The sequence below is a fragment of the Monodelphis domestica genome, chromosome 2 (genome assembly GCF_027887165.1).
Source record: "Monodelphis domestica isolate mMonDom1 chromosome 2, mMonDom1.pri, whole genome shotgun sequence".
Classification (NCBI taxonomy): domain Eukaryota; kingdom Metazoa; phylum Chordata; class Mammalia; order Didelphimorphia; family Didelphidae; genus Monodelphis; species Monodelphis domestica.
In genome coordinates this window covers 157,523,367-157,667,545 of record NC_077228.1, presented here as the reverse complement: position 1 = coordinate 157,667,545, position 144,179 = coordinate 157,523,367, and positions in this window count along the sequence as shown.

Below are 144,179 nucleotides of genomic sequence, written 5' to 3'. Positions count from 1 at the left end.
ATATTAGTAATCTATGTCTTAGGTACTACACCCTTATTTGAGATGTATGTTGCCAAGATTTGTTCCCATTATATTATCTTAGATGCATCAATTTTATTTGTTCAAAAGCTTTTGAATTTCACATAATCCAAATTATTTATTTAACCTCTTTTAATTAGTCCTATTTGTTTGAAAGGAATTCATCTTCTACTTATAACTATGAAAGATATGTAATCTACTTCTCTTCTAATTTAGGGGGCCATGATCTTTTATATTCAAGTGGCATGCCCACTTTAAATTTGTTGTGGAATATTGTGTAAGGTGCTGGTCTAGAATAATTTTTACTGCTTTATAGTATTCCTGGAAGTTCTTATCAAAAAGGGAATTCTCTCCCAAGTAATGTATGTTTTGGAGTTCATTGGATAATAGACTATGGAGTTCTAGGATTTCTGATTCTTCCTTATCTAATCTGTTCCATTGATATACTTTTCTACTTTTAAACAAATTGCAAATGGGTGGATATTTGCTGATTTATAAAATACTTAAATATTATTCCTTCTTCATTTTTATCTTTCCTCCCACTATTTCTCTGTTAATCATTCTAAATGAATTTTGTTATTATTTTATCAAGTTTTATAAGGTATTTTTCTGATAATTCAATTGGAATAACATTATAGCCATATGTTTACCTTGGTAGTGCTACCACTTTTTATGATATTGGCATGACCCAGGCCCGAACACTGAACATTCTCCTAGTTTTGGAAGCTATTCTTTATTTCTTAAAGGAGTATTTTGCAATTGAATTTATATAAGTATTAAGCATACTTTAATAAGTTTACTTGCAAATATTTTATGCATTTGCTGTTATTTGAAAGGGATTTTCCAATTGTTTCCTCTTGGATTTTTGTTATATAGAAATGCTGTTGATTTTTTTTTTGAGACTACTTTGCAGTCTGCAACTTTGCTAAAACTAGTAATAGTCTTAGTGGATATCTTTGCTGATTTCCTAAGATTTTCCAAGTAAGTCAATCATATTTCCAGCAAGTAGGGAGAACTTTATCTCCTCTTTGCTTATCTTCATGCCTTTAATTTCTTTCTTTTATTGACATTGCTGGCATTTCTTAACTAAAGGTAATGGCATTTACTCCTGTATTTCCGAGAAAGTATCTGGCATATCCTGATTTTATGTAATACTTTATTATATTAAAATATCCCTTCATGTCTATACTTTGTAGGGTTTTTTAAATGGTTGTTATGCTTTATAAAAAGCTTTTTTTACATGTATTGAGATTATTATGTAGTTTGGGATATTTTCTTTTTAATAGAATGTTTTTATTTTATTTTTCTTAATGACATGTAAAACAATTTTAATATTAATTGAAAATAAAATTTGAGTTCCAAATTCCCTTCTCTTCCTGTTTCCTTTCTTGAGAAGGTAAGCATTTTGATATAAATGATACAAGAGTAGTCAAAACATTCAAAACATTCCTAATTAGCCATGTTTATTAAAAGAGAATATAGACCAGCCCCCGAAAAAAAATAAAATAAAGAAAATATTCTTTGGGGCAAATAGGTGACTCAGTGAATTGAGAACCAGGCCCAGAAACAGGAGGTCTTGGGTTCAAAACTGACCTCAGATACTTCCTAGTTCTTTGACTCTGGGCAAGCCACTTGACCCCCATTGCCTAGCCCTTACCACTCTTCTGCCTTGGCACCAATATACAGTATTGATTCCAAGATGGAAGGTAAGGGTTTTTAAAAAAGCATACCATTTTCACTTATTTCCTTACAAATTTGTTCTTGTATGTGTGATGTATTTTTTTCACATGATGAATATTGAAATATGTACTGTATGATAGCACATGTAGAAGCTATAATGGATTACTTGCTTTCTTTGGGAGGAGAGAAGGAAGGAAGGGAAGGAGAGAATTTGGATCATAAAATGTCAGAAAACAGTTCAAAGATGTCATCTTGAAAAAGAAATTTAGATCAAGAGCAAGAATGGGACAGATATGACCAGAGGTGTGCTGGTAAATGTTTAACTACTAGCTCACTGAGGAAAAAGAAACAATTGAAGCTATGACACACTTTTAAATTTAGCTTGCATTATTGACATTGTATTACTTTCTTAAATCTAGACAACCAATAAAAGGGTAAAGAAAAAATAAAAATGTCAGAAAGCATGTTAAAAACTGTTTCTATGTGTAAGCAAAAATTAAAAAAAATATAAGTGTGTGTGTGTGTGTGTGTGTGTGTGTGTGTAGATAGGGCAGCTAAGTGACGAGATTAGCTAGTCTGAAATTAGAAAGATTTAGCTTCCTGAATTCAAACCTAGCCTTAGATTCTTACTAGCTGTGTGACTGTGGACAAGTCATTCAACCTTGTTTGCCTCAACATGTAAAATGAGCTGGAGAAGGAAATGGCAAACCACTCCAAAATCTTTGCCAAGATAACCCAAAATGGGGCATTGAAGTCAGACATGATTGAAACGATTATAAGATCCAAATTCCCTCACAACCTCCCCTCCCTCCCCGCTTAAGCAATTGGAACTGTGTTACACATGTATTATCATAGAGAATACTCATATAAAACCAGGACTCCAACATGAAGCCATAAACAAACTAATGTGGAAGATGGTGTGCTTTGATCAGTATTCCGACTCCACCAGTTCTTCCTCTGGAGGTGGAGGTGGCATAAGTCCTTCAGAATGGTCCTGGCTCATTGTGTTGCTGAGAGTAGCTGGTGGACCAAATGCTTTTGAGTGATTATGAATTTCACTTAGGAAGCTTTGTGATGTACTGGGGTTTGGTGCAATCAAAGTAATGTCAGCTGAAAATCAGATCATCCAGAAAATCTTACTGCCTCCAGGGAGCCCCTCTGCCATTTGATCTCTGTGCTGGACATCCTCCAAGAGAGTGGCAAACCTCTTTGGTGAACACAAGTCTCTTTGTTTTATCCCTCGCTTGATATTTTTGTTGGTTGGTTTGTTGCCAACCAAATGTATCAGAAATGCAGCCAGGTAGGTCAAAGATAACAACCCTCTGAACTTAATTTTCTGCTTGATCAGATTTATTTGCATGGCAAATCCAAAACATTTGGAGCCCCTGAAAAAAATCTGTAGGTTGTCCCATGGACAACTGAGGGGTTTATTTGACAAAGGACAAATCAATAAAGAAACTAGGAGTATAATGGACAGGACGCTGGGCCTGGGGTCCAGAAAACAAAGTTCAAATCTGTCCTGACAGTTACTGTGTGACCCTGAACAAAAACCTCTCTGCTTCAGTTTCCTCATCTGTAAAGTGGATAAAATAGCATATACTTTCCAGGGTGGTTGTGAGGATCAAGTCAGGTAATATTTGTAAAATGCTTAGCATAGCGCCAGTCATATAGTAGAAGCTAAATAGTCATTTCATTTTCTCTTCTCTTCCCCCTTCCTTTGCCTTCCACTTCCTGCAAAACCATGCTGACATAAGATTCTCCTAAGGAAATTAAGCAGGAAGCTACAAAAACTTTCTGACTCCAAGTCAGATATATTTAAGAGAGAAACTTTGTTTTTGATTAGTAGGAGGTGGTGGCTAAAATTCTTAAAACCTGTGGGCATCTTTTATCTAGGGGATGTTTTGTGTTTCAGAGACTGGAAGCTCCTTTAAGAGATGGATGGGCTATTACAGTCAAGGTTCTGAAAACTGCTAAATCTTATGGGAAGAAGAGCCAATAAAGGTTTTACTTTAGTCTGATGAGGCTTCTGGGAAAAGTGATGAAAAAATGCCAGAGCCCCCTTTCTTCTGGTAGTGAAGAGTTTCGCCGAGCTCCCCCTCATCCTGAAAACTTTAGCTATAGCCAGAAACTGGAAGCAGAGAACAGCTCTAGGACCTCATTATCCATCAAAGCCTAGCAGCAACCAGAAGGGATCACAAGAATACCGTAGCGCTGTGGAGTAGTGCCCACCAGAGACAATACCTAGCAGAGACCACATGGCAAACCCAAACACCCTGCAGAGTACCTGGTGGAGACTTCATACCAATCACTAAGAGTAGGGAAATGGCTTAGCAGAAATACTGGAAATGGCATAACCTGAAGGTATTAGCAACCTTTCTACATAAATAGTGCACATTCTCTCTGATACCTTGGCCATGTGTCCTATGCATGTGCCGTGGCCATATGGGCATTAACTTTCCTACTGATGTTATATACATTTGTTACAGAATGTGCCCTTGTTTATGAGGGAAATGTTTCACTACCTACTATGCTTTCATTAAATGCCTTTGATTTAAAATAATTGTGTTCTCTGGCTGACTAATAAAAATAAAAGCCTTTCAGGGGGTTAGGAATTGTGGTTTTGAGCACATATATACCCACAGTGTGTCTTGAATTTGATGCCACTTAACAGGGGACCCCCAGGAGAAAGGGTTGTGCCCTTCCCTCCACCTCTCATGCTACATTTGTAATCAGAGGGTCACTGAAGAAAATGCATATTGTTGAATCTTTCAGTGAAATTTATGATTAAAAAAAAGTTGGTAGCTTTTAATTTCCTTAAAAATCAATTATTAATTTCTCTCACTTATCATATTCATTAATAAAACTACAAATACTTTTTTTCCTTTGAGTCTCTCTTTATAGAGATATGCAATCATGAAAGAGTCATGAATAATAATGTAGATAATAAGAGTGGCAATCACTTAAAATCTTTGGCTTACTCCTAGGAGCATGAGACAAAGAGTAAATAACAAAGCATGATGATTTTTGTTTATATCAATGTCATAACATAATGTTGATTAACTACAATGGTTATCATTACACTCACAAAAAAGCATCCTTAGCCAAAACCAGACAAATTATAATCAACTTAATGCTTTTTTGGGTATACATACAAAGTTTCCTTCTTTAAAAATAAGAACAAAAACAGCTAAGGTTTGTGTATGTATGTGTATGTATGTGTGTGCATTGTGTATGTGTGTGTGCAGGCACACTCACATGTATATTATAATCTTTGACATTAAAACACTTTCACTTTTGATAACAATATTTTTCTTAGGGAGGATTCTTACAGACTTTTATGTCTAATCTTAGTCTTTGCATTTAAAAGTGGAGAGCTTCCCAGATTCTCCTATTAGATCTCCATTTCTGATGTACCTAGAAATGGATGTCATATCTGCCAAGAAATTCATGATTTAAGTACCCTGGAGGATTGGAATAGCCTTTAAAACACTGCTGAAGGCAAGAACATTGGCTAGCTTTCCTCCATGAACTTTTCCCTAGTGTAAGTGATATGTGTTTTCTTTTGCAATATGATAAACATGGACATATGTATTATATGATAGCACATAGGCAACATATATCATATTACCTGCCATCTTGGGGAGGGATGGGTAGGAATGAAAGAATATGGATCTCAAAATATCAGAAAACAATGATTAAAATTAATAACTATTAAAAATAAATGTATATGTAAATATAAATAAAATAATAAATATTAAAAAATTAATAAAATATTTTTTAAAGAACATTGATCAGCATTGATCAACTGTTCTAAAATTGTAGGACAGTGTAGCTGCTGATTTTGTGCAAATACAGGATTCCTACTATAGTTAATAGTCAACGAATATTTATTAAGCTTCTACTATGTATTAGGTACTATGCTAAGAGTGAGGATACAGATGTCCCCCCCAAAAAAGTCCACACCTTCTGGGGAAAGACAACACATAAGAGGAAACTGAAAAGCAAGGAGGAGAGTAGAGGATGGAAAGACAATAAAATGGTGGAGAAATCAAAGAAGTCCCAAAGTAGTACATATGAAAAGATCAAATGAGAAATGAGTTGTCTGAGCTGAATTCCCTCCTCAAAGGGAGGTTTTGGAGTTCACCTTCAATCAGAATTAGTTTAGATGGAGGACTGAGGCTGATTATTGGATACTGCAGGATGGTGAAGTTTCCCCCTTAATGAGCTTCCTGATAATGAACTGGAGGAATTCCATGTGAACTGGAACAACCTCCAGGAATCGATGCAGAGCGAAAGGAACAGAACCAGGAAAACATTGTACACAGAGACTGATACACTGTGGTACAATCAAATGTAATGGACTTCTCCATTAGTGGCAATGCAGTGGTCCTGAACAACCCGGAGGGATCTATGAGAAAGAACACTATCCACATTCAGAGGAAAACTGTAGGAGTAGAAACACAGAAGAAAAACAACTGCCTGATCACCTGGGTTGGTGGGGATATTATTGGGGATGTAGACTTGAAGTGATCACCCTAATGCAAATATTAATAATATGGAAATAAGTCCTGATCAATGATACATGTAAAACCCAGTGGAATTGCTCATTGGCTACAGGAAGGGGATGGGAGGAGGGGAGAGAAGAAACATGAATCATGTAACCATGGAAAATATTCTAAATTAATTAAATAAAAGTTTTAAAATTAAAAAAAAATGAGCTTTCTGGGGCATTGTAGGGAATCAGTGTAGTCCCAAAGTAGTACAGCTAGGTAAGAAATTAGATGTTTGAGCTGAGCTTTCTACTTTTGTGGAGGTTTGGGGGATTACTCAAGCCACCCTATGATTGCTTGGGTATCTGTTTTATGAAGGCCAGTGTCTTTCACCATTAGTCTCAGTTGCTCTTAGGACTCTAAGCCCAAGTCTCAGATAGAGCCATATGACTTCCTGCCACCTGGCCCCATTTCTATAATACAAGGCTAGTTGGAGGATGCTACCTCCGTAATGTAATAGATTTTTCATTAGTTCCTACCATCCCTACTTGGTATTGTCCCATATAGCTTTCCCATTGCCAATCCTATTCCTCCAAACAATTATCTACATTCATTACCTCCATTTCTGCCCTTCTTACTGTTCTAATTCCTTTTCAATTTGGCATCAGATAATCATAGCTCAACTGAAACCTCTCTCTCCAAAGTTACCAGTGCTCTCATAAATATTAATCTAATGCATTTTCCTCAATTCTTATCCTTCAGGATCCTGTTGGAAACTTTTTCACTGTTGACCAGAGACTATCAAAAAGTGAGCTGATAGAGATAGGAGGTATTACGTTAAAATTTGGCCTCAGGCATTTTGTAACAGTGTGGCTCTGAGCAAATCATTTAACCCCAATTAACTTGCCCTTCTGTCTTGGAACTTAATACTTAATGTTGATTCTAAGGAGGAAGGTAAGAGGTTTGTTTTTGTTGTTGTTGTTATTGTTTTTTTAAGTGAGCTGATAAAAAGTTCCTCCTGGGAGGCAAATCAAATAATAGATATTTTTTCTTTTGCATAGAAACAGCCTATTTCAGGTTTGAAAAGAAAATCATATTCCTAAGAAGGAAAAAGGGAGTGACTTGCCTGGAAATGGAAATCCACACAACATCTAGGGGAGTTTCCTCTATATGAAAGAGAGGAAAGTGAGTTCCCTGAATTCATTCAGATATTTCCTCTGGTTTAGGTAATGAATGATTACTCAGTCTACCTTGCTTGTTAGCTAGTGAGTATAATAAATTAATTAGATGTTATTCCCCATCGTGCATTCTATACTCTAGCCAAATTAGCCTTTTATGCTAATCCTCACCCCAAATATTTCTTTTTCCATTTTCATGGCTTTCTTCTTTGGCTGGAATGAATTTCTTATTTGTGTTTCTTAAAATCCCCAGTTTCATTCAAAATTCAGCTCAAGCATAACTCTCTACATGAGACCTTTCCCTCTTCCTTTCCCAACTCTGATTGTTATGGCTTATTCCTGCAAGTGCTTTGTAAATACCAGTCTAATATATGCTCCGAGATGACTATCTTAATTCATATTTCCCCTGCCTATTTGGGTTCTAAAACTCCTTGCTATCACCTCCCCTCAGGGCTCTGGGGATGTCTATGAAGGGCTGGGAAATTATCTTTCTAATACTATATAGCTCACAAACTCCAACCACTGTGTTTTCTGCCATGATTATAGGTTGATTGTCATTTAGCCTGCCAGACTCAATTAATTTTTGAGAGGGATATTTACTGAAGTGGTACATATAAGATTAGTATAAAACATACTCACAAAAGTCTGTTCCTCCATCACTATGTATGGACTGTAGGGGAAAGTGGGCTCAAACTTAGAAAAAAATATGTGGCAAATATGTGGGTAATTCATAGATCCTTGGATTTATTTCCATCTGTCCTTTTCTCCCCTCAAGGAGTGCTTATAAAGTTCCCCCTAGGTAGTGAATATAGTTTCTTTTGGGGGGTATCCCTGGTGCCATGAATCTAAATTCAATTTAACTTTGGCTCCCAATGCAAGAAGCTCCATCAGCTGATCCAGGTTTGCTGTCACACCTGTGGGAAGATGAAAAATATGAAGTCTTCCAGACCCTTTAAAGTTTGCAAGATTTTCCTCTGGCCAAAAGGGGATGGAGAGTAAACTAGGCTGTGGCCAAGGCCAAAACTCCTCTCTTCAGGGGTTTTTCCAAAACACTGGCATTCCTCCGATCTCTGAAAACTTTAGTCCTCAGTGAGTTTGATATTTTATAGGAGACCCAAGGGTGTGAACACATTTGCTCAACTGATCTGAATATGATTTTTGTGCTACTTCAAACTAGTTTCTAAGGACTTTTCACACTTATTCTAAATCCTATGGTTGGTTGATTTATTGAAACTAAAGCCAGTGATTGAGGTTGATTAATTGTTTTCACTTGGTTAAGATCCCAGGGCCTTTGTTTAACATTTCACCCATACACCCATATATGTACAGGTTATTTCTCCCATTAGAATGTGTAGGCTCCTTGAGCACAAGGATGCCTGCTTTTGTCTGTTTTCCCAGGGCCCACCAGAGTGTTTGACACATAGTAGGTGCAAAATAAATACTTGTTGATTGAATTATTGATTGTAGTAAAGCTGATGAAGTCTAAGACAAGAGATCTGCTCCTCTCTAACAACCAGTGATTCTTTGTGCCTTTTACAGTGCCTTTTACTTATTTGATTATACATATGCAGGGAATAGCTAGTTAGAGAAGAATCTTTAAAGCATCATTTTACATCAAAAAAATCATTTTTTCATTGTCAACAAAAATAAGAACAGTAGTATCTAGTGTTCTCTGAATCTTTTAGTCAATTGAATAAAGATGCTCTCTAATACAGAATATCATTTTCAGAAGCCTATGTCTTCCATTCTTAAACCATCATCAAAGATGCCTTTAATACCTATATAGATTATTCTCATTAAATTTTGTAGAGATGGAAAAATCATGGCAGGAGTTAACTGTATTTTCTTGGTTGACTATTTTTCAGTATGAATATTATATTCACCCAATTGTTTACCCATCCATTCAGATATTTTGAGAACTTATATCTTTTTCATTTGAATACCTTCCTTCTGTTAGTTATTTCCTAATTATCCCATATAAAACTTGGTTGTATATATTTATTTGCATGTTGTCTCATCCATTTGATTGTAAACTCCTTTAGGGTATTCTCTTTTATATTCCTACCACCCATCATTTAGCATGGTGCCCGGAATATAATAGAGACTTAATAAATGTTGATAAAATTATTAATTGATAGATACATTAATCTGTCAAAGCTGTCAAAATTACATCAACTTCACCACAGTACTCCTCTGTGCATCCATGCTGTCATCCTGCTTCTCTTCCTGTCTGATTTTCAGCCTCCATTTCTAAATACTTTGTTTAGCACATCGGTAACTATGATGTTAGATTTCAAAGGACGTGGCTCCATCATCAGTGATAGAGAAAATGATTTTTAAACCATTTTTATTGGCATATTTTACATTACAGTTCCAAATATTTACCTCCTTCTCTCCTACACAGAGAGTATTCCTTAATGAAAAAAACAGTTCAACAAAGTCAGCCAACACTTTGTGATTGATAGCATATGCAACAATGAAAGGAGGGGGAACATTTTTTATCTCTTGCTGTAGTCATACTTAATCATTACAATTATGTAATTTTTGCTTTATTTTATTATTATTTCTGTTTACATTTCTGTAATCAGGGTATATATTGTTTTCCTGGCTTTCCTTATATTATTTTGCTTCAGGTCATCATCCTTCCCATGTTTCTGTGAATTCTTCATATTTATAATTTCCTACTGTATAAAAGTATTCTTTTATATCTATGCACCACCATTTGTATAGCCATTCCCCATTTGATGAACACCAATTTTGTTTCAAGATATTTGCTGCTAGGTATAAAAATGCTGCCAGGAATCCTGTATATATGTGACCTTTTTGGTCATTGTCCTCCATGGGAAAGATGCTCTGAAGGAGAATCTCTGGGTCAAAGGATATGATCATTTTGGTTGCATTATTACAAAGAGTTTTCCAGAATCATTTGATTAATGAGTAGCTATATTTAACAGTATTTCAAAAATAGTTTGTTTTAGTGATCTTCATGGATCTTTTCTACTTTTTATCTCATTGTTATCCTTTCATCCTTAAATGTTCCCTGGATGATCTGGCTAATTGAGTCTCTCTCACCAAGCTTTCAGTACTTGTTCTACCCTTTATTTCTTCTTGCTGCTTTATGAGACAATATAGCCGATAACCACCCACCATTTTCCCCTGTAAGGTTTTACAAATGAATTTATATTATACTACAATGTTGCCCTTGGTTGCCATATTTTTTAGCTTAATCAAGGGTTGACTGGTGGAGGTGATTTCTAAGCTCATTTAGTTTGTTGTGAATGACTCATTTATATTAGTTAAACTTCTTTAGAAATTGTGATAGTCTGTCTAAAGTGCTAGTTTTAAAATATCAATTTGTTCATTTTGGGCATCAACAGATGAATTCTCCTCAATTATGTGCCACGTTTTGTTATTTTTATTCTTCCTTATAGTTTGGTATTGATTTTGCATTTTGCCCTGAAAAGGTGATAGTCTGACTGAAAACAGGCAGCTGATCTAATATGAATGAAAAGAAAATATTTAAGGTATATAGGTATGAGGATTCTGTATAGCCTTTGAACTCTCACTTTGTGGAACCTGTGGGTACAAGACTCCCCTGTCCTCTGCCCCCAACCAGTTTCCTTAGTGGATGCCTCAGATAAAGCGAATGGCAGTTTTGAAGTATCCTGTGTATCTCCATCAGAGGTGCTGTTCAGCTCAAATGAGATTATGGATGTAAAGTGTATTGCAAACCTTAAAGTGCTACCATGCCAGTTATTATTGTTATTATCATCATCCCCATCTTCTATATTCAGCAGACCTTCAGTCTGGTGATGATTTCATTTCCCAGCTCTTCTACTGTACTTTAGCTGAGTCAATCAAATAGAGCAATATAAGGACGTGCTGGCAAATATCTAACAACTGGACTCTCAAAAAAAGTATTCACAACAAACTTTTACATTTACTCTAAGTTAATGAACATATTCTTTAGACTGGACAATCAACAAAACAATAAATCCATGTCAATTGCTGATTTCTGTGGTATAAATGGTCACACTGAAAATTTAAGTTGGTGGTATGAGAACTAGCACCTGCATACCCTGATCCCCATTCACGCAAAACTATAATTGAGTGTTTTTTTAAAGGAGGAGCAGCAAGGTGCCTCAGTGGATTGAGAACTAGGGAGGTCTTGGGTTCAAATTTAACCTCACACACTTCGTAGCTGGTTAAGTTGCTTAACGCCCAGTGCCTAGCCCTTACCTCTCTTCTCTCTTGGAACCAAAACTTAGTATTGATTCTAAGATGGAAGGCAAAGATATAAAGCAAATAAATTATATTTGAGGAGCCTTCCTGTTAATATGTTTCTCTTTACTAGTCAGCCTGAGGGTATAATCAATTCATACCAAAAGCATTCAATGAAATTTCATAGTAGGAAAAGAATAAAAAGTATTCCAGTCAGCTCCCACAAATACACATTGGGAATAATGATCATACATAAAACACACATGTGGCCAGGGTATACAGATGGAGGGGGATAAATCAAACCTTTGGTTCTGTGTGGTCATTGATCTCTTTAGGGAATGCCATCATGTTGCTTCCTCTGTTCTTGCATTCTACTAACCTCAGGTGGTAAACTGGTATACAGTCTGCTGGGTGTTTTCTCTTTTTTAGGTTTCTAGATTCTGCTAGGCATATCGTCTCTGCCACACATTGCTTCCTGTGGATTCTCATTCATTTGTTCCAAGTTTGCTGCTTATAGCTGTCAGACGTGCTCCTACCAAACACATAGTTATAGAGTTGTTTTCAGCTCCTGGTTTATCCTGGAGACATTAACTGGGGTTGTCTCTTTCTCATAGGAGAATAAGTGGGATGTCTTAACTAAAACCTCAAAGGTTTCCTGTACTAGAATTCTTCTAGAAAAAAACAAAATGGGAAACCAAAAAGAGGCAGAGCTTCAATGTGGAATCAAAGTGGGTTATCAGACTTCTACAGGCATCTACTTGTTGTATTCACTTCTTCAAGGACTAAGGGAAGTTTCCCTCAAAAAGTCTTCTCTTTCCAGAACTTTCCATCTCCTTGTTCCACTCCATCCCCTCCCAGTTTATATGCTGGAATGCTCACTGCTTGCTTTTTTACCTAAAAGTTTCTTGTATCTTGAACCTGCCTCAAATATGGAGAAGCCAGAGGTTAGCCAGAGATACACAAAAAATTGAAATTAGAATGGAAAGTCAAGTATTTTTCTAAATGTCAGACATTCTCCTAACTGGGACCTCTGAGCAATTGTGATTGTATTATTAAATTTTCAGATGACATAAACTCCATAAAATAGCACAGGAAGGGACCACAGGGATCTGAGGGCCATTGTATTGTCCCTAGGCTAAAAAATAAGTTAATTGTAACTACATGTGACTGATCACATCTTTAGCAAGAAGAGGGAAAGGGAGGAGAGGGAGAGAAAAAATAGGAAAAAATCATATTCTTAATGATCACCAATCTCCTCACCCACTAAGAGAGATAGATGAAGTCTGAGATTCGTAGGGTAAGGGACATCACAACTATACATTCCACTGTGACACCCAAGGGTGTTACAAATATATACATATATAAATAAATGATTAAATATATATGTAACTAAACATGTAATTATTAAATTATTAATAATGTAATAAAATATATAATTTAAACTATATATATTAAGAATATAACAAAATATATATATGTATATATATATATATATATACCTGCTAGGACCTCTCTTGTCAGATTATAAACTCCTCAAGGATAAGGACCATTCCATTTTTGCCTGTATATCCTCAAAACTTAGTATAGGACCAGACAAAAAGTAGATCTTAATAATCACCTTTTGATTAATTGATAGATCAAGAGTTAAAAGTAATCTCAAAAGCCATCTGTCCCAGTTCCTTATTTCATAGATGAAAACTGAAGCTCATAGAGTTTACTTGACTTGTACAAGCATTACATAGACAGGATTTGAACCCAGGGCCTCTGGCTTCAAAGTCATTACTAATAGAGAAGATTATATCATTCAGAGTTACACAATGATACTCAAAGAAGCTAATTGGAATTGGAACATTGTAGCATTTCTTTTTTAGATAGTATCCATTAATCCTTTAATTGAAACACTTTTAATTAAAATTTTCCATGTATATGAAAAAGGAAGGAAAGAATGGAAGAGTAAAATAATTTCTAAGTAACTAAACAGTATTTTTATGCTAATGATTTTCTTCCCTTTTATTTTTTTAAATATGAGATTTAGTTTTGCCCCAGAGGTAGGGCACGGGGTGAGAAGTATCAGACAGCTACTACAGTCCCCCAGAGTGGAGCTTCATTGTGAAACTTAGGCTCTTATGCCCCTATCCTAGGGAAGGTAGAAGAAAGTAAGAAGGGTGGAAGGGGAGAGGAGATAATTGGATGAGCACACAGGGGTGAATGCTCTTTATTAATGTCATTTTTTTTTGTCTCAGTCAGAAATTCACAGCTCAATGATAATCAAATTTAAGCCTTTGTCAGAAATACCAAAGACCAAATACATTTTGCTTAAATCTTTGCTGGCGAGAATAGAGAATTGTTTAAAAGAAGAAAAAAATGTATAATGGATGGATGACAGAATTGAAGAGGATGATTGAAAAAAATATTTTATTGATTTTCTTCCAAATGAAGAATTATAATTGCTAATATCTATACAGCACTCTATGGTTTGTAAATTACTTTACATATGTTGACTCATTTGATCTTTACAACCATTAGGAACAATTTCCTTTTACAGAAGAGGAAACTGAGACACAGAAGAGCTAAGAGAGTTGTCTGTGATCCCACAGCTAATAAGTGAGAGAGGAAGGACTTGAGCCCAAGTTTTTCTTTTTACAAAGTTGGTTCTCTATTTGTTATACCACACAGCCTCTTTCTCTGTCTCTCTGTCTATCTGTTTATCTTCCTGTCTTTCTTGTTTTCTTTCCTCAGATTCCTATTCCTTATATTCATATTATATTCACAGTCTTCTTTTGCCTGTAAAGATACTTACTCATACATATACATATACATGTATACATACATCTATACATGTTTTGCATATATGTATACATGTACATGTAACCATATGTCATGAATTCAGATTATGATGAATTCAACTTTGGGGAATGGCATTGTTGAGGGCATATTACCTTGTGATTCTAATTGATATCTGTATAATACTCATTAAAGACAGCTAGATGGCACAGTGGATAGAGAGATGATCCTGGAGGCAGGAGGTCCCGAGTTCAAATCCAGACTCAAACACTTACTGTGTGATCCTGGGCAAGCCTATGACCTCTGTCTCAGTTTCTTCAACTGTAAAAGGAGGACTCTAGAGCAGGAAATGGTAAATGCCTCCAGTTTTTTTGTTTTGTTTTTTGACAAGAAAATCCCATAAATGGAGACATGCCTCCATGACTCAACAACAAGAAGTACACATTAATGAACGCTGCCTAAAGGAATCTGTTCCTCATTTAGAATTTGACAGTTGGGATAGAAGAAGGTGATTCCAGTTGTGAGGACCAAACTGGCAAAATAGTTTGAGACATAGGAATACATAGAGGGAAAAGTGTTAGCTTTGAAATCAGAGGATATGGGTTCAAATCTTGACTCTGTAAGTTATAGTTATATGTCCTTGGGCAAGTCACTTAAATTCTCCCAGTCTCAGTTTTCTCCTTCTTAAAATGAGGGAAGGGGAATGACAACTAAACAAAGAAAATGACAACTAAAGTCCCTTCTGGCTTTAAATCTCTGACCCTGTCATATGCTTTGTGACTGAATCTTTGAGTATGTACCCAGCTGAATGCTGTCTTTCTGGATTCTTTTTGTTAGGATATAAATCAGAAATGAAGCCTGTGGACAGCAGAATAAAAAGGTCACAGCAAATTTGAGTTGTGGATTTGGCTGAAAAGTGTTCCTAAAATGGGACTGAGACCTTTTAAAGAGCTATCTCTAAGTAATGACAGATGCTTTCCCAGCTTTGTGGTCCAGGTTTTCAGGTACCTGGGCTGGGGAGTCCTTTTAATCCTCCCTTCCTTAGGAAACATGATGAAGGATGCTGATAACCTTTCCTGATATAGGTGTGTGTAAACAAAGACAGCAAAATCTTTGCTGATAATGTTCCATTTAGCCCTCATGAAGGGCAGTAAAAGTCAACTACAATAATCTCAAACAAAAAGGAATCTGCCATCCTGACGTCAAGAGGTTCCGTGGGGGCAACTGTCCCTGGGCAAGTGCTGATTGAGAGCCCTGTGGTTGTGATAGGCTTCTCCCCAAAGCAACCAGCAACAACAACAGCTTCACCTTAGCCAGAGTGACTCATCCCCAGAACAGCTGTACAGGGACCATATTAATTTGGCACTGAGCTCTGACTGTGGTGATTTGCAGCCAGGTACCAAACAATACTGACCTATTGTAATATTTATAGGGAAAATGGGTGGATTGAAGAACAGGGGATACTGAAGGTTTTATAACAGGGAATGGAAGAGTTGAAAGGAGAGAGGGAATATTGTTGCCGGTGAGGTAAAAAGAGAGAGATGCCCCTTGCTGAGAGGCTATTTTTGAAAAATGTGGTTCCCAAGAAATGGGCCACTTATGATAGCCTGAGGGAACGTCTTCTCTATGGGTTGATGTGGAAGATACCCCAGAGCAGGTAAGCACAGACCCTCCTGAGGGACGAGCCTCCCCCAGACTTAGTTGCCCAGCAGGAGTCCAATAAGGACTGTTTATAGTTGACTGGCTGTCCTGAGGTTCAGCTCCCTCTGTGTCCCCTGAAATGTTAGTCCTCTTATCTGACTGAGATATTCAAATAAAGATAAATTTTAATACAAGTTTGGATTGGGGAGGTATCAGGGAAAAGGAAAGAGGATTTTCTCTAGATGAGATTTGAGTCTCTCTCAGCTTTTGTGCTGAGGCCAGGCTTCACAGACTGGTGGAAGGTTTCTATTATTCCTGTCTATGCTACTCTGTGCTAGTTTTCTTAAGTTTAAAGTCTTAGCAGTAGACAGCAAGCAACAAGAAAAGTTCTGACCTTCAGAGCTAGTTGGGCCTGTCTCTTTGGGCTGACGCCCCTAAAGACTGGCCTTACAGTCCAAACTACTTTCCTTAAGTTCCTATGTCTGATGAACATGATCACAGGGATCCAGGTAAAGCACATAGTTGGGAAATTCAGGAATAGTGTTACTTCTATCCAGAGACAGGGAGAAAAGCTCTTTCCAGTTCCAGGCCAGGAAGGAAGTGCAGAGTCACAAGATGAACTGCCACTCCCAGTTGCCCCTCCCCCCACCAACTGTCAGTCTTGTAAATATCTTCTCTTTAACATTCCATCTGTTGTTGGTTCCAAATCAGTGGCAGAAAGTCCAGAACTTGCTTTAGTTTTCCTTTCCACACTATGGATACTCACAGAACAGAACTTGATAGATGGATAGTAGAGGAACGAATTCTAAGGTCTGAATATTAAATAATGCTAACATTGGCTTGGTCTATACTGAAATGACTTGTCCAAAGACCTGAGGCTAACTAGTGCCCTGTGTGGGATTAGAACCCTAACCTCCTGACTTGTAGTCCACTGCACTTTCTACTACAAGAGATGTTGTTGTCCTCATGATCAACATATCTGACTTCATTTCAGAAGATGAAAGTTTCAACCCCTTAGATGGTTGAATGGTTTCAGATTCTTAAATGATCTTCCTGCTGTTACTAATGCCTTCCTTTAAGATGAATTCCATTTACTCAGTTTATGTGTGCCTAGATATTTACATTTTATCCCCTTTTAGAATGTGAGTTTCTTGAACATCAGGACAATGTTTTAGATTTTCTTTTTATTCCTAGGTCTTAGCACAATTCCCAGCACATAGTAGATGTTTAATAAATGTTTGTTGACCAACTGAAATTTCTTCCAGATTAATTGTCTTTGTACATAGATCTGGCCATGTCTCAAAGTCCTCCAATGATTCTCTATTTTCTATTGAACTATGCTATACTCTTAACCAATTTTAAGGGTCTCTGTGTATCAGTGCAAACATGAATGTTCAAATACTCCCTTCTACATGCCCTATGCTTCAGTCAAACAGGACTATTTTTCTTTTACTATATACATCATTAGTCAATCAACCAGCATGATCAAATGAGGATTAGTTCCCTGTCATCTCCATTAGACTATAAGCTCCTCCAGGGCAAGGATTGTCTTTCTTTTTCTCTTTTGTATCCCTAGCACTTAGCCTAAGGATTGGCACATAGTTGGTGCTTGATGAATGTTTTTCATATTTTAAAAAGGCAGATACTGAATTTGATTATCACTACTTCCTGAAAAAACACTATGCAAAGAAATATATACAAAGCAGACTATATACAGGATAAATAGGAAATAATTAAAAGAAGGAAGACTTTGGAACTAAGAGGGCCTGGGGAAGATTTCTTGTAGAAGGTGGGATTTCAGTTGGAACTTAAAGGAATCCAGGGAGGTCAGCAGTCACCAGTGGAGGAGGGCGAGCCCTCATGGCATGTGGGACAGCTAGAGAAAGTGTCTGGAGCCAAGAGATGGGGTGTCTTGTTCCTGGAGCAATCTGGAGGCTAGTGTTCCTGGATTGAAGAATGTGTGTCATGTTGGAGAGTAGGGGATAAGAAAACTGGAAAGGAAGAGAGGATTAGGTTATAAAGGGCTTTGACTATTAAGGAGGGTTTTGTATTTGTTCCTAGAGAAGCCATTGGAGTTTATCAAATGATGGGGTAATGGAGTATGATCAGACTTATGCTTTAGGAAAATCACTTTAATGGCTGAATGGGGAAGTTGGATTGGAGGGAGGACAGGCTTGAGGCAGGCTGGCCTATGTGATATAGTAGAAAGATAATCATTTTGGGAAGTCTGAAATCCTATATCTTACTACAAGTTCAACTGCTAACTAGGTACATAACCTTGATCTAGTTTCTTTTCTTTTCTCGCCATGTTAGATGACTTCTAAGTTTCTTATTTGTCAATATTTCTATAACTATCTATTTTCATCATCAATAATTAGAGAACTACATCATGTAGACCCAAATAGCCAAGTCTTCAGTATGTTAAATGAAAAAAAGAAGAAATGTCTATCAGGAAAAACAAAAGACCAGATGACTGCTGCTTCTGAAAGGAATATGATCTTAACAATATTTGAAGTAGTTTTAAAATCCCTTGAGCTTTTTTTTATGTTTATTTCCCAGGATGAGGGGCAATGGAATGAGGAGGACGGACCTTCAAAGGGTAATTATCCTGGTTCATCTGTGGTGGAAGGTCTGGGCCAAGGCTATTGTGGCAGGACTTAGTACTTAACTGTAGAGAAGGGCATGGTCAACATGCAGGTTGGGATTAGATAAAATGAACAGAGATCACACCTGGGCTTGCTGAGGAAGCTGTGGCTGGATTTTAAGAGCTATAATAGAATGATAAGACAAGCAGGAAGTGGACAAACTGTTTTAGAATCAGATAAGAAGGGAAAATAAATGTTAAGGCTGACAGGAAGAAGACAAGGTCCATCCGCTGGGTCAGTATCAGGTAAAATTTCTAAAATGCTGAGGCAGCACAAACTCATTAAAGGAAGCTGCAGCCAAGCTCCACAGAGCCCTGCTGCAGCATCTCCATAGAAAGCTGGGATGTATATCAGGGTAGCTGAAGACAAGCCAGCTGACCTCTCCACAGCCTTAAAGGACTTTGCTTTTAAGATCTTAAGCTCCGTTAGAGTAGAACTTTTTTCTCTCCCAGATTTTTATGGGGCAAATAGATAGCTTTTTAATTTTTAATTTTAAAAAAGTTATGAACTTAAACATAAATGAGTATGAGTATTTCATACAGAAAGTAAGGAAATATCATTGTATTTGACTATGAACATTTGTTAACATACAGTTTTGGTTTTAAATATAAATTTCATAAAGCCATAACAATGTTCCTACTAGTCTGTGTCCCTTTGGAACATATCTGCTCTCTTCTGTGTATTTTATTAATTTACACTGATACTATTTTGATACATTTTCTTTCTTTTTTTTCTTCTTTTCTTTTTTGATGTTACTATTACTACCTACCCCACCCTCCTAGCTCCTGCCAACCTCTCCTTCCTTAGAGGCAAACAAAATGAGTCAACATATTATATATGTCTAAAAATGCATTTCATATTCTGGACCACCTTGTCCATCACTTCTCTGCCAAGAGTTAGAAAGCAACTCTCATTAATCTGGATAAAATTCTTAAAGTCTTCTGTAGTCTTGATTGATCAGAGATCTGAAAGCTTCCAAAGTTGTTTTCCTTTACATTGTTATGGCCATTAAATAAATTATTTTCCTTATTCAATTCACTTCACTTTGCATCATTTCATACAAGTCTTCTCTGGTTTCTTTGAATCCATTCTATTGGTCATTTCATATAGTACAATAATATTCCATTATATTCATGACATATTATTTGTTCAGCTATTTACCAGTTGATGGTCATTCAACTTATTTCCAATTCTTTCCTACAACAAAAAGTACTTCTATAAATGTTTTATACATATAGATCCTTTTCCTCTCTTTGATTGGTTTGAGGAATAAGATAGTAGTCTGTATATTTTAAAATTCATAACTACTCTTTTAGTTCAGGATGACATTGCCTTTTGCCTCCTAAATGTTTCGTGTGCCTTAGGTCTCTCCCTATTCCAATCTATCCTCCAAGTGGCTGCCAAAGTAATCCCCCACAATACTTTAAAAGAGTTGTGATCTCATCAATATAGGCACTTCCTCCAAAGATGCAGACTGCAATCCATCTTGGCCTTCTCTTCTTGTAAGTCTTCAGATATTTTAATATTAGATGGATCCTGTTGGAGCACACAAGCTGTCTATTAATTCTCCTTGATTCTTCCTGCATGACCAGCCCACTTTTCCAGCCCAACATCTCTTTGACACTATTTTTAACTTGTTATTCCTAAGACCTATTGAAATACATCATGCCTCTATTCCACATTGAAGGATCCTTCAACTTTAGTACTTTAAGACTGTCTCAGACACAAGGTAGTCTCTAAAGAATATTGATGCTTAAAAGAAAGACTTTTGTTTTGAAGAGAAGCATCAATTTTGTTCAACACTATTTCCCAGATTCCCAAAGACAATCTAAGCCTATTCTTATATTCTTCAATTCTGGATCCAGTTGTTTGTTTATCTTCAGTGGCTGGCCAAGATCTGCCCTGGGAGATGTCTATTTAACTCCATATTGTAGCCTGAATGTTATGTATTCTTCCTTCACAGGGCAGTTAGTTGAGTGAAACTCTGAAGTGTTGCTATATCTCATTTAAAAAGCTCTACAATATTCTGGAATTTGATGCAAATATAACCATGTCAGTCAGTCACTCAATCAAGAAACATTTATTAAGCATCTACTATGGGTCAGGCACTATGCTAAGACCTGGGAATACAAAGAAAGTTAAAAGTCAATCCCTGTTCTAAGGAGTTTATGATCTAATTAAATGTGCAAACAACTAGGTAAAAACAACACACACACATATATATATATATATATGAAAAAAATATATGTATATATGATAATTTGGAGATAACCAATAGATGGAAGGCACTAGAATTAGGGAAGGATTAGGAAAAAGTTTCTTGTAGAAAGTGTGTTTATTTGGTACTTAAAGGAGGTCAAGCAAGCTAGCAGGCCAAAATGAGGAGAAGGAAGAGGATGCTAGGTATGGTAGACACCAGTGAAAAATGCCCAGAAAATTTCCCAAATAGGATCATTTTGATGGTCTCAGGATCTATATGGAATTTTTATTCCATTTGAACTTTGTGGTGGACATATTCCATGAGAGTAGCAAATGTCTTTGGTGAATATGTTCTCTTATTTTAGTCATGGCTTGTATTAGGGAGATGGATTTATTTTTTGGCAGTCAAGGAGGTTCAGTATCATTGGAAGGAGAACATAAAAGTGGATATAAGAGTATGTTAGATATTGGGGGAAAGATTGTCGAATGGAATACTTATAGGAAATGAGTAGGGTACCTTCTTTGTGTTGGGGAGAGAGTAAAGAGCTTAGAACTTTTTTTGAAGCTGAAAATTATAAGCACAATCCAATTTTGTATTCACTGAATGGAAGTCAGGACATGGGGCAACCAGAGGTTGGGACCTTGCCACTACTGCTATTACAGGGAACTTTTTAGACAGTGCAAAGAGTTTATCTAGCAGCCCCCAAGTGTGTTTGTTTGCCTTCCAAGCATGGTTCCTCACCACAGTCTCATACTATTCTGACTCTTTCTCTGACAAGCTGTTTGGCATAAGCCAAATTATTTAACTTCTCTAGGCCTCTATTTCCTCATCCCCCAAAAGAAAAAAATTGGATTGATTGACCACTAAGGTTCTTTCTAGCTTTAAATATTTGATGGGCTATCTAGAACCTTGATGGTGAACCCATGGCATGTATGTCACTGCTGACACACATAGCCATTTTCAATGACATATGGACTCATGTGGTCTCAGCTTGCCTTGGGGCTGGGAGCCATGCACTCCCAGCCATGTCCATGGCTATGCCCTGGTCCAGCCTGGCGGGGGGAGGGCTGCTCCACCCACTGGCCATAAGGGTGGGGGGTGAGTGGTGGGCAGCACGGAGCAAGAGACTGGGGCACATGGGGCTCCCATGGGGGCAGGAAGGAGGAGAGTGTGCAGAAGAAGCACACAAAGGGAGGCATGCTGGCAGGTGGCAGCCATTGCTCTCACAGCATCCCCCTGGCCAGCCAGCTGGGGAAGGTTGGGGAGGGGAGGGGCTAAGCCAGTAAAAGACTGGATGGGACTCTGGCCCAAGTACAACACAGGAGTGCCTGGAACCTATTACCAGACACTTTTAGCACCCTGAAAAATATAGCAATGGCTTTATTCACAATTTTCCCCTCTATGTACTTTTGTGAGACCTTATTCTCAGCATTAAATAATATCAAAACCAAAAAAAGATACAGACTGACATATGAAGTTAGTAGTGTTTGCTTGGGCTTCAAGTGTACAAAATACCAACTTGCAATTGAAGATTTAGCCAATGAAATTCATCAACAAAAAAGTCACTAATAGGCAGGTTAGTTAAAGAATTTCCCCTCCCACTCATTTATCTTAGTTCACAGCACTCCACACAAGTTAAATAATATCAAGAACAACAAAAGAAACTGAATGACAGATGAACAAAGAAGTCACTAAGCAGGTAAGTTAGATAATTAGTTTTTGTTTTATTAAATACAGTTATATATTACAATTATACATTTGTGTTATTTAAACTATAAATATCTCAAAATTATGTTTTTTTTTCCTCAGAGTGACACCATACCCAAGTTATGCTCAGTTTTTTAGTGAATTTTGACACAACAAGCTCAAAAAGTTGTCTATCACTGATCTAGAATCCTGTGGGAGAGAGGAACTTTCACTAGCATATTAGAGTATTGTCTCACAGGTAACCTTGAAGTTTAATTTCCTTCTGAGGAAAGCTCTTGGGCTATTAGATCTTATGTTTTCTCTACCTATTCTGTACCTGTTTATGGGTTCCTATGAATCCTTTGCATTTTCTATTGTATTGAATAAAAATTGACCTTTCAATATACATTTATTCATTGAATGTTTATATAGAATCTGAAGATCTTATTACCCATATTTGTATAAACCTATACATAAATCAATTTAGAGATCTGCCAGGGTCAACTCTGGATGGGAACAGCCAAAGATGTAATAATTGGAATATGTTGGAATAGCTCCTCCCTCTTCCCTTCATGCTCCTGGTTCAGAATGCATTCAATTAAGCCTAGAGTTTTGGGGTCCTGGTCAATAGGTTTTATTAATAATCCTATTGGAGTACCTAATAATTTTTATTTTATTAATTCAATCAATGACAATCAGAATCATCTTGTAAGCCCTTAGTATTAATGATGCTAACCTTTGATGAAGACATAGTCGATGTCTAGTTTAAGCAATAATTATCAGTAAGTTAATGATTTTAGTGAATAAATTTATGCATGCTTTTTAAGTCTGCTGAACTTTTTTTTTTTTCAGTGGCTTTTAATCCAGTGGGTAAAGAATAGTTGTTACCATAGTGTGCCATAATTAGTACTGACAGGTTAGTCTCAGATGGGGTGGGCAAATCACTTGGTTCATATTGTACTTGGGCTGTTTTTTGTTAAACTTCAAAAGACACAAGTCACGAACATCAGCATTTACTCAGTCTGCTTCCAATTTGTTCATTTCAAGCAAAATCTGGGCTACAGGTAAGGGGATGATCAAAAATTTCACAGAAGTCTGCCTTCCAAGAAATTTCCTGGCTCAAGCTAAATCAGAAGTATACTGAGAACAACTCTTTTTGTATCTTGAACTTTTCATCACTATTCACACATAAAGGATGAGACTTGACTTCTGAGTTGACAATGATTCAAGTTGGATTTGTTCCATATTTTAAATAGTATGTATGCTTTGAAGTGAAGAACACTGTATTGTTAAGAGATTTGTAGTTTTATTGAGCCTGGTCCCTGACTAGCTGTTTAACATAGGTTAAGTTATTTAACCTCCCTAGGTTTCATTCATCCCTGAAATGAAAGATTGGGTTAATTAATCCCCAAGGTCCTTTCTAGCTTTAAATCTAATCTCCTCTGATCCTACTATGCCAGACAAACATCCACCATAGCATCTTGTCTATAGTAGTATATTGCATACCTACAATCTGTTATGTCTCTACCAAGTGGGAGGTAGACATTACTATTAGTCCTCTGAAGTCATGGTTTATCACCATATTAATCAATCTTTTATATTTAATGATAATTTCTTTGAAATTATTGTGGTCACTGTGCATGTAGACTATTCTCCTGATTCTGCTTATTTCTCTCTATGAGTTCATATGTCTTCCCCATGTTCTTAGGAATAAAATTTCTGTAAAGTAATGAAGTTAGGGATGGGGTATGAACCTATAATTTTACTAGTATGAGGAGCTATCTAATGAGGAAACACCCACTAATTTAGGTCGCAACATTCCTGCAGCTTATAGTCTTTTTTTTAACATTAATTTTCTGTCTTTGAATCAATACTAAGGCAATTTGGGGTCACACAACTAGAAAGGATATGAAGTCAAATTTGAACCCAGGACTTCTTATCTCTAGGTCTGATTCTCTATTCACTGAGCCACCTTGCTGCCCCAACTTATAGTCTTCGAAAATAGGAGAGAGCAGTGAGGCTTGCCCAGAGTCCTACAGCCAGTTTGTCAGAAATGGGACTTCCTAGCTTTGAGGGGAACTCTATTGATTATGTTATGCCATTCCAGTAAGATTAATGACCATGAAATGGTGGCAACAAATTATCAATTCATGAAACACTTCTACAATATACCCTATTTCTAAGTGAATTTCAGCCTCCTCTGTCTTCTTGTGGAACTTACTGACTATACCACATATCAATTCTTCTCATTAATCAAGTAAGTTGTATCATTGGAGAAAGTTCAGAGGAAATATGAATATGATTTTAGGTCTTAGACTATAAAAGGGAAAATAATACAAAAAGGGTAAAATATTCACAATTACAAGATTCTATGGACATAATTATAATGAGAAGGAAGAAAGGTTTGTCTAAATAGGAATATGGGGGTAGGATCATTGAGTAAATTCATTAATTACCCTACCACAATCAAAGAGATAAGATGTAACACCCTAATATGTCTGATGGAATCAAATCAGTCAAAGGTATTTCAATTATGTGTGAAAAGACTTTGATCATTTTAGATGTCTTTGATGGTCCATGAAATTGGCTAAGGGATTTGGTCACAATCCCTGGAGTTTATATGTAGCCAGGAAAAGTGGAATTGGAGAGAGAGCAACCCCAGAGAAAGAAGTGCTTTAGGGGGAAGGGAAAGAGTCTCAATTTTTATCTCGAACTGAATATTCTCCCTTCTCTCTGTGGCTGGAGGTGAAGCTTTGAAGGATATTAGTAATTTTGACCTTCCCATTTCTCCATCAGCATCCCTTAGAGCAGAAGTGGCTGCTGGTGTTGTCTGCATAAGTAATGTATAATTGAAAATGTTATCCTAAAAAAGAACTACATTTCCCAGGAACCCACTGACTTCCTGTCATTATGTATTTTCTATAGATATGCAATATTAGGCAGGGAGGTCCTGGCTCTTGACTTCCTGTCTCAAGCTTGGTGGTGGTAAGGCAAACATTTGAACTGATTGATTGGCCATGGGCACATGGTCTTTATTTTGTATCCTCTTTATTCCTTGATTTCTAATGATCATTTAATAAACCTCTAAAATATAATATTTCATTATTGAGATCTTATTTTAACTTTTACAATAGGCAAGATCAGACTGTATGTGAGGGGGAAAAGAATCATGATGCTACAAAAAGCCCATCAAAAATCAATAATATACCTAAGTAGAATTTCATAGGTACCCTACAAAGTGGACATAAATACTTTGTGTTGTCACATGGGATATCTAAGCTTGAACCCACTTTGTCCTAGACTTTGGATATGATGGTTGGAGAATGTCAGAGCTTTTGTGAGGGACATTTTGTACCAACTGTTCTTACTATAACACTTTAACAAATATTATTTTTCAAAAGCTTATTATCTGATTAACTAATGGCTATTGATGAACAATCATAGGGAGAAGAACATCAGTGGGGGCCCATCAACAATACAGCATCATAGCCCTAGTTATAAGGTTAACCCTAGAACCCTGATGAGGAGATGTTGTAGTCACACTCTGGGAACCCAACTTTTCAGTGCAAGTGGGTGTGGGAGTGGGAAATCCAGAGTCTAAGAAATCAAGGTCATTGTACAAAGACCTCTCCAGACAGCTCAGATAAGAAAAAAGGCATATTTATACCATTATATATTTGTATATATGTGAAGAAAGCAAGGATTTGCAAAGGAATTAATGCAAAAAGAGTGGGAAAATAGGTTTAGAACAATTTGTCCTGTCAGAGAATGGGTTGGGGTTGACAGCAGATGGTAAGGATGATAAGAATAGTTTCTTTTTTTGTAATTTTTAATTCTGTTAGGGATAAATTCTGATGATTGGACCACAGATCTAGAGCTAGGAGGATTGTTATAGCCATCTAGTATCTTTCCCTTTATAGCTGAGATTGTTGAACCCTAGGTCACTTGGCCAAACTTATTATAAGCCTCTCAAAATAGAAGATTGTAGATTTAGACACTTTAGAACCAGTCCAGTACCTTCAATTTACAGATAAGAAAACAAAAATTTTTACTGAAGTAAAATGACTTTGCCCAAGGTAACATAGGGTAGTTAAGTAACAGAGAGGATTTGAACCAAGGATTCTCATATTATTTTTATTTTTTTCAGTCATTAATCCTTTATTTAGAGTCTCTCTCTACTTTGTACTGTCCAAGATTCAGAACCCTCTACAACTAAAATAATTCACCTGCTTTTCCCTCTTTCCTCTACTTTGTTAAAAATATTTTTGAAGATTTTATTTAATTAGGCAATTTAGAATATTTTTCCTTGGTTAAAATATCATGATCTTTCCCTCCCCTCCCCACAACCCTTTCCTTAGCCAATGCATAATTCCACTGGGTTTTACATGTTTCCTTGATCAAAACCTATTTCCATATTGTTGATGTTTGCACTAGGGTGATCATTTAGAGTCTACATCCCCAATCATATCCCCATCAAACCATGTGATCAAGCAACTATTTTACTTCTGTGTTTCTTGTTCCCACAATTTTCCTCTGAATGTGGATAGAGGTTTTTCTCCTATATCCCTCTGGGTTGTTCAGGATCAATGCATTGCCACTAATGGAGAAGTCCATTATATTTGATTGTACCACAGTGTATCAGTCTCTGTGTATAATGTTCACCTGGTTCTGCTCCTTTCACTTCCTAGAGATTACTCCAGTTCACATGGAATTCCTCCAGTTCATTATTCCTTTGAGCACAATATTATTCCATCACCAACATATACAATTTGTTTAGACATTCCACAATTGGAGGGTATCCCCTCATTTTTCAATTGTTTTGCCACCACAAAGAGCACAGCTATGAATATTCTTGTACAAGTCATTTTCCTTATTATCTCTTTGGGGTACAAACACAGCAGTGCTATGGCAGGATCAAAAGGCAGACAGTCTTTTAAAGTTCTTCGAGCGTAGTTCCAAATTTCCCTCCAGAATGGTTAGATCAATTCACAACTCCACCAGCAATGCATTAATGTCCCAATTTTGCCACATCCTCTCCAGCATTCAGTATTTTCAGTTGCTGTCATGTTAGCCAATCTGCTGGGTGTGAGGTGGTACCTTGGAGGTGTTTTGATTTGCATTTCTCTGATTAGAAGAGATTTATTCATGTGTTTATTAATAGTTTTGATTTCTTTATCTGAAAATTGCCTATTCATGTCCCTTGCTTATTTATCAATTGGGGAATGGCTTGATTTTTTGTACAATTGATTTAGTTCTTTATAAATTTGAGTAATTAGATCTTTGTCAGAGGTTTTTGTTAAGAAGATTTTTTCCCAATTTTTGGATTTCCTTCTAATTTTGGTTGCATTGGTTTTGTTTGTACACTAGAGAAGAGCCTTGCCAGGTAAGAGCCTTTGGTCTTCGTATACCTGCAAGAGATCTAATTTCTGTAACCTGCCAAAACCTTTATTTTCCTGGCCCAATAAACCTAACTGGCTATCTCTAAAGTCTGGCTTCATTCAATTTAAAACTATTCCTAAAATAATTATAGCCAGAAGGAAAAGCCTGGCCAATTTCATTATTGGGCTACCAAGAGCAGAAAAGGACCCCCCTTCCTTTCCCTATCTTTTTCACTCCATTTTTTCCTACTTTCACCTCAACATATATTTGGTGACCCAGAAGTACATGAACCTACAATCAGCTCAACCTGCTTGCTGCTCTGCCTCACAAGTCTTCATGTAAGCTAAAAAACTTCCCATCCAAAAACCCAGCCCAGTGTGGAGCCCTTTCCTCTACTACTAAGCAGTTTCAGTCACTGCTAGCTCCTCTGCCTTCACAAGGGTTTCTACACCCAGCCCAGGAACCTTACCCTAATCTCTTTCAACCCTGCTAGGCTAAGATCCAGAAGGAGATCTGACTAAAGAAACCTGCAATAAAGGTCTCTTTCCCTCTTCCACCCACCCCAGCCTGCTTCAAAAACTCCCTGACTGCCTCTAGCTCCAAATTTTCCCTCTGGAACAAAATTGGTTTAAGCAGGCAACTCTCAAGCCCCCTAAACCCAAACCCAACTTATCTTAAAACAAGGTACCCTGGAGTGCTTTAATTCCACCCCTTTCCTCCATTTTGATTCACAACACCAAGTACTGCCTTAACTCCATCCCCTTACCCACAATTCCCTTTTCTAACTCCCATCTCTCATTAGCAATTTGCTCCTCTAGCTACGAGAGGCCAACACTGAGCACTAATATATATATATATATATATATATATTTTTATATATATATATATATATATATATATATGAATTTCTTTTTTCCTATACCATCATAAACAAACAAATAAATAGAGAGTTAAATAAAAAATTGACAAATAAATAAATAAATACACACAACATGTTCATTACCTTATATGAAAGCCTTTTGGCTTTTGCCAAATTAGAAACCTTTACGGTTTCCAAATGCCTCCTTTTCATAATGCTTTTGGGAAATCTGCTATTCCTAATTCTTAATGTTAAGATGCAAAAGGCTGCAAATTGGAAAATGCAAGCCAAAATACAAGAATCAGTATAAAATCAACTGGAAAATTTTAAACATTCTTTACATGGTCTAGTATAAAAGGAGGATTTTATTGAACTAAGTCTAATTCAAATTTTTGCAAGCCTGAAATGTCTAATTCAAATTCAAATTTGAGCAAATCTGTTCACAAATTACTGAGAGAAGATCCTATTTCTCATGAAATAGAGACAGATTCTTCTCAGATGTTTCAATTGGAAAAACTCCTTTCTCATGGTATGCACCTCCTGGCCAGCTTTCCCTCCTCTACTCCTTCTCCCAATTCCCCATATTTCTTCTCCTGATGCCCTGTCATCCCCTTTCCCTTCTCCCAGCCCACAACTAACATAAGCCCCGAGAAAACCTCATACTGTCTCAGTAAGCTCAGAAACAACAACCGTACTGGTTCCTTCTCATACTTCCTCAGTCATCACACAAACGAATCAAAAGAAACAGAGAATACAGACTGAGTCCTGTAAAAACTTTTCCCCTTAAGGGATGTGCCCACAATAGGACAAACTAGAGAAGTGGTATATTTAAGACAACATGCTCCTTTCATGCCCCAGTACATAAAAGAATTTAAAAGAGATCTACCTAGCTTTGAAGATAAACAAATTGCTGTAATAAAAAAAGATGGCTGATATATTCTTCCAGTATGATCCTTCCTATAAGGATGCTGAAATATTACTTTAGGCCTTCTAACAGAATGTGAGAGAAATAACATCATCTCTCAGGTTAACAAAGCCTGAGGATTCAATGCAATACACTGGCCACCTCAAGATCCTCATCGAGACTATAATGTTCCTGCATAATACTTACAATTAAATAATAGTAGGGAAGCCATTCATAAGGCAATGTGAGAATGTGCTGAAAGACCAGATGTTTGCACAAAATTTGACTGCTTTACGCAATCTAATGACGAGACTCCCTCCCAATTTGTGGATCAGCTCATTGAGCTGGGAGGTCACTCCTTGGATCTGAATCTACTGCAAGGGATATCAGACAAATTCAGCATCAATTTGTTAATAAATCTTGCAGGGTGGTCCAAGACTATTTTAAAACACATTGTCCAAAATGGCCAGAAATTAATCTAGAAGAGTTGAGAAGGGCTGCTGTGTATGTCTCAAAAGGACATGCAGTAAAAAACATCAGAAACTAATGATTTATTGGAAATAATACAATGTAATCTGAAAACTTTATGTGATAAAATAGATAAACATTAAAGAGGTCATGCTATTACACCAATACCACTTGCTCCTCTTTGAGAATCTAAATGTCAATCCTTGACCCACCACTTCTATAAGAAGAAGGGCCATGTAATGATAAATTGTAGAAATCTATTCTAGGCAATCAGGAATAATACCTACTGGAATACTACTACTACTACTACTACTACTACTACTACTAATTTCAGGAACAACAACTATAGAAACAATAATTTCAGGAACAACTCTCAGAATAATAATATGTATACTTTCAGGAATCACAATTTCAATAATGCTAATTCTGAGAACATAAATCAGGCAGATAACTCAAATCATATGATCCCACAACAACTTCTCTTAAGTGGAGTTCATCCAAGAACGGGTCAAAGTGCTACTGCCCCTTCACGTGGGGCAGAAGGTGGTTTCCCTTAAAACTCTATTGCCTTTATTTATTTTGTTGCTATTAGTCCTTTTCAGTTTTTCCTCTCTTTAAACATAGCAAAAGAAGAAGAAACTGTCTACTTCCTTATTTCAATTGTGTCATCCTATTTGACTCTTATCTATATTTATGCCTTTATGGAAGTCCATAACAACTTGTAGTTGGAAAAGTTGTATTTGTGAATTTGAAATATTTAGTATTTTCTTTGTACCTATATTTCCTCACAGAAGACTATATTAGTGACCTGTATGAATGCCCTGTATTTTTGTGGAAATGTATTATTGGTTTTATACCTCATTTGCACTCACATTATAGATCATGGCTAAAGTAAGAGAAAATGCATCTAAATTCTTGGGTAAGAACCTTTGTATTCTACCCCTCCTTAAGTGACACTAATTGTAAGATATTTTTGATTGTCACTAATTATAAGATATAAATATATTTCTGAAATTATAGCACATTTATTATTGTTTGTTTAATTTAATGTTCAACTTAATGTTCCTAAGCACATGTAATCTACATAAATTGAAAGATTCTAGATTGTTGCATTAGTGTGGGTTTACTATGTCCATTAGTTCTAACTGTAACTGCCTGCTCAAAAAGCTTTAGATTACTAAAAATACCATTAATATTTAAATATTATGGGACTTAGTACATATCTGATTTGAAGGAAAAACAAAAAAGGAGCACAGATATCTATAAAGTGCCACAGAAGCACATATATGACATGAATGGTGCCAAAAGAGCACATAGGTCAGAAAGAGAAACCAATTCTGTTAGGATTTCTGAGACTTGTTGAAATTTCTATGCCAAAAAAAAAGGATTTGAACCTAGTGTGAGAATTGAGTTTGCGACACTTAACATATGTTGTGACATAGAACTCCTTCTACCACACTCCTTGTGAAATTTATATGGAGTACCTAACAATTGGCTATTTTGGCTCCATATTCTATCCCTGAGAAGGAACTATGAAAGAAGAAATATATCAGACCAAGGAATAAAAATCTAGTTCCCTTTCCTAAATTTCTTTCTCTGATGGTTGACTGTGGTCCTGACTAGTGAATGGGTAAGTGCTTTTGGATGTTGGACATAGATTACTTTAATTGGGCATTATTCAAAGTTCTATTGTAATTTTGTATTTTTTTCTTATTTAGAAATTTTCATATAAAATTTAGGATTGGATGTTTAGAAATTCATCCACATTTGGCTTTTATGTGCTATATTTTTTCTGATGAATTTAATTGGCAGTGATTCATATGCCTCATGCCTCAGACATGTCTTCCCTGTATGATTTAAATATTTTAATATCCTCTACAAGAGGGAATATGTTTTTATTTCATATGAGAGAAAAGTTTTAAGTAATTTTAGGAAAAGAAATTTGCTGCCTCCTAGAATCCAGAAGGAGATGCCTGTGGAGACCTCATGGAGATTTCACATTACTCCAGGAGATTCTGAGAGAAAAAAACCTGGATGCACAAAATTGAACTTGGGGGGGGGGTTAAAAATTCATTTGTTTCATCAAAAATGGATATATTTCATATGCATATTATATATATGTATATGTATATATATAGTTGTGAAGAAGGGGGCTGCCCCCTAATTTCTTTGTAAAAAAAAAAGCATCAAATATTTACTTTTATTTTGTTGTAAGATTTGTTGCTATTTCCCCCTTGTATTGATGCATATTTTATTGTGATTGCAAATTTATTTGTATTTGTAGCCCCCCAAAAGGATCACAGTGGGGTGATTTATGCATTTTTAAAATGGCTCTGAACCCTGGAAGATTACATCTCCCAGGACCCTTTATCCCATCTTCCTCAGACACATCCCATATACCTGAAGGAGATCTAATGTTCTGTAGCCTTCCAAAACCTTTATTTTCCTGGCCCAATAAACCTAACTGGCTATCCCTAAAGTCTGGTTTCATTCCAATTTAAATCTATCCCTAGCATAATTATATACAGAAGGAAAAGCCTGATCAATTTTATTAAATGGCTGCCAAAAGCAGAAAGGGACCCCCTGCTACCTTTCCTTCCTTCCCCTACTTTTTTGCCTCTTTTTTTCCTACTTTCACCTCAACAATATCTTTAATCTTTTGTTCTTCGAAATGAATTTTGTTATGTTTTTTTCCTAATTCAGTAAAAAAAAAATTTGGTAGTTCGAAGGGTATGGTACTAAATAAGTAAATAAGTTTGGGTAGGATTTTCATTTTTATTATGTGAGCTCATCCTACCCATGAGCAATTAATGTTTCCTTTCCATTTAATTAGATCTAATTGTAATTGAGTGGAAAGTGTTTTGCAGTTGTGTTCATATAGTTCCTGTGTTTATCTTGGCAAATAGATTCCTAAGTATTTTATATAGTCTAGAGTGATTTTAAATGGAATCTCATTTTCTAATTCTTGCTGCTAAGATGTGTAGGAAATATATAGAAATGCTGATGACTTGTGTGGGTTTATTTTGTATCCTGCAACTTTACTAAAGTTGTTGATTATTTCACCTAGCTTTTTAGTGGATTCTCTAGGATTCTTTAAATAGATCATAATATCATTCTCAAAGAATGATAGCTTGGTCTCGCCAATTTTAATACCTTCAATTTCTTTTTCTTCTCTAATTGCTACTGCTAGTGCTACAAGTACAATGTTAAATAATAGAGGTGATAATGGACATCCTTGTTTCACTCCTGATCTTATTGGGAATGCTTTTAGTTTATCCCCATTACAGATTATGTTTGCTGATGGTTTTAGATATATATTGCTTATTATTTTTAGGAAAGGCCCTTCTATTCCTATATTTTCTAGTGTTTTTAATAGGAATGGGTGTTGTATTTTGTCAAAGGCTTTTTCTCCATCTATTGAGATAAACATGTGATTTTTGTAGGTTTGCTTGTTGATATGGTCGATTATGTGCATGGTTTTCCTAATATTGAACCATCCTTGCATCCCTGGTATAAATCTCCCCTGATCATAATGAATAACCCTTATGATCACTTGCTGGAATCTTTTTGCTAGTATTTTATTTAAGATTTTTGCATCTATTTTCATTAAGAAGATTGGTCTATCGTTTTCTTTCTCTGTTTTTGATCTGCCTGACTTTGGAATCAGTACCATATTTGAGTCATAAAAGGAATTTGGTAGAACTCCTTTGTTTATTATGTCAAATAGTTTGTATTATATTGGGATTAGTTGTTTTTTGAATGTTTGATAGAATTCATTTGTGAATCCATTGGGCTCTTGGGGTTATTTCTTAGGGAGTTCTTTGGTGGCTTGTTCAAATTCTTTTTCTAATATGGGATTATTTAAGTATTCTATTTCTTCTTCTGTTAATCTAGAAGATTTATATTTTTGGAAATATTCATACATATCATCTAGATTTCCATATTTGTTGCCATATAATTGGGCATAATCATTTTTAATGATTGCCTTAATTTCCTCTTCATTAGAGATGAGGTCTCCCTTTTCATCTTGGATACTGTCAATTTGATTTTCTTCTTTCCTTTTTAAAATTTGATTGACCAGTACTTTTTCTATTTTATTTATTTTTTGAAATACCAGCTTCTAGACTTATTTATTAATTTGACAGTTTTTTCACTTTTGATTTTATTAATTTTTCCTTTAATTTTTAGGATCCCTAATTTAGTTTTCATCTAGGGATTTTAAATTTATTCACTTTCAAGTTTTTTGATTTGCATGTCCAATTCACTGATCTCTTCCCTCCCTAATTTGTTAATATATGAACTCAAGGATATAAATTTCTTCCTGAGTACTGCTTTGGCTGTGTCCCATAGATTTTGAAAGGATATCTCATCATTGTTATTTTCTTCAGTGAAATTATTAATTATTTCTATGATTTGTTCTTTAACTGATTTTGGAGGATCATATTATTCAATTTCCAGTTAATTTTTATTTGGATCTCCATATACCTTTACTAATCCTCATTTTTATTGCATTATGATGTGAAAAGGTTGCATTTATTATTTCTGCTCTTTTGTAATTGTTTGCTGTGTTTTTATGCCCTAGTACATGGTCAATCTTTGTGAATGTACCATGTCCTGCTGAAAAGAAGGTGTTTTCCTGTTTGTCTCTATTTTTCTTCGCATATATATTAACTCTAGTCTTTTCTAAGATTTCATTCACATCTCTTACTTCTTTATTATTTATTTTTGGTTTGATCTATCTAATCTCATGTAGGAAGGGTCAGGTCTCCCACTAGTATAGTTTTGTTATCTATTTCCTCCTTCAACTTCACTAGTTTCTCCTTTAAAAATTTGGATGCTATACCATTTGGTGCATGCATGTTGATTACTGATATTTCCTCATCGTCTATACTGCCTTTTATCAGGATGTAATTACTTTCCCTATTTCTTTTAATGAAACCCATTTTTATTTTGGCTTTGTAAGATATCATGATTGCATGTAACTCCTACCTTCTTTTACTCAATTGAGGCCCATTAAATTTTGCTCCAACCTTTAATTCTAACACTGTGAGTATCTACTTGCCTCATATGTGTTTCTTGTAGACAACATATGGTAGGATTTTGCTTTCTAATGCACTCTGATATTTGTTTTTGTTTTATGGATGAGTTCATTCCATTCAATTTCAAAGTTATGATTGCCACTTGTATATTCCTCAATCTTTTGATATCCTCTACTAGTTCTGCTCTTTCTTCTTTTGCTATATCCCTTTAAACCAATGGTTTGCTTTTAATCTGTCCCCCTAATCCCCACCTTTATTATTATATTATTATTATTATTATATCTTCCCTTTCTGCTCCTTCTTTTTTTATTCTCTTGTTGTTGTTGTTGTTGTTGTTCTTCTTCTTCTTCTGGTTCTGGTTCTTGTTCTTGTTCTTGTTCTGGTTCTTCTTGTTCTTATTCTTCTTCTTCTGTCTGTTAAGTCCCCCCTCTTTCCCTCCCTTTTTGTACTACCCACTCCACTCTCCCCCTTAGTTTTCCCTTCTCATTTTCTCTATAGGATATGATAGAATTCAATACCCCAATGGATCTAGATGCTCTTTCCTCTCAGAACTGATTTCACTGAGAGTCAGGTTTAAGTATTACCTATTAGCTTTCTCTTCCTTTCCTTCTTATAATAATATTCTTCCTCTCCCCCTTCCCATGTGTCTCTTTGTATGATATAGAATATCCTATTTATCTTATATCTTCAAGTTTCTTTTGGTGCCATCTTCTATTCCCACTTCCCTTTTTCTTTTTTTGCATATCATCTTATGCCACTTATTACCCCAATCTCTACATGTGAATGATTCTTCTAATCACTAAGATAGTGAATATAATTTTTGATAGTTTCAAATAACATTTCCCTATATTAATATAAAAATTTTGTTCTTATTGAAGCCCTTAAAGAAGAATATTTAAATAAAGAAATATTTTTCCTTTCCCCTCTTTTTCTTATTTACCTTTTCATATTTCTCTTGATTTTTATGTTTAGATATCAAACTTTCCACTTAGTTCTGATAATTTCTTTACAAATACTTAGAAATCTTCTGTTTTGTTGAATGTCCATAATTTCCCCTGGAAGTACATCTCCAGTTTTGATGGGTAGGTAATCCTTTGCTGAATACCCAATTCTCTTGCCTTTATGAATATTGTATTCCAAGCTTTGGGGCCCTTTATTGTGGAAGCTGCCAGATCTTGTGTAATCATTATTGGTCCTTGATACCTTAATTGTCTCTTTTTGACTTCTTGTAAAATTTTTTCCTCATCTTGGAAGCTCTTAAATTTAGCAATTACATTTCTGTGGATTGTCTTTTGAGGATTTAGTGTAGAAGGTGTTCTATGAACTCTTTCAATATCCATTTTGCCCTCTTGTTCAAGAACATCAGGGCAGTTTTCTTGGATAATTTCTTGTAGTATGATGTCAAGATTTTTGTTTATTTCTGATTTTTCAGGTAGACCAATGATTTTCGAATTGTCTCTTTGAGACCAATTTTCCTGATCTATCATCTTTTCAGTGAAATGCTTTATGTTTTCTTCTATTTTGTCAGTCTTTTGATTTAACTTTATTAATTCTGGCTGTTTTGCAATATCATTGGCTTCCAATTGCCCAATTCTGATCTTTAAGGACTAGTTTTCCCCCTATAATCTTTTGATTTTTCTTTTGCTTTGGTCTATCCTGCTTTTTTGTGGCTTCAAGCTGTTTCTCCAATTAAGAGTTCTTGTCCTTTAAACTGTCATTTTCTTTTTGAATTATTTCTCACTTTTCTTGTCAGAATCCTTTTATCTTTTTGATAAGCTCTGATTTGAGTTATTCAAGAGCTTGTGGCCAATTTCAGTTTTTTTTCAAAGGTTTGGATGCATTTATGTGTATGTATTCTGCTATTCCTCTGTAGTCTGGATTTTTCTTCCATAAAAATTATCCAGGGTTAATGCCTTCTTGTTTTTCTTGGTGTTGGTAAGTTGTTTTTCCGTGGCATTTTTTGCCATCATTATGCTAGATTTTTTCTTCCCTTTCCAGTCAGAAGACTGATTGAGGAGGGAAGACTCTCTGTGTATGGAACTAAGGAACACGGTTTTTGCCTGAGGCCACCTCTCTTGTCTCTGAAACTTCTACTGTTTACTCCCCTTTTCTGAGCTATCTCCATGTGGGCACCTAAGTTCTGCGTTCTTCAGCCTGCTGGGGTCTCAGGTCTAGTTGCTCTCAGAGGTAGGTTTTTGGTGGTCTTAGTCAGCTGCCAAGGACCTAGAGGTGCCCTTTGCTTGCTCTAGAGGTGCCCCTTGCTCACTCACTGATTCTAGTGAGTGCTGGCTCTGACTCTGACTCTGTCGGTGAAGTGGGGGAAGATTGATCAGCTCATGTTTTGGTGGAAGCTATTTCACCCCTTTATACTTTGGAAATGCACAAATCCCATGCACCTTCAATGCTGCACCCTACTGTAGAGTCCCTTCATTCATATGAATTGGGGTTTTTGTTTTTTGGCCTTTTGAGGTAGGTGGTGTGTAGAGGAAGAGTCCTGCGTCTATACTGCCTTCCTGTTTACCCAGAATCTGGATTCTCATACTTTCAAATAAGCATCATTCTTACCACTGTTCAAAATTCTCTCTCAAGATGGTAAATATGAATCCCAATTTTTAATGTTGGTAGAAGGTTAATTCTTGAGACTATGGACCAATGAGCTTAACAGCAATTCTTAGAACAGTTATAAAAAAACAGTGAACATGATTTGTAAGCAAGGAAGGAAAACAAGCATTTACTGAGTCTACTATTTCCCAGGCACTCTGTTAATTATTTTATAAATATTATTTCATTGATTCTCATAACAACCTTGAGAGGTAAGTGTTATTATATTATTTTTCTCATCTTTCAGTACAATTAAGAAAACTGAGTTAGACAAAGGTTATGTGCCTAGGGTCATACAGTTAATAAATGTCTGAAGGCAGATTTGAACTCAAACATTCCTCACTCTGGGCACACTGTGGTAGTATTCATTGATGGTAGCAATGAAATAGCATGGATTAATTAATGCTGCAACATGCCTTGCACATATAAAAATCTATATCAGTTTGCTTGCCATCTTAGAAAGGGGAAGGAATGGGAAGGGTTGAGGGAAGAAGGTTAGGATGGAGGAAGAGAATTTGGAACTCAAAATTAATAAAAACGAATGTTAAAATTGTTTTTATGGGTAATTGGAAAAAATATTTGTTGTTTGTCCTACCTTTTAGAAAAAGTTCAATGACTTCATGGAGTGATGTCTTGACTGATGCATAAACTGAACATAAGTGAGGCAGAATAGAAATTCTAGGCATCTACCTTTCTTTCTCTGGCTATTGCAGATTCTCCATTCAGGGGTTATGTTCACAGTTACTTAATTTTTAATTCTTTTATCAGAGTTGATGTTCAACATGCAGGTGGCTTATTTTTCTATTTTGATTTGTTACAGGCAAACTGTGACAAATCTGAGCCTTCTTATTTCATCTCCAAGCGATCAGAGAAACGTCGCTGATACTTTACAGAACTGCATAAAAAAAAATTCCAGCTGCTTCCTTCCTGGACACCCTCTGCCCCACATGCTTTGGGTTCTATCCAACACCACCTAGCTGGATCACAAGCTTCAGTCTTCATCTGCCAAGAGCAAGAGCAAGATAAGCTGCAGCCTAAATTGGAAACTCAACTTAGGAAGCTTGAGGCTCAATATAAATGCTCTGAGATTCCTGTACATATGCTAAATTACTTGCAGTTAGGCCCTGGCTTTCTGAACTGGCACATGAACAGACAGGATCCCACTGTCCCTTAGGGCACAAGGGAAATTTTATAGAGTGGAAAACAAAGCACATAAATTATGAGCCCTCCTGTGTCTGGCAATTAGAGGGTAGGCAATCCATACCAGCCATTCCAAGGAAAAATAGAAGTAGGAAAAGATTTCTGCCTTCCTTTGGCTTGGTGGGCCAGTTACCAGAAAGGAAGATATGCTGGCTAAGATACTGTGTGCGACAAAGAAAAGCATAGTATGTGTGTGCATGCATGTACAGACAATATTCTCTCTTCAATGTTGTATGACCAGTTCATGGGATGCTCACTTGAGTAGGACAATGTTTGAGAATTGAACTTGAATGGAATTTTTCTCTGGCAGGCTGCATTTTAATCAACTGAGCAGCAAATGCTTTTGGTCAACATCAGACTTTCCTTTCTTATCCCTTCTCTCTGAGAAGTCGCCAACTGTTGCCCAGCATCACTAACTAATTAGGACAGTAAAAAGATGAAAAAAAAAAACCCACATGTTTTTAGCCAATTTCTGTAGCAGAGTGTGAAGACATTTTCCTCAGTCATTTGCTTTTGTTTAGAAAGGCTTGTCACCTGGAGACATTTCCAAATGGAAAAAAAAAAACACTTTGAGAATATTTGTAGGTCTTTTGAAGTAAGTTAGGTCTACCTCTGAAAGATGTATAGCTCAGCTATCTTGTGTCCATGAAATCCTCTTCACCTTCTGAATGTGTTTAGTGCTCAATTTCTTTAAAAAAATTTGATCAGTGTCTTTTGGTTTGACATTGCCTTTATTTCTTAATAGATTCCTCATTTTCCCCAATCTAGACATTTATCCTTTTAATTCATCAATTCAAGAGAATTTGTATAGTTCTCACTATGGTTTAGGTTCTGTACCAGATTCTGTGAAAAGAAAGACAAAAGAATGAGACAATGAAATGGTTCCTATTCCCCAAAGTTTAAATTCTTTTAGGGGAGACAACGAGTAACACACACAAGTACAATCAAAATAAGTATAAATATGAAATATATAGAGATCAATACAAGGTAGTTCAGAAGAATGGGCACTAGCAGGTAGGGGGAGGGAATTAGGAAAGTTTTCATATAAAACAAGGATTTTCCATGGGGTTCATAAACTTAAAAATCTATATTTTGATCATTTCAGTCTAGTTGTTTTTTTTCTAATCCTGTGTATTTATTTTATTCATTCATTTGTTTATTTATTCTTTGAAGCAGGGATTTAGAGGCTTCCCCAGATTGCCAAAGGGGTCTATGACTTTTCACCACCACACACACAAAAAGAACTATTTATATAAAAGGAGATGCTTGAATTGAATCTTGAAGTAAGGAGGGATTCTTGAAGTAACAGAAAGGAAGGAGTATATTTCGGGTTTAGCGATGGGCAATGAAAAGTCATAAGAGACATTTTTCAGTTTTCTTGGACTGGGAAAGACTATTAGAGGTAGATACTTTTCAGTTTCCTTTTATAAGAAAGCTTCTGATAAGTGGATTTGATAAGTTTTTGTGGCTCTCTGTAACAATTTGGCCACATGACACATGTAATAACCAGTAAACCCTTTAACAGAGTTGCCATTCTACAATACACTGTGTTCTTTTGGTGTCGATGATGAATTTCCTGTTAGACCAAAGATGTTTAGGTAGCACGCGGATACATAGAATGCTGGGTTTGTCATCAGGAAAACCTGAGTTCAGAACTGGCCTCAGATACTTACTGGCTGTGTGATCTTGGGCAAATCACAACTTTATCTGCCTCAGTTTCTGAAACTGCAAAATGAGGAAACACCTACATTGCAAGGTGGTTGTGAAGATCATATAAGTTAGTATTGGTAAAGAGCTTAGCATAGTGTCTGGCATAAACTAAGACCTCAATAAATGCTTATTTCTTTCCTTCCTAGTTTCTATTGATATGTTTTATTCTTTCAATCACTTATTTATTAATCACTTACTATGTGCCAGGCATTATGTAAAGCTCTAGAGGATATGAAAAGAGGCAAAAGACAGGTCTCTGCCCTCAAAGAGCTCACCATCTAATGATACAGCTCACAATCTAATGGTTCATGGATATCACTTTTTTCAGATGTACTCTCCCTACCTATTGTGTTTCTCTAGTTGTTTCATATTCCCAATTTTTTCTAGGATCATAGATCACAGGAACATAGATTTAGAGCTCAAAGGGATCTTAGTAGACATTTTCTTCAACCTCCTCCTTTTATAAAAGGGCTATATGTAGCCCAGAAAAATTATGTGAACTTCTCAGGATCAAACATCATAAATAGTAGAATTAGCATTTGAATCCACATCATCTTACTCCAAAGCCAGCACTCTTTCTACTATACTATATACACTCCTCTTGTCAGGGTTGCAATCTTAAACTTGCCAGTACAAGAAACTGCTCAGAATCTTTTTTTAATCATTTTATTGTGAATTATTGCTTCAATCTTTCTTGAATTCTTCCTTTCCTCCAATGAGCTGGAGTATAAAGAGGCATTTCTTAAATCATTTCAACTCCTCAATCAAAGGAATCTATTTGTATCTAATACATAAATTCTTGATAAATTCAGTTGGGGGCAGTTGTGGTTAAAAATGGAATCTTGATTTAAAACAAACAGACACACTCAAAACAAAAACAAAATACATATGAAATGTACAGTGCATGAGAGGTGTATCATGCATAGATTGCTCAGTGTACAGGAAAGGATGGAATCTTGTGTCCCTCCGTCATTAACTCTGGGTAATATAACCTCATACAATATAATCAGAGGACATAAAACTCTCTCAACTGCTACATCCACATCTGTGTATATTGTAAATAAATGAGTAGGTGTCTATAAAGAGAAATGCTGAATGCACAAAATTACAGAATTTTGAAGTTGGCATAGGACTTCAAAAATTAATAGGAATGTTCCATATATCTTTACAATATCTAGTCTCCACTTGAAGACTCCTTTGATAAGGCATTCTCTGACTCATAGTTCAATTGATTCTACTCTTGGTCAGCTCTAATCATGAAGACACATTTCCTTTCATTGAGCCTAAAATTTTCTACTTGGCCAACTTTGCCCCACATTCCTCACATTGCTTTTATGGAGTCAAGCAGACTAGATATCCCTTTCTCTTCCAGATTTCTCATTACATACTTCATGTATGTAATGGCTGTGTCCAAGAGAGAAGAAGATCAAGCTTAGGGAAGAAAGTTTGTAATATAGAAGTACAATTAAATTCAAGACGAATTTATGGGTACAAATACCCTAGACCAATGAAGTAGAAGGTGATTAGAATCTTGAGAATGGCAACAGGTAGTAAAGATGCAGTCATGGGAGAGCCAGAGTTCAGAATCAGGAAACTTGACTAATATGGGAACCTTATATGGTATAAGCAAGGTGGCATAGAGAATAGAGCATCTTATCTGAAGTCAGGAAGACTCATCTTCCTGAATTCAAATCTGGATTCAGACTAGTTGTGTGACTCTAGTTCTTCGTCTATAAAATGAATTGGAAAAGGAATAGCAAACCACTTCAATATCTTTGTCAAGAAAACCATAAAGGGAGTCACTAAAAGTCAAGCATAACTGAAAATGTTTGAACAACAACAATCAAATTATTGGAAAAATTGGGGACACTAGTCAGAAAACTTGGGGATTAGTGGATAAGAACTTAGTCACTCCCTAGGAAATTATTCATTCATTCATTCAGTCTCTTATTCAAAAAATAAGATATGCTAGCACAGATTTTTTTATTGGGGTCTACAGATCTTTAAAAAGAATATTTGGATAACTGCTACCTTAGTAATCTTGTGTATTTTATTTTGTGTTTGCTTACATTCTATTGGCAAGAATTTAGCCATTTAGATACACTTGGTATACCAGATAGGGAATTCAGTCACAAGGGAGTACAAGTTCAAGGTAAGGAACCTCATCACTGGAAATCAAGACCAGAAATGGATCAGCAGCAAGATTTACTTGATTCTGAGATACTTGACTTCTTATATATTTCCCTGTTGAGAGCCCAAATTAATCCCAGTATTTGGAGCTATTTGAGGAATAAATGCCTCAGTTGCCAAAGCTAAATACAAAGAGGAGTAAGAAAACAGGTAGGCAATCAGGTAGCTAGGTAGCAAGGTGGCTACAGAGTGGGACCTGGAATCAGGAACATTTAAGTTTAAATCTGGCCTCAGACACTAGCTGTGTGACCCTGGACAAGTCACTTAACCTCTGAGTGCCTCAGTTTCCTCATCTATTAAGTGAGGATAATAATAGCAACTACCTCAGGGTTTCATGAAGATCAAATAGGATACTACTTGCAAAGTGCTTTGCAAAACATTATATCAGAGCTAGTGATTGTTATCACAGATGTTAGCTTTCTTTCCTAGATCTTTGGTATTTGCATGTTTCTCCCAGTATCTATAAATCTCCTTGTCTATCTGCCAAACCTTCTAGATAAAGTTAATTTCTTGTCCTAGACTCTCCCAGTTTGCCCAGAATTATCACCATGTGCTCCTTGGTGTGACCTGGGGAAACTCCAACAGCTAGAAAAAATAGTGATGCTAGGAAATGGTATTCAGTTTAAGAGATCTGATGAAGCCAGGACGAAGCAATGTTTCATGTGCTTCTCTCTCTTCCCGTGCAGGACTTCATGAACTCAGGGAGGGGTAAACAATGGGGGAAAAAGGAAGACAGCGCTGCTCTAGGCTTGTTTGACTTGGCCAAGATGTTCAACAGTTCCTCACATGTAAACCCCAGTGTCGTTGGGGCTAAGCTACCAAAACAGTCAACAGACAGAAGTTGTCATCCATATTTAAGTAACAATTCTAGGCCTGTCAAGTTAGGCAGCCATCCCTAATTCACAAATCCTCTTCCATAAGGATTGAGAAATGTGGCTTATTTTCTGACAGCCATGAAGGCTGCTAATGAATCAGATGCTGAGTGACTCAGCACAGCTTCAAGTGGGAGAGAGCTAATCCTCCCCCTGCACTCCTGTGGTCCATGGCCAGCATTAGAGGGATGACAGAGTATCTTCATTTGCAAATTCCTTCCCTTTCGGTCTCCCTTGCCAAGAACAAATGACCTAATACATCTCCGTAGAGCTTTCCATCCTCAAAGAGCCCAGAGGACATGACCAGCTATTATGGAATCAAGCCCAAATAACAAAGATTTTGGTGGGATGATTTCCCCATTTCAGAGGGAATACTGGGCTCTAAGAAGGAAGCTTTTGCTTCATCTTTCCTGGAAACCTGGACTATCATCCCGTAGCTGGCCACATCTAGACAAGCCGCCTCTGCTCTAGCTGTCCTTATCTGCTCCCCCTGGTAGTCTGTACTCTGCCCCTGGCACCTTGCACTCTGAGAGAGGAGTCTTTGACTTATCATTTGTATGTCTCCCAGAATCTTAACCCCTTTCCAAATCTATGTGTTGATTTTTTCTATTAGAACAAAGTTCCTTGGAGGCAGGAATTGTCTTGCTTGTATCCTCAGCGCTTAGCAAATTTCATGGCTGTATATATATACATATTTGTGCATACATATAAATGTATAACAATTATATTTGTACACATAAACATATATAAATAAATTATATATACACTATATATTTGAATATATAACAAATATATAAATTATATATACATAGTATATGCATATATACATTATATATGAATATATGTACATTATATATTTGTATATATAATAAATCTATAAATAAATATAGCATAGTGACTGGTATGTAGTTGGCACTTAATAAATGCTGACCAACTTGTTGCTTAATTGAAATCAATGGAGTCTAATCCTTTTGAATTTTAGCTAAAGTACCATAATGCTATATGTTTCCATGAAGTGAAGAAGTGACTTACCAAAATTTTGGGGAACCTTCTCTCTAGCATTCTCAAAATTATTTTCCTTTCAGGAGAATCAAAACTCTTCAGACAGTTTGGTAAAGATGGACTATATAAATTCTGGAATAAAAATAGGGCTCACCAAAGAGGGAAGAGAAATATAATGATTGTGGTCTACCGTAAATTAAAAAAAAAAAAGTTTTATCTTTCCTGTGGAGCAAAATAAATCCTGTTTTGTAACCAACATGCACTATTATCTTATATGCTTGCATAGAAACTAGATTCCCTTTAAGCCACATCTGTGAAGATCTAGACACGAGCTTTTATTTTCTTCTATTCCCAGAAGAAATTTAAATGAGAGAGCAAATACACCAAAGAGGTTTGATTCTCGGGAAAAACCCTCAAATCTGGAGCCATTCCATATAAGCCTAGAACTTAGAATTTTAGGCAACAGGTAACATATTTATTTTCTATACCACTATTTCACTTGTTTAGTTGAGAGAAAGGAGGAATCACTGAAAATTAGTAAACTCTCTTAAGATATGGACCTAAGAAGGACCTAGTATCCTGAAAAGAAAGATCTAGTATCCTGACCTTTTATTTTACAGATGGGAAAACTGATACTCAAGAAGGTTAAGGGACTTGGCAAAAAACACTTGGCAGAAATTCAAATTCTAGGTCTTTTTTGACTACAAAATAAGTTCAGTAGTATTTATACCATACCAGACCTTATGAAAGAAGTAGTATTTGAACTGGAACTTGAAATATGGTTAAAAATTTGATAAGGAGAAGGAAGGAGGCATTCTTAATAAGAGAAATGACAGAGAAAGATATGAAAATAGTATATTAATGGGATAATGAGGAAATTTGGCCTAATTAGAATGGCAATTGAGTATAGGGAAAGGCAGGGTAGGTGAGCTGCATAGGTAGGATAGAATTAGGTTTTGTAGAATCTCAAAAGTCAGGCAGAAGAATTTATATTGATGTAAGAGCAAATAGGAAGCAATGGGAGACTTTTGAGCAGAGTAATTACATGATAAAAATACTTAAGGAAGATTAGTTAGGCACCAGGATGTAGGTTGAATTGGGTAGGGTCAGACAGCCTCATTAAGGAAGTTAGCTAGGAGGCTACTACAATAATTAAGATGTGATATAATGAGGGGGGAATAAAAGAAAAAAGATACTGGAGAGACAACTCTAAGTAAAGACAGGAGATTTGGTTGGCTGGTTGATTCTTGTTCTTTGTACTCTGGTGATGGTCCAGGATGCAATGGATGGCCCTGGCTTCTCCAATGTCTAACCAAACTCTAAATGCTCCACAGTGCCTGTTTCTAATACCTTCATGGCTCTTGGAATAAATTGTTCTCTTCCTCCTCTGTCCATTCCACTGACAGAAGTCTCCACATGCCTAGTGTAGACATTTCCTAACTTAATAAATGTTCTGAGACCTGTCAGTTATACTTAACCTGCTTTAAACCCATTTGCTGACATGGTTTTACCAGAGTGTGGCCACTAAGCATGCTACAACCTCTTGGAAACATAGGTGAGAGCTGGGTGGCAGATGGACACCAAAGAAGGATGAGCAGCCCTGAAAGGGGTTCAGTAATCCTCCCACCAGAGGTACTAGTCATTCCTAAACACCTCATATATGCCAAAGACATATGGGACTTAATGAATGACCAGGAGAAGAGCAAATAAATGAAGACTTCAAAATTCCTATTTACTTTAGAAACAAACATGTGAAAGAGCATAGAGAATAATAGAAAAAGGGATGGACCTGGAATCAAGAGATACTTGAGTTTGAATCTTTCCTCTGACTCTAGCTGTGTGACTGTGGACAAGTCATTTAATCACTCTGAGCCTCAATTTTCTTCTATGTAGCATGGCCAGAAGTACCTATAAAATTTGCCTCTTGGAACTGTAGGAAGGATCAAATGTCATGAAGTATGTTAAGTGCTACATAAAAGACATCTGTTGTTTATATACAGCTAGAAGTAGGAATCAGAAAAACTCAGCTTCCTGAGTTCAAATCTGGACTTGAACATTTGCTAGCTGCATGACCAGAGGTAAATCATTCAATCTTGTTTGCTTCAGTTCTTCATCTATAAAAATGAACTGGAGTCAGAAATGAGAAACCACTCTGCTAGCTTTGCCAAGAAAACCCCAAATGGAGTCATGAAGAATTGGATAAAACTAAAAACAACTGAATAACAACAACAGGTCTCTATTAATGGGAATAATGAATCTACTGAAGGTGCATTATTATTCAGATTCTTACTGTATATTTCCATTGGGCTAGAACCAACGGCAATATTTATATAACATTGTATAGTACAAATCTGAATACATGTGACCACATCACGGAAATTATTATTTGCACCAATCAGGATATAGCAATATTCTCAGTGATAGAAGGACTATTCACGGAGGACTAGCACCTTTAGTGTGAAGGCATACTGAGCCCTTTTCAAGGCTGCTCATCCATCTTGGGGGTCTATCTTTCACCCAGATCTCATCTTTGGCTTCTAGAAGCTGTAACATTCTCAGTGACCACACTGATAAAACCAAATTAGGTGGAGGTTAACCAATGGTTCTCAAAGCTATTAGTGAATTAGAGGAATGTCTACCCCAAGCATGTGAAGACTTCCCCAGCAAAAAAGGCAGATGAGAACATTTTGATCCAATGGCCATGAAGACAGCTGAATCGGGTGCTGTGGAGTGCTTAGAGAGACATGGAAGATGCTAACATCATCCTCTGCATACAGGACCATCACCAGTCATTCTTACTTTTGTCTTGCCACTGGACTTTAATGATTCTAGGAGAGAGAATGAGGCTGAAAGCTTTGTGTTTACTGCTCATTTAAATCCAATTCATGCTCCAGCCAATGCACCACCCTGTGAATTCACAGACCCTCTTTAAAAAGGAAGGACAAACAAAAACAACAACCCCCCCCAAAAAGAAACAAAACCTGGATAGTAAGGTATTGTTAGAAAACATAATATAAAAGGTAAATTCAAATTATTGGATACCTGTGAGAATTTGTTCTGATTTAAAATTTTAGTCTTTTGAAAGAATGTATTTTTGAGCCTTTGTAAATCCATTTTAAGGGATTCAGATAATGTGTATGGCTCTCTTTAGTGGAATAAAAATGGATCCAGAAAAATGAGTCATCACTTGACCTCTGTGTTCTGCTTTAACTGGTTGCTGAAATAAATGTTCCACTGAGAATTTATTCACTTCCTGGCAGGGTTCATGGTTGGGGAAGTAGGAGAGAAAGTAGGGACCCTTTCCAAGAACACTAATGAGTAAGAAAGACCAGGTGCATCCCATGTAGAGAACTGCCCAGTATAGGGCTATGATACCACACCATGTTTTAGTTTTGTGGCATGGGAAAAAAGGATTCAGGAATAAGGGAGGTGGATTTTAGCCTCCCAAATTTAAAACAGAATGAAACAGAAAAAATTGGGAAGTAGAACCCTTCCCTCAGTTTGTGAGGTATTAATTTATTTTTAACATTTACTTGATGGTCTTCTTAGGTTGTTGTTGCTGTGTTATCTTATATTTTATCATTTTTTTATTTTTTATTAAATGCTACATCTGATGTATGGGACGTAATTCAAAATAAACACTGATGGTCATAGTATACAAACAAATCCTGGATTTGTGTAGTTTTTTTTTTTCTAGAGAAACATGAGATACTGGATAGTTGTCCATTAATCGTAATGGGGTTTTGATATAATTATAAAACGGTGCTCCTGACCAAACTAAAAGTGACCTGAAAATGGTTCTTTGCAAATTCTTTCTTAGTACCACATAAAATTCTGTTTCCTCAAATAACCACATATATTCAGTTATACTCTGAAACTTCGATGAGCCATGGAGGTGCCCCCAGGTTCATAGCACAAACTATGGTAGTGTCTACCAAACTAGAAAGACTTTGAGCGCATGCCTGAGGGTAGAATGTCTGCCATCTGAATACTAATCTATCTATCAGAGAGGTTCATCATTACATTGGCTTCCAGGTGACGGTTGTTGTTTCTTGCCATAGGAACTTAGGAATATTATTTCCTAATGTTTGAAGGGGTCATGGCCTATGTGAGCAGAGGAAAAATTCCCATGAACCCAACCATAAATCCCTAATTCTGAAATATATAAAGACTCTAGTTTCTTTATGCCATAAAAGAAACCAATTCACAACCCCAAACACAACAAAATTCAATACAAAGAGACAGTCTGGTGTAGTGGTGAATGTACGGGATGTCTAAGGTCAAGAACATTGGGTCTGCAGGAGAATGTTGCACATAAAACAGCAATATTATATGATGATCAACTCTGAATGACTTAGCTATTCTAGCAATATAATGATCCAAGATGATTCAGAAGGACTTATGACAAAAAATACTATCTACCTCTAGAGAAAGAACTGATGGAATGTGAATCCAGATCGAAACATAGTATTTTTTCATATTTTGGGGAAGGGATCTTTATTTTCCTTTCATAGCATGAATAATAGGGAAATATGTTTTGCATGACTGCACATGTATAACCTATAATAAATGGTTTGCTGTCTCAGAGGGAGATGAAAAGAGACAGGAGAAAGAATTTCGAGCTCAACATTTTTAAAAATGAATGTTAAAAGTTGTTTTTACATATATTTGAAAAAAAAATTAAGAACTTTGAGTTTGAATCTCAGCTCTGATATGAACTGTATAACCAGGAGATAGTTAAGCTTCATGAATCTTCTTCTACTCGTCTGTAAAACTGGAATAATACTACTTTCCCTACTTCTCTCAGAAAGTCCTGGTGATGAAAGCATTTTATAAATTTTAGAATGCTATAAAAATATGAACTATTAGTAACTAATGCTAAAATCATTTCATTTCCCATCTCTTTCTCATAGATCTTTATAGAAATACTTTATCAACCTATTTCTGATTATTCTTCCTACTATGGATAGATGAATTCTTTAGTATGTTTCTTTTTTGAAACAATTACATAAAATCATGGCAGCTTGGTGGTGAGAGCAGCTAGGTGGTGCAGTGGATAAAATGCTTGGCCTGGAATCAGGAAAACCCGAGTTCAAATCTGGCCTCAGACATTACTCTAAGCAAGTCATTTCACTGTTTCTTCATAAGTAAAATGAGCTAGATAAGGAAGTGACAAACCAGTCTAGTATCTTTGCCAAGAAAAACTCAAATAGGGTTACAAAGAGTCAGACATGACTGAAAAAGACTAAACCACAGCAAAATATGAAATCAGTCCAGCAGGAAAGAAACACATACTTGAAATTATGAAGACACTAAGAAAGAAATAATTCTGATAAGGAGAAAAATAAGATGTCTAAAGAAATTGAATTAGCCTCACATGGAATTCACCAACCAGCTCAAATATTAACAAGAGTCAGGAATATCTCAGTTCAAGACCCACACAAATACTGACTGTGTGACTGTGGGTGAGTCATTTAACTTTTTAATGATTGAAGTTTAACTACAAGTCTATAGAATGCAGAACCAGAGATTCACTTTGATTGAACGTTTTCTCACTGAGAGTCCCTTGTTAATAATGAAATCACCGATAAAATGGTCAGATCACCAAGTAATAAATGAAAGAGCAGGTTGAGGGAAAGGATCTCTACTATGATAGATAGGGTAATGATCACTGAAAGCACAGGGAAAGCAGAGCTGCATGATCTTTATTATGCACTATTTTCTCTGACAAGGAAGATGATATTAGAGTTGTAAAATATAGAAAAATGATTCTGTTAAATGAAACTCTACAGTATTCCTTAAAATGATTTTAGAATAATTAAAATATGCCAGATATTAATGAAAGTAATAAGGAGATACTTAAAGAGGATCTAGATGAGTTTAAGTCATATATATATATATATATTGTAGAGCACTGAGAGAGGGGCAGCAAGGTGGCACTGTGGATAAAATGCTGGGCCTGGATTCAGGAAGACTTCTCTTCCTGAGGTCAAATCTAGCGTCAGACATTAGTTCTGTGACCCTAGGCAAGTTCATTTCACCCTGTTTGCCTCAGTTACCTTATCCATCAAATAAGCTGGATAAGGAAATGGCAAATCACTCTAGCATCATTGCCAAGAAAATCCCAAATGGGATCAAGAATCAGACATGATTGAACAACTACAATAATGAACAGATATGAGCCACTGTCAGGAATTTTTGAAATATTGTAGAGAATGGAAGAAATATCACAGTTTGAGAAAAAATAAATGTCAATCTAATATTCAAAAAGAGAAGAGAATAACATATGCAAATTATTTGCCCTGAAACATCTATTTTATTTGGCAAAAATTTGAGAATGTATTTTTAAAGGTTAGTGAGTACCTAGAAAATGTACTAAACACTAAAAGGCAGCGTGGCTTCAGTGAGAATGAGTCATGCCAAACTAACCTCATTTGCTTTATTTAATAGAGATTCAGACCTTTAGATTAGAGAACAACATAAAATATAACTTGCCTGTATTTTAACATAGCTTTAAAATTTTTCCAGATTACATGTTGACACAATTTTTAATATTTTTCTGACATTTTATAATCCATGTCCTCTCCTTCCCTCCCGCCCCTCTCCCTTCTTCAAGATGGCAATTCATATGATAAAGATTGCACATGGGTTATCATACAACATATTTCTATGTTCACCATACTATGAAAGAAGACACATATTGCTTACACTGGAGAAAAATTCTTGGAGGAAGTAAGGCGAAGAGTGGTATGCTTCAATCTACATTCAGACTCTATCAGTTCCAGCCTTTTTCATTATGAATCCCTTGGGTTTGTTTTGGACCCTTTCATTTCTGATAAGTTAAGTCATTCACATGTGATACGTCATAGATTGTTGCAGTTACTAGGTATGACATTCTTCTGGTTCTAGCATAGCTTTTAATAGAACTTTTCATGCTACCATATAGGAAAAGGTGGAGAAACATGGGCCAAATGATGGTATAATTATCTGTATTTGAAATGGATTGAATACCCATAGCTAAAAAGTTATTGTTACTTATTTTACTTCAATTTGAAAAGATGCATCCAGTATAGAACCCTGAAGACTGATGCCTGGTCCTCTGCTGGTCAATGTCTTTGATCAGTGACATGGATGAAGACTTAGATGACATACCAACCAAATTTGCTGATGACACAAATCTGAAGAGCACAACTAGGTGATATAGTGGATAGAGTACTGGATCACAGCCAAGAAAACTGAGATCAAGTCCCACCTCAGACAGTTACTATTTGTGTGGCCCTGGACAAATGACTTCACCATTCTCAGCCTCCATTTCCTTTGTAAAATGAGGAGAATATTAATACCTATATCTGAGGGTTGTCAAGGAGGCTGGATGAGATAAGATATGTAAAATGCTTTGCAAATCTTAAAGTTCTGTGTAAATGCTAGCTATACATATGAATGACAGTCAAAGTTTAAAAAATAGATCTTGATAAGCTAGAATTTTGGTTGAACTGAATAAGCAAAACTTCAATAGGGATTATTTTAAAGTCCTGGGTTCAAAAAATATGTATCATTCATAAGTATAAGATGAGGGCAGAGCATGTAGTTTTTCTGGAAAAGATGTAGGTGTTTCAGTTGATTGAAAGCACAATATGAAGCAGCAATGTGTCTTAGGGCTCAAGGAAGCTCATTCAATCTAAAATACATTGAGATTCCTAGTGTCCAAGAATAAGGTGGCAATGGTCCCATTGTTCTCTGCCCTGGATAGAGAACATGTGATGTATCACATTCAGTTTGGGCACCAAATTTATAGAAGAACACTGATAAACTAGGCAGGGTACAGAGGTAGTCAACTAGGATGGAGAAGGGGCTCGAACCTGCTCCATATGAGGGTCACAGAAGGGGCTGGAGATGTTTAGCCTGGAGCAGAAAAGACTTAGAAGGCACAGAATGGTCATCTTCAAGTATTTGAAAGGTTGTCATGTGGACTAAAGTAAGTTTTCAAAATTTCTAGAGCCTCCAAAGTCTAATTCTTAAAATGCATTTAGTAGTAGAATATATCTTTTTATTTGGTGGCTTTTACCTCATATAAAAGAAAACATTTAATTTGATAGACTCAGGGACTGGAGAGAAGAGGGATGAAGGGTGCTTTTAAATTAGTTATTGGAGGATGGGGATACAACTGGATCTCTTGAAGGGTAGAGTACCTATATGAAGAATTCAGTCCTTAAGTGTGAGGATGCCTATGTCAAGCCTACACAACAGAATTGCTTAGCAAATGCAAGAAAGGGTCAGCTATTTTATTGATAAAGATAAGTGTATCCTCCCTCAGATGTATATAATTCCTTTCCACTTTCTGATGTCACAATTGAGTAGGTACCATTAATCTAAGCATCTCAAAATTTTCTAAATCTTTCAGCAAGGAAGATTCTAGATGTGAGGATTTTCAGGGATAAAGGGAGGCAAGGTTATCAGTAAAGATGAGGAGTTTTTGCCTAAAGCAGAGATACCTTGCTGCCAGAATGACTTGCTATCAAATATATTTTAACCACTATTTTAACTGAAGTTAGTGGAAGTGGCAACGTTTTCTCCTCTTGGCTATGCAGAAAGCATCTTCATCTTTTGCTATTCTTTTTTGTTATATAATCACACTGTATTTGGGATCTTGCCCTATCTTAATGCTTGAAAATCTGTATCTGTGTCATAATATTCCTCTCTCAAAACATTAGAAATCTTATATACTGGTCATATTTAGTTGCTATAGAGACTCACCTATTTGACCTTTAACTGCTTTTGTAATTAATCATGGGCTGTTTTGTGACAGCTCTTAAAGCTGTTTGACTCTAAGATTATTATGTAACTAGAATCAGGTTTTACTCTGATATCTAATCCTGTCAGGAAAGTAATCTCTGGATTCAAGAAAATTGAGCTATTAAACTATCTTTTCTTATAGAGTACCAAAATAGAAAGGCTTTAGTCTGGACTAGGCTTTATAGACTTGTGCATCTTCAAATTTAGCTAAATGGGGAAACATTCAGGACCAAAAGTTTGGCTACCAGGTGGTGATTTTCAGTCAGAAATTGGGGGCAGCCAGGAGCACAGAATTACAGGACAGTTTATTACAAATAAAATTATTTGGATGAGACTTCAGCTGAATGGTATAAAAGTCTAGAAATTTGGAAGCAGAGCTGGTAGAGGCATATTGATAATATCATGAGTATTTGAAAGATTGAAATATAAGTATTATATACCTTTTTATATATTTATATAATCTTGTATCTAAACAAATTATTTCGTTACTTCTCTTTTTTAGCTGAGTGGGAGGGAGAGGAACAAATCTCTCACTCCTTTGACTAATTGCCTGCCTTCTCTGATAGATTCAGCATTTGAAATGTTTGTCCTCCCTCTACCTCCTCCCCACTATGGGGTGTAGATACCAGCTTTTATTACAAGTACATAGACTCACTATGCTTAATACATGAACAAATTTGTTTAGAACTTAAGGGGAAAAGTACTCATGTCAGAGTCCATAGAAAATTAGAATGGTCTGAATTGGCTATACAATAACAAGAAAAAAAAAAACTAGAAAAGGAACAAATTAAAAATCTCTAATTAAATACCAAATTAGAAATTCAAAAAATCAAAGGAAAGATTAATGCAATTGAAAGTAAGAAAACTATTGAACTAATAAATATGACAAGGAGCTGGCTTTATGAAAAAAGACCAATAAAATAGATAAACCATTAGTTAATTTGATTAAAAAAAGAAGAAAATCAAAATACTGGTATCAAAATTGAAAAAGTAATTTGAAGCAATTAAGAGTTATTTTATCCAATTATATACCAAAAACCCGTCATTCTAAGTGAAATAGATGAATATTTTTAAAAGGATAAATTGTTCAGATTGCCAAAAGAGGGAATAGACAGAACATTCCTTAAAACGATAAATGATAAATAACATCAATCTAAAATAATTAGCAAGAATTATCTGTAATGAGTATAATATGGAAGCCTTCCAAATAAAATCAGAAGTAAAACAAAAATGCCCATTATCACCATTTTTATTCAATATTGTATGAGAAGTGCTAATTATAGCAATGAGAAGAGAAGAAATTTAAAAAATTCAAATAGGCAGTGAGGATATAAAGCTCTCATTCTATGCAGATTACTTGATGTTAAAACTTAGAGAATCCTAGAGTCAACCAAAAATATCAAGGGAATTAATTGGAAAAATATAAAGGAAGGTGACTTTGCTGTCTTGTATTTCAAACTGTATCAAAATAATTTATAATAATAAATTACCAACCAGAAAAATAATCTGGCACTTTCTTTTTTTTTATATTTTATTTGATCATTTCCAAGCATTATTTATTAAAGACATAGATCATTTTCTTTTCCTCCCCCCATCCCCCATAGCCGACGCATAAATCCACTGGGCATTATATGTTTTCTTGATTTGAACCCATTGCTATGTTGATAATATTTGCATTAGAGTGTTCATTTAGAGTCTCTCCTCTGTCATGTCCCCTCAACCGCTGTATTCAGGCAGTTGCTTTTCCTCGGTGTTTCTACTCCTATAGTTTATCCTTTGCTTATAAATAGTGTTTTTTTCTCCTAGATCCCTGCAAATTGTTCAGGGACATTACACCGCCACTAATGGAGAAGTCCATTACGTTCGATTATACCACAGTGTATTAGTCTCTGTGTACAATGTTCTCCTGGTTCTGCTCCTCTCGCTCTACATCACTTCCTGGAGGTTGTTCCAGTCTCCATGGAACTCCTCCACTTTATTATTCCTTTTAGCACAATAGTATTCCATCACCAACATATACCACAGTTTGTTCAGCCATTCCCCAATTGATGGGCATCCCCTCGTTTTCCAGTTTTGGGCCACCACAAAGAGCGCAGCTATGAATATTTTTGTACAAGTCTTTTTGTCCATTATCTCTTTGGGGTACAGACCCAGCAGTGCTATGGCTGGATCAAAGGGTAGACATTCTTTTGTCGCCCTTTGGGCATAGTTCCAAATTGCCCTCCAGGATGGTTGGATCAGTTCACAACTCCACCAGCAATGAATTAATGTCCCTACTTTGCCACATCCCCTCCAGCATTCATTACTTTCCTTTGCTGTTATGTTAGCCAATCTGCTAGGTGTGAGGTGATACCTCAGAGTTGTTTTGATTTGCATCTCTCTGATTATAAGAGATTTAGAACACTTCTTCATGTGCTTATTAATAGTTTTGATTTCTTTATCTGAGAACTGCCTATTCATGTCCCTTGCCCATTTATCAATTGGAGAATGGCTTGATTTTTTGTACAATTGATTTAGCTCTTTATAAATTTGAGTAATTAAACCTTTGTCAGAGGTTTCTATGAAGATTTTTTTCCCCAGTTTGTTGTTTCCCTTCTGATTTTAGTTACATTGGTTTTGTTTGTGCAAAAGCTTTTTAATTTGATGTAGTCAAAATTATTTATTTTACATTTTGTGATTCTTTCTATGTCTTGCTTGGTTTTAAAGTCTTTCCCCTCCCAAAGGTCTGACATGTATACTATTCTGTGTTTGCCCAATTTACTTATGGTTTCCTTCTTTATGTTTAAGTCACTCACCCATTTTGAATTTATCTTGGTGTAGGGTGTGAGGTGTTGATCTATTCCTAGTTTCTCCCACACTGTCTTCCAATTTTCCCAGCAGTTTTTATCGAATAGTAGATTTTTGTCCCAAAAGCTGGGATCTTTGGGTTTATCGTATACTATCTTGCTGAGGTCGCTTTCCCCCAGTCTATTCCACTGATCTTCCTTTCTGTTTCTTAGCCAGTACCAAATTGTTTTGATGACTGCTGCTTTGTAATATAGTTTAAGGTCAGGGACTGCAAGGCCCCCATCATATGTGTTTTTTTTTTTCATTATTTCCCTGGATATCCTTGATCTTTTGTTCTTCCAAATGAACTTTGTTATGGTTTTTTCTAAATCAGTGATGAAGTATTTTGGTAGTTCAATGGGTATGGCACTAAACTTATTTATATAAGTTTGGGTAGGATGGTCATTTTTATTATATTGGCTCATCATATCCATGAGCAGTTAATGTTTTTCCAATTGCTCAAGTCTAGTTTTAGTTGTGTGGAGAGTGTTTTGTAGTTGTGTTCATATAGTTCCTGTGTTTGTCTCGGGAGGTAGATTCCTAAGTATTTTATTTTGTCTAAGGTGATTTTGAATGGGATTTCTCTTTCTAGTTCTTGCTGCTGAGCTGTGTTGGAGATATATAGAAAAACTGATGATTTATGTGGGTTTATTTTGTATCCTGCAACTTTGCTAAAGTTGTTGATTATTTCAATTAGCTTTTTGGTTGAATCTCTAGGATTCTTTAAGTAGTCCATCATGTCATCTGCAAAGAGTGATAACTTGGTCTGCTCCTTGCCTATTTTGATGCCTTCAATTTCTTTTTCTTCTCTAATTGCTACTGCTAGTGTTTCTAGTACAATGTCAAATACTAGAGGTGATAATGGGCATCCTTGTTTCACTCCTGATCTTATTGGGAATGCATCTAGTTTATCCCCATTGCAGATGATATTAGCTGATGGTTTTAGATATATACTGTTTATTATTTTTAGGAATGACCCTTCTATTCCTATGCTTTCTAGTGTTTTTAATAGGAATGGGTGTTGTATTTTATCAAATGCTTTTTCTGTGTCTATTGAGATAATCATGTGGTTCTTGTTGGTTTGCTTGTTGATGTGGTCAATTATGTGGATGGTTTTCCTAATATTGAACCACCCTTGCATCCCTGGTATAAATCCTACTTGATCATGGTGAATGATCCTTCTGATCACTTGCTGGAGTCTTTTTGCTAGTATCCTATTTATGATTTTTGCATCTATATTCATTAGGGAGATTGGTCTATACTTTTCTTTCTCTGTTTTTGACCTGCCTGGTTTTGGAATCAGTACCATGTTTGTGTCGTAAAAGGAGTTTGGTAGAACTCCCTCTTTGCTTATTATGTCAAATAGTTTGTATAGTATTGGGATTAACTGTTCTCTGAATGTTTGATAGAATTCACTGGTGAATCCATCAGGCCCTGCGGATTTTTTCTTAGGAAGTTCTTTGATGGCTTGTTGGATTTCATTTTCTGATATGGGATTATTTAAGAATTCTATTTCCTCTTCTGTTAGTCTAGGCAGTTTGTATTTTTATATATATTCATCCATATCCCCTAAATTGGTGTATTTATTGCCATATAATTGGGGAAAGTAATTTCTAATGATTGCCTTAATTTCCTCTTCATCAGAGGTGCTGTCCCCTTTTTCATATTTAATGCTGTTAATTTGCTTTTCTTCCTTCCTTTTTTTAATTAGATTGACCAGCACTTTGTCTATTTTGTTTGTTTTTTTTCAAAGTACCAGCTTCTTGTCTTATTTATTAAATCAATAGTTCTATCACTTTCGATTTTATTAATTTCTCCCTTAATTTTTAGGATTTCTAGTTTGGTTTTCTGCTGGGGGGTTTTAATTTGATCGCTTTCGAGTTTTTTCATTTGCATTTCCAATTGATTGATCTCTGCTCTCCCTAGTTTGTTAATATAAGCATTCAGGGATATGAATTTACCTCTGATTACCACTTTGGTTGCATCTCAAAAGGTCTGGAAGGATGTCTTGCCATTGTCATTTTCCTCAATGAAATTATTAATTGTTTCTATGATTTCTTCTTTAACTAAATGATTTTGGAGTATCATATTGTTTAATTTCCAATTGGTTTTAGATTTGGTTTTCCATGTACCATTACTAATCATTATTTTTATTGCCTTGTGATCTGAGAAGGCTGCATTCATTAGTTCTGCTTTTCTGCATTTATGTGCTATGTTTCTGTGACCTAATGTATGGTCAATTTTTGTGAATGCGCCATGTGGTGCTGAGAAGAAGGTGTATTCCTTTTTATCCCGATTTATTTTTCTCCATATGTCTATTAATTCTAATTTCTCTAAGATTTCATTCACTTCTTTTACCCCTTTCTTATTTATTTTTTGATTTGATTTATCTAAATTTGATAATGGTTGGTTTAAGTCTCCCACTAATATGGTTTTACTGTCTATTTCTTCCTTCAATTCTCCTAGTTTCTCCATTAGAAATTTGGGTGCTATATTATTTGGTGCATACATGTTGATTAATGATATTTCCTAATTGTCTAAAGTCCCTTTTAACAAAATATAATTACCTTCCCTATCCCTTTTGATCAGGTCTATTTTTGCTTTGGCTTTATCAGATATCATGATTACCACTCCTGCCTTCTTTCTGTCAGTTGAGGCCCAGAAGGTCTTACTCCATCCTTTAATTCTGACATTGTGGGTGTCAACCCACCTCATGTGTGTTTCTTGAAGACAACATATGGTAAGGTTTTGGATTCTAATCCATTCTGCTATTTGTCTACATTTTATGGGTGAGTTCATCCCATTCACGTTCAAAGTTATGATTGTCATTTGTGGACTCCCTGGCATTTTGATATCCTTCCCTAATTCTAACCTTTTCTTCTTTGGCTCTACCTTTTAGTCCAGTGATTTACTTTGAATCAGTCCCCCTTGTCCCCTCCCTTGATGTTTCCCTTTTTAGTCTCTCCCTTTTTGTTCCCTCCTCCTCCCCCCTCTCTTTCCCTCCCTTTGTGTTTTACCTCTCTCCCTCCCCCCCCCCCCTTGGTTTTCCCTTCTCCCTACCCTTGTTGGGTAAGATAGAATTCAAGATCCCAATGGATCTGGATGTTTTTCCCTCTCAGAGTTGATTTCCCTGAGATTGAGGTTTAAGTAAAAAACCCTCTCTTCCTCTCCTTCTTATAGGAGTTTTCTTCCCCTCCCCTTCCCATGTGAATCTTTGTGTGAGAAAGATTATTCTATTTGGTCTTTCTTTGCCCCCTATTTATACATTACATTTTCTCCACATGTTAGTATACATAGATTGATATAAATGTAGTCCTTATAGAAGAGAGTTTGAGTAAAAGAAGAAGATAACATTTTTCTCCTTTCCCCTTTCCTTAATATTTACCTTTTCAGGTATTCCTGGCTCTTTGTTTTTTGGAATCAAACTTTCCACAGAGCTCTGGTCTTTTCTTTGCAAAAAGTTGGAAGTCTTCTATTTTGTTGAATGCTCATACTTTCCCTTGGAAGTATATAGTCAGTTTTGCTGGGTAGCTGATTCTTGGTTGAAGACCCAGCTCTCTTGCCTTTCTGAAGATCATGTTCAATGCCTTACAATCATTCAGAGTAGAACTTGCAAGGTCTTGTGTGACCCTGATTGGCATTCCTTTATATCTAAATTGTCTTTTTCTGGCTTCCTGTAGGATTTTTTCTTTTGTTTGAGAGCTTTGGAATTTGGCAATTACATTCCTGGGAGTTGTCTTTTGGGGGTTTAGTGTAGAAGGTGTTCTGTGAGCTCTGTCAGTGGCTGTATTACCCCCTTGTTCTAGAATCTCTGGGCAATTTTCTTTGATTATATCTTGTATCACGATGTCCAGTTTGGTGTTTATTTCTGGCTTTTCTGGAAGTCCAATTATTATTAAATTATCTCTTCTCCCCCTATTTTCCGGATCTGTCACCTTGTCAGTGAGATATTTTATGTTCTCTTCTAATTTCTTGGTATTTTGGCTTTGCTTTATTAACTTTTGCTCTTTTACATGATCGTTGTCTTCCAGTTGCCTGATTCTGGCCTTTAAAGCCTGGTTTTCCTTTTCAGTTTGGTCACACCGGTTTTGTAGGTGCGTGAATTTCTTTTGCATTATTTCCCACTTTTCCTCCCAGAAGGCTTCCATCTTTTTGGTCATTTCTGATTCAAATTCTTCATGGGTTTGTGGAGAGTTTCCATTTCCTTTGGAAGGTTTCGGAGCATTTTCTTGTGTATCGTCTTCTGTCTCCTCTGTATTTTGTATTTTGGCTCCTTATAATGTGTCCAAAGTCGCCCGTTTCTTCTTATTTTTTCTTGGTATTTTGGGGCTTCTGTGCTTCTGTGGAGTTTGCCATCTCTGAATGTGGAGGATTAGCTTTTCTTATCTCTGTCTGGTGTTCAGAGGCTTTAGTCCTGGGCAGATTGTCGGTTCTATGAGCTTTCCCTGGGTTAAATTGAGTATGCCTCCTGGCAATGACTTTCACTGGAACTGGAATGGAAGGGTTGGACCAGGGGGCCACACTCTCCCCCGGCTCTCTCTGTTTCCCTGCTGCTAAGGTGCCCCCTCGACTGGACTGGGTCGGGTTGCTTTCCGAAAGTTGCATTCAGAATAGCTGGCCGTGAGGCTGTTTTGTCGGCCCTGAGGGTTGCTGTTGTTTCAGATGACCCTGCTCTCTGAGGGGGGCGGGGCTGTGGCTTCCCGGAGCCTTGGACTCTGAGCTCCTACCCCTTAGGTCCGAGTGATCTCGGGGTCTGGCTTTTGAGGGGGGCCGTACCTTTTGATCCAGGTCCAGGTCCAGGAGGAGGATTCCCAGGGTCTATGCTGTTGATTGTTTTGAATTTCGGCACCTTAGGAGCTTATAGTTTGAGATTGGTCGGGAAGGGTTTTCCGGAGATCTGAACTTTAGCTTTCTCTAAGCCGCCATCTTGACTGGAAGTCAATCTGGCACTTTCTAAGAAATGGAGTAGTAGGTCAATGGAATAGATTAAGCACTCTACACACAGTAGTAAATGATCATATTAATCTTGGATTTAACAAATGCAAAGATCCAAGCTTTTGGAAGAACACACTATTTAACAAAAATTTTTGGGAAAATTGGAATGCAGTATGGCACAAAGTAGACAGAGACCCAGTACCTCACACCATTACTAAGATAAAGTCAAAATGGATACATGATTTGAAAATAAAAGGCAATATCATAAACAAAATCATGGAGAACAAAATAGTTTATCTGTCAAACCTATGCCTAAGGTAATAAGAATTTATGACCAAAGAAAACATATGTAAAACAGATAACTTTGATTACATTAAATTTAAAAGGTTTTATACAAACAAATTCAATGCAACCAAGATTATAAGGGAAACAACAAGCTGGGGGGAGGATTTATAGCAAGAGTCTCTAACAAAAGCCTCATTACTCAAATATATAGGTAACTGAGTCAAATTTATAAGAAAACAAGGCATTGTTCAATTGACAGATGGTCAAAGGATATGAATAAATAATTCTCAAATGAAAAAAAAATTAGCACCATTTTTATTCATATTAAAAACACTCCAAATCACTAATAATTAAAAATGCAAATTAAAACAACCCTGAGGCATCAATTTACACCTATCAGATTAGCTAATATGACAAAGAAAAGGAAATTGATAGATATTGGAGGAGATGCGGGACAACAGAGATACTAATATTCTTGTTGGTGGAGCTATGAACTGATAAAACCATTTTAGAGAGCATTGGAACCATGCTCAAAGAGCAATCAAAATGTGTATACTCTTTGATCAAGAAATATTATTTACTAGATTTCCTAAAGAAATCAAAGGTAGAGGGAAAGGACACCCATGTACAAAAATATTTATAGCAGACTTTTTGTGGTAGCAAAAAATTAGAAATTTAGGGAATGCCCATCAGATAAATAATGGCTGAACAAATTGCTATATATAATTGTAAAAGAATACTGTTGTGACATAAGAAATAGTCAACAAGATTATCACAAAAATCTGGAAAGATTTACAATAAGTGATGCAAAATAAAGTGCTCAGAACCAGGATAACCTCATATCTAGTAACAGCAATAATGTAAGATGATCAAATGAGAATGAATTAACTATTATCAACAATGCAAGGATCCAAAACAACTCCAAGGAATTCATGATGCAAAACAGGCTATCAACAATAATAGAAGTAATTGATAAAGATAAATGCACATTGAAGCACATCATTCTTGACGTTATTTCATCTATTAATTTTTCTGTATTATGTGATGTTTTCTTTTACAATATGACAAACATGGAAATATATATTGTATTATAGCACATATACAACCTATCTCATTTACCTGCTGTCTTGAAGATGGGGGATGGGTGGAAGGGAAGGCGATAACATAGCAAAACGTCAGAAAATAGTTATTAAAATTGTATCAGCATGTAATCTAGAAAAATATAAAATAAAGAAATAGAAAAGAAAATTTAAAAGAAAGAAAATAAGAATGCTTGTTGATGAGTAACCTTCTTGTCTTAATTACTTATATTTCCATGACTAGACTTTCAGAAGGGAACTTTTCAGGATAGGTTGTTTATCCAAATTAGCACTCCCCATTGCATTGCCTCTGGGTGGCTATAGAGCATTGTTCTTCCTGTAGTTCAGATCTTTACAAGCTTCACAGATATCATCAATCAATGCTCAGGCAGTACAGACAATGAAGAAATATCAATACTCAACATGTATGCACCAAATGATATAGCATCCAAATTTTTAAAGGAGAAACTATTGGAGCTTAAGGAGGAAATAGATAGTAAAACTATGCTAGTGGGAGACCCAAACCTTCCTCTATAAGATCTAGATAAATCAAACAAAAATATAAATAAGAAAGAGGTAAGAGAAGTGAATGAAATCTTGGAAAAATTAGAGTAAAGAGATATGGGGAGAAAAATAAATAGGAACAAAAAGGAACACACCTTCTTTTCAGCAGCACATGGTACATTCACAAAGATTGACCATGTACTAGGGCATAAAAACATCACAAAAAATGCAAAAAAGCAGAAATAATAAATGCAACAATTTCAGATCATAATGCAATAAAAATTATAATTAGTAAGGGTACACAGAGAGTCAAATAAAAACTTAATTGGGAATTAAATAATATGATTCTCCAAAAATGGTTGATTAAAGAACAAATCATAGAAACAATCAATAATTTCATTGAAGAGAATACCAATGAGGAGATATCATATCAAAATCTTTGGGATGTATTCAAAGCAGTACTCAGGAGAAAATTCATCTCCCTGAGTGCATATCTCAACAAATCAGAGAGGGGAGGTAAATGCATCCTGATAAAAGGGAGTATAGACAATGAGGAAATATTAGTAATCAACATGTATGCACCAAATGGTGTAACATCCAAATTTCTAAAGGAAAAACTAGTGGAATTGAAGGAGGAAATAGTAAAACTATACTAGTGGGAGACCTGAACCTACCACTATCAAATTTAGATAAATCAAATAAAAAAAGTAAATAAGAAAGAGGTAAAAGATGTGAATTAAATCTTAGAAAAATTAGAGTTAGTAGATATATGGAGAAAAATAAAGAAAATTAGAGTTAATAGATATATGGAGAAAAATAAAGAAAGACAAAATGAATATACCTTCTTTTCAGTAGCACATGGTACATTCACAAAGATTGACCATGTTCTAGGTCATAAAAACATGGCAAACAAATGCAGAAATGCAGAAATAATAAATGTAAACTTTTCAGATAATAATGCAATAAGAATAATTATCAGTAAGGGTACATGGAGAGCCAAATAAAAATTAACTGGAAATTAAATAATATGATTCTCCAAAATTGGTTGATTAACGAACAAATCATAGAAACAATTAATAATTTCATTGAAGAAAATGAAAATGATGAGACATCCTTTCAAAATGTATGGGATGCAGCCAAAGCAGTACTCAGGGGAAATGTTATATTCTTGAGTTCATATATTAACAAATTAGGGAGGGCAGAGGTCAATGAATTGGGTATGCAAATAAAAAAAACTAGAAAGAGAACAAACTAAAAATCCTCAGATAAAAACTAAATTAGGAATACTAAAAATCAAAGAAGAAATTAATAAAATTGGAAGTAAAAGAACTATTGATTTAATAAATAAGACTAGAAGCTGGTACTTTGAAAAAATAATTAAAATACATAAAGTACTGTATAATCTAATAAAAAAGGAAAGACATCCAGAGAAAGAACTGTGGGAGTAAAAACACAAAAGAAAAACATCTCTTTGATCACATGTTTTGATAGGGGTATGATTGGGGATGTAGACTTTTAAAGATCACTCTATTACAAATATTAATAATATGGAAATAGGTTCTGATTAAGGACACATGTAAAACCAAGTTGAACTGCTTTTTGGCTATGGAAGTGTTGAGGGAGGAGGTAAAGGAGAGAATATGAATCATGTAACCATGGAAAAATATTATAAATCGAATAAATAAACACATTTTTGAAAAAAATTATTTTATGCCATGTCATGTCATGTTATGTCATATTCTATTCTAGTCTATTACATTTTGGGTAGGAGGAAGATGTGAAAACAAAAGACATCAAAAAAGATTTTAAAAGAATAGCCTTGTCAGATTGTGTTAACTTTAAGGCAAAGTAAAATCTAATATTAGGTTTCTATCTTCTACTAAGGGCAGCTAGATGCTTCAGTGGATAGAGTGTCGAGCCTGAAGTCAGGAAGATTTATTGTCCTTAATTTAAATCTGGCCTCAAACACTTATTAGCTGTATGACCCTTCACTTAACACGGTTTGCCTCAGTTTTCTCATCAGTAAAAATGAGCCAGAGAAGGAAATGTGAAAGCATTCCAGTGTCTTTGCCAAGAAAACCCCAAATGGGGTCAGGAGGATTTAGACATGACTGATTCAATAACAACAACCCTTTAACAGTAATTAAGGATAATTAATTGACCTCTGGGGCAGAGAGAACATTCCTTGGGGTAGGGAAAAAGGAAAAGATATATTCTAAGTCCTGATCCAAAAGGAAGAACAAAAAACGAGGGTCCAGTGTAAGAATTCATCAATATTAACAGTTATTGAGGGCTAGACATGAGTTGTGAAATGGAGGCCAGAGCAGGAATGTAATCTGAGAGGCAATCAAGTATCCCAGTGAATAAAAATAATAGACAGCATTTATATTTATACACTGTTTTGTATATATATATATATATATGTATATATCTTCACATATAATACATGTGTGTATATATATACACACATACACAGAATCTCATATATATTTGCTCCTCATAATAAACCTGTCAGGCAGGGGCTAGTATAACTTTCACTTTACAGAGGAGAAAGCTGATTCTGAGAGTGATTAAATAACTTACTTGGGGTCACAGAGCTAGCAAATATCTGAATTAGAATTTGAACTCATGTTTTCCTAAATCCAAGTGTAAGGTTCATTTCACTGAGCTACCTATCTGGCTTCCATATTGTTTTATATCTTCTCCTGAGTAAGTATTCTTTTATGATGATGGTAAACCATTCACCCTTCAATCTACCATTTTTTTATGATACCTATTGACCTCACCTTCCTAAGAAAACACCTTCCTAAGAACTGGGGACTGTGGCTTGGTTCAATAGTACTGAAAGACATTTTCCACCAACTCTGGACATGTGTGATGCTATCTTAGAGGTACACATTAGGTTTATATTAGGTACTTAAGACCACTTCATCTACCCATTTCTCTAGGAACTCCAGGCCATATTCTCCTTTCTTGTTCATGATTATTAGGTGAGTTCATTACATTTACATTCATGGTTATGATTACTATTTATGTATTCCCCTCCTTCTTGTTTTCCCCTTTTAATCCTGCCCTTTCTCCTTTCACTCTGTCCCTCCATGTGTGTTTTGCTTTTAATCACTCTCCCCATTCCTCCTCCCTTGTATTAATCCCCTTCCTACCACCACCCTTTTTAGTCCCCTCCCCTTCTCTTTGGGCTCTTTTAATCACGCCTCCAACTATCCCATCCCTTATATTACTCCCCTCCACACCAGAACTTTTCTTATTCCCTGTCCTACTTCTCTATATGGTAAGATAGGATAGTGTACCCCAATTAATTTGGCTGTTATTCACTCTCTAAACCAATTTAGTATTGTCCATCATCACTCTCATCCTTCCTTCCACTGTAATAGTTCCCCCCCCCCACTGTGCGTCTTTATGTGATATAATTTACTCCATTTTACCTCTCCTCCTATTTTCTCAGTGTAATCTGATTTTTCATCCTCTAATTTTTTTGCATATTATCCTAAATAGCTTACTATCACACACTCTACATATTCTTCTTCTACTATAATAATGATAAAAATGTTAAGAATTACATGTAAGAATATGAACAATTTGATTTTATTGAGTCCCTTAAATTTTTTCTCCTTATTTACATTTTTATTCTTTTCTTAAATTTTGTATTTGGAATAAATTTTCTATTTATGTCTAGTATTTTCTTCAGGTTTGAATTCTTTTATTTTAATAAATGATCACATTTTTCCCCTGAAGGAATATATTTAGTTTTGATGGGTAGGTGATTCTTGGTTGTGGGATCCTTGAAGATGTCTTTAGACTTCCAGTACCAGAAGAAGAAAAAAAAACTTTTGAAAAACCAATCACTCAAAAGAGGGCAATTTGACAGCAGGCCATGGCTCAAGACTCTAGTGTGCTAGCAAATTCTACCTTGGTACATTGCCTTTCATTGAACCAACAAATCCCATGACTGGCACTTTCAGGTCAAAGTATAAGGGGAGGGGAATCCAATGTCTTTTTGAGCTACTGAAGGAATCTGTCCATATCATTCATTAAGAGGATCTTTCTAGTGAGACAGGGGGTGGCCCAGAAGTCAGCCTCTCCTGATAGGTGGGACATTACAAAGACTGTCTTGGCTAGATTAATGACAAATTCCTGAACATGAAGGTGCATGAAGAGTTCAAATAATGCCAGAATCTTCAGGAAGTCCTCCATCAGTGACTTGGTGAAAGAATCTGGAGTGAGGAGACAATTGCTGCTCCCAGGGTGCTAGCAAAGCTAACGTCCCTGATTTCTATAGCCAATTCTTTGCTTCTTTAAAGGCATCAAGAGCTCCCTGATGTGCCATAAATTCTGCAGTCTAGTAAAACTACTGCTGGAGTGACAAAGCCTGAGTTTTCCATGGCGGGACACTCTACCTAGAGGTATTGCAGGGCTGTAAGTGGCTCCACCACTGTATGAACAAACCAGAGTTCTAGTATTTGTTTAGGTGTCTAGGTTAGAGAGAAGAATGCCATGATCCTGTGCCTACTACAATCATAGGCTGATAAATGCTGATGATTAATGGGCTTGGAAGGAGAAAATACACCTGGACGTAAAAAAGGTGAGAGTCAAGTCTGATGCCAAGGGGTAACTAGAATAGTGTGACAGAACAAGTTAAAAAATTCTCCAGGGTAAACCAATCAAGAGATCTAGAGACTCCAAAAAGCAATCAAAGCTAGGGTTAAGGTAAGCTTACAGTTCATCAGGAACCAGTTAGGAGGAGAATAATGCATTTACAAATGACATTATCTCACAAAAATTGTCCTCATAAGATAACATTTCTTGGGTTTAGAGGCACATAGAATTAAAGATAGATCTTTAGAGGTCATCAAGCCCAATGTTCTCATTTTGCAAATAAGAGAACTGAATCCAAGTTAAGTGACCTGCCCAGGGTCACACAGCTAGGGTCAAGGATAGGATCCAAGCACTTCTTCCTAAGTCCAACACAGCTATATTTTCCTATAAACAGAAAACTAGATAAAGTGCTAGACTCATAGTTAGGAAAACTTGAGTTTAAATCCTGCCTAAGAAATTTATTTATCTCACCTTGGGCAAGATACTTAAACTCTCTAAAGCTATTTCTTCATCTGTAAAATGAAGATAACAACAGCATCTGTGAGCATTAAAGAAATGACCCAAATAAAGCTCTTTACAAATATTAAAGAAATAAATAAATGACAACTGTTACCATTATTATTAATATTGTTAGAATATTAAACCTTTTTTCCTATGTAAAAGAGCACCATAATCTTTTAAAAGTTAAAAGTTAGTGTTAGTCAGGAGGCATTAGAGAAGTCCAAGGTGGATGTGAACATACAACAAAGAAAGAATCTTAAGGAACTTCTACATGAACAAAGGAAAATGATATCAGAGAAATATTTGGTCGAAAATAAAGATGGACTGGCTACCTAGGAAAAAGCAAGATATAACTGGTAGATAGTCTAAGTATTCCACTAAGTTGGGGAAGCAATATTCTAAGGCACTGCTTTATTCAGGTTAAAAAGGTTTTGAAACTGCTCTCATGATTGAAATTGCTTAGGAAACTAAGGCACAGGCTGTTGACATGGCTTGTTACTTACCTAAATATAAGGTGATGAGGAGTTCTAAACTGGGCTATGGTGCTTAACTGGCCACCACCAAGGGTAACTCAGAGGCAGGGGAGTTCTGCACAGTTGAACTAAAATTGTGTCATCACTAAATAACCTAACTGAACATCATTCCTCATATTATGGCTATGTAACCTCCTTTTGTTCATTTTTAGCCTGACTAGCAGCATCTAGTTCAACATTTATCTTTTTCTGCTTGGGAAAAAATTCCCATCCCCCAAATTCAGTACTTCTTTCTTGTTCATAAAGGTAAACCGAGTTCTTGGGAAATTCCTCACTAGAAATTGGAAGAGACTTTAATGACCAAATTGGACCCCTCAAGGCCAATACAGCTAGAGAGTATGGAGATTACTATCATCCCCAAATTAAACAAAAATTTGATTGACAATATAGTGTATTACAGTTATTGTCAGAATATAGTTATTAAGGGCATAGCATGTTCACGGTGATCTATAGAGCTGTTGAATGCTCACAGTTTACTCACAGATCCCCCAGAAGTCTAAAAGTAAAGGGTCACCCTAGCTAAATGCGGTTCCAGAAGTGTAGAGAACACCAGAGATTCATCTCACTCTGTCATCCATCTCCCACTGAAAGAAGGTCAGCTTATTCCTCTCCTGCACAACTACTGCCAAGTGTTGGAGGAAAGAACTAATTCAGGCCAATCCCCTGGTAATTTAAGTTCAAGACTAGAATGAAATGAGATTCTTGAAGTACATCTGACAGTGAACAGGAAGAGCTTTACATAACCACAGCAAGGGAAGGGAGTTCAGCAAGCATATTCGTGAAGACACCATACTTAATGCAGAGCAGCTCCTCTGAATCTGAGGTGCTCAAGGTGGTCTGCCATCAAAGCCCAGCTCCAATTCTTCTTGGATTTTTGTACATAGGCAACTAGGAAACCCCACCAAATAGCCTGAACCTTACTCTCTTTAGCCAGTTCAATGGAAGAGGCAGTGTCAATACATTTTAACATTCAACCTTCAAAGAGATAGGGCCTTTGGAATATGACTCCCACACACCCAGAAATCCTCCAGATATCAGGAGAAAGTGAGGAAGACTTATTACACCATAGGTGGAATCCTTACTTAAGGGAGAAATGGAGAAAGTGTTAAACAATAGAGGATGGGGTATGATCTACACATCAAAAATAATGAATAGTCATGCTGATGAGATCACAGAAACATTTTATTATTTGAGTGTACTTTTAATAGAATCTTTCTGGTCCTTCGTCAGATAATTAATTTCTCAAAATTATGTTTGTTTTGTTCTTTTAACCCCAGTCATTCCTATTAGTCTCCCTTCTAACCTCCATAGAATCTTTCTTATAACAAAGAAACACATTTATTCAGTCAACTAGGACCACTCAGATAGAGTATCTGCCACATTTTACATCTGGAGTCCCCCTACCTCTTTACTGATGGGTGGCAAAAATATCTCATCTATTGAATTTGTAATAATTTATAATTTCTACCTGAAACTGATACAGAGCACAAAAACTCAAGTATAAAGGTCTGAAAGAGTTAATCCATGTTCCTCCATATCTCCTAGGATGTGTCCTGGGAAGTGTGGCAAAGAAAGCCCAATAATTAACAGGCATGAACTCTGCCCTTGGAAGAGTTCAATGAAATAGCCTTCTTTCTGCCTATGGGAATAGAAGTCTCTATTCAACAAACTAAAATCCTAAATAACGAGGGAACAAAAGAGTGACATTTAAACAATTCTGCAGTGTTTCATATTCAACATTAAGAGAACTCTGGAAAAACTCTCCTGCATGGCTATGCCTTTTTCTAAGCTAAATCCCAGAGTGCAGGGCTGTGGCTGGGGATGGAAATTAGTGTTTCAGAATAGAATAAAACTTTGCATGTACTTGGGTCTGACAACATTAATCTCTGGGCTCCTTGAAAGAAGGGACTTTTCCCCTCTGTCTCTCTTCCCACTTTGTATCGCCCTTAATGAATGCTTTTTGACTGACTGACATGTTACTAGATTATAAAGATTAAAAAGAACTGTCAAGTCAATGAGTCAAATCAACAGTATTTGTTGAGCTCTTACTATGATAAGTGTTGGGGGAATACAAAGAGAGGGGAAAAAACAATTGCCACTCAGAGACCTGAGTCAAACAGGGGAAATTCATTGTTCAGTCATTTCAGTCATGTCTTTCTTTTCATGATCCCCTTTGGAGTTTTCTTGGCAAAGATACTGGAATAGTTTGCCATTTCCTTCTCCAGCTCATTTTACAGATGAAGAAATTGAAGCAAATAGAGTTAAGTGACTTGCCCAGGGTTAAACAGCTAGTAAGTGCCTGAGGTCTGATATGAACTCAGGTCTTCCTGATTCCAGTGTTCTATCCACTGTGCCACTTTCCTGTCCAATAGCAGAAATGCTTATGTTCTAACAAGATGTAGACAGAATAAGTTGATGGTGATCTCTTAGGGAAGGTATTCAATTAAGGGGGATACCTACAAAGGGTGGAATTTTACCTGGGACTTGGAAGAAGCCAGGAGATGGAAATGAGAGGGAGAGAATTCCAGTAATGGCAGACAGTCAGTGAAAAGGTCTGGAGTGTCTTATGGGAGTAATAGCAAGGAGGCCAATGCCACTGGATCACAAAGTATATGAGTGTAATGTGTAAGACTAGAAAGATAGAGAGGATCTGGGTAATGAAAGGCTTTAAAAGCCAAGCAAAGGATTTTATATTTGGTCCTGGAGAAATAGAGAATTACTGGAATTTGTTGATGAGGTGTAAAGGTGACTTGGTCAGAACTGAGCTTTAGGAAGATTAATTTATAACTATGAAACTATTTTACTTGAACTTCCTTCTTGGCTCAAACACTATGAATAATTGCCTTAAGTAAGAATTGTTCTGCCTTTAGTTCCATGGTAATAATCTAGTAATTTAGTGGCCAAACTATTGTGAATTCAAGAGTGCTGAGAGGAAAGATAATTGATTTAGGAACATTTGAAATAAGGTTAAGAATCACTGCAACAATGGGGGCAGGATTCCAGCTCCTGAACATATCCCTCCTCTGAATTCTATCCTTCCACACTTTGATGTAAAGTGATGGAAGAAAACCTCATTTAAATAAATGTGAAGGAAAATGACTTTAAAGTTGTCTATTATATAGAAAATTCTGAGCTAATCCACTGAATGGCAGAGAAGAAGGATCAACAAAGATCTTAAATACTTTTATGGCATGTGATAATTTATCAAATATATCCTGTAAGTCCTATTCTTTAAGTTGGAGCTCTGAGACATTAGATTATACTTTAAATGAGAAGGATATGACAGATCTCCATGACTTATCATGTGATCACCCTAACCTTCCAGAGTGACAATTTCATTTTTATACAATGACAGAACTTTGAAGCTTGGGCATTGTGCTGCCTAGGTTCCTGTGTACCTTCAGTACATACATAGTTGTGAAAGAGTAAATTTAATTTGGATTGGATGCTGACCACAGATTTCTAAAGATATTGTTGATTTCTGATTTTCCATGTTTCCAAGGGTGATAGAAATAACGTCAATGATGAAAACTGATGTTCCCTTGGTACTTTAAAACTTTCAATATTATCTCGAGTTTCAAAGAACTCAGTGAGATAGTTTCTATAAGTAAGGATATCTCAAAAGTCTTTATGAAATTTTAAGCTTCTTAAACTTAAAATTTGAATAGTTTTAAGCTAGTTAAGCTTAAAATTGAATTAAGATTTTTTGGGGGATACCCATTGTTCAGATAAGGAAACTCAAAGAAATTATTTGTCCATGGTCATGTAACTTGTAAGAGTTGGAGGAAGGATTTGAATCCATAATTTATTGGGTTTACTAACTTACTTACTTGTCTTACTAGCACTTTATCCACCATGGTGATGGAATTGATCCAGAGATGTCCAATATCAATACTTTTGCCTTGAACCACTCAAGTCCCCCTTAACCCTCCTTACACATGCACACACACACACACACACACGCACACACTACACAAGGGTACACTATCTCATGGATGACCTGCACCATTGGTGGGAGAGAGGATACATAAAGAGAACATTCATGACCAGGGTATCTCATGTTTCTTGAACTACATCCATTGAAATATGCTATCAGGCTCTGATGCTAATGTCTTTTTCTTTTAGGACTACTAATTCTATCTACAGATCTCATGATGTCTTTGGGCTGAGGATCACTTTCTCTCCAATTATAAACTGCAGACTCTACTTAGTCTACTTTCTCTGCTGCCTTCTGGTGTCTCTTTTGGGTCTTTGATGCTGCCATCTTGTGGCATTTATTGAGATGTTCTCTGTTGTGTTTCCACTGCTGCCAATAGCTGGTTCTTTGTTGAATTTCAGCTGCCATGTGGTCTTTTTCATATAGGAAAAAAAAAAAAACAAACCTGCAGGTCATCATTTCAGTGGCTATCTCAGCATTTTGAGAGTCAGGGCAAAAACCAGCTAGCAGAGAAGCTTGTAAGTATTAGGTCTCTCAATGACATTTTTTTTTTCTGCCTCAGCTCTCACTCAATGAGGTCAATTTACTTTTTTAGCTAAAGTGAAAGAAAATCCTTTCAATGCCTGTCATGTCTTTGGCCCATACAAGTCAAGTCACCCTGAGAGTTTTACCTAGAAAGACAAAAGGTGGTTGGATAGAGCTGATGACTTTTCTCCAGCTTTTCTGCCTGGAGTGAAGTTGTATCTCTCCCTACATAATTTTTAAAATCAATAACTACTTTCGGGAAATACCACTGGGTATTTTAAGCAAATGCCAAGGAAGCAGGGACATTGAAAGATAGGGAGGTAATAAGGGATATTACTTTTTATTTCATAGCCATTCTTATGGACTCTAAAACTTGGTCACTGTTTATACTTTTTGAAATTTTTGTTAATTAATTTAGAATATTTTTACATGGTTACAAGATTCATGTTCTTTCCTTGCCCTCCCACAAGTCCCCTCCCATAGCCAATGCACAATTCCTATGGGTTTTACATGTGTCATTGATTAAGACACATTTCTATATCATTAATATTTTCATTAGGGTGATCATTTAGAGTCTAAAAGGATATTATTTTGCAAGAAATGAGTATAAGCAATTTGGTGTAAAGGAGGAAGACATATGAACTGATACAGAGCAGAGAGAGTGTAACCAAAAGAAAAATCAATACAATGACTCCAGCAATGGAGAAGAAAACAATACCAAAATGCTTCTAGAATCAGATTAATTGCAAAGATTAATAATGGCTCCAATGAAAATAACCATAGGCATATCTCCCTCCTTTCTGTAGAGAAAAGGTTGCTTGGAGAATATAAGTGTAAACAATTGAATGACAGTCATTGTCCCTTGGGTTTTGTTTACATTTTTCTCTATTACAAGGGAAGATTCATTGAAATGGGAAACATTGGGAAATGCTTCTGATATAAAAAAAAAGCAAAAACAAAAGTTATTAATTGAGAAAGAAAAAAAATAATTTCTCTCTGGGCCTAAGCCTCCTCATCTATAAATGAGGAGAAAAGACAAGTTCTTCTCAAAAATGCTTTCCAAGTCTAGCACCTATGATTCTGTCATGCTCTTAGTCATAACAGAAATCTTATACATATTTTTGTCAACACTTAATTACCAGGACTAAAGAAAAAGGCCATTTATATGAATGATACAGAACAGCCCAAATCCTGGAGAATTAAGGGCTTCCCTTTAGTGGAATGGTTAGATGAGAACAATTTGTTCCAATTGCCATGAAGGTGACTAAAGCAGGTGCTGTGGAGTGCTCAGAGCTTAGTCAGATATCAAAGATGCCAATATCATCCATTGCATCCCAGGCCATCACCAGTCATTCTGACTTTTGTTTTGGACTTCAAATACTGAAAGAGAAAGTCAGATTAACAACTTTGTGCAACTCTGCCTCTCTTAAATCCAATGCATGTGCAGGTCAAAACATTATCTTAAAATAAGGAAAAAGACTTGTACAAAAATATTTATAGCCATGCTCTTTGTGGTGACAAAAATTGGAAAATGAGGGGATGCCCTTCAATCAGGGAATGGCTGAATAAATTGTGGTATATGTTGGTGATGGAATACTATTGTGCTCAAAGGAATAATAAACTGGAGGAATTCCATGTGAACTGGAACGACCTCCAGGAAGTCATGCAGAGTGAGAGGAGCAGAACCAGGAGAACATTGTACACAGAGACTGATACATTGTGGCACAATCAAATGTAATGGATTTCTCTACTAGCAGCAATGCAATGATCCAAGTCAATTCTGAGGGACTTATGAGAAAGAACGCTATCCACATCCAGAGAAAGCATTTTGGGTGTAGAAACACAGAAGAAAAACAACTGCTTGATCACATGGTTTGATGGGGATATGATTGGGGATGCTGAATTTAAATAATCACTGTATTGCAAATATGAATAATATGGAAATTCGTCTTGATCAATGATACAGGTAAAACCCAGTGGAATTGTGCATAGGCTACTGGAAGGGCATGGGAAGAAGGAAGGAAAAGAACATGAATCATGTAACCATGGAAAAAATTTCTTAATTAATCAATTAAATAAAAAACAAAACAAAACAAAAAAATCTCATTATGTCATTGGTTCTCTGAACAACAACAACAACAAAAAAGGACAAACAAAAATACCAACTATGTGCCAGGCACTAAAGATAAAAAGAATTACTGTTTTACTTACAGGGATTAATCCATATCATACAATATTTCAATTTTCTGTTTTGTTCTTAGGAAATATTTTAAGACATTCATCTTAGAAGAAACTTCAGCAAAGCAATTGTAAAAAGAAATAGCGGGGTGGTGGTGGTGAGGGACAGCTGGCTGACTGGTTGGCTCAATGGATTGATTAGTCTTGGACCCTTGTTTGAATCAACATCTTTAAAAATGTCCTGAAGAAAACACTAAATGCATTGGGGAGCTAGATTCTTAGGGTGGAAGCTCAGGGGTGAAGATACTCTATAGGCACAAGAACACTTTAGCCTAGTACTGAGTCAATGTGCTCCTTGGGACCACCAAGAGGAAGGAGCCACTTTAAAGCTGATGTCACTGCATCTCTTGTTATGTGTCACTAGGGGAAACAATCCTACCCCACCCTCATCATTTGCAGGTGTGTGTTTTACTCCTGCTCTCTGGCCAGTTTTAAATGATATAGCATCACTGTTGGCAGCATCCTCTAGTTCTCACCTCCTCCTCAAAGCCCTGGGAGGATACTTTTCACAGCAATGCAGAGAAGGACTATGTGGTTCAGGATACACAGATTTGGCTCATTTTCTCAAGAGAGAGAATTGCTTGTATGCATACTGTCTCTTCAGAGTAGTAAAATGAAGTGATGCTTGGCATCTGTAATGACACAGGAAGCCAGTTTCCATCAGTCTCGGTAGCCCCAGGCATTGCTTTCTGCTGCTTCTGGCCCCTCTTATTTTCTATCCTTTTACCTTCTTGATTTCTAAAGTCTATGGATGAAATCCTGAGCTAATATTTTTGCAATCATATTTCCTAGAGCAAAGCTGAGGAAAGTTAGGGATATTTCTAATCCAAAAGTATATATTTACCCCATGGGTTTTGGTAGAGAAATAAACCCTAGGTTCACTTAACATGGAAAACAGAACTAAGAAGAGGTTTGCTATATCAGTTTCACTTGCTGAGGTCAGGCTATACTGATCTTTACCCACCTTTGCTTAGATATCTTTAAAAGAGTTTCTCAGATTTCCATGAAAAATTCTTCTGATTGAGTGTCCATTTCTCTATACCACAAATGGAACTATAGACTAGATTTCACTTTTTGGAGTACTGTGAAAATAGATCTTATGCTGTAGTACATTTAAGATCGTTTCTCCCAAGGCAAAGTAAAGCACATTCTTTGTGAAACTGGAGAATAGAGTGCTTTTACACAGCACAGACTATGGATTGAGTGAAAAATATGAAAGAAAATGCCAAAGTACTTATACTTTGTCTTTTGGTCTTTGGGGCATCTCTAGAAGGTCCATACTTATCAACATTTTTTCATCAAAGAAAATAGTGTTTTGTTTTTTAAATACATTTTATATAATTTATTTTTACATTGTCTGTTTCATTGTGTTCTCACCCTCTTCCCAGAGAACCAAATTAAAGAACAGGAAATATTATAAAGTATAAAAGGGAAAAATAAGAGAAAAACAATCAACAAAATTGACCAATACATTTAAAAAATTGACAATACATGCAATGTTCCATATTCATGGACTTCCCACCAAATAAGTTGGGGAAAGTGTCTTCTCATATCTCTTATTTAAGGGTATTTCTTTGTAATTTTACAATGTTAACATTCATTGATGATTGTCCTTTCCATTTACACTATTGTAATTATTATGTATATTGCATTCTTGATTCTGCTCCCTTCACTCTGCATCAGTTCATGTAAATTTTTTCACACTTCTCTATATTTATCACCTTTGTCATCTCTTACAGTACAGTAATATTACATTATATTCCTGTACCAAAATTTGTTTAGTCATTCCCCAGTTGATGGGCATCTACTTTGTTTCTAGATCTTTGGTTTGTGAAAAGTGAATAAAACTCTCTTTGCCTATCAATCAGTGAATTTTAAGTTGATCAATCAATAACTTAAGTACCCCTTCTTAGTACCTTACCAGTCACTAAGTATGAGAGTTCACAAGTCACTTGCTAGAGTGGGTGACAACTCCAGAGGCCACTGCCTACCCTCATAGGCAGTGCTAGACAAATTGAAAGACTGAGATTAGCTCCTGTAAAGTGGGAAAGGGACAGGAAGTGATGTGGTAAAAGGACTATAAAAAGTCCTGAACTTCCTGTCCAAGGGACTTCTCCTTGAGGTTTCTCCTTTGGAGTTCTTTTTTGAGTCCCTGCTTCTTGGATCTTCTCCTTTGGACTTCTACAAGGAGGATGGCTCCTTGGGGCTTTTGGACTTCAACTCTGACTTGGAGCTTTGGGTCTTTATGATCAGAATTTTTGGCTTTGGGACTTCGACTTTCAGCTTTGGAGCTTCTTGGAGTTGGGGACTCTCTTGTTGGGTTCACCACTGCCTAAATGAGCTTAGCTCATGAGGGTTTTTCTGCATTGGATCTTTGCCTGGATCCTGCTCAGCTTGCTGGTGAGTGAATAAGATTGCCATGTGGAGATTGTAACTTTTTTTGGGAGCCAGCTTCATCGTACCGTATTAGCATTTAGAGTAGGCTAGGCAGTTTCCTTACCTCTTTCCTTTTCACATTTCCCTTTTTTTACTAATATTCCAATTAAACAAAATTGCTAAAAGCTGCTAATAGTTTTCCTGATTTCAAGGATAATAATAGGTGACCACTTTTTTATAACTCTCTTATTTAGTCAAAATCCCAATTTAACCATTATAGTTACCACAAAAAGTAACTTCAATAAATACCTTGGGGTATATGTAAACTTTCTTTTTATCAGTGACTTCCTTGGGTTATATGCTTAGGGTTGTTATTATAAATGGTCACCATTGTTGAAAAATGTATTGAAAATAGATCAACTTTTTCTAAAATGTCAATATTTATATCAGATATCATCTATTAGGCTTAAAGAACTATTAGGTACTGTAGGTACAGCCAAATAGTAGGCTCTCAATTTAGTAACACCAATCAATCAAACATTTCAGCAGAATGTCTCTTTCAAGGTCAAGTACTGTTTTTCACTAAGTGAAGGCATACAATTTTGGTTGTTTGGCTAAGGAGACTTTAATATCCTAAAGATCTGTGATTTCTTTGCATTAATCTCATAGATTTGGAACTGGAAAAAATCTTAGAAATCAAACAGTCTAAACCCCTCATTTTATGAATGAGGGAACTGAGGCTCAAAGAAGAGAAGTGATTTGAATAAGGTCATGCAAGTTAATGACATAGGTGGTATTTAAATTTTAGTCCCCACTAACTCCAATGTCATTGCTCTTTCCAATTCATTGCACCATATTCCATTCTACAAAAGCAGACAGTGACTCAATGACTTTGCTGTGGCCAACAAATTCACTTCCCTATATCCAGCCTGGAGATTATTTTCTTCTAACTTGGTTAGTCTGTTTAATAAAGAGACATACAAGTAACCACTGGTTCCACTTTCTTTAGCATGGTTAGACATACCCTAATTTTTGCTTCATTGGCATATGAATGGAGTCACTCTTAAACCACAGTTAGGTTATAGTGGAAGTTGCCTAAGCATAGCAAAGTCAGCATGAGGAGGTAATATTAAGGCATCTTAACTAAAAATGAATGTACTCAATCAGTCATATTGTCAACTTACTGAGTAATTGTTTTCTCCACATTCCTATGGTCTGCCAAAATCCACTCAAAGGTGAGTTTCTGGACATATCACTTAACCAGGCCAAAAAAGTTATTTTTCTATAAGTTGGTCTTAGTCAATGGTAGTTGATAAAAACATAAAAATGTCCATACATGGTTAACTTCTGTTCAATTTACAAAAAAAAAAACAAAAAAAACAAGAATCAGGAGCTCAAACTTGTTTTGATTCCTTAAAAAGAAAAACTGTTTTTCTTTTCCTTATCAAATCAGATTTAAAAATAATCCTTTGCACTCACACAGTACCCAGCATTTATCCAAGCAGCTTTAAAGGTTTTCCAAACATTAAGGCAGTAATACTAGCAACACCTGTGGTGTAAGTAGGTTAAAAATATGGTTGTTCTTATATGTCAAAAGGAGAGAACAAAGAAAAAAAGGTTTTTGTAGGAATTGCAAATTATGAGACCTGAGATAAAAGCAAAATCTAATTATATACAACCCAATTAGCAATATAGTCAATGTCTTCATGAACAGCCTGGAATGGCAATGTACTATAAAGAGAGCATTGGTTAGATGCTATCAGTTATTTCTCAACATGTTGGAAGAGGGAAGATATTTTCTCAGAATATTTTTTTAAAGATTTATAGTTTTAGAATGATAAGTTATAAGTCTTAGGAATTCATCTATAGCATTCCCTTAGTTGAGGCAAAAAAAAAATTCCTCTATCATATCACTCACAAGTGGTCATCAGCACCACAACTCTTCAGTAAATGATCAAATAATTTTGTTTATTATGTAATAAATACAAATCAAGGACATGTGTAGCATCAACCATATGCGAATCCCCAATGTTTCAGTATTCTCAAGCTCAAAGCTATCTATTGACAGAGATATTATTGGAGGAGACTTTTCCCTTTAAAGTTACCTTCATTTTAATCTAAATGTATCTTATATTCATCCATTTATTAGCATATTGTATCCTCCATTAATATTTAATCTCACTGAGGACTGTTTTTCCATTTCTTTGTATCCTCTTCACTTAGCATAGTATGCACGTGCTTGCCTGATTCTTCAACCAACAGGGATGCTGCTAGGCACAAGTTAGGACTCATGTCCAGGCTGTGGCTATTCAGGGAGGCAGTTATAGGTGAAATAAAATTTCAAGCAGGAAATAACAAACTAGCCTAAATTGAAAGTTTTCTTTTCATTGTTTAATGCATCAAGAAGCAACACAATGGGATAAATATTTCAGCATGATCAATTATGGATAAGAATTGATGGTTTAGATAGTCATGATGGGAAAATCAGGTATGATGTAATATATTTAGATGAGGACCTGGATAAGTCATCACATATATTTGAATGGGAAAGAAAATGTGATTTCTCCTGGGGTTAGAGTCCTCAACTGGAATAGATGTGAAGACTAAGCCTAGAATAAAGCAATTAGTGGAATACAAAGTTGAGTAGGGTATAAAAAGATATCAGAACAATTCTGAGAACTGATAGGATGAATATAGATGGAGAGAGTATAAAAATTCACTGCAGCCTTTGTTTTCTAGGTCTTCTGGATTACCACGATATTGTCTATTATATATGTGACATGTGTCATGTTCAAGTCACCAATAATTATGTTCAATTAAACAGAAAGTTCCTGAGAACACTTTATTAGATATTTGCTGCAGATAGAATTGATAAAATAATAAAACTCTTTGGGTATATATTACATAGTTTTTAATTTTTATAACTGTTCGATTATCTATCACTTCTCTATTTTGTACACATATCATGAAGGATTTTGTCAAATGTCTTATAAAAATTCAGATATACCATGTTTATGACATTTGTCTTGTCTACAAATCTAATTTGGTGTGATTTGTTCTTACTGAATCCATTCTTGTCCATAGCAATCACTGTTCCCCTTTCCAAGTCACAACTTTAGTAATTTCCTACCAAAGTAAAGCCATAAATTTCCCTTTCCTTGATGCAGATCATAATCACTCCTTGCTTTGTCTTCCTGTACTATTTTTGTCTATTTTCCACAAATCATCCCAAGAGGTTCTACTCATCACAACAGATGCCTTCCTATTTTTAATGTCTCAACTGGATTAAAAAAACTTACCTTCTGTGTTTGAATCAATAATAAGTATTGGTTCCAAGGCAGGAGAAGGGTAATGGCTAGGCATTTGGGGTTAAGTGATTGCCCAGGATCACACAGCTAGGAAGTATCTAAGGCCAAATTTGAACGCAGCACCTCCTATCTCCAGGCCTGGCTCTCTTTCCACTGAGTCACCTAGCTTCTCCCATTCAAATGGACTTGTGATAGCTACTATGATCTCTCTTGCCTTCTTCCCTTTTGAAAACTGGGAATGTTTGCCTATCTTCAGTCCTTTGGCACTTCCCCTTGTCTTCATAGTTCTTCAAAGATCACTTATAATTGTTAAAAAAAATCCAAATTACATAGTTCAGTTCCTTTTCCCATTTTACCATTAAGTATCTGGGGAGGTGATTCATCTAGTTCAGATAATCTGAATCTATTGAGAGCAGCTTGAATCTCTCTTGTCATCTCTTCAATAGCTGAATTCAATTACCCTCTCCACTATTTCTATTCCATCTTCTCTAGTCAGAGAATCATCAAGCAATTCTGCTTTACCTATGTTGTATATTAACTATTGCTCCTTCTTCTCCATGCCTCAGGTTTGTTCTAGTCAAAGAATCAAAGGATCACAGGTTTTAGAAAAAGAAAGGACCTTAAAAGTCAGCTTGTCTAGTCTTTTTTTTTTTAGAATTGAAAATTTTTAATTAATAGATTTATTTTTCCATGGTTACATGATTCATGCTCTTTCCCTTGTCTCCTCCTCCCCATAGGCAATGATCAATTCCACTGGGTTTTACATGTGTCATTGATCAAAACATTTCCATATTATTAATATTTGTGCAAGGGTGGTTGTTTAGAGTCTACATCCTCAATCATATCCCCCTCGACCATGTGATAGAGCAGTTATTTTTCTACACCCAAAATGCTTTCTCTGGATATGGATAGTGTTCTTTCTCATAAGTCCCTTAGAATTGTCATGGATCGTTGTATTGCTGCTGGTAGAGAAGTTTATTACATTTGATTGTTCCACAGTGTATCAGTCTCTGTGTACAATGTTCTCCTGGTTCTGCTCCTTTCACTCTACATCACTTCTTGGAGGTCGTTCCAGTTCACATGGAATTCCTCCACTTTATTATTCCTTTTAGCACAATAGTATTCCATCACCAACATATACCACAATTTGTTCAGCCATTCCCCAATTGATGGGCATCCCCTCATTTTTCAATTTTTTGCCACCACAAAGACTGTGGCTATAAATATTTTTGTACATGTCTTTTTCCTTATTATTGCTTTGGGGGTACAAAACCAGCAGTGCTATGGCTGGATCACAGGGCAGGCAGTCTTTTAAAGTCCTTTGAGCATAGTTTCAAATTGCCCTCCAGAATGGTTGGATCAATTCACAACTCCACCAGCAATGAATTAATGTCCCAACTTTGCCACATCCCCTCCAGCATTCATTACTTTCCATAGCTGTCATGTTAGCCAATCTGCTAGGTGTGAGGTGATACCTCAGAGTTGTTTTGATTTGCATTTCTTTGATTAGAAGAGATTTATAATACTTTTTCATGTGCTTATTAATAGTTTTTATTTCTTTAATTGAAAATTGCCTCTTCATGTCCCTTGCCCATTTATCAGTTGGAGAATGGCTTGATTTTTTTGTACAATTGATTTAGCTCCTTATTAATATGAGTAATTAGACTTTTATCAGAGGTTTTTGTTATAAACATTTTTCCCAATTTGTTACTTTCCTTCTAATTTTGATTGCTTTGGGTTTTTTTTTTTTGTACAAACCCTTTTTAATTTAATATAATCAGTATTATTTATTTTACATTTTGTGATTTTTTTCCAACTATTGCTTGGTCTTAAAATTTTTCCTTTCCCATAGATCTGACAGGTAAACTATTCTATGTTCACCTAATTTACTAATTGTTTCCTTCTTTACATTCAAGTCATTCACTTGTCCAGTCTTATTATCCTGAAGAAGCAAGGCACAGAAAGAAGTTATTTATCCAAGATGACACAAGTAGTAAGTGACAGCAGCATGATTTAAATCTCGGTCTTCTGATGTCAGTCTCAATGCTTACCATACTGGGTCATGTATCCTTATATGCCTTTTTAGTGGTTAATATTTTTATTAATTTCAATTTATCCTATGAAGCTTTATCCTTTCTACCATCATTTTTAGACACATGACACTTTTTATTTATCCTTATTTGTTTTTTTTTTTCTATCTTTGAACTATCCATTTAAAAATGTAGCTTGTCAAGAGTTTTCTCTCCAATTGTCTTTCTAGGTCATTATTCATTACTTTCCTTCACATACTCTGCTTACAAGCCAAACTGGTCTACTTATGGTCTTTATGACCTCATTTCACATGATAAAGGCACAGGCCTTTATCTCAGCTGGCCCCTATTCCTGAAATGCAAATCCTTCCACTTTGCAAAATCTCTACTTTTCTTGAAGACTCAGCTCAAGCGCCATCTCAGATCAGATCTCTTGAAATGTAGTTATTAATTTTGTGATATCATTTGACACCGAACAATCTAGTACATCCCAATTGTTTTTAAATCATATATAAGAAGCATGTGGTAAGTCTACAAGAATTTAGTTTTCTTGTCCAAAATATTAAAACTTTACCTCACCTATTATAATTTGATGCTTACACTGAAAGTACAGGATTTAATGAACCCTGGAAAACCTAGGACCTTTCTCCTCTACTCCTTCCCTATAGGTTTCATGGACCTTAGCGAACCACTATACCATGAAGATCGTTTTTGTGGTATATGTCTTTCAATATTATTCTTATTGGGGTGTATGGGGTGCTCAGGGAGGGGTAGTATCTCTGGTATGGAGGGCTTGTCGTGCCCTTCTAGGGCAGCTCTCCAGCCACTGACCCTCACCTGACACCCAGCTCTCACTTGTGGCTCTCAATAGCTGCTAGCATGCAGCAGCGGCCACACCCCGGGCAATGGTTTCGACAGGCCGGCTAAACCTTGTGAGGGTAGCCAGTGGGTCGTCGACCCCTGGTGAACTAGGGCTTTGCTCACCCAGCATGTGAAGACTGCTTCGGCGGAACAGGCAGAAGAAACCAACAAGAAGGTTCAACGGCTGAGATGGCGAGGCAGCAAAGCACTGTGGAGTGCTTAGGGCGTGTTGGAGCACAAAAGACAACACGGCCATCCAATGCAGCTGAGGAAGTCTCCAGGTGTAACGGCTTTTCGTGCCAATGGACCCAGGCTTCCAACGCCAAGAGAGTGGGACTGCCTCTGTGCATCGACTTTTCCACTTAAATCTTCATGCACAGGTGTCTTTGTGCACAAAAACGCACAATCGTCATCCTCGGTTTGAGAGACAACCAACGTTATTCTTATTAAGAATAGAAATTATGATTCTCTTTTAAAAATATTTAAAAATATTTTTCCATGTTTACATGATTCAGTTTCTTTCCCTCCCCTCTTCTCTCCCCCTTCCCCGAGCCAACAACAATTCCACTGGGTTGTACAAATATTATCACTTGATAGCTATTTCCATATTATTCATTTTTGCTCTAGAGCAACTTTTTAAAGCCTTAACTCCAAATCATATACATGTGATAAGTGATGTCATATGTTCTTCTTTTGCAAGAAATTATGATTTTCTTGGTGCTAAATGGGGCAGTAAATAGAGTATGGAACTTGGAGTCAGGGGGACCGGAGTCAGAATTCTACTTCAGATGCTTATTAGCTGTGTGACCTTTGGTAAATCACTTAGCCTGTCTACTTCAGTTTCCTCATCTGTAAAAATGGAGTTAATAAAAACACTTCCTAAAGTTGTCAGTGAGGTTCATATGAGTGTATATGTGTGTATAGTATTTTGCAAAACTTAAAGTGTAAGTGTTAGTTATTTTTTATTATTATCGCCCTTTCATGTGACCCATGTAAGCCCTCTCCGCCTTAGACATAAGTTCTCAGATAGAATAAATTTATATAATCTATAGAACCTTAAGACAGTTAAGCAGGTATCTCCATTTAATGCACAATGAGGAAAGATAAGACGGTGGAAATAGCACTTGGGCAGGGCCACGGTTGGTATAGAATATTGGAAAAGCTGCCTTGAGAGCTGAAGATTTGCTGGTGGCAAGGTGTGTGTGAAGTATCATGGCATCAACAGGATGGACAACCATGGCTAAAATATTCCAGCAGTTCTCCAGTTCTGAGCCTCTCAGAACTTCATTAATCCCTCCTTGTGAAAGACTTACACAGAAACAAGGAGCAAGAAGACTCCTTAAAAACCAGCAGTTTAAATAAACCCTTTATTTTACAAAGGAGGAAACTGAGAACCCAAGATGTCAAATGGTTTGTCCAAGGTCACACAGTTCCTGAGAAAAAGAGCATATGCTTTGGGGCAGCTGGGTGGCATGGAAGATAAAGTGCCCAACCTGGAGACAGGGAGACTTGATTTCACATCCAGTCTCAGTCACTTACTAGCTGTGTGACCATTCCCATGATAAGTCATTTCACCCTGTTTGCCTCAGTTTCCTTATCTGTAAAATGAACTGAAGAAGGAAATAGCAAATGACTCCAGTATATTTTCCAAGAAAACCCTAAATGAGGTCATGGAGTTTGACGGGACTGAAACAACTGACCAATGACAATAACAAAAGCACCTATCTTCTGACCATGCTTTGGGCCCTTTTAGTTTATGCAACTTGGGTTAGATCTGTCAGTACTTTTACTCTACTGAAAAAAATTTTCCTGAAACCTAGGTAATCATGTTAGCACATCAGAATAGTATTCCAATGATATTTCCCCATTATTACTATTATATTATTATTATTAGAGATAGAGATTGATAGTTGTCTAAATCTCTGCAATGTTAAGTGACTTTCTCAGTCATATAGTCAATGTGCAAATAATAATAATAATAATAATAATAATTAGCATTTATGGAGCACTTTAGAGTTTGTAAAGAGCTTTAATATATGAACTCATTTGATCCTCACCAACAAGTCAGGGAGGTAGCTACTAGTATTATTTTTATTTTACAGATGAAGAAACTAAGGCATACATGTTAAGTGACTTTCCCAGGGTATATGCTTAATAAATGCCCAAGACCAGATTTTAACTTATATTCTACTGACTCTTAGTCAAGCCCTCTAATACCTCATTTTTCTCTTATAGGCAGGACCTGACGTCATGCCTAGTTCTCTGTTTTTGTCCTTATTATTATCATTATTATCACATCATGATTCTATAGAAACATCATGTAGACAAATTTTCCTACAACTAATATAACACACATAACTGGATTAGATGGGGATTGTAGATTTGGAGTTAAAACAGACCTTAGTAGCCAACTTCGTTTTATAGATGAACACATCAAGACCAAGAAAGGTTCTTATACACCTTTCCTAAGATTCTAAGTTAGTATCAGAAACATTTAGAGTCAAGACTTCCTGACACCAAGGTCAAACTCTGTTCACTATGCCATGCTGTCAGAGGCTACAACCTAGAGAAGTAGGTGAGCTCCTGGAGGGTAGGGGCTTATTTTCATTTTGTCTTTCTGTGCCCTTACCCTAATTTTTTTTGAATGGGAACCATATTCAACTTTCCAATTTCTCAGCAAAAGAAAGTGTTAGCACCATATACAGGAGGTAGGATTGGTGGTAATTACTGGATATAGCTCCCTTGGTGCTTTAGTAGCATCATTCAGTAATAATACTCTGTACCTACTGAAGGATGCGTCACTTGGAGAACTCCAGTCACCCTGACAGATGCACCATGACTCAGTGAGCTAATAAAAGTCCTCGAAATTCTGGGCTTTAGAAGGCTAATTCTCACTTGGCTATTAATCCATTAACTGGCTTTGAATAAGCTACTTAACCTTTCTGGGTTCTCTTCATCTACAAATCTGGTCCCTATGATAAGCAACCCACAAGGATGCTGTGCGGAAGAGTGCTTAGAGTACTCAAGAAAGATCCATCATAGAAATAACTAACTAAATAAATATAAATATGGTAAATATGTAGTACACATATATGTACCAGTAAATACACATAGATATAACTTCCGAGTTCAGACATGATGGATGTTGAGGTGGCTGAAAACCAGTGCATAGCCAGGAGTCTCTTCCCATCTTTGAACAGATACAAAAAGGGACTTTGGTTTGCACCTGAAGCCATTTATAATTGAGATTCTGTATGTTTCTATTTCTTAACCATATAGTTTAAGGAGAAACTCTATTCCTGACTGATGATGGAGGGCAGGTCTGTTTGCCTCTTTAATTTGTTGGGGGCTTATATCCAGGTCCTGTTGATTCTCTTAGAGTAATTGGTGAGTCTTGAGATGTTGGGGGATATACATTTACATTACAATATACATTTATGGGCATAAATAAGGCTCTTTGAAAAGGCAGATCAAACCAGTCAAGGCACAATTGTTAAAGTAATCTTTAATAATCCTGTCTTTGGGAGAAAATATAACCCCATCCATCTTGGCTTTTTAAGTTCTTCATAATTGCCACCAACTGACCTTATTATCATGATAATTAGCATCTATCTATATCTATATCTAAATATATCTAAATCTATATCTATATATATATATATCTGCATCTGTATCTATACGTCTATCTATCTATCTATCTAATCCTATTTAAAAATTACCTTCTTTTTAGCATCAATTCTAAGACAGAAAGGGCTAGGCAACTGGGCTTAAGTGGCTTACCCAAGGATGTGCAGCTATATTTAATAGCCCTTTAAGGTTTGCAGAGTGCTTTACTAATATTACCCCAAGCTATCCTTACAACAACCCTGGGAGGTGAGTCTTGCTATTATTTTCATTTTACCAATGAGGAAACTGAGGCAGAGGCTAGGTAACTTGTCCAAGGGTCATGTGGCTAATAAAAGCTTGAAGCAGGATTTGAATTCATCTTCCTGACTCTAGGTCCAATGCTCAACTCACTCCCTAGAGGCTGATATTTTACATATTTATCTCTAGTTAGTAACCAAATTGGTCTGTTCCTATTCTCCCAAACTGACAAGCCATCCATTCTTTTAATGCCCTTGTGCAGGTAACATTCCTTATGCCAGGAATGTGCCCTGTTTTCACCTCAGTCTTTTAGTAATGGCACCTTCTACAGAATACATTAATTTAGAATGAAATAAGCAGATCCAAGAGAACATTATATAGAGCAAAAGAAATATTGTTTAAAGAGTGACTTGTGTACATCCACTTCTAAAGAAAGCCCTGATAAACAGAAACAAGTAAGACTTCATTTTATACACATACGCCTTTTTGTCAAATGATGTCTTTTCTAGCTCAAGGTGAAGAAGGGGGAAAGGAGGGAGTTACCAGGGAATTTTAATTTTACAAACAAATACATTATTTTTTTTTAAATAAGAAAGCTTTTATGGACCCCTCCTCAGTTTTTAGAGGCCTCTTTTTCCTCAAATTCTGTTGTACTTATTTATGTTTCATTTTATTATATCTTCTGAGCAGAAAATAAAGTCTCCAAGGACAAAATTTTTATTTTATTTTATCTCCATTGCTTAATATAGTACCTTGCACAATATATTAGCTTAATAAATGGTTATTGAAGTTGAAATATTATTTTGCTGGAGTTGTCCCTAACTCTTATCCATCAATCCTTATTCTCCTGAGGAAACCTGAACCAAGTCTGCATCATAGAATTCTACTGTTTATTGATTCTCATGATCTTCCTCTTCTAGTAAGTTGCTTTGGCTCACCCAGACAGAAGCCTCCCTGCTCCATAAACTTTGGATTTGATTTGCCATCTCTAGTCATTGTCCCATTGCTTGACTTTCCAAGGCTAGGTCTGTCACTTCTAATAAGCTAGCCTTCCCAGCTCCTCCTCCCCATATAATGGGACAAAATGGCTTAATCTCTCATTTCACTTTGTTTAAGGAGTGTTTCTTTCAAACACCTGTTTTCTATGGCTTCAGATAACCTTACTGTGTATCTGCTTAGCTAAGTCTTGTCATCTGTTCATCATTTATGTCTAGTCCGAAGGAGTCATAATGAATATTCTTTCGATCTTCATAGATTGTCTGTGCTTTTGGTGACTTTTGGATGACCAATTAATTCCTGATATTGAATCCTATAATAGTTTATGGATGATAATCATGAATCCACTCAACCAACTCTTAAGCTTCTACAAGGGAATAGCAGTGTTGCCTCCCTCACATCTGGTGCAGAAAACATGTTTTTTCTTTTAACTACCAACATAGAATATGTGTAGGGAAACTAGGTGACACAGTGGGTTAAGTGAGAGTCTGGAGTCAGGAAGACATGAGCATCTGAGTTCAAATCTGGCCACAGACATTTACTACTTTCATGATCCCACACAAGTCACTTAATTCTGTTTGCCTCAGTTTCCTCATCTGTAAAATGATTGGAAGAGGAAATGGCAAACTACTTCAGTATGCTTGCCAAGAAAACCCCAAATGTATCATAAAGAATCAGGCACAACTGAAAAATGACTGAACAAAATAGAATGTGTCTATATAAGATATGCCTTCTGCTACCCTGTCATGGGGAACTGCTTTCCCTTGCTCACACCAGGGATTGGAAAAGGTGATTATTAGTCACTCTGCACTTCATTTTGTATAAGAAGGAGTATTTTGTCAATAAGGACCTGTCACTCAACATGTCAGCGCCTGAGTACTGCTTACTTGTATTCTTTCGAGATCAGCATATTGTTGAAGTGAATCAATACAAGGTCATGCTTAAAAGCAGTTTAATTAGGTTAGCAAAAGCATGAAAAAAAGAAGTTCTTGACACCTATAGCACAACATGCAACAATTCTCATTTTTCTCTTTTTCAGGTTGTATTTGAGAAAGCCAACATCAGAGTTCAATGCCTAGCAGACCTTTTGTTTCCCAGCAAAGCAAGAACAGGACTCAGGCAGTTAACTCAATATAAGATGTCCACTCTAAGTTCAGAAAGCAATTTAACCTTTTTTGGTCATTCTTGCAGTCACAGGCACATGGGCAAACAAGACAGAAGGACTGCCAGCTCCAGGACCCCAGGAACTCCCACTCCGGCGTCTCTGAACCCTAATCTAGGGTCCAGTTCCCTAATCTGTCTTTACCTATCATCTCAGCACTGTAAAAGGGAAAGGCTCAGCTACCCGTAATGGTTAAGTCTCACGGGCATTACTAGTGACAAATGTAATACCAGTGATGATAGGGGGTAATTTCAACTTTCAAAATAAAAAAAAACTTTGATCTCCTACCTTTGTAGACTTGATTGTATGGGGAGCAATGTATCTGCCTAATCCCATTCCTCAAATGCAGATTCTTATTGCGATCAATTCCAAGACTTTGTATTGTTATATCTTTGCCTTTTGGGATTCACGTGGAGAGTGCCAGGAAGCAAAGCTTGCCATTCTGCTTGATAAAAGATTGGGCAGATGGCAGTCTTCCCCAAACAAGAGATGCTAACATACACCTAATTTGCTGCAGAAAGTCCTTGAGCAGACTGATGCATATGATGAAGTAATAATCATTGTTAATTTTTCTTTTAAAATTCCAAGTGGTGAAAGAGACACCAGCCCTCCAACAGCTAAGGGTAGGAGAGTGTTCAGTCAACAGACGCCAATCATTTGATCTCATCCGAATGATAAACAAGTAAACAGAACAAAACAGCAATGAAGAATATTTCTGATTCTTGGCAGCCCCTGACAAACAATTCCCCCAAAGCAGCTCCCTTTGAATTGCTATTGTTTTCAGCTCTGGTGGTTGTCTTTATTCCTCAACGCGGGCGTTCTTGCCAGTGAAAGACTGACAGACCCAGAAATGGAAACCCCTGGTGTAGCCACAGGGAAGCTGTGGCCTGGGGAGCATTGATATTATCTTCCCTGCATGCTGACTTCCTTTGGGCATGAGAAAGTCATTCATTCCTTGGGTCCACTCCATCTATTTAGCAACCTGCAGACCTTGACAAAGTGCCACTTGGGATGGAGCCCTTTATACTAGGGATAACACTGTTCTGTGAATGGAATCAGGGGCAAATAGCAATCATAAATTACATGGTTATTCCCAATGGAATATTGTAGATATACATGGTTGACTCTGCCTAATCTATTACCGTCTCTGTCTTGAATCACACAGTACAAATTAAGGAGGAGAGTTTACCATTTCTGGATGATTTAGACAATTCAGTCAAGAAAAGCATATTCCTCAGTTTCATGTTGGAATAAGAATTACCTGTAAAGTCTGTCTATGCAGATACAATAAATTCATGCACCAAATCAAGATTAAGTTTTCATACTGTTTCTGTGTTTGTCTTTGCAAATAGATTCCTAAATATTTTATATTATCTAGGGTGATTTTAAATGGAATTTCTCTTTCCAACTCTTGCTGTAGGAATGTGTTGGAAATATATAGAAATGCTGATGATTTATGTGGGTTTATTTTGTATCCTGCAACTTTGCTAAAGTTGTTAATTATTTCCACTAACTTTTTAGTTGAATCTATAGGATTCTTTAAGTAGACCACCATATCATCTGCAAAGAGTGATAGTTTAGTCTCCTCACTGCCTATTTTAATACCTTCAATTTATTTTTCTTCTCTTATTGCTACTGCTAGTGTTTCTATTACAATGTTAAATAATGGAGGTGATAATGGGCATCATTGTTTCACTCCTGATCTCACTGGGAAGGCTTTGAATTTGTCTGTTACAGATGATACTTACTGGTGGTTTTATATATAGTTTATTATTTTTAGGAATGACCCTTCTATTCCTATATTTTCTAGTGTTTTTAATAGGAATGAGTGTGATATTTTGTCAATGACTTTTTCTGTACTGCTATGTCCTCATTGTCTATACTGCCTTTTATCAGTATGTAATTACCTTCCCTATCTCTTTTAATCAGATCAATTTTTACTTTGGCTTTGTCAGATATCATGATTGTTACTCCTGCCTTCTTTTCCTCAGTTGATGCCCAATAGATTTTACTCTAGCCTCTTACCTTTACACTGTGTGTGTCTACCTGCCTCATGTGTGTTTCTTATAGACAACATATGGTAGGATTTTAGTTTCTAATCCTCTCTGCAATTTGCTTCCATTTTTGAATGAGTGAGTTCATCCCATTAACATTCAGAGTTATGATTACCACCTATGTATTCCCCATCATTTTTATTTCCTCTCCTGGTCCTGTCCTTCCTTCTTTCGCTATTTCTTTCTACATCAGTGTTTTGCTTTTAATCCATCCCTGTAATCCCCACCCTTATTTTAATTTCCTTTCCACCCCTCCCTTCTTATTTACATTTTTTTCTTTAGGGTCTATTAAATTATCTCCCCTCTCTCTTTCCCTCCCTTTTGGTACTCCCTGCCCCACACCCCCTTCCTTGGTTTTTCCCTCTCAACTTCCCTATAGGCTAAGATAGAATTTAAAACCCCAGTGGATGTAGATGCTCTTCCCTTGATTCCATTGAGTTGATTCCATTGAGAGTAAGGTTTAAGTATTGCCTATTAGCACTCTTTTCGTCTCCTTCTTATGATAGTATTTTTCACCTCCCCCTCCCATGAGCCTTTTAATGTGGTTTAATTTATCCTATTTATTTTTCTTCTTCCTTTAAGTTTTTTTTTTGGTACCATCTTCTATTCCTCCCTTTCTTTTATTACATATGATCTTAAACCACTTAGTACCCCAATCACTACCTATAAATAATTTTTCTATCTACTATGATAGATAATATGGTTTTTTAGAGTTACAAATGTCATTTTCCATATTGGATTATAAACAGTTTGACCTTATTGAAGCCCTTAAAAGAAAAAAATTCCCTCTCTTTTTTGCTTATCTTTTCATGTTTCTCTTGAGTTTTGTATTTGGACATCAAATTTTCCATTTAGTTCTGGTCTTTTCTTTACAAATACTTGGAAATATTCTATTTTGTTAAATGCCCATACTTTTCCCTGGAAGTATATAGTCAGTTTTGATGGGTAGGTGATCCTTGGTTGTAGACCCAATTCTCTTGCCTTTCTAAATATCATATTCCAAGTCTTGAGGTCCTTTAGTGTAGAGGCTGCCAGATCCTGTGTAATACTGTTTGGTGCTCCTTGATATTTGAATTGTTTCTTTCTAGCTTCTTGCAATATTTTGTCCTTTTCTTGGAAGCTCTTGAATTTGGCATTTACATTCCTGGGGGTTGTCTTTTGAGGATTTAATGTAGAGGGTGATCTAGGGAAACTTTTAATGTCTATTTTGCTCTCTTGTTCAAGAATATCAGAGTAGTTTTCTTGGAAAATTTGTGTAGTGTGATATCAATGTTTCTGTTTATTTCCAGTTTTTCAGGTAGACCTATAATTCTCAAATTGTCTCTACTGGACCTGTTTTCTAAGTCAAACATCTCAAAGAGATATTTCATTTTTCTTTCTATTTGTCATTCTTTTGACTTTGCTTTATTAATTCTTACTGTTTTGTAAGATTATTAGCTTCTACTAGCCCAATTCTAGTTTTATAAAACTGTTTTTCAGCTACGATTTTTTGATTTTACTTTTCAGTTTCATCTATCCTGCTTTCCATGGCTTCCAGCAGGTCAATTCTGGTCTTCAGTTTGTTAATCGTTTCATTTGATTTCTGGGCTTCTTTTTCCAAGTGGGAGATTCTGTCTTTTAAATTGTCATTTTTGTTTTGAATTACTTTCATTTCTATTTCCCACTTTTCTTGCCAAGTTTCTTCTATCATTCTTACTTTGTTTTTGGATTCCTTTTTGAGTTCCTTGAGAATTTTTGACCAATTTATTTTTTTTTTGAAAGTTTGGATGCTTTTGCTTGTCTGTCATTCACTCTCTTCTGCCGTTTCTGTACTTTGCTATTTTTCTCCATAGAAATTATCTAATGTCAGAAGCTGTTTCTTCTTCTTATTTTTTTTTGGTAGCTTTAGATTGTAGATCTTGGGTATTGGTGGCCATTGCTGTGTTAGTTTTTTTCTTCTCTTCCCAGACAGAAGTCTAAGTGAGGAGGGGAGGCAGCTCTCAGTTACAGAGTGGTTTTTGCCCTGAGGCAATTTTTCCAGTCTCCACAGTGTCTACTGTGGGAATTCCCTCTCTGCCCTTTCTCTGGGCCTAAGCTTTGCTGGGATCTGTCAGGCCACGATGTCTTGACACAGTCACACGAGGAAGTCAGGAGGTCCAAAAGTGGCTCCTTGGCAGGATGGAATCATCCACTCAGCCCCCTCTGTATGACTTCTCTCATCAACATCCTTTACTAATGGAATCAATATGATTATTGTTCTCTCTCTAGTCTCAGAAAAAGTAATATGAGAGCAAAATGCTTGCACACTATTTCCCCAAAAGACTATCATGGGTTAACTTTTGCTTAGGCATATAATTCCTAACAAAAGCTGTACTCACAAAAGCTGTACCCAGAAATCCTCTACTGACTTGCACAGAAACTAATCCTGAGCCAGTACATAAATCACTATAGGGAGAGGCTTATACAATATACCTTTGTACATCATGCCTCAGTGACTTGATTTACTAACCAAAACCCTTCTTCAAAAAGTCCCCAACAAACTCTGAAAGATGATTAGTCTAATATTAAATCTGAATTGTGTTTTTAATACCTGTTTAATCTCTCCACTTGACGGCTATGATTGTTAATTGTCTCTAGAATTTCGGATTGATTATCTGTTTTTATTAAAGGTAATAAGTGATTTTCCCTGATTGTCTATAAGCTCAAGCTCCTCACAGGTTAAAGAGAAAATTAAGCCACCTGTGATGAAATCATTTATCTTGTGCAAAATCTTTGTGTGTCCTGTCAGAATCAATAGTTACAATATATGTATAGAATGATCACAGAATGTTAATCAAATGATTTGTCAAAAGTTAATGTCACTTACCCAATTATCTGCATTTGAACATGTATGCTTAATAACATAGCTGTGTACCAAGAAATTGGGTATAAAAATAAAAACCAAACCTGGGCCAAGTGAAGCAACCATTCTATGCAGAGCCTGGCCCCAGGCTGATACACACACATAGCTGTCTTCCTACGCCATGCCACCTGACGAGGACCCCTGGAGCCGTGAGCAGGGCTGGACCTGAGCTCTACGCAAAGCTCCACATTCCTCAGTCTCTGGTCCCAAATCTCACTGCCCTCAGGGGAAAGTCTGTGGTGTCCTCAGCCAGCCTCCAAGAACCAAGAGATTAAACCAGCACTTGCTCTGTCTCTGGTGTGATAGGTGAATTTGGGGAGGGGTGATCAGCTCATATTTTGGTAGAAGTAATTTTACCCTCCTTATAGCATGGACATGCCCAAACTCTGCCTACCTTCAAGACTGAGCCCTATGAAGATCCCCTTCACTCGTCTGATCTTGATTTTTGTCCTTTTGAGGTGCTTTATGTTAGTAGGTGGAGGAGAGGAAGACCCTTGCTTCTACTCAGTGGCCATCTTAGCCTGGAAGTGACCTTCTGGGTTTTTTTGGGGACAGACTTAACAACCAAGGGAAATCATTCTTGACATCCCTTTTTCTTTAGAACTTTTTTTAAAGCTAGATATCAAATTCTTTTGGTCTTTCTCACCAACTTGTCATGATTGATTGACATTTTTTTGGCATAGCTATTGGACATTGGTATACTAGTTAGTATTGGGATTTACATAGTTAAAAATAATAAGAATCTGTATACCATTCTAAGGTTTGGAGGATATTTTATGTCTACCATCTCACTTAAATAGAATAATTTGAAATGTTTGTTATTGTTCTATTTTATTATCATCAATAATAATATTAAAGTAACACTAGCTTCTATGTAGATAATATTTAGCTACAAAGTACTTTGTATGCACTGAGATTTAGTGGAGAGACCTCATTCACACAAAGCTTATTACCTAGTTGGTGTGAAGAGACTGTAAAGGGTTAACATGATTGAAAATGTATATAAATGCCCAAGGCTAACCTGAAGCAAATATGTTTCTGGGTGAAATTTCTTGTTAGCTTTCCTGCATCCTTCTCCCCATACTTTACCTCTCCTCCTAACCTGGGGATGTTCCCAGTATCCTCATCCTGTTTCCTGATTGTCTAAGCACCTCCTACTGTGGTGCCATAGTAACAGGGAAAATTATATGGATTTTTCCTTCACCTTTTGCCCTCCTGTCTTATTTCACATTTCTCCAGAGCCCACATTCAAATAACTCTTTGGAGATATTAACTTTTTGTTATTGAGTAAATGGCTGGAAAATGGTTTCATGTATGACTCCTCCCAGATGACATATTTATGTATTAAAACAGACGCTCAAAGTTGTAACTTAAAGGAATGAACAATGTGGGAATTTCAGTCAGGGTGGTTGGCTAGTGGGAGAAAAATTATTTGAAGTTAAAGTGTTTGCCTCTTTTGGTCATACCTCCATACATTAAAATTATTTCATGCTTTTCATTATATATTACTATTTTTTCCTCTCAAATACTGATAAGAAGTAATGATGAAAAGTGATTTATTGATTCATACAATTGACATGTTTGATCAGAATGATAAAAGAGTCCCTTTACCCTTAAAGAGTTTACAATCTCATAAAGTATCTAATGAGAGGCAGTGTAAATTTAGTAAAACAAGGTTAAGTGAAATCATCTTGGTCCTCAAGGAGCTTACTGTTTGGCACATGATATACAATATATAAAATGAATTCAAATTAGTTTCTAGAGGTATTGTATTAGCAATTACTGGGAACAAGGAGTGAGATCAGGAAAGCTTTCACAGAGAGAATAGAGTTCAAGCTGAGACTTGCATGAAACCAGAGATTCTAAAAGGTAGAGGTGAAAAAAGAATGCTTCATACCTATGCAAATGTGTGGAGGTAAGACATGAAGCTCCAGCAGGCAGAACAGAGAGCTGGCCAGTATAGCTGGGTTGAAAAGTAGATGGAGGGGAGAATATGTAAAAATTTTTTTTTGAAAGGCAGGAAGGTTTTCAGATTCTGAAGAGCTTTAAACATCAAGGGGAGGAGTTTATATTTGATCCTAGCTCAGGGTATGTCTTAGTAAACTCAAACAATTTACTTTTGAATGCCAGGTATTAAATTTTCAGTGTGTGCACTTACCACTTAAAAATCAACAAATCTGCAAATCAGAACTCAATTGTTTTATTGATTATCTAGATTTAAGAAAGTAATGGAGGAAAAGTGAATAATGCAGATTAAACTTTAAAATATGCTATATCTATTTATCTCCCATCCTAAGAGCCAGTGATTAAACATTTACCAGAGTATCTCTGAATCCTAGAGATAATAGGAGTCTCTAGAGTATATTGAATGACAGGGTGGGGACAGCATGATCAGATTTAAGATTTAGGAAACTTACTTTAGAAGTTAGCTGCATGAAGACAGATTAGAGTGGAAAGAGGCTGGAGGTTCAGAGACTGACTAGTAAACTGTCATGTTCTTGATCAAAAGTGATGAGAGCCTTACCAAGGGTTCAAAAGAAACACTTGAGAGAGACTGTGGAGGCAAAGGCAACAAAATTTGGAAAATTATTGAATATGTGGAGCAAATGAGATAAAGATCAAGGATGACACCATTGTGAGGATATACAGAAGAAATGCGGGTGATTTAAAAAATGTAAATTTCAAGAAGGATGAATATTAAGAAAAAGATATAGATTTCAGAATGAAGAGATCATCGGTACACAATCACATTGTGGGTTTTAAAATTAATAATCAATAACTAAGTATTATATTTTATAACATTTTATTAATAATAACTAAAACAAAAGAACTGCCTGACTTCAGCCTGGTCACAGGTTCAAAATAGGATGAGGGAGGAGTTACAGCCACTTAAATACAATCACACAAAATATGGAGGTGCAGGAAAATGGAACCCTGGGAAAAACTAAGGGACTTCTGGGGGATGAAGTCCAAAGGTTCAAAATCTCCATTTATACATATCCCCCCATGATCCTTTTGGGGAAACAAGTTTCCCCAAAAGGATCATGGAAACATAACTTAAAAATTGCAATAATTTGTGGATAAAAGGAAAAGAGAATAAAACCAATGATTATTAGCTTGACATTAAGCTTAAAATCAATGACACAGTGTCAGCCATGTGTGAGTACAAAATGATTCTCAGAATAAAACAGTAACACAGTAGATAATTCACATTCAAAGTAGAACCAAAATCCCCCAAATTCACAATAACTCAGTTAATTACAATAGCCAACAAAGCCACTATCATATTTAACATAAGTTGCTGTATGACATAAAAAAAACCTATGAACTGATGAATATTTGTCACAATTTTTACAGATTTAGCAAATCTTTCAATCTTGGCAAACATATTTTTTTTTAATTTTAAACATTATTTTATTTGGTCATTTCCAAACATTACTCACTGGAAACAAAGATCATTTTCTTTTCCTCCTCCCAACCCCCTCCACCACCTTTCCCTCTCCCATAACCGACGCACAATTTCACTGGTTATCACGTGTTCTTGACTCGAACCCATTTCCCTGTTGTTGGTATTTGCATTAGAGTGTTCATTTAGAGTGTCTCCTCATTCATATCCCCTCAACCCCTGTAGTCAAGCAGTTGCTTTTCATCGGTGTTTTTACTCCCACAGTTTATCTTCTGCTTGTGGATAGTATTTTTTTAGATCCCTGCAGATTGTTCAAGGACATTGCATTGACACTAATGGAGAAGTCCATTACCTTTGATTGTACCACAGTGTATCAGTCTCTGTGTACAATGTTTTCCTGGTTCTGTTCCTTTCGCTCTGCATCACTTCCTGGAGGTTGTTCCAGTCTTTGCTAAACAACTTTGCTAAAGTTGTTGATTATTTCAATTAGCTTTTTGGTTGAATCTCTAGGATTCTTTAAGTAGACCATCATGTCATCTGCAAAGAGTGATAACTTGATCTCCTCCTTGCCTATTTTGATGCCTTCAATTTCTTTTTCTTCTCTAATTGCTACTGCTAGTGTTTCTAGTACAATGTCAAATAGTAGAGGTGATAATGGGCATCCTTGTTTCACTCCTGATCTTAATGGGAATGGATTTAGTTTATCCCCATTGCAGATGATATTAGTTGATGGTTTTAGATATATACTGTTTATTATTTTTAGGAACGACCCTTCTATTCCTATGCTTTCTAGTGTTTTTAGTAGAAATGGGTGTTGTATTTTATCAAATGCTTTTTCTGCATCTATTGAGATAATCATGTGGTTCTTGTTGGTTTGCTTGTTGATGTGGTCAATTATGTGGATAGTTTTCCTAATATTGAACCAGCCCTGCATCCCTGGTATGAATCCTACTTGATCATGGTGAATGATCCTTCTGATCACTTGCTGGAGTCTTTTTTTCTAGTATCCTATTTAAGATTTTTGCATCTATATTCATTAGGGAGATTGGTCTATAGTTTTCTTTCTCTGTTTTTGACCTGCCTGGTTTTGGAATCAGTACCATGTTTGTGTCATAAAAGGAGCTTGGTAGAACTTCCTCTTTGCTTATTATGTCAAATAATTTGTATAGTATTGAGATTAACTGTTCTCTGAATGTTTGATAGAATTCACTGGTGAATCCATCAGACCCTGGGGATTTTTTCTTAGGAAGTTCTTTGATGGTTTGTTGGATTTCTTTTTCTGATATGGGATTATTTAAGAAATCTATTTCTTCTTCTGTTAGTCTAGGCAATTTATATTTTTGTAAATATTTATCCATATCACCTAGGTTGGTATATTTATTGCCATATAGTTGGGCAAAGTAGTTTTTAATGATTGCCTTAATTTCCTCTTCATTGGAGGTGAGATCCCCCTTTTAATCCTTGATGCTGTTAATTTGCCTTTCTTCTTTCCTTTTTTAAATTAGATTGACCAGTACTTTGTCTATTTTGTCTGTTTTTTCAAAGTACCAGCTTCTAGTCTTGTTCATTAGCTCAATATTTCTGTCACTTTTGATTTTATTAATTTCTCCCTTAATTTTTAGGATCTCTAGTTTGGTTTTCTTCTGGGGGTTTTTGATTTGTTTGTTTTCAAGTTTTTTGATTTGCATTTCCAATTCATTGATCTCTGCCCTCCCTAATTTGTTAATATATGCACTCAGGGATATGAATTTTCCCCCAAATACTGCCTTGGCTGCATCCCATAAGGTTTGAAAGGATGTCGCACCATTGTCATTTTCCTCAATGAAATTATTAATTGTTTCTATGATTTCGTCTCTAACTAACCAATTTTGGAGTATCATATTATTTAATTTCCAATTAATTTTTGATTTGGCTCTACATGTACCCTTACAAATCAATATTTTTATTGCCTTGTGATCTGAAAACGCTGCATTTATTATTTCTGCTTTTCTGCATTTGAGTGCCATGTTTCTGTGACCTAGTGTATGATCTATTTTTGTGAATGTGCCATGTGGTGCTGAAAAGAAGGTGTATTATTTTTCTCCATATGTCTATTAACTCTAATTTTTCTAAGATTTCATTCACCTCTTTTACCTCTTTCTTGTTTATTTTTTGGTTTGATTTATCTAAATTTGAGAGTGGTTGGTTCAAGTCTCCCACTAATATGGTTTTACTGTCTGTCTCCTCCTTCAATTCTCCTAGTTTCTCTATTAAAAATTTGGATGCTATACCATTTGGTGCATACATGTTGATTAGTGATATTTCCTCATTGTCTATACTCCCTTTTAACAGAATATATTTACCTTCCCTATCCCTTTTGATCAGGTCTATTTTTGCTTTGGCTTTGTCAGATATTATGATTGCAACTCTTGCCTTCTTTCTATCAGTTGAGGCCCAAAAGGTCTTACTCCAACCTTTAATTCTAACCTTGTGAGTGTCAACCAGCCTCATATATGTTTCTTGAAGACAACAAATGGTAGGGTTTGGGGTTCTAATCCAATCTGCTATTTGTCTATGTTTTATGGGTGAGTTCATCCCATTCATGTTCAAAGCTATGATTGTCATTTGTGGATTCGCTGGCATTTTGATATCTTCCCCTAGTTCTGACCTTTCTTCTTTAGCTATCTCCTTTTGAACCAGTGATTTACTTTAGGTCATTCCCCCTAGTCTCCTCCCTTTCTAGCCCCTCCCTTTTTATGCTCCCTTCCCCTCCCCCCTCTCCTTCCCTCCCTTTTTATACTCCATCCCCTCTCCCCCTCCTTAATTTTCCTTTCTTTCTTGCCCTGTTGGATAAGATAGAATTCAGGATCCCACTGGATCTAGATGTTCTTCCCTCTCAGATTTGATTTCACTGAGAGTAAGGTTTAAGTAATTCCACTTCATGCTCTCTTCCTCTCCTTCTCATATGAGAGTTCTTCCCCTCCCCTTCCCATGTGTATCTTTATATGGGAAAGATTATTTTATTAACTCCCCCCCTATTTCTTGAAGTAAATCTTAGTGTTATCGATGGTTCCCCCCCTCCCTTTTCCTTTCTTTGTTCCCACTTTCCCCAAATCTTCTTAATGCCCTAATCTTTCCCTATGCATGTTTCTTCTAACTACTCTTATGATGCATACAATTTTTGAGAGTTACACAAAACATTTTTCCCACATATTAATATATATAATTTGATGTAAATGTAGTCCTTATAGAAGAGAGTTTGACTTAAAGAAAAAGATAAGATTTATCTCCTTTTCCCTTTCTTTCATATTTACCTTTTCATGTTTCTCTTGCTTTCTGTGCTTGGATATCAAATTTCCACTAAGTTCTGGTCTTTTCTTAGCAAATGCTTGGAAATCTTCTATTTTGTTGAATGCCCATACTTTCCCCTGGATGTATATAGTCAGTTTTGCTGGATAGTTGATTCTTGGTTGGAGACCCAGCTCTCTTGCCTTTCTAAATATCGTGTTCCATGCTTCGCGGTCTCTTAGTGTGTTAACCGCTAAGTCATGTGTGATCCTTATGGGAGCCCCCTTATATCTGAAGCTCCTCTTCTTGGCTTCTTGTAGGATTTTCTCCTTTTCTTGGAAGCTCTTGAATTTGGCAATTACATACCTAGGGGTTGTCTTTTGGGGATTTAGTATAGAGGGTGTTCTATAAACCCTTTCTATTTCTATTTTGCCCCCTTGCTCCAGAACGTGTGGGCAATTTTCTTTTATAATCTCCTGTAGAATAACATCGAGTTTATTGTTTATCTCTGTTTTTTCTGGGAGACCGATAATTCGGAGGTTGTGTCTTCTTCCTCTGTTTTCCAAGTCTATGACCTTTTCAGTGAGATATTTTATGTTTTCTTCTAATTCATTAATTTTTTGGCTTTGCTTTATTGAATCTTGCTGTTTTATGATCTCATTTTCTTTGAGTTGCTTAATTCTGGTCGTTAGGGACTGGTTTTGCTTTTCAGCTTTGTCTGCCCTTCTATTGGATATTTCCAGCTCTTTTTCCAATTGAGCAGTCTCATCTGTCAGACTGCTGATCTCTTTCTCCCATTTTTCTTTCCAGGTTTCCATCTTTTGGGTAAGTTCCAGTTTGAGATCTTCCAGAGCTTGTTGATAGTTTCCATTTTGGGAGGCATGTTCTGATTTTTTTTGGATTTCCTCCTCATTCTCTTCTTTTCCTTGGGTACTTCCACCATAAAAGTTTTCAATAGTCACCTTTTTCCCTTTCTTCCTGGAGGCTTGATTTTGGGCCATGTGAGCCATCCCTTTGGTGGTTTTATTCCCCTTTCCTTTTTGGTCTGGGGTCTGGGTGATATGGGCGGGTTTTCTGTGAATTTAGGTTGCCTCAGACTAGTTCTTCCTAGCCTCCGAGGTTTCTTAGAGCTCTGAGACCCTGATCACAGCCAAACTGCCCGGGTGTTCAGCTCTGCCCAGATAATCAGCACGTGGTCTGCCCCTGGTGTTTAGCTCCCCCCTGATGCTCAGCTCAACCTCCCCGTGTATGGCTCCCTGGGTCCCCTGTGCTCAGCGCAGGATTCTCCTGTGAAACTGCCCTGAGACATTTTTTCCTGGCAGTCCCCAGATCCCAAGGACCCTGGAGTGCCCCCCCCCAGACAGAGACGTTCCCCACTCACTCGCTGTCCCAGTGAGCACTCCGATAGCTCACTCTGGTTTGGTGGGGGAGGTGGGGGGGGGCATCTCAGTTCACGTTTCTGTGCAAGCTTTTCCTCCTTCTTATTATAGTGTGGAAATGTTCAAACCCCATGTACCTTCGCCTCTGTGGTGTACTGGGGAGTACTGGGGAGTCCTTCTGTTCCTCCAAAAGTGATTTTTATGCTCCTTTGATGTAGTCTATTTCGTTTGGTGCCGGGGAGAGGAAGTATGTGGTGTCTAGATTACAGCCATGATTACCCGGATGTCTGGCAAACATATTTTTAAACAAAGTAAAACTTATTTGGGTCTAGAACATCATCAAGAAATGTAGACTGTTCTTCTGGAAGTAAATTAAAATGAAGTGTTTTGCAGGAAGTCTTTTTCTGACTTCCTGATTCCATATAAACATTTTGGTTGGAACATTTCTTTGTTTCTCTAACTTTAATACAACATTCTTTATTATATATGTATATATCTATATATATTAAAAATCATCCATTCAGAAACTACTAGTTACTAAATTTATTTCTGAAGACCCCTTAAAATTATAATTAAATTCTTAGCTTATTAAATTCTCTAAAAGTTGTATATAACTTTTAACCAGTTTTGTTGAAATCCATTCATCATCATCTATGTGACAATTAATAAAGGCAACATGTGATCTTCAATGGATCTAGTGGCAAGGGTTTGGGGCAAGATGTTCATGGGCTTCTATAGAGATATTTTGTTCTTCAGCAGAGGTAAAGGTACAAATTAAAGAGCAATATAGGCATAACATAGTAGCTTAAACTGATTCAGTATTACAGAAAGATATTGATTAAATTAAAACAGATAAACTTAAAAAAATTTAAATCTTAAGGCAATCAGTAAATACAATAATATAAAACAAATGAGGAGGTGTAGACAGGCTGTGCAGCCAAAACCCCTTTTTACCAATCTCAATAGACGTGTTCACTATTATAGGAGGAGAATAAACTCAAAATAGTTAGCAAGAAACTTCCAGATCTCTTTTAAAGTTTCCTTCCCCTCCACTAGTAGGGAGGGAGGGAGGGAGGGAGAAAGAGGGAGGGAGAGAGAGAGAGAGAGAGGGAGGGAAAGGGAGAGAGAGAGAGAGAGAGGAGCATTGAAACAACTCTAAAGTTTTAACTCAGACTCTGAAAATTGGTTATAAAAACGTCACCAGTTAATGTTGAAAGAAGTATGGGAAGAAAGGCACACTAATACATTGTTGGCAGATCTGTGAAATGATACAACCATTTTGGAAAACAATTTGAAATTAATGCAAATAAAATGACTAAATGTCTTTACCCTGTGAATCAGAAATTCTATTACTGAACTTATGCCCCAAGGAAACCATTGATAAGAAAAAGTCTCTATATACTCCAAGATATTTATAGCAGTACTTATGCCCATCAGTTGGGGAATGGCTAAATAAATTATGGTACATGAATGTAATGTAATATTACTGGGCTGTAAGAAATGAGGTGTGTGATGAATAAGGAGAAGTATGAAAAGCTCTATAAGAACTTACACAAAGTGAATTCACAATATTCACAGTAACTACAATTTAAAATTTAAAAAATAGAACACCAAAAAAATTAAAAGTAAATGTAACAAAATTTTAAAAATTAAGTAGGACTCAAATGAAGAAATACGAGAGGACAATCCCAACCTATCCCTTTGTGAAGGTGGGAGGTCCACAGCTATTATGCATTGCATGTTTTAAGATTTTTCAACATATAGATCAATTTTTCCCTCTTTATATGGGACACAATGGTGATGTATGGTGAGAAAACACTAATAAAATTTTTGTTTAAAAAGAGATCATTAGTAACTATGGAGAGAGTGTTTTCATTCAAGTCATTAGAATCTATGTATGGTCTGTACATGAATTAAATGAGATAGTAAATATTGATGGCAAGAGCATATTTTACTCCATATGAAAGAAGGCATTTAATTTCTTATACCTAGACAGTAGAGGAGATGGAGGAGTCAAGATGGGGATATGGTGAAATAGCATAAAGGGAAGAGAATGAGTACAACTGAGAATGCTGTCTGGAAGTGATCATTACAGGAGGAGAGAATTCACAATGATCCTCTGAGAATTTGCCCCCAGGACTTGGTACATTATTATGCCAAAGTCTTTTCACTCTTCCTAGTTTTAATGGACAGGACTTCCCATTCCCTCATCATTCAAAACATTAATGTAGGTTGGAAAAGCTAAAGAGAGACAAGTGTTTTTATGGGAACAGCCAGATGTACATAATTGGTTTTCCAACTCTGAAGTCACAGGCAGCAAGATGCCAATTAGTTAGGAAGATGGAAAATTTCTAGTTTAGAAAATTCCAAGCTTAGAATATTCCAGGTCTGTGGCAATTTCAGAAAAGGGCGGGCCAAGAAAGAGGCATATTATGCAGGAGGAGAGGTCATTGTCAGGTAAGAGCCTGCTGGAAAAAGGTTAGGTCCAAGAAAATCAGAGATTTTTCCCCTTCCCAAAATAGAAGCTGTTCATAAATATCTTAAGAAGGTTAAATTTGAAATAGTGGAGGGGAGAAGATGGAAGCAGGAAGTTCAATTAACAAGTATTTATTTAGTATCGACTGAGTTGTGACCACAAATTGTCCCTTCTCTCATATCAATTAAATCATTCTGTATGATAGCATACTATGGATTTGCCTATGCCAACTGCCACTATCATTATAAATAAATCAAGCTTCTGTCCCATCAACAGTAGGGAATCCATAAGAAAAAAAATAACAGTCATTAAGAACAGCTTCAAATCTTTTCCTGCTGACATTATTTATTGCGCTAAATATTTATTGTGGTAGTTACTCACTAAGTTGCTGTAAAAAATAACAATTTGTGCTAGCTAGCAAGAAGAGATTTTTTTTTATTTCCCCTCTTGCATGTTCCACCTTTTCTGCACTTTCTTGGAGGAACCAAGCCAATTAAAAATGTGAAGTGGTCACACCTATCAGAAATGACAAATGCTAGAGGGGATTTGAGAGAACTGGGACAATAATGAACTGCTGGTGGTGTAGTGAACAAGTCCAGCTCTTCTGGAGAACAATTGGGAACCATTCCCAAAGGGAATACCCTTTGACCCAGCAATACCACTGCTAGATCTGTATCTCAAAGAGATAAAAGAAAAAAGGGAAAGAACCTATTTGTACAAAAATATTTGTAGTAGCTCTTTTTATGGTAGCAAAGAATGAGAAATTAGAGATTTTCATTAACTGGGCAATGGATGAACAAATGGTAGCATATACTTATGATGGAGTATTATAGTGCAATAAGAAATGATGAGGCGGTTATTTTCAGAAAGACATGGCAAGACCTAAATGAACTGATTGAAAGTAAAGTGAAAAGAGCTGGAAGATCATTGTGATCATTGTGCACAGTAACATCAATTGTAAAATGATGATTAACTATATAAGACTTGGCTACTCTGATCAATATAATGATTAAAGATAATTCCAGAAGAATAATATTGAAAAAATGCTATTCACCTCCAGAGAGAGAATTGATGAACTTTGAGAGCAAAATGACATAGTTTTCTTCCTTTATTTTTCTTACTATTTTGAAATATTACTAATATAGAAATGTCTTGCATGATTTCACATGTATAATTGATATCATATTGTAAGCCTTCTCAGTGGGTATGGGAAGGGATGGGAGGGAGGGAAAGAATTTAGAACTCAAAATTTAAAAAGAAAAGAATATTAAAAGTGAATAATCAATTTTAAATATGAGGAGAGAAAATATTTATATTTAATAGCAATACTACTATATAGATATTCAAGAGATCTATGTTCATCTTTATACACAGTATACTGACAATTCTAGGTACATGCACTATAGTAATAATAGTCCCCAGTGGTTCTAGCAGTCTTTTCCCGCCTTTTCCATTCATTCCCATGAATAAGAAGGTCAAAGAGATAGATTATAAACCCAGAGCTGGAAAGGACCTCAGAGATCATTTAAGCCAAGCTCTGTCCCAAATAAATGAAGAAACTAAAGTTTACAAAGGTGAAGTTACTTACCTATGGTCACACAGACAGCAAACACCAGAGGAGATATTATATATATATTTTTTTCCACAATTCTTCAAGTAGAAAAAAAATCTCTCCTCTCCCAATCTTAGTTTTTTTTTTAATTTTTGTAGATAAAATATATCATATTCATAGAGGTGGCAAGTATAGGATAGAGGTTTCAAGCTCTAGAACTGGAGTTACAGTCTGGGAAATTGCTGGAGCCTCAGTCACAGTGGGGGAGGGGCTCCAGGAGATGTTCTGGAATCTTGGGAGAGCCAGAGTTTCTTTCAGAGAGTGGCAGTTAGCTCTCTCAATCCTGAGACAGCCTAAGGAAAGGTCTGGTCAAAGTTTTGCTACTAAGAAAAGACTTACATCTTTCTCCTGGTAATTGGACACCCTTCCTCCCACTGATTCCCAACTGAAGTGGCTAGTTTGAGAAGACACCAAGCAGCTGACAAGATCACCTCACAGCTCCTGGTGCCCTGGGTCTGGGTGGTGCTCAGGGGGGGCCACAACCAGGGCCATCCAAGCCTGAATCTCTCAGGGGCCCAAGGCTGCCAAGGTCTGGGTTGAGGAGGGAGGTAAGGGTAGCTAGAATAGGGACAGCTTTCCCTCTTTCCTCACAAAAACCCTTCCCACAGCCATTTCCCTGTGTTATTCCCAAATTGATCAGTTAGAATAAAGTTTGTCATCTTTCCCCACCTGACTCTAGTGTGAGTGGAAAACAGTTCCAGTTTTAGGGGGGAGGGTAACTCTCTCTCTGAGGAAAGACATTAGTAGTAGAGGGAAGTCAAGAGGCAGTTTGGGGTTGAGCAGCCATAGCAGAGGGGAGGCTAATGGGGGCAGGGGGGGGAACTACTCACTCCCCCTCTCCTCTCCCTTGGCCAAGCAGGTCTCTCCTGAACACTACTTTGAGAGGAAAGGTCTCTACTCTTCTCCCTCTCTCTCTTTAGCACCAGACTAGCCCTCTATTACAGGTATAGTGGAAAGAGCATGGGTCCTGACATCAGAAGACCTAGTTTTAAATCCTGCATCTGACTCCCAATTCCTGTATGACCTTGTACAAGTCACAGTTTCCTTGGACCTCGCTGGAAGATTTTGAGTTAGATATCCCCCAAGATTACTTCCAGCTTTAGGTTAACAATGATCATTTGAAAACTTTTTCACCCATTAGCCCTTGCTGCAGATTCAACTCACAGGGTTGAGTTAGATCCATCTGCTTTATTAAAAAGAGATCGGTGTATATCCAAAAAAGAACTTTAAAGAAACACAGGATTTAGCAATACATAGAAATACAAAGTGACTTCCCATAACATTCTTTTTAAAGAAGCAGAAAGGGAAAGGAGAAAAACATGAACAGGTAGCCAGGAAAGCTGAGTTAGAGACCCAGTTTTGTTAGTAACTAGCTATTGAGATTGGGTATAAAATATAAATATTACTAAGTAACAGTTTATTTTAGGATAAGTGAAGGAAGTGCAACCTTGAGTCACCTTTATGGATCTCAAATTTTTCTTATCTCAATTAATTAATAAATATTTATTGCCTACTATTTGCCAGGCACTATTCCAAGTTCCAGTAATACAAAAAGAGGCAAAAGACAGTCCCTACCATCAAGGAATTTATAATCTAAGAGGGGGCAGATAATGGGCAAATAAATATATACAAAGCAACCTACTCACAAAATAAATTGCAGGTGAACAACAGAAAGAAGGCACTAGAAATTAGAGTTGAGGAAGGCTTCCAGTTAAAGATGGGTTTTAATTGGGACTTAAAGAAAGCTGAGGAGATCAATAATCAGAATAGAGGGTGGAGAACATTTCAGGTGTTGGAGACAGAAAAAATATGCCTGTAACTGAGTTGGAGTGTCTTCTTCAAGGAACAACAAGAAGGCCAGGGTCATTGGACAGAAGAGGATGTGTTGGGAAATAAGGTACAGGAAGCCTGGAAACCTAAGATAAGCTAGGTTATAAAGGGCTTTGAATGCCAGAGAATTACTTTATCTCTAAAGTAAAAGTATGGAAGTGGTGGGCATGCATGTAATCTCTTCTTGGGCATTATGGACTACAGAGAACTATATCTTTCAGGTGTCTCTACTCATTTCATTACTGATTACACTTCAAAATAAAATTTTAATTTTGTGTGACCCCAGGATGAGGGAGGGGAAGGATCAGTTACTTAAAAAGGGGAAAATTCATCCAGGTGGAAAACAGGGCAGGTTAAAGCTCTCCAGCAAATTAGTGATAGGATCAGTCCCTGAGTAGCCTCTGCATTTACAGCCTGATCAAGATGGGGAAATCTGGGTTTTTTTTTTTTAAGTAAGAGTTCTAAACAAATTATTTTTTCCAACTCTAGAATTAAATATCTATAAACCAGAAACAGACTTAGACTAATATCAAACATAAGATTTGCATTATAAACATTATGGAAATGTTCCTATTGGTTACAAGTGATTGAGTAACTAAGAATAAAAACTCACATTCATAGAGAATTTTTAGGATTTGCAATGTGGTTTGTGTGCATATTACCTCATTTTATACTCATGATGATCTTATGGGGCAGGTGCTATTATTGACATTGGGTAGATAGAGAAAACTAAAGAGGCTCATGCTGAGGGTCCCCCAATTACTGTGACATTTGAAGGGTAACTGCAAACTTTTCAGACTCCAAACCTAGCCCTCTATTCATTTTGCCACTCTCCATCTCTATCCTAAATTTAATTGAACTGCCCTTTAAAAAAAAGGGGGAACTTGTTAGTTATTTTAAAAAGATGGCTACACATCAAAATTTTTAGAGCAACACTCATTTCTCTGCCTACCACTGGAAATTATAAAAACCTGAGATGAGTCAACTGTTGGCATTTCAAATTGAACTCCCCTGTAGTTTTTTTTTTCTCTCAAAAATGAGTTTTTAGGTATCAAATGCTAGAAGCTGGTTTAATAATTTCCTACTGCATCATATCTCTGCCTCTCATCCGAGCACAGGCACAGCCCTGGGCCAACCTGCTGCCCTGTGTTCAGGCTCCACTAGAATTCCCCATCTGCCACCAAAGAAAAGTTTGAAAGAAGGGGCGGTGCATTGTGTACAATTACAATGATTAAAAACAAATCATCATTCCCTTGTTGCCAGGCAACAGTGGCTTAGGTATAATACCAAGCCCTTAACAGCAGATATTATCCCTGCCAAGTTAGGGGCCTTTGTGCCCTGATTCTCTAGAACGTTTGTGCTGTCATCTTACTGTTTCTGTAACTTTCTCCCATGAAATAATTCCATGTTGCCTGCAGGCTGTGGTCTTGGGGAAGCAAGCTTGGCTGACAGTTGGGAAAGATCCAAGGTGGGAGCAGATAGGGATGGAGTGAATATGGAAAATGTCAGGAGGGGATTATTTGAGCTCAGTTTTATCTTCTTTTACATTTCTTTCTTTTGTCCTTGTTGTTGGGCTATTTCAGTTGTGTTTGATTCTTTGCAACCCCCATTTGGGATTTTCTTGGTAAAGATACTGCAATGGTTTGCCATTTTCTTCTCCAGACCATTTTATAGATGAGAAAACTGGGAGCAAACAAGATGAAGTTATTCACTGTCCTATTTCTCCTTTAGTGCCCCTAGAAACAAACACAAATTAATTCCTATGCCCAGTTTTATTGGTAACCAATAAGATGAAAGCATAATTAGGTCTTCTCTGCTCTTTCTTTTTTGTTTTTGTTTTACCCAATAAATTTTAAAATGTGGGGCAGAACAGGTTGACAAAATGGAAATACTTGTTTCTCTAGTCATTGATTAAAAATAATTTTCCAATTATAAGAAACTTGAGAAATAATTTCAATCAATCTTCTCATTTTATGGTTGAGGAAACTGAGGTAAAAAAAAAAAACATTCGATTATTTGTCCATTGGTCAAAAGATAGTTTCTGGTCCTTCCTTGTTGGCTCATATTTTTTGTCCAGTTTTCTCTGCTTCTAATCAGTGAGGTATTTACCAAATTAATGACAATATGAAGGAAAGTCTTGCCTCCTTTGGCTTAATAATATATTTCATTCATCTTTCAGTAATCAGTAACCTTTTGTCCCTCAGTATGCAATAGGAAAGAACATAGAACCCCAGTTTCATTACCTATCTCTGTGATTTTTACCATCATTTAACATATCCAGACCTGTTTCTTTATCTGCAAAAATGGGAACAATATCTCTGCTATCTATACAGATAGATACTTGTTGGATAAATGTGCTTTGCAAACTTTAAAATCTGTGTGAGTTATGACTGCTGTTATGTATGACCAAGACCAGCTATCAAAACAGAAGGAAAAAAAAACAATTTTTAACAGAAAAATCAATTTGGGACTTTCTCTGGTAATGAGGAACTATCATGGCCTTTCTGTCCTGCCTGTTGGGTTTATTACCTAAACTGACTGGTTCTGAAGCACATAGGCAGAGGAAGCCCATCATATAGGTGTGAAGATGATAGAAATTTGGTTATGCCAAGAATTGTACCTATCATCTCTTCCAACTCCTTTTCTTTCTGTCGGAAAGGGCTCGGAGGCACATGCAAAACCCAGTGGAATGTCTTGTTGGCTGTAACATGTAAATCATGTAACCATGGAAGAAATATTCCAAATTAATTAAATAAACATTTTCAATAAAAAAAAAGAAAGACAGAGAAAAAAAAAGAAAGGACTCAGAGGCCCCCAAAGTCGGGTTAATTTGTCCTGAGGTCACACCACAAGTTGCTAGAGCACCAGGCCCCAGATTCATCTTTCTGAGTTAAAATCTGGCCTCAGATATTTACCAACTGTATGACTCTTGGAAAGTTACTTAACCCTGTTTGTTTCAGTTTCTTCATTTGTAAAATGAGCTGAAGAAGGAAATGGCAAACTACTCCAGTGTCAAGAAAACCCAAAGGGGTCACAAAGGCTCAGGCACAATTGAAAAACAATGGAAATGACTGAAACTCAGTCCTCCTGGTTCTGGTCTAGTTACAGCCTCAAGGCCTGTCTTGTGGTTTTAGGATGGCTGACAGCAAGGAGCAATGGGATAAGGGAGGAGTCGAAATCTTTCCATATTTATAGACTTGAAGAAAAGGACTTAAGCCAGGTCTTATAAAATCTTTTCCATCTATTCAAATGTCTTGCTGTGTATGGTTACACCTGAGTTGCCACATACCTGGCTGGTATAAAGTCAGCCAAGCTTATCGATTTTTTTGCAAATAATTTACCTTATCTTGCTTCTGCCTACTTTACCTGGTTAAACAAAGACCCGAGTGTGACTCTAACTCATTTCTCCCCACCTCAGCTAATCAAATATTTACCATTTATTCCCACTTTGTTTGTGCTGACAACCCAGTATTCAACCTACCTTGCCAATTGGCCAAAGACCATTCCTCTGTGTCTCTGCTCTCACCTTGGCAGTTCATAGCAGGTGAATGGTGCCTTTGTTGAGTCTTGGCCTACATTCACTTTGATTTAAAGTTTTGGACAAGTCTGAGGATGATTTACGCTTTGGGATCTAAACCAAGTAAAACGCTGTGTGTTTCAGGCCCAGAATTAACAACTTCATGTTTTCCTTTGAAGTGTATTTACTTTCTAATTTTCTAAACTCCTACTGTTGGGATTTTAATCTGAAACTAAAGAAGGACAAGGCGTGCCTAGTCTTTTCCTTCTTGTCACCTTCCCAAGACAAAGCTTCTAAACTTCATATTAATTAGGCACTTTATATGCAAGGTACAGGAAAGTGTAATGTGTAGAGAGTTGGACCTAGATTCAGGAGACATAAATTCTAATCCCACCTCAGATGTACAGTTGGAAATATCTGAGATCTGATTTGAATCCAGATCCTCCCTATTCCAGGAGAAATTTTATTTTATTTTATTTCATTTCATTTATTTTCCCCATAGGTCCCTCCTTATTTTTTTAAAAATTTATTTAATTTTGTTTATTTCCCATTGTGACTTTGAGCATTTCATTTCTTGGGGTGTCAGTTTTCTCCTCTTAAAAATAGGGATGATGATATTTCTACTGCTTATCTCATAGGATTTTTGTTCATTAAGAACTTTGAAGACTTTAAAATAAGATTTCCAAGTCATGTGTTATTTATACCTTTCCCTCTACTGTCATTACTTGGGTACTTCTGATATGTGAGACTAAGTTTGTTTCTTGCACTGGACATAGAACTAGACCAGTGGTTGAGGTAGAATTTTGAAATCAGATTTCTTGACTCCAAGGGCCAGTACTAGCCTCTCATTGTCATTGTCCACAAACCCCATTGCCTGTTCCCAGGTGACTTCTTAATCCTAGATCATGTTGGATTCATACTGTATCAGCAAATGAGATCTGATGGTTAAATTTTAAAAATTATGCCAAATCTTTTTATTTGGAGACTTACTTATCAAATATCTATGGTATTCTCTTGCTTACTACTTTCATCTACTCTTTTACTTCCCTCAAATGTTCCATATTTTAAATCATTCCAAATATACTCACACCTTCCATTATGTTCTATGAAATATCTGTTCCATAGTAAATCTGCTTTTATCTTTAAATATTTATTTTCCTACTCCCTCTATCTTCTGACTCTCACTAAGAAATAGCTTTCTCCTGATGACACAACCTTCTTGACCACACTTTCCAGTTCCTGTTGCACATTCATTCATCAAATAATTGATAAACATTTGTTAAATGTCTACTATGTGTTAGGCACTATGCTAAGCACTGAGGCTAAAAAAGAATCAAAAGACAGTCCCTACACTCAAGAAACCCACAATATAATGGAGAGAAAATAAACAAAAAAAAATGCTCCAAATACAGAGGGGGGGGGTTGCCTTACCCCAGACAGGGGAGGGAGGAAGCACTCCCAGTTGGGCTACTGGACAGAGGGGCAGGTGAAGTGAGGAATGTCCTCAGGTAAATGGAGGGGGAGAGGAACAGCTTTGCTCTGAGTCCCTCTGGCTTTCTAGTAACAAATTCTGGCAGGTTTTTTTTTTTCTTTTAAAACTTTACCCAATATTATACAACTTATTTGACAGAATGAGCAAAGAAGAAGTTCTACCAAATTCCTTTTACGACATAAATATAGTACTGATTCCAAAACCAGGCAGGTCAAAAGCAGAGAAAGAAAACTACAGACCAATCTCCCTAATGAACAGATGCAAAAATATATTAAATAGGATACTATCAAAAAGACTCCAGCAAGTGATCACGAGGGCTATTCATTATGATCAGGTGAGATTTATACCAGGAATGCAAGAATGGTTCAATATTAGAAAAACCATCCACATAATTGACCATATTACACAGACAAAAATCACATGATTATCTCAATAGATGCAGAAAAAGCCTTTGACAAAATACAGCACTCATTCACATTGAAAATACTAGAAAGCATAGGAATAGAAGGGTCGTTCCTAAAAAGGATAAACAGTATATATCTAAAACCATCAGCAAACATCATCTGCAATGAGGCTAAACTAGAAGCATTCCCAATAAGATCAGGAGTCAAACAAGGATGCCCATTATCAACTCTATTATTTAATATTGTACTAGAAACACTAGCAGTAGCAATTAGAGAAGAAAAAGAAATTGAAGGTATTAAAATTGGCAATGAGGAGACCAAGCTATCATTCTTTGTGAATGATATTATGATCTACTTAAAGAATCCTAGAAAATCCACTAAAAACTAGTGGAAATAATCAACAACTTTAGCAAAGTTGCAGGATACAAAATAAACCCATATAAGTCATCAGCATTTCTATATATTTCCAACACATCTCAGCAGCAAGAATTAGAAAGATAGATTCCATTTACAATCACCCTAGACAATATAAAATACTTAGGAATCTCTCTGCTGAGACAAACACAGGAACTATATGAGCACAACTACAAAACACTCTCCACATAATTAAAACTAGATTTAAGCAATTGGAGAAACATTGATTGTTCATGGGTAGGACGAGCTAACATAATAAAAATGACAATCCTAACCAAATTAATTTAATTATTTAATGCTATACCCATTGAACTACCAAAAAACTTTCTAATTGAATTAGAAAAAAACCATAACAAAGTTCATTTGGAAGAACAAAAGATCACGGATATCCAGGGAAATCATGAAAAAAAAATGCAAAGTAAGGTGGCCTTGCAGTCCCAGATCTCAAACTATTCTATAAAGCAGTGGTTATCAAAACAATTTGGTACTGGCTAAGAGACAGAAGGGAGGATCAGTGGAATAGACTTGGGGTAAGTGACCTCAGAAAGACAGTCTATGATAAGCCCAAAGATCCCAGCTTTTGGGACCAACATACACTCTTTGATTAAAAAAAAAACTGCTGGGAAAATTGGAAGACAGTGTGGGAGAGATTAGGTTTGGATCAACATCTCACACCCTACACCAAGATAAACTCAGAATGGGTAAATGACTTGAATATAAAGAAGGAAACTATATGCAAATTAGTTGAACACAGAATATTATACATGTCAGATCTTTAGGAAATGAAAGATTTTAAAACCAAGCAAGAGTTAAAAAAATCACAAAATGTAAAATAAATAATTTTGACTGAATCAAATGAAAAAGGTGTTGTACAAACAAAAGCAATCCAACCAAAATTAGAAGGGAAGCAACAAATTGGGAAACAATCATCATAACAAAAACCTCTGACAAAGGTCTAATTACACACATTTATAAAGAGTTATATCAATTATACAAAAAAATCAAACCATTCTCCAATTGATAAATGAACAAGGGATATGAACAGGCAATTTTCAGTCAAAGAAATCAAAACTATTAATAAGCACATGAAGAAGTATTCTAAATCTCTTATAATCATAGAGATGCAAATCAAAACAACTCTGAGGTATCACCTCACACTTAGCAGATTGGCTAACATGACAGCAATGGAAAGTAATGAATGCTAGAGGGTATGTGGTAAAGTTGGGACATTAAGTCATTGTTGATGGAGCTGTGAACTGATCCAACCATTCTGGAGGGCAATTTGGAACTTTGCCCAAAGTGCACTAAAAGACTGTCTGCCCTTTGATCCAGCCATAGCACTGCTGGGTTTATCCTCCAAAGAGATAATAAGGAAAAAGACTTGTACAAGAATATTCATAGTTGTGCTCTTTGTGGTGGCAAAAAATTGGAAAATGAGGGGATGCCCTTCTATTGGGGAATGGCTGACCAAATTGTGGTATATGTTGGTGATGGAATACTATTGTGCTCAAAGGAACAATGTGCCAGGAATCCCATGTGAACTGGAACGATCTCCAGGAATTGATGCAGAGCAAAAGGAACAGAACCAGGAAAACATTGTACACAGAGACTGATACACTGTGGTACAATCAAATGTAATTGACTTCTCCATTAGTGCTAATGTAGTGATCCTGAATAACCCAGAGGGATCTATAAGAAAAACCACTATCCATATCCAGAGGAAACACTGTGAGAGTAGAAACACAGAAGAAAAACAACTGCTTGATTACATGGGTTGAGGGGGATATAATTGGGACTGTAGACTCTGAATGAACATCCTAGTGAAAACATCAACAACTTGGAAATTGTTTCTGATCAAGGACACATGTAATACCCAATGAAATTGTGTGTCAGCTGTGGGAAGGGTGGGGGGAGGGGAGTGAGGAAAAGAATGTGATTTTTATAACTAAGGGATAATGTTCTAAATTGACAAATAAGTAAATAAACAAATTAATTAATTAATTACTAAATAAATAAAAGGGACCAAAGGGGTCATCTGACCAATTTGCTTCCAAAAAAAATTTTTTAAAGCAGTCTCTTATATGAAGTGAGAGGGGTAGTACAAGAAATTGGGCTGTGTAACAACATTTATCAATAAAAAGAAATGATGAACAGGATGATTTCAGAAAGAGCTGGAAGGACCTACATGAACAGATAGAATGAAATACTTAGAACCAGAAGAACATTATACATAGTAACAGCAATATTGTGGAATGATCAACTGTGATAGACTTGGATAATCTTGGCAAAACAAGATCCAGGACAATTGAGGAACTTATGACAAAGAATGCTAGCCACCTGCAGAGAAAGAACTGTTTTGTAGTTGGAATGCAAATCAAAGCATATGATGTTTCACTTTAGTTTATTTGGGTTTTTCTTTTGGAGTTTTGGTCTTATATGAGTATTCTTTTACACAAATTACTAATATGAAAATGTGTTTTGCATGGTAATACCTGTATGACCTAGATCAAAATGCTTGCCAATTCTGGGAGAGGGAAAAGGGGAGGATGGGAGACAATTTGGATCATATAACTTCGGAAAAATTATGTGGAAATTTGTTCTTACAAGAAATTGGTAAAATAAAGTATCTTTATGATAAAAAATAATATATTGGTAACTTTGAAGAAAATAGTTTTGGTGGAATGATAAGGTTGGAAACAGGATTTTAAGAAGTTACCAACTGAGTGAGAAAAGAGAAACTGGAGCAACCTATTATTGCAGATGAACTTTTCAAGGTGTTTAGTCACAAAGAGCAAAAGAGATATAAGATAATATAGAGTAGGGATGGAGGGATCAAATGAGAGTGTGTGTATGTCCACATAGAAATATATGATGTATATGTGTGACATGTATGCTATATGTGTATCTATCTATCTTTCAATCTTTCTATCTCTCTTCCCTTTTGTGGATAAATTGTGTTTATAATCAATGTTTCATTTGCTCTCCTCTCACTTTCTTCTAAACCTTGTTTTTTATAAACTAATTAATTTCTTTGTTACATTAACATATGGAGTTAACTACTTCGCTTCCTCTGCTTCCCCCATTAGAAAAGGCATCATTTGAAAAAATACTACCTCACTTATTTCTATTCATCACTTCTTCCTCAGGAGCTGGACATACACAAGTCATTCTTCAAGCAATATTTCTGTTGTCATATATAAAGTTCTCTTAGTTCTGTTCCTTTTACTCTTCATAATTTCATGTAGATACTTCAATTTTTTTTTCAAAATTAAACTATTCATCATCTCTTATGATACAGTAGTATTCCATCTCAATCATATGCCACAACTTCTTTTAGCCATTCCTCAGTTAATGGTAATCCCTTCAATTTCCAGTTCTTTGCCACCACAAAAAGATCTGCTATAAATATTTCAGAAAATATAGGTTCTTTCCCTTTCCCTGATCACCTTAGGAAATAAATTTGACAGTGGTATTTATGGTATAAAATGTGTATACTGTTTTATAACATTTTGAGCATAATTTCAGGTTACTATTCAAAATGGTTAGATCAGTTCACAGTTCCACCAACAACATATTGGTGTCCCCATTTCCCTACATGTCCTTCAATATTTGACAGTTTGTCCTTAATCATTTTAGCCAGTCTGATAAATTGTTTTAATTTGAATTTCTTTAATCAATAATGATTTAGAGCATGTTTCAAATAGTTTCTTTGATTTTTTCAACTAAAAACTTAAATATCTTTTGACTTTTTATCAATCAGGGAATGGCTCATATTCTCATATATATTGACAAAGCTCTTTCTATATTTTAAATATGAGACCTCTATCTGAGAAACTATCTATAAAAATTTTCCCAACTTACTGCTTTCTTCTACTCTTAGGTATAATCATCTTATTTGGACAAAAATTTTTCAATTTAATTATTCAAAATCATCCATTTTATAGCTTACAATTCTTTCTGTCTCTTGTTTATTCATAAATTATTCTCTAATCCATAAATCTTATGAGAAATATGTTCCCTGTTGTTTTAATTTGCTCATGATATCTCTCTTTTATGTCTAAGTCATATAACCATTTTGATCTTACCTTGGTAAATAGCGTAGATATTAGTCTATATCTAGTTTCTATCAAACTACTTTCATGTTTTACCAACAATTTTACCTAAATAATGAATTCAAAACCTTGAATCTTTATTTTTGTCAAACTCGAGGTTATTATAGTCTTTTAAAAACTGTTTATTGTATGTCTATTCTGTTCTTCTGATCTACTTTTTAAATTTCTTAAAAATTCTGTATTCTTTCTCACAGCTTCACCATGCAATTGAAAGAGCTCTCTCTAGTTACCAATAATCATATTAATGGTCAAATTTAATATTTTTTCTCAATCTTCATCCTTCTTAAGCTCGCTGAAGCTTTGTCACTGTCGATCATATTCTTCTCTTGGATGCTCTCTCCTCTCTCTTGTCTTTCATAACCTTGCTTTCTTCTGATTCTCCTCATAGCTCTCTGATTACACCTTGTCTGTCTTCTTTACTGATTCTTCCTTCATTCTATACCCTCTAACCATTGTTATATCTCAGGGGTCTCTTTTGTGCCTTACCTCTTCCTCCTCTATACTACTTGCTTAATGATTTCATTATTATCATCAATTATCATTTCTATGCAGATTAATTCAGCTCTAATCTATCTCCTAATCTCATCTCACATAACCAAATTCTTATTGGACACCTTAAGTGAGCATATCTAAAATTGAAGTCATTATCTTTCCCCCTAAACCCTCATTTCTTTGAAACTTATAACTATTTTTTAATTTTTAAAAATTTATTTTAATTAATTAATTTATTTTTTGAAAATTTTATTTAGTCAATTTAGAACATTATTCCTTGGTTACAAGAATCATATTCTTCCCCTTCCTCCCCTCTCCCCACCCCTTCCTTTAGCCAACACACAATTCCACTGGGTTTTACATGTGTCCTTGATCAGAACCTATTTCCATGTTGTTGATGTTTGCACTAGGATGTTCATTTAGATTCTACATCCCCAACCATATCCCCTCGACCCATGTAATCAAGCAGTTGTTTTTTTTCAGTGTTTTATTCCCATAGTTTTTCCTCTGGATGTGGATAGCATTCTTTCTCATAGATCTCTCCAAGTTGTTCAGGATCACTGCATTGCCACTAATGGAGAAGTCCGTTACATTCGATTGTACCACAGTGTATCAGTCTCTGTGTACAATGTTCTCCTGGTTCTGCTCCTTTCACTTTGCATCAATTCCTGGAGGTTGTTTCAGTTCACATGAGATTCCTCCAGTTCATCATTCCTTTGAGCACAATAGTATTCCATCACCAACAGATACCACAACTGGAACTTATAACTATTAAGGACAAGATCATCTTTCCAAATACTTGGGCTTATAACTTGGTTGTCATCTTCAATTGCTCACTCACACTCGCTCCATATAACCAGACTCTTGCCAAGTCCTTTTTCTACCTTGACGTCTCTGGTGTATGTCTCTTTCTCTCCACTCTCCTCATAGCCACCAACCTGGTCCAATTTCTCATCATCGCAATTCTGTCTTATTTTAATAATTTTCTGGTTGGTCTCCCAGCTTCTTTCTCTCCCCATTCCAGTCCATCCTTCACTCAGCTCCCAAAGTAATCTTCCTAAAGTACAGGTTTACCTACATCATTTCTGAATTTTATAAGTTTTAGCGGCTTCCTATGATCTGAAGAATCAAATGTAAAATCTTCTTTTTGGCTTTTAATGTCCCTTACAAATGATCCTCTTCTACATTTCCAGTATTCTTATACGTTACTCCTCTCTATATACCCTAAGATCCAGTAATATTAGTTTTTTTTTTTTTTTTTGCCGTGCCTCTCACCTGACCCTCTGTCTCCCAACTTTGTGCCTTTCCATTCATTGTCCTTTCCTCCATACCTGGAATGCTTTTCCTATGCTTCTACCTCCTGACTTTTCTGGCTTTCTTCAATATTTATCTCAAAACCCACTCATTCTAGAGGTTTTCCCTAATCACCTCTAAGTTATACTGCCTTTCCTCTGATATTACCCCTCATTTATCATATATATATATATACATATATATGTATGTGTGTGTATGAATGAATAAAATATATATGAATATAGAGGTAGATATATAGAGGTAGAATATAAAGGTAGATAGATAGATAGATAGATAGATAGATAGATAGATAGATAGATAGACAGATGGATAGGTGGCTATTATTTACGGAACTGTATATGTTGCCTCCAGCAGAATGCAAGCTCTTTGAATTCAGGGGCCATTTTATTTTCTCTAGAGAAATGTGTTTTATTATATGTGTAACCTAGATCATATTACCTGCCTTCCTGGGGAGGGGGGAAAGGGTTGGGAGGGAGGGAGAGAACATGGATTGCAAAATATCGGGAAAGGAATATTAAGTTTAGGGGCCATTTTTTGTGTGGTGGGGGCAATTTCTTGTGTCCACATTAGCACAGGGTCTGGCACAAATTAATCACTTAATAAATGCTTTCTGATGCCTGACTTTTTTATATGCAGTCTTTCCAGTAAGATGCAATCTTCTTGAAGGTAGGGACTATTTTACTGTTGCCTTGGGTCCCCAGGACCTCACAAATTTCCTAGAATACAGTAGATTCTTAAAGTGTGCTTATTGATTTGAATTCTCTCGACCCAATAAAGCAAGATCAGTGAAGGCTTTCCTCTTCATTGCATGTGCTCTTCAGATTCACCCTGTGTAGAGCTATAATTGAATCGCATACTGGGAGCATGTTGCCATTGTTAAGGTTAATGATCTAATAACAACAGAAGGCACATTTACAGACAAATGGATTATAGTAATTTTAGCAAACAATACAAATAACATCTTGCAAATTGGTCTTCAATCTGCTTTAGCATCATCATAGAAATTTCATGTGGGGCTAGCAGCTCACCATCATGCTTTCTTGAGAGAAGTGATGTCTTGCCTTCAATTAACTTGTACATTATCATGATTAACTACTGAACTCCGCAAATATGAGGCTGTGCCTTGCCCTGGAGCATGAGTCATAAACACTGGAGCACTGTTGAATTTCAATTTGAGTGGGTTTTGTCCAAATCATAAATTATAAGCCGGGTATAAATTAGATAGTTTTGAAAGTTGCATTCACTTTTTCAGTGAGTGCCCTGAAGCATTAATTGGCTAAATAATAAACCTATTAGATTGTGGAAATCTAGACAACCAATATGGATGATTTAGACAAAAGAAAGAAAGAATTACAGAATGATTAAAAAATGTAATCAGAAGCATGAATTCCTCTTCTGCCAATATAGGTGTCCCAAAAGTCTTAGGGCAGCTTTAAACCAACGCTTAAAGTACATCTATTTCATATTACATTTAATAAGATACAATTTAATATGATCATATTTTATCTTTCCCCTCCTGTTTGTCATGTCCTTTAGGGCAAATACTGTGAATATTTCTTCATATCCCTAGTGCCTAACTGAGTATATTGAGCATAGGAGATAAATGTTTGTTGAAATGAATTGAATTAACTTAAATGTTTAAAACTGCTTTAAAGCTTTAGAGACTCAGTGTATAATATTTTATAGTTTACAGAGCAATTGCACAAACATTCACATCTGATACTCACAAAAACCTTTTGAGCTAGGCAAGTGCGTTTATCTCCATTTTAATGAAAATCAGACCTCAAGGACTTAAGTGGTGACTTAGTAAGGTAGAATCTGAACACAAATCTCCTTGTGTTTGTTTTTGTTTTTGTTTTTTCCAGTTATTCCATTAGAGGCAACCAAGTGGCACAGTGGATAGAATATTAAGTCATAAATCAGGAAGACATGAAATCAAATATAGCCTCAGATATTTAATAGTTATGTGACTATGGGCAAGTGATTTAACTGTTATCTGCCTCAGTTTCCTCAGTTGCCTCAGTTTCCTGTAAAATGGGGATCCTAATATAGGTATGCCTTGTTTTATTATACTTCATTTCACTGTGCTTCATATATCCTGCATTTTGTATAAATTGACAGTTTGTGGCAATTTCACAAGGAGAAAGTATCTTGGTGCCACTTTCCCAACTCTGCATACTCACATCATGCTCTGCGTCACTTTTTGGTTATTTTCACAATATTTAAAAATTTAAAATTATTATTATATGTGTTATGGTGATCTGTGGTCAGCGATCTTTGATGTTACTATTCTAATTGTTTTGAGGTGCCATAAATGGTACTCATAAATGTTCTGTACACTCTGATGGCTCCACCAGCTGGCCATTCCATCTCTCTCCCTGTCCTCAGGCTTCTCTTTTCCCTGAGACACAACAATATTGAAATTAGGCCAATTAATCACCCTACAATGACCTCTAAGTGTTCGAGTGAAAGGAAGAGTCCCACATCTCTCACTTTAAATCAAAAGCTAGAAATGATTCAGCTTAGTGAAAAAGGCATGTCAAAAGCTGAAATTGGGGAAAGCGAGGCCACCCACATGAGCAGTCAGCCACCATCAATGTCAAGGCAAGACCTTCAACCAGCAAAAAAGATCACAACTCACTAAAGGCTCAGAGGATGGCTAGCATTTTTTGGCAAAAACAGTACTTTTAATTAAAGCATGTATATGTATATTTTAGATATAATTCCAATGTATTTAATAGATTGCCTTACAGGGTAAACAAATTTTATACACACTGGGAAACCAAAAAAATTGTGACTTGCTTTATGGAGATCTTCCCTTTATTGTGGTGATCTGGAACCAAACTGGCAATATCTATGAGGTGTACCTGTAGTACGCATCTCATAGGATTGTTGTGAGAATCACATGAGAAAACATTTGAAAAGCACTTAGCACAGTGGCAGGTACATAGTAGGTACTCAATAAATGTTTGCTCCCTTCTTAATTGGTGGGTTATTTGAGCAGGATCAGACTATTTTAGCATGAGAGGGAACAAATGCCAGGACAGGAATGGTGACAAGGCCCTACACTTTCCTTTAGCTCACTCCAGGATAGGACAGACATTTGTAATTCCTTTTAGTCATAGAGAAATTCTAAAGGTAAAATGTGGATATCACCTTCTTCACAGGCTTCTTATCAAGATCAAATGAAATAATGGATGTAAAGTGCTCTATAACCATTTAAGTGCTATGAAGATAAGAGCTATGATGATGATGATTATTATTATAATACACGTGTATTTTGTCATACCTATCTGTGCATTTGTCTTGCCCCTTCTACTTAAATACTCCTTTAAGGCAGCAACTATAAATGTTTCATTTTTTATGTTTCTAGTGACTACCACAATGCTTTGCACAGAGTAGGTATTTAAATGTTGGATTGGATTGAATCCCACTGTAAGAAGTAGGAGTTTAGCAGAGAAAAGAAAGGATTCAACTCTTATTTAGTTCATGCCTTTTTCCCTGAGTATCTCAAAAGTAAAGGACTAAAAAAATACCACATTAAAAATTATAATATTCTTAATAATGATGATGTTTAATCATGCCCAACGCTTTGTGACTCTATTTGGGATTTTCTTGGCAAATATACTGGAGTAGTTTGACATTTCCTTCTCTCATTCATTTTTCAGATGAGGAAATTCAGGCAAACAGGGTGAAGTGACTTGTCCAGGATCACATGGCTAATAAGTGTTTGAGGTTGGATTTGAACTCAGAAAGATGAATCTCATTACTCTATCCCCTATACTCCTAACTGCCCAATAATAACAATATCTAGCATTAAGTCAGCATCTTAGTTTTCAAAATGCTTTCATATATGTTATTATGTTATTGATAACCTTGTGAAGTAGGCAGAGCAGGCTGAATTTACAGAATTGTGGATCAAAAAAGGACACTAGAAATCATGTTGACCAACCATCTCATTTTTCCAGATGAAGAAACTAAGACTTCTCTAGATCTCTCAAAAGATATTAGTTAGGAGGTGGAGTCAAGATGGTGGCCTAGAAGGAGCAGAAGTTCAGACCTCTGAATACCCTTCCTTACTGATAACAAACTGAATGCTCCTAGGGGACTGAAAATCAAACCTACCAACAAGACAGAATCAAGGAACCCTCCTACTGGAATCAATTCAAAAGGTATGCCCCCCAAAAAGCCAGAATCCAAGAACACTTGGGTCTAAGGGGAAGGCAGAAGGAAGGGCCCAGGACCCCTCCCCCTGCCCACTGAGAGCACTAAGACTCGAGCAGCAGTGGGAACTTCTGGGCGGGCAAAGGTGCTGGTATGAAGGGTGTACCTTGTGGGCAGTGCTGTGCCCAGCTCAGAGTGGTCAACACAGATGGCAGGGAAGGAGCTAGAGAGGGAGCATAGAGCTGGCAGCTTGGCCAGAGTTGTAGAGATCCTCTATATTTGCTCCAGCCTTCCAGGAGGTGTTGGCCTCATAGCACACTCAGCCCAACCAAGCTTGACTTGGTTGATGTGTTTGGGGTTCGAGGCTGCAGCTGTTTAACATGTGTTAAAGGCAGGTCTTCCTTGTTCCACATTCTACCAAGTATCTCAACCTTTGCTCCTATAATCTGGTCCCCTTTTCTGCTTTTCATAGTGTGGTACCTTTCTGTAGTCCTGGCTACTGACTATGTAAATGCATCATTGCTTAGATCATTTTGATTGGGCCCTGATTCAAGGACTGTTATAGATTTATTTTTCTTTAACTTAGAATTTTTACACATAAGACTTTGATAGTATATATTTTCATCCAGAAATTTTTCTTTTTTATTTGGATTTTTCTGATATCTTTTTAATTTCTCTTACCAATTGATTCATATACCTCATACCTCAGCCATGCATCCCTAAGTGATCCTATATTTTTCAATCACCCTCTTAACAGGGGAATGTAAAAAATATCATTATTTTAAATTGCAAAGTTTAAAATTCCTTTTAGAATAATTTTAGGTAAAGAAAGATGCTACCTCTCTGAATCCAGAAACCAAACTGTTGGAGAAGATACCATGAAGAAGCCTCCAGACCACAGGTTGCACAAGAATAAACTTTGGGTGTGGTTGATTGAACATTTATTTGTATGTATACTTTCATGACAAAGGGGACTGCCCCCTAACTGGCTTTTTGTCAATGTGTCCAGCAATTATTGGTTTTGTTTTTTTCTCTTTTTTTTTCTCTTATCCTCAAATTATTGTAATTTAAATTGATTATGTTTTTATGATCCTTTTGGGAAGTCCTTTTTCCCAGAGGATCAAACGGAGCAATGTAAAAATAGATACTTGAATCCAGGACTTCAATCCCCAGAAGCCCTTGCTGCACTTCCCCAGAATGCCCTCTAATCTCACTGAAACCTCACCTGGTCTGAGAATAAGATGGGGTATTTAACCTGATTGCAAAGGCTTTTGTAGCTCTTCTTCCCTGTTTCCGCTTGCAAGCAAACTTGGCTTTTTTCATGATGTAGGTGAGATTGTCTAGGCCTCTCTCTGGCCTAGACACATGCTTTTCTTACTTGTATATTCTTAAGTTATTAATCTTCAATAAACCTCATAAAATATAATACTCCTTGCAGAGAGAAACTAATTTCTACCTCTATCAGTATACCCAATTTTTTTTTACTAATACACACAAGTATACATTTTATATTCAATTCATAAGTACATATGATAGGAATATGTATAAGTACAAATCTATTTTTATAGTCAGTTCATACCAACATAACCTGAATGTGTGAGTTTATATATTTATACACATAGATCTGTATAATGAATGGGAGGCAGCATGGAATAGTGGCTAAGGCTTAGAGTCAGGACTAATTGGTTGTTGTCTTGCCTCTGAAACATACTGGCCCTTTGGCCATGAGCACATCCTGATTGTAGATGTGGGTGTTTGTATGTGTGCATGTGTGGATACGTGTGTAATTTTTCCCAAATAATTTTCTTCTTTCCAAAATTCCCCATTTTTGTTGAAGGCACCACCATTCCTCCAGAAAACCATGAGCCTGATCTTGGTGTCACCAGGCAGTTGATTATTAAGTGCCTACTATGGGCAAGGCAAGAGTGGCACAGTGGTATATTGGGTAGGCAGCTGACTTCAGTTAGGAAAACCTGGGTTCCACTATTAACCAAGGCAAAACTGGCTGTGTGTCCCAGGGAACTTTCTTAGATTATAAATTGTAGAAGAATTGCTATCGAGAGAGCTTCTTCACCAAGTCATAGGTCTGGACCAGAAGAATTTGCCAGGCACTGTGTCATTGCCCTCAAAGAGTTTCTACTCATACTCTTCCTTACTCTTCATGCATCCAAGTCAAGTGCAACTCTTGTGGATTCTCCCTCCCTAACATCTTTCCCATCCAATCCCTTTTTTCTCCACTCATATAGCCACCATCCCAGGCCAAGTTCTCATCATCTTTTTGGATTGTTGCCTTACTCTTCTTTTTTTTTTTTTAACATTATTTTATTTGGTCATTTTCATACATTGTTCATTGGAAACAGATCGTTTTCTTTTCCTCCCCCCCCAACCCCCCCACCACTTCCCTAGCTGATGCACGATTTGTCTGGGTATCACATGTGTCCTTGCTCTGAACCCATTTCCTTGTTGTTGGTATTTGCATTAGGGCGCTCATTTAGCATCTCTCCTCGATCATGTCCACTCAACCTCTGTAGTCAAGCAGTTGCTTTTCCTCGGTGATTTTACTCCCTCAGTTTGTCCTCTGCTTGAGGATAGTTTTTTTTTTTTTTTTCTCGTAGATCACTGCAGGTTGTTCAGGGACATTGTAAAGCCATTACTGGAGAAGTCCATTACGTTCTCTTGTACCACAATGTGTCAGTCTCTGTGTACAATGTTCTCCTGGTTCTACTCCTTTCACTCTGCATCACTTCCTGGAGGTTCTTCCAGTCTCCATGGAATTCCTCCACTTTATTATTCCTTTTAGCACAATAGTATTCCATCACCAACATATACCACAATTTGTTCAGCCATTCTCCAACTGAAGGGCATCCCATCATTTTCCAATTTTTGGCTATCACAAAGAACACAGCTATGAATATTCTTGCACAAGTCTTTTACCTTATTATCTCTTTGGGGTACAAACCCAGCAGTGCTATGTCTGGATCAAAGGGCAGACAGTCTTTTATCGCCCTTTGGGCATAGTTCCAAATTGCCCTCCAGAATGGCTGGATCAATTCACAACTCCACCAGCAATGCATTAATGTCCCTACTTTGCCACATCCCCTCCAGCATTCATTACTTTTCTTTGCTGTCATGTTGAACAATCTGTTAGGTGTGAGGTGATACCTCAAAGTTGTTTGGATTTGCATCTTTCTTATTATAAGAGATCTAGAGCACTTTTTCATGTGCTTATTAATAGTCTTGATTTCTTTAACTGAAAATTGCCTATTCATGTCCCTTGCCCATTTTTCAATTGGAGAATGGCTTGATTTTTTGTACAACTGGTTTAGCTCTTTATAGATTTGAGTAATTAGACCTTTGTCAGAGGTTTTTATTATGAAGATTGTTTCCCAATTTGTTGATTTCCTTCTAATTTTAGTTACATTGGTTTTGTTTGTACAAAACCTTTTTAATTTGATGTAGTCAAAATTATTTATTTTGCATTTTGTGACTCTTTCTAAGTCTTGCTTGGGCTTTAAAATCTTCCCCTTCCCAAAGTTCTGACATCTATACTATTCTGTGTTCACCTAATTTACTTATAGTTTCCTTCTTTATATTCAAATCATTCGTCCATTCTGAGTTTATCTTGGTGTAGGGTGTGAGGTGTTGATCCAAACCTAATCTCTCCCACACTGTCTTCCAATTTTCCCAGCAGTTTTTTATCAAATACTGGATTTTTGTCCCAAAAGTTGGGATCTTTGGGTTTGTCAAAGACTGTCTTACTGAGGTCATTTACCCCAAGTCTATTCCACTGATCCTCCTTTCTGTCTCTTAGCCAGTACCAAATTGTTTTGATGACCGCTGCTTTGTAATATAGTTTGAGATCTGGGACTGCAAGGCCACCTTCCTTTATATTTTTTTTCATGATTTCCCTGGATATCCTTGATCCTTTATTCTTCCAAATGAACTTTGTTATGGTTTTCTCTAATTCAATAAAATAGTTTTTTGGTAGTTCAATGGGTATGGCACTAAATAGATAGATGAGTTTGGGTAGGATGGTCATTTTTATTATGTTAGCTCGTCCCAACCATGAGCAATCAATGTTCTACCAATTGTTTAGATCTAGTTTTAATTGTGTGGAGAGTGTTTTGTAGTTCTGTTCATATAGTTCCTGTTTCTCTCGGCAGATAGATTCCTAAGTATTTTATATTGTCTCGGATGACTTTAAATGGAATTTCTCTTTCTAATTCTTGCTGCTGAACTGGGTTGGAGATATATAGAAATGCTGATGACTTATGTGGGTTTACTTTGTATCCTGCAACTTTGCTAAAGTTGTTGATTATTTTTATTAGCTTTTTGGTTGATTCCCTAGCATTCTTTAAGTAAATCATCATATCATCCGCAAAGAGTGACAGCTTGGTCTCCTCATTGCCAATTTTAATACCTTCACTTTCTTTTTCTTCTCTAATTGCTACTGCTAGTGTTTCTAGTACAATATTAAATAATAAAGGTGATAATGGGCATCCTTGTTTGACTCCTGATCTTATTGGGAAGGCTTTGAGTTTTTCCCTATTGCAGATGATGTTTGCTGATGGTTTTAGGTATATACTGTTTATTATTTTTAGGAAAGGCCCTTCTATTCCTATACTTTCTAGTGTTATCAATAGATATGGGTGTTGTATTTTTTCAAAGGCTTTTTCTGCATCTATTGAAATAATCATGTGATTTTTGTCAGTTTACTTGTTTATATGGTGAATTATGTGGATGGTTTTCCTAATATTGAACCATCCTTGCATTCCTGGTATGAATCCTACCTGATCTTAGTGGATAACCCTTGTGATGACTTGCTGGAGTCTTTTTGCTAGTATCCTATTTAAGATTTTTGCATCTATATTCATTAGGGAGATTGGCCTATAGTTTTCTTTCTCTGTTTTTAACCTGCCTGGCTTTGGGATCAGTACCATGTTTGTGTCGTAAAAAGAATTTGGTAGAACCCCTTCTTGGCTTATTCTGTCAAATAGTTTGTATAATATTGGGGTAAGCTGTTCTTTGAATGTTTGATAGAATTCATTTGTGAATCCTTCTGGACCTGGGGATTTTTTCTTAGGGAGTTCTTTGATGGCTTGTTCAATTTCTTTTTCTGATATGGGGTTGTTTAGGTAATTTAATTCTTCTTCTTTTAGTCTAGGCAATTTATATTTTTGTAAGTATTCATCCATATCACTTAGATTGCCATATTTTGCCATATAATTGGGCATAGTAGTTTTTAATGATTGCCTTGATTTCCTCTTAATTAGAGGTGAGGTCTCCCTTTTCATCTTGGATACTGTCAATTTGGTTTTTTTCTTTCCTTTTTTAAATTAGACTGACTAGTACTTTGTCAATTTTATTTGTTTTTTCAAAGTACCAGCTTCTAGTCTTATTTATTAAATCAATAGTTCTTTGACTTTCAATTTTATTAATTTCTCCTTTGAGTTTGAGGATCTCTAATTTAGTCTTAATCTGAGGATTTTTAATTTGTTCACTTTCTAGTTTTTTAATTTGAATGCCCAATTCATTGACCTCTGCCCTTCTTAATTTGTTTATATATGAACTCAAGGATATAAATTTCCCCCTGAGTACTGCTTTGGCTGCATCCCATAGGTTTTGAAAGGATGTCTCACCATTGTCATTTTCTTCAATGAAGTTATTAATTCTTTCTATGATTTGTTCTTTAACTAGCTGGTTTTGGAGAATCATATTGTTTAATTTCCAATTAATTTTTGATTTATCTATCCATGTACCCTTCCTGATTATTATTTTTATTGCACTGTCGTCTGAGAAGGTTGCATTTATTATTTCTGCCCTTTTGCACTTGTTTGCAATGATTTTGTGCCCTAGTACATGGTCAATTTTTGTGAATGTACCATGTACTGCTGAAAAGAAGGTATATTCCTTTTTGTCCCTATTTATTTTTCTCCATATGTCTACTAACTCTAATTTTTCTGAGATTTCATTTGCTTCTCTCACCTCTTTCTTATATATTTTTTAATTTGATTTATCTAGTTCGGATAGGGGAAGGTTCAGATCTCCCACTAGTATAGTTTTTCTATCTATTTCATCCTTGAGCTCCTCTAGTTTCTCCTTTAAAAATTTGGATGCTCTGCCATTTGGTGCATACATATTGAGTACAGATATTTTCTCGTTGTCTATACTGCCTTTTATCAGGATGTAATTACCTTCCCTATCTCTTTTAACTAGATTTATTTTTACTTTGGCTTTGTCTGATATCATGATTGCTACTCCTGCCTTCTTTTTATCATTTGATGCCCAATAGGTTTGGCTCCATCCTCTTACTTTCACCCTATGCATATCTACCTTCCTCATGTGTGTTTCTTGCAGACAGCATATGGTAGGGTTTTGGATTCTAATCCACTCTGCTATTAGCTTGCGTTTTATGGGTGAGTTCATTCCATTCACATTCAGAGTTGTGATTACTAGCTGTGTGTTTCCCAGCATTTTGATTTCTTCTCCTGGTCCTGCCTTTTCTTCTTTCACTATTTCCTTCTATACCAATGTTTGTTTATAGTCAGCCCCCCCCTCATTCCCTCCCTTATTTTATTTCCCTTTCTACCCCCCTCCATTCTTATTCCCTCCCTTATTTTCCCCTGTAGTCTTTTTAAAATTCCCCCCCCTCCGTCTCCCTCCCTTGTACTGCTTCTCTCCCCACCAATCCGTTTTTTACCCTTCTACTCCCCTATAGGGGGCAAATCTATTCTCTTCCCCAATGGATTGGGTTGTTCTTCCCTCTTTGGGTCAGTTTCAAAGTACGTAAGAGTTGAGTATTTCCTGTCTCCAACCTCTTTACCCTTCCAGTGTATCGATGTTCTCCCCTCTCCCACCATGAGATTCTTTGTGACATATAAATTTACCCCCATTTGTTTCTTCTCCCATTTCTTTTAGTCATAACCTCTTTTCTTTTTTAGCTCTAGTTATGTATATATATATATACATACACATGTATATGTATTTATGTATGCATATATCTATATACCTATTTATGTCTTGTCCTTTCATCCTATACAGTTTGTCACTGTTCCCTCTGAGTGTAATTCTTCTAGCTGCTCAGGTGATAGCAACAGTTTTTAAGAGTTACCAATGACCTCTTTTCTTATAGGGATACATATCATTTTAACTTATTGAGTCTTTTATAAAAATTGTGTTGTTGTTTTTTCCCCCTCTTTTTTAATTACCTTTTGATGATTCTCTTGAGTTCTGTGGTTGGACATCAAATTTTCTGTTCAGGTCTGGTCTTTTATTTATGAATGTTTGGAACTCTTGTTGTGTTGAATGACCATACTTTCCCCTGTAAAAATATAGTCAGTTTTGATGGGTATTTTATTCTTGGTTGTAGACCTAGTCCCCTTGCTTTCAGGAATATTGTATTCCATGCCTTTTGGTCCTTCAGTGTGGATGCAGACAGATCCTGTGTTAACCTCACCATGTTTCCATGGTATCTGAATGGCTTCTTCTTGGCAGCTTGTAATATCTTTTCTTTCATCTGATTGTTTTTGAATTTGGCTATAACATTTCTTGGTGTTGTCAGTTGGGGATTAAATACAGGGGGGTGATCTGTGGATTCTTTCAATCTCCACTTTCCCCTCTTGTTCTAGGATCTTGGGACAGTTTTCCTGGATAATTTCCTCTAGTATTATGTCCAGGCTTTTTCTTTTGTCATGGTCTTCTCGTAGTCCAATTATTCTTAAATTGTCTCTTCTTGAACGATTTTCTAAATCGTCTGTTTTGTGAATGAGATGCTTCACATTTCCCTCAATTTTTTCATTCTTTTTGTTTTGTTTTATATTCTAGTTGTTGTATTCTGGTTCTTAAAGATTGGATTTCATCTCTGACTTTTTGGTCATCTTTTTCCTTCTGGTCTGATTTTCTTTGAAGATTGTCTTTCATCCTCTTTACCTCATCTTTCATCTCCTTTACCTCATTTTCCAGCTGGTTGATTTTGTCTTTCAAGACACTATTTTCTTGTTTTAGTTCAAGTGCCTCTGTTTCCAGATGACTTATCTTAATTTTTAAATTCTTTTCCCAATTGTCTTCAGCCTCTCTTAGTTGTGTTTTGAGTTCTTCCACAGCCTGTATCCAATTCACTGGGATTTCTGGTTTATTGTTTGCTGATCTCTCCCCCTCTGTTCCATTTACTGAGTAGTAGCTGTCTATTGTAGTTTCTTTCTTCTTTTTCTGTTGTTTGCTCAAATTCACCCCTTCTTTACTCCCCATATTTGTCTGTGCTCTTGTTCCTCTCATTTTCTTTGTTTTTTGGGGACTTCTATCAGTCTCCCCTCTTGGAGCTTCTGTTAACAGAAGATCTCTTGGTGTAGTCTCTGGGGGAGGGTTGTTGGGGGTTTGAGCTTCCCTGTCCTCTGGAGGCTTTTGATTGGCTTAAAGTCCAGCAGTCAAGGAGGATGAGTGGGGAGCCTGGGCTTCCCTAAGTTCTGAAGACTTTTGATGGGATTAGATTCTGCTGGTTCTTTCAGAAGACTCTGCTCTCTAAGAGGGGAGGGGTTGTGGCCTCCCTAGGCTCTGAGGGATCTTGATGGGATTAGGTTCAGCTTGCTTGTCCTGAATGACCCCTAAAGCAAAAAAAAACCTCCTCCTCCACAATCTGTGTTGAATGCCTGAAGACTGGCCCAGGTTGCTTTCAAGGTAAGCCCTTTGCCGGCCCTGTTTCTGTTCTTTCAGAAGCTCTGAGGGCTCCTGATGGGATTAAGTTCAGCTGGTGTGGGCGAAATGATCCCCGAGCCAAAAAAAAAGAAAAAGAAAAAAAGAAAAAAAAACAACCTCCTCCTCCACAATCTGTGTTGAATGCCTGGAGACTGGCCCAGGTTACTTTCAAGGTACGCTCTTAGGAGCAACCCCTTTGCTGGACCTAAGGTTTCTCTCCTTTCAGTAGCTCTGAGGGCTCCTGATGGGATTGGGTTCAACTGGTGCCCTAAAGCTGCGACCTCCCTTGAGACTCAGTTGGAAGGACCCAGCCAGGGGGCTATAGTCTTCCCCCTTTTCTCTATGTTTCCCTGCCGTCTGTGTTGGGTGCCCCGGAGACTGGCTCAGGTTGCTTTCAAGGTGAGTCCTTCAGAATAGCCAGCCCTGGGGCCCTTTTGCTGACCCTTAAATTCCCGCTGCTGCCGTGGGCTCAGCACTCTGGGTTGGGGGGATGGGTCCTAGGACCTTTCTTCTGCCTTCCCCTTAGATCTGAGTGATCTAGGGTTTTGGCTTTTGGGGGGCCATACCTTTTGATCTAGGTCTGGGAGGAGGATTCCCCGGGTCTTTCCTGTTGTTCAGCTTGAATTTCGGTGTCCTAGGAGCTCTCAGTTTGTGATCGGTAAGGAAGGGTTTTTGAGGTCTGAACTTTCACAGCTTCTAAGCCGCCATCTTGACCGGAAGTCTGTATCCCCAAAATTTTAATCTTTTCAAAGTGATGCACAATTTAGGCATCAGTTCTGATATCAGTATCAAAGAATGTTACCTCCCTAATAATATGAGCTAAAGGCAAAATGAAGGACTTTGTTAGCTAACTTCACTTAGTATAATATCCTAAGCATCTGACTCTGAAAATGCATTACTGTTGAGCTTCATGAAGTCAGGACCCACACCTGGAAGTACTCCCTTTACAATCATACTAGAGAGCTCTGTGGCAGAAGCTGGACTGGGAAAGTTGTTGCAAAATTTGAATTTTGAACAAGAATACTGAGAGTGACTAAATTCAAGTATTCTACTATATCTTTCTTGAGGCACTTTAGGGTTTTTCTTGTAGAAAAGATGCAAATTCTACTCTTTGAGGTTATCATTCTTGTTGAAAAAAAGAAATAAAACATGTCACATTCAAATGTCTATCTGGAAGGATAATGTCCCTGTTTGGTGTTAGTAATAAACAAAATTAGACTTCTTTGGGAGGAACCAAGATAGAATTAGGAAAGGCAAAAACTCAATTGAATTCTCCCAATATTCTCCTTCTAACAACTTTAAAATAGTAACTGAAATGGAATTTTGGAGAGGCAAAATGAACAAAGGGTCAAATTTAAACACTTTTTGAGCCTCAGACAATTTAGGAGATCAGAAAGAGAGGTCTTGAAACCAAGGCAGGGGCAAGGGGCTGGAGCACACACAGAGTAGCAAAGGTGCCTGGGACAGCAGCAGAAGCTTCAGGAGCCCTTAGCCCAGAGATGGCAAGGGGGCCTGACAACTAGTCAGAAAGATATTTCAGGGGACTGCTGACACTGGGTGCTAGATTGGGTGCTGTGGTGACTCTACTGCCCATATACAGTTCGGAGGTGGGAGGAAGGGGGAAGAGCACGTGTACCAGTCAAATGGGGGAAGGATGCCTGGTTGCAGTTCTAGGTCTGAGGGGACTAGTAGCATTTGTTACTGCAGGAAAACAGGGCGTCTTCCTGAATGAAGATAAGAACACAGACCAGGAAAGCAATGACTACACCACCCTCTAGACCACACCACCTTGGAAACACTAAAAACTTGCAGGCCACAAGAATTATCCCTGAAAACTGTAGCACAAAAACCCTGATGCCTGATGCAATGACTCTCCACTTCTAGAGAGAAGAGCCCAACTTTAATGTAAAGTTGAAAGTCAAGAAATAGGCTAGAAAATTGAGTAAATAAAATTTTAAAATCCTTGATCATAAAGAGCTACTATGGTAGCAGGGAAGACCAAGACAAAAACTCAAAAGAAGACAACAATGTGAAAACAATCACAAACAGAGCCTTAAAGGGAAAAAAGCCTAATTGGACACAACCCTCCCAAAAAATTCCTGGAAGAGTTAAAGAAAAAAGAAAAGAATGATAGAGGAAAAATTGGGAAGAGAAATGAAAGTTATATAAAAAGATTATGAAAAGATAATTAACATCTTGATAAAGTTGCAAAATAAATAGTGAAGAAAAGAAATTTAAAAAATTAACATAATCGAAAAAGAGATACAAAAATTCACTCAGGAAAATAATCATTTTAATACTGTATTTTGGCAAATGAAAGCTAATAACTCTATGACACATCAAGAAACAGCAAAACTAAGGCAACAGAAAGAAAAAATGGAATAAAATGTGAAATATCCCTATAAGAAAACCAACTGACCTGGAAAATAGATAGAGGACAAATAATTTAAGAATTATTGGACTATTTGAAACCCATTATCAAAAAAAGAACCTAGATGTTATATTTCAATAAATTATTAAGGAAAACTGCTATGATATCTTAGAACTGAGGATTAAATGGAAAAATGGAAAGAAATGGAAAGAATCCACTAATCATATCCTAAAAGGTTCCAAAGTGAAAACTACCTAGAATATTATAGCCAAATTCCAGAGCTCCCAGATCAGGGAGGAAATATTGTACGCATCCAAGAAAAAAACAACAAATCACATATAATAGAGTCATAGTTAGTCACATAAGATTTAACAGCTTCCACATTAAAGTGTAAAGGGCTTAGAATATTTTCTATCTAACATTCAACACAAGACTCAAAAGAAGCATAAAAAGGTAAGCATGAAAAAGAAAGCATAAAAGAAAATAATGAGGTTAAGTTATTTATATTATTATATAGGAAGATGATACATTAACTGCTAAGAATTTTATTAGGACAATTATATATATATATATATATATATATATATATATATATATAGAGAGAGAGAGAGAGAGAGAGAGAGAGAGAGAGAGAGAGAGAGAAGGTATGAATGTGAATCAATTGTGTTGGAATGATCTCCAAAAACATGTCGAAGTGAAAAAGAGGAGTGCACTGGGAGAAGAGGGAAGAGAGAAGCAGAATAGGGACAATTTTTTGACATAAAAGAGGAATACAAAAAAAGAACATTTATAGTGGAGGGGAATATAAGGGTAGGTGAGCAATGCTTGGCTCTTACTCTCTTTAGAATTGGTTCAAAAAGGGAAGGATATATACATATTCAGTTGGGTATAGTAATCTCTTACCCAAGAGGCTAAGAGAAGGTGAGAAGGGGCAATAAAAATAAGGGTAGATTATATAAGGCAGTGGTCAGAAGCAAAACAGAATTTTGATGAGGGACAGGGTAAAAAGAGAAAGATAAAGTTTTAAATATATTTTACATTATATACAGTATACATACATTATCCATGCATACAAAATACAAAAATATAAAACTTTTACATTTATATTTTTATTTCAAAAAAATAAAACTATAAATGTAATAAAATATAAATGAAATATTAAAATATAAATAAATTAAATTATAATATAATTTAAAAATAATAACAAAAAGACAGAAGGTACCAGGATAGAGGGAAATATACAGTTAACAATCATAATTGGGAATGTGAAAAGGATGAACTTGCCCATAAAATGAAATAAGAGAATGGATTAGAAAATATAATCTAATAATATGTTATCTATAAGAGACATACTCGAAACAGAAAGACACACAGTTAAAATAAGAAGTTGGGGCAGAATCTAATGTTTCAGCTGAAGCAAAAAAGTCAATGTTAACAATTATGATCTCAGACAAAGCAAAAGCAAAAATAGACTAATTAAAAGAGATAATGAGATAAACTTCATTTTGCTGAAAATATTTCTCTGATAAAGACCTCATTTCTCAAATATGTAGGGAACTAAGTATAACTTATAAAACTTAGAATCATCTCCCAATTGATAAATTATAAAGAGAATATGAACCAGCAGTTTTCAGAATAAGAAATCAAAACTATCTATGGAAATATTTTTAAATGCTTTAAATCACCAATGATTAGAGAAATGCTAATAAGAACAATTCTGAGGTACCACTTCATACCTATCAGAAATGAAAACTCCTAGAGAAAAATAAAGGGGAAAAGGTAGAATAATGAATTGTTGGTGGATTTGTGAGCTGGACCAATCATTCTGTAGAAACATTAGAAGCTATGCCCAAAGGACTTTAAGACTGTGCATGCTTTCTGAACCCAGGACAACTAGGTTGTACAGTGGATTAAGTGCCAGGCCTGAAGTTGGGAAGATTCATCTTCTTGAATTCAGATCTGGTTTCAGACACTTATTAGTTATGTAAAACCCTGGGCAAGTCATTTCATCCTGTTAGCCTCAGTTTCCTCATCTGTAAAATGAGCTAGAGAAGGAAATGGGAAACCACTCCAGTATCTTTGCAAAGAAAACCCTGAGTCACAACGAGTTGTACATGACTGAAAATGAAAAACCCTTTGATCCAACAATACTGTTACTAGATCTATATCTCATGATGATCAAAGAAAAAGAAAAAAGTTACAAAATATGTATATCAGTTATTTTTGTGGTGGCAAAGAATTGAAAATTGAGAGGACACTCATCCATTGGGGACTGCCTGAACAAGTTGTGGCATATGATTATGATAGAGTAATGTTGTGCTGTAAAAATCATAAGGGAAATGATATCAGAAAAACATGGAAAAATTCTATGAACTGATGCAAAAGGAACCAGGCCATTGGATACAGTAATAGAAATGTAGTAATGATGATCAAATGAGAAAGATTTAGCTACTCTGATCAATACAAAAATGCAAGACAATTCCAAAGAACTCATGAAAAAATGCTATCCACATCCAAAAAGAGAACTAATGAACTCTTAGAGTGCAAATGAAGTATCGTTTTCTCATTTCATTTTTCTTGCTTACTTTTTGTGATATGGTAAATATGGAAATATTGTTTGGATGATTTCACATGTATGATTGATAGCATGTTGTTTGCCTTCTCAGTGGGTGGAAGAGCATTGGGAGGGAAAAGAGAATTTAGAACTCCATTAAAAAAAAAGTCATTTTCAAAAATATACACAAAAAGGCAATTAAGAAATAGTTAGCAAAATAAATAAATAAAACATTAAAAAATTCCTTTTCTCATCCAAAGTTGAGAGTCACTCTTTAGCTTCTTTTCCAGGGAGTGTGAGGTTCCATTATGGGGTGGACAGAGAGCCTTATGTGATGTCACTCATATTTGTTGTATTTCAGAAAACTTGATTCTGACTTACCTTTTTAGGGTTATCATATACCTTCTCTTTTACCTTTTACCTTCTCTATGGTTCAGCTAAAGTGATCTTGGATTCCTCATAACATTTATTCTCTCTCCCTTATTTTTGCCTTTACACTGGCATTTGTAATTGCTTCTTGGAAGGTACTCTTTCCTTTTCTTCACTGAGAATTCTTTCTATCCTTTAAGCTCCCCTAAAGAATTACTTCTTAAGTAAGGCCTTTCCTAATTAACCCAGAAGTTAATGCCCCCTCTCCCAAAACAGTATTTAATTTTTACATATGACAGAGGACTGGCACACCTATAGCATGCATGAGTACTCAGCTGATGCAGTGTCACTTATAGTTGGTGATTATTGGTTGGTAATGGGTTGCAGCCAATATGCATACTATGATTGCCTTTTTGGTGCACTTCTTTTAGAATCTTGCAAAGACTATGGAATTTCATTATTCCAGCCATATTGAATCACTAGAAGAATGCTTGGATACTTCAGTGAATCTGTAATCTCATCAGTGTTCTACCAATGATGCAGATCAAACCCAGTCATGCCTACCTATCCTGTGTAACCCTAGTCCATGCCAAAGGAGATGTGCACAATAGGCTAGCAACTTCTTGTAGCCCAATGACTGGCAAATGGGCCAAATCTAGGCCAAATGAAAACTCTATGTCCATAGCTCTTTTGTCATGGCTTGAAGTACATGGCTTGTCCACCAGGTATTCAACCTCACTGTATGACCAATCAAATTTTTCTTTAATAATATATTTTGTGGTACATAATTCTCTGTCTGTAATATAATGTTGCCTACTTATGCTTGCCATGGAAGCCATCCTTTGGGTAATCTCCAAAGTTCCTATTATATCAAGATTTATAGTCATATAATATCAAAAGAGAAATATTGGTAATAAAAAGATGGGTTTTTGTTTCTGGAAGAAACTTAGAGTTATTCAAAATACTGTACAATTTCTGAAAGTAATCTATCTCCTTTTCTGCTTAATTCTAGATTTATCTTTCTATTGACAGTAGCTGTCCAAAATGGATGGGATAAGCTCTCTAGGTTATTCTTCCAATTATGCACCATAACCTGAATGATAGGCATAGGCATTTTTATTCCTTTAGTTTTTCCAGTGTGAAGTTAAAAAAATTTTGAGTATTCACTCAAAACAAACTTTTGAGGAGGATATATCTCCTTGTTTTATAACTTGTTGGATAGCCATAATCAGAAGGTCACTGAACAAAATCATGTCTGTTGCTATATCTCAAGAAATCTTGCAGGATTTGTACATATGCATAGGAGATATCTTTTTTTGAAAGAGAGCCTTTTTATGTGACATTTTGATTCACTGAATAAATGATTTTTTCTAGAATTGATTAATAGTGGGATCTTCTTAAGGGTATGCTAGTAAATATTTAAAAACTAGTTCTTTGAAAAAATATCTGCAAGGCACAAGTTTAATTTCTATTATTAACATTTTCTCCTTCTCTTTTTAAAGTAAAAATAATAAACCAGCACTTATCAATTTCTAAAGTGTAAATCTTCACACTGACAACTTCACCACCATCACTCTGAGCAAACTTTCTGTAAATTTCTTTTCTCCCTCTACTTACTTCTCCATTTGTAATTGTGAGTGGGTATTGCTAATAATCTTCTAACATCTTTTTCTGTAAGGTCATGCAAATGATTACTTTGAAACAAACTCCATTTTCTGCATCATAAGCTCATATTTTGTTTTAAAAAATTCTAAAAGCCTCATATTTTCTTCAATTTGCAGGAAATCAAGTTCTGCAACATATATTTTACCAGTAAGCATACATGGCAAGTATGGTAGGTTACACATGGTTCTTCCTTCCGGTGATGAAAATAAGCTTAAGATTTAGTGATTCAGCCCCCTGACATGCTGGGGATTTGCTGCACCTAAATACCTCCCAGTAGTTATAATAGGAGTTACCACCCTGAGCACCCCATGCATCAATTGGCAAACAAACCTCTTACAGTTGCAAAGGCACAGTACCTGCTGTTTCCAATTACTTCTGGCTTGATAAATGCAATGGAAGCAACTTGTTTAGTTCCAATAAACTCCAAGAAGTGCAGGAAGGAGCTTTCAGAAGTCTTCTCCTACTGCGGAGAGACTCTCAAAGACATCTGTCATGGCTGGAGGGGGAGAGATCTTGGAGAATTTTGGATGTTAATGAAGACATTGTACTAAGGGACTTGCAATTTGGAGCCTCTGGAATCCTTCAGAGTGGTTTCTATTTTTACTTCTCACTGTTTTTTTTTTGTAAGAACTGTGAACATATATATCATGGGATCTCTGACTGGGCATATTCATCTTTTGCAAAGCTTCTGTACCCTTCAAGGAAAGTATTTTTTATGGTCTATTAGAACTGTTTACTGTAGGGTTTTTTTTCCAGCCTGGTGCCTCTTAAATGGCTTAATAAAACATTTGTATTGCCCCATCTGAGAATGGCTTGCCAAGTGATTAAAAAAAACAGATTTAACCAACAACACATATCAGATAAGCTTAAAGAAATCAGTATAATCTTCTGCAAAATATTATATCATTTCTCTAAGATCAAAACAATGCAGAAAGGTTTAAAAAAGTGATCCAATCCAAGCAAAAAATTAAATGGAAAATAAAATCTTACATATTTTACAAAGTTTGATACAATAAAATACCCAGTTAATTCCCTCCTTCCTCTCCCCATAAGAGAAAGCATTATTTAACTACACACACACACACACACACACACACACACACACACACACATACATATCTTACTTATTTCTATTTATCAGTTCTTTCTCTGGAGGTAAACACATCTGAATTCAAATAATATTTCTGCCACAGTATATAATGTTCTCTTTGATCTGCTCATTTCATTGTTCATAATTTCATGTGGGTTTTTCCTGAGTTTTCTAAAATTAACCTGTTTGTCATTTCTTATGGTACAATAGGATTCCATCACAATTATATTTTACAACTTGTTTAGCCATTTCCCAGTTGATGAATATACCTTTAATTTCAAGTTCTTTGCTACCACAAAAAGAGTTACTATAAATATTAAGAATATATAGTTTCTTTTCCTTTTTCCCTGCTCACCTTAGGAAATAAACCTAACAATAGTGGCATTGCTGTGTCAAAAGGTTTGCACAATTTTATAGTCTTCCAGTATAATTCCAGATTGTTCTCCAAAATGATTGAATCAGTTTATAGTTCCATCTACAATGTATTACTATCCTCATTTTTTTCTGCATCCCCTACAATATATGTCATTTTGTCCTTTTATCATTTTATCTAATCTGATAGGTGTTAAATGATTTTCTCAGAATTTTTTTTATTTTGATTTTCATTTCTCTAATCAATAATGATTAGAACATTTTCATATAGTTTTATATCTAGTTTTGATTATCTGAAAACTGTTCACATCTTTTTTATCAATTAGGGGATGACTCATATTATTATATATTTGACAAATTTTTCTATATATTTTATAGATGAGACCTCTATCCTAAGAAACTATCTATAAAAATTTCCCCAACTTACTGTTTTTCTTCTAATTTTGATTTTCAACTATATTATAAAAAAATAATGATCAAAACTATCTGGTACTGATTAAGAAACAGAAAAGTAGATTAGTGTAACAGAAGAGGCATACAACAAATAGTTGTAAAAGAATATAGTAACCCTGTGTTCGACAAAAGTAAAGATCCAAGTTTTTGGAATAAGAAATCACTATTTGGTAAACAATGTTGGAAAAACTGGAAAGCAGTGTGGCAGAAACTAGATATAAATTAATATCTTATACCATTTTCCAAGATAAGATCAAAATGGACACATGATCTAGGCATAAAGAGAGATTAGAACAGAGAACATTTTATGTATCAGATTGATGGATAAGAGACGAATTTATGAATAAACAAGAGATAGAAAACATTGTGAGATTAAAATGGATAATTTTAAAAGATCTTGTATTTATCTATAACTTCTACCAAGAAATAAACATGATACATCTGAACTGAACAAGTTAAAGGAGGCAAATATTATTTCTTTTCCATCACCAAGATGATGTTATGATGTGAACTGAATAATTGAGGGAGGGGGAAGGATAGGGTATACTCAAAACTTAAAAATTATATCCAATGCGGAATGAATTAGAAGAACAGTAAAGCATTTATTAAGGGCTAGGAGTACAAACATAAAAGCAAGATGGTTCCTTCTCTCCAGGTACTGCCATTTTAATAAGGAAAAGGCAACACAAATAGGTTTCAGCTGTAAGTCATATGGAAAGGCTTTCTGGTCCTTAGGGTACAGGAGCAATACAGATTATAATGCATCTTCTCTAATATAATTTCCATTAACAAAACCATGTTGGCTCCTGATATTGAACCATTTGACAATGCCAAATTTTTGATGGCAACAATGCCCTTTTCTGGGTTGCTTCCACCTCCCTACCTCCCTGGGATCCTAGACTCTAATTAAAGTCCTTTTTTTATTGCTCAGAGCCAGCCCACCATACTACTTCTAAGTCGTCTCCAAACTATGCAACTCTCCAAACCACATTTCCAACTCTAGTTCTTTAAGGTCTGTTGATTTCCATTAGAATATAAGTTCCTTGAGGGCAGGAACTTTCTTGCTTTTTTTTTGTTTGTTTGCTTCCCCTGTAATTATCACTGTGCTTGCCACATAAGTAAGTATTTATAACTTAAAAAAATTCATTCAATAGATGTTGACTAGTCACATCATCACAAGGGTTGTTCCCCCAGACAGTGGTCCAGGTTGGGAGCTGGGGAGGTGGTTTAGGGGCAGGGAAGTTGATTCTTGCATCCCTAAGACTTAGCTGATTATTAGTGGCAGTTGGTAAGGGGTTGGTGGTAAGAGTATAGCTGCTTGGTCCCTTCTTCTCAAGGGGTCTCCACATTCTTTCCATGATTACTTTTGGGAAAGGAAGGATGATCTATAAATCCTGTTATTCCTGGGACTCTGTCTCCACCAGAATCTGAGAGGAGGTGGTGGTGGTTTGATTCTCCTGGTACTGGATGCCTCCAATGTCTTCCACACAAAGCCTTGTTGCCTCATCTAAGCTGGCTTGTCTGCTCCATTGGAGGTGGTCATGAAATGTTCGAGTGACCCATTAATTATGAGAACTGATATTTATGCAGAATTTTAAAATTTGGAAAGCAGTTTTCATACAGTATCTCAGTGACAACACTGTGAGGTAGGTCCCACAGTCATCAT